The sequence below is a fragment of the Adiantum capillus-veneris genome, chromosome 26 (assembly GCF_014529385.1).
Source record: "Adiantum capillus-veneris isolate H3 chromosome 26, ASM1452938v2, whole genome shotgun sequence".
Classification (NCBI taxonomy): Eukaryota; Viridiplantae; Streptophyta; class Polypodiopsida; order Polypodiales; family Pteridaceae; genus Adiantum; species Adiantum capillus-veneris.
In genome coordinates this window covers 39,546,739-39,690,917 of record NC_140956.1, presented here as the reverse complement: position 1 = coordinate 39,690,917, position 144,179 = coordinate 39,546,739, and the positions used below count along the sequence as shown (strand labels likewise).

Sequence of the window (144,179 nt, the reverse complement as noted above, 5' to 3'; positions counted from 1 at the left end):
CACGGGGCCATGGTTAAAAGAGGTCCAAATGAGAGATGGTATGTTAACGAGCAATGCTACCGAACGGAGCTTAAATACCGTAGGGTTAGCTTTATTAAAGACCTCCAAAAGTTAGTGTTCAAACGTCCTTTGACCTTAGGTAAGCTAGGGCTGACCTTGAGGTGGGAATCCTACCCAAGCATGAGGTGCTTGTTGGCTTGCTAAGTGTTAGTGGGAACCTTACCCAAAAGCTTGAGGTGTTTCTCACATGCTTAAATGACTAATGTTCTTGAAGTATTCAATTCAAAGACAACTCTCAAGAGGCATCAACATTTCCATGTTTGATTGACTAAATCCTTGAAGTATTCAATTCAACCAAATGACTTAATAAGCATAAAAGACACATGTTCAAATGATCCTCCACATGTGACCCTCATAATGTGCTTGAATGCTATTGGATAGGTTTTAAAGGGCTCCAATGAGAATTTAGATACATAAAAATAAATAATTAAGTTCTTTCTTTCAAACAGGAAAAAAAGACACATTTCCAAATGAAATAATAAAATAATGAGAGAGAGAGAGAGAGAGAAAGAGAGAGAGGTGGACCAAGCATGAGATGGGGGTATACTCTCCCACATGCACACAAACATTCTCACATTGTGTGGAGTGCAAAGTGCAAGAGATCCATCTCCTTCTCCAAGCTTGTTGAGAAGTAGAGAGCCTACACCAACACTCTTGGCTATGGAATGCAAATCCAACCAAGAGCCATGCTTCAATGCTTAAGCTTGTCATCTTCTTCATCTTCATTACTATGCTATTATGCTATGCTAAGCAAGAAGAGTGATGATAAGCCAAGAACTATTTCTTTCTCCTATGGATGATTCTTCTTCCTCTTCCCTGCCCTCATTCCCCGCTAGCTCTCTCCACCTTTGAAGGTGTTTGAGGCCTTGGGACTGAGGCTTGGGATAGTTAATGCTTTTTGCAAAGTTTATGTTAAGATCGTGATGCATGAATCTTTCCATCTTCATAGCATCACCAAGGTCACAAGGAACACAAAGATTGTATTGTAACAAGTCTCTCTTGGTGGGAGAATCTATAATACAAACGCCTTTTGGAGGGGGGACCGAATCTGGTCCTCAACTATTGTCATGTTCTCTATTAATCTCTCTCTTGCAAAAGTATTGTTCATGCCAAGTTAATTAAGTACTATGTTCATGTTTCTACCATCAATTAAGTTCACCCTCTATGTTCTCAAAGTAATCTCACAAAAATGCTCACTCTAATTCTTTTAATTCCGCTATTCTCAAAGTTCATAGGCCATTTCCATTACTGTGTGTGTATGTGTGTGTGTGGAGTTTAACTGCAATTAAACAAGGTGAAGATTCACTTTGGCATTCTAATAGAATAGAATTTAAAAAAGGTCAGGGTTAGGAGCATGGCATAGGGTGTTGTTCTGAAAATTTTATATTTACAGGCTATGAGGTAGGGTGCTTGTTTCAAGACTGTAAAGGTGTAGGCGGTTCTATGAAGGTGTAGGGGGTTGGATTTGGGATTCTTGTGTAACCTAGACGCTGCTTGATTAGTCCAACTTCCCAAGTTTGCAGCCTTAAGCTCACCCATTGGGTTGAAGCCTCTGGAGAATACATTGGTTGAGCTGGCAGGTTTTCGTGTTGTCTCTGCTCCTAGAGAGGTTTTGTCTGCCAGCCATTAGCATGCTTTACTACCAGACTTATGTGCAATTTACTGCCATCATAAGCGTTGTGCTGCTAGCGATAAAATTTCCCTTATTTCTCTTCGAAAGGATTGTATAAAAGCGCGTTACAAAAATTGTAACTTTTGTGTCAAGTTTCTTCTAGGGAAGAGGTCTTATGGCATGAATATTAGTCGCGAAGGCAGATCCTTAGGGGTAGATCCTTACCCCCTTAGTAGGGGTTCACTCGATGGCATGGAATTCATGGAGGGTTGAAAAAGAGCTAGTGAGACAATTGAAAACGCCTTCAAGCCAGATAAGATCCTTAAGCTGTCCTCCTTTGGCGTTTGCACCTTAACATTGCAGATTTTTGCACAGAGTGAACATGTTTAGTCAAAGCAAAGCGGAGGATGGTTAAGTGATGCATGCCAACTTCAGTCATGATTTAGCTCTTCAAAGCTTGGAAGCCTGCTATACTCACTTGGTGATGTTGTCCTTTATGGGCCAATAGTTGTCCACCCAAGGTCTTTGGGATTGGGCAGCATCGTCGACAAATAGTAGAAATGCGATTTGCCATTTCATTGTTGCTATTGGCAAAGGTTTCTATGTGGCACACTATCTATCCAAACACACGGTATAGGATTTGGTGATTAGAGGGGGTGTAGACCTAGGGGGATTCCTATTTTTCCCACTGATGCCTGAATTTGCTCAAATGAAGGTTTATGAACTTCTGCCTTGTGTGGGTCACACCCAAAAGCCTTTCTTTGTGGCTTTGAGGACATGTGGAATCTATAAATAAATTGATGGGCCAGATATCGTTTATTCTGAAGCTGAAGTGAGTTAGTTCATGCTTGGATATAAACGTGTGCATTCTATGGAATATGAGCAAGCCCATCCCCACATACCTTGATCTACATATGGGAGACTTTGTTGCTTTTTGGCAAGATTTGGCCTTTGCTTCTTTTCCCAATGCCTGCTATAAATGTCGAAGAGTTACACATTTTGCTAGGAATTTCCCCAAGGCAGAAGCTGCCCATAGTATGGTGGTTAGGACTACTTGGAGGCATGTAAATAGGGATACCAAGCCAAATACGAGTTTTGACAAGCCTGCAAAAGTGACTTGCGATAGAGAGGTGAACCAAGGTGAGGAGAAACTAGAGTCGAGGTGTCCAGCTAATGAGCTGCAAGAAAAACCAAAATCGCATGTCTCTCTCGTCGAGGGGCCTCAGACAACAAACGAAACCATCTAGACCGATAATAACTTAGGTGGAATACAAAACCTGAAGTTAGACCTTGTTAGTCATATTGTAAGCATCTCTAGTGCTACAATCGAAACGGTCAATCTGTTGAAAAGGAAAATGAAAAAAATGATACTCACTACTTCTCTCTTCAGCGTTATGCTATGTTGGGCAAGCTTGGCGGTCAAAGGGTGTGCTATGGCAGAGCTATCTCCTTGGTGGCAACCCCAAGTCTGCTAAAGCTTACTCTTTTTTGTGGACGTACGGTAAAAGGGTGGCACTCTTTGTCAGCTAGTGTATCGGACGTGAAATGTATGGGACTAGATTATGCCATGGTTCGGGGGAGCATGGCTCCTAATGTAACCTTTGATAATTTGTATCTCCACTCATTGTTGTGAGTTTGGGAAAGAAAAAAAAAAAGGAATTCAAGAAAGTTCAAGCCATGTCAGACTATGAAATGAAGGATGAAATAAAAAGATCTATTTGATATATTAAAATTAAAAGAAAATCTAAGATACGTTACAATGATCACTCAAAACATTGAAAGTATGATCAACTCTCTTCTCCGAGGCTTCTTTTAGAAAGCCAAACAAACGTGAACAATGCTCAATGTCCCTCTTTAATCTTTAAAGAGAGAGGCACACAAATGTTCAGCTCTCCTCTAAGGCTTCTTTTAGAAAGCCATTAAAAGAAGCCAAAAAAAGTGAAAGATTGTGTTACCCAATACTCAATGTCCCTCTTTAAAGAGAGAGGTACACAAATGTTTTCTTTTCCATACAACCCTGAATCGATGTATTAAGTTCAACATAAAGAAATGTACAATATCCATCAAGCTGAGGACAAGCATTGAGGGGCCACAAATACATCAAGGAACTACATAGACCCAGATTGAGATGAGTCGCTTTAGAAGATTCCTTACTCAATGTTACCTAGTTGCAACTATGAGGGCAAGGATTGCTTGATTCCACTCGTCTAAGTTATTCCTTTTTCCAATGCATACAATCTCTTCCGTACTTTCTTGGATAATCTCCAAGAAGCTAGTTATTGAGAGGTTATTTTTGAAGACTCGTTGATTTCTAGCCTTTCAGGTTTGCTTGAAGTAGCAAAAAAAACAATTTTCATGTAGATTAATAGAGCTTGGATTTCACAACCTTCCCTCCCAAGAATAGATTTTTCCACAAAAAACTTTCATCGGGTTCAAGAATTCTTTCTAGTTGCATTTAGCAATTTTGAGGAGTGGGCCATTAGGAGACATGAATGGGAGCATGAGAGAGAGAGAGAGAGAGAGAGAGAGAGATATATATTCTCCTAAACCAATCAACCTTGGCAATGAATAATTAATACAATGTACAATGGGGGCAATGGTTCACATATATACCTACCTCAATAAATTTCTTTGCCTAAACTTTGACAAATAAGTAGAATAAATACCTAAAAGCAAAATAAATAATGAGATCACTTGGGGAAGTTCACTTGAGCTGCCAAGACTCTGACATTCTCTCTACAACTCATAGTGGACATAAATAGTGAGACCAAGCTGATGAAGAAGCTACCATGTACACTGCCGTAGAGGTACCTTCCACTGGATACACCTCGGTTTTGCTACCCTCAACTTTGTACTTTAGAAGAATGCCATATTGAGCATTGGTTGCCTTTTAGAAAATTTGAAATGTAGACCACACTACGTCCAAAAATCCCATTCATAAATTTGTGAACACATCATGTCCCAAAATACTCCAAGATAATGAGCAGTGAAACACATTTTGTCAAAATCCGACCAACAACAATGGATTGGTGCACTCATCCATAGTGTTTTAGATACATCTGATTGGCTCCCTGCCAGATGCATGTACATTGAGCTCAAACCCATTGGTTCAAACACCGATAACTTCAACTCTATCACAAGGGTCCAAATTATTTATAGGGAGCATTGTTTGTCCCTCTGCGCCACTCACAAGCCTCTCTCGGGCTAAAGCTAGTGGCAGCACTGGTCTCCATGTGACTAGAAGGCGGGAGTCATTGTCAGTGTAGATTCCACTCCACTAGCAACTTCTTTACTATCCTTCCTTGAGTCACTATCAGTGCTTTCCTCATGATGCTTGATTTTGCCTTTGTCCTTTGTAGAACCCCTATTTGTGCCTTTGGATCCACAATCTTTAGACATTTAAATGATCACGCTTTCCACAATTGTAGCAACGGTTCTTCGTCTTCTTCATGGAATTCAAAGTAATAAGTGTTTCACACCTTTCTCAAAATATAAAATTTTCCTTGAGTTATCAACACGTCTTCCTCCTCAATGAAAAAAGAGTTGAGATCATCAAATTCCACCTGTTTCTTTTTGCTTTACAGCCAAAGTGTCCTAGAAACCGTTTTATACGCCTCAAGCAATTTCTTTAGAACCGAAGCAACTAGCTAAGTACTCATCGCTGCACTTTTCATAGCCAATAGTTGATCATGAATAACTTTAGCCTTCATAAAAAATGATTTCATGGAACTTTCTCGTGGAAAATTGATGGCAAATAACTCTCCAAGAAGGGTGACTACTCGCATCGTAGAATCTCAATCAAACATTCCAACAAGCTTGAACTATATATTGTTGGTAGTCTTCAAAGTCTCAATGATTGGAGAAATTTCCTTTGTTAGAGATTTCATAATGGCCGACATTGCCTTTGCATTACAAGCATCCCAATCGACACACGATTTTTGACACTCATCGTCTTGAAGGTGGGTGTACCTATTGTTGGGATCCCTTGTAGGATGGGACTCGAAGCTGTCGACAATATCCAATAAACCTTTTTTGTGAGAACCAGAGTTGCATAATCAAGTTCCAATGGGCGTACTTATCGTCATTCAATTTGTCGTTGGTGTTTGAGCAAGGAGGAGCCATGTTGAAGTTGCAAGATCAAGAAATAATGTCTTCTTGCACTCCAAAAACTCCACAATCTCCAAGCCTCTCCTCAAAATATGATATCCCTCTCTTGAGCTCCAATCTGCACTTCTTCCACGTCGTTGTAGGTAGTGTTTTAACACGGTGTCACAAAGGTGTTGCCAAGGTGTTGCCGTTGTTAGCATTTCAAGACACCAAAGGGCAGCGATAGAGGGGGGGAGGCCAAGCGACACTAGCAGGGTTTTGTTTACCTAGCGTTTTAAGATGCTAGAGGCAGAGAGACTTCACAAGCACACATGGGAAGATGGGGCAGCGAAGTGATGGGAGATGGTGTTGCCGGTGACAAGGGAGAGAAAATTCTCACGGGCTCTTCTCAATGTGCTGCCTCCACCAAGGCTTTGATACCATGTCAAAGTCGACGATGCAGAAGCGTAGAGAGAGAGAGAGAGAGAGAGAGAGAGAGAGAGAGAGAGAGAGAGAGAGAGAGAGAAAGAGAGAGTCCCCTGAACCTATCAACCTTGGTAAATTGATACAATGTACAATGGGGGCAAGGGGTCACATATATACCCACGACAAATAAGTAAAATAAATACCTAAAGCGGTCCCAAAATTCTATGAAAGGGGACTCAAGTATTAAAAGGGGACTCATTAAACCTGTTCCTAAGAAAATCTGCTACACTCAATTTAAACACGGGCAGCCTATAACCATGATGTCAGTGGCCTATAAGATTATCATCAAAATTGTTGCTCTCAGGTCGTCTCCCATTTTGGATAAATTCATTACTCTTCAACAACATGGTTTCATTAAAGGAAGATCAATACATGATAACATCGTGGCTACCATAGTTTGCATTGAATACGAAGCATTCACCAAATAGAGTGTGTCCTATTGCAGCTTGATCTTGATAAAGCTTATGACCGAATTACTTGGCCGTTCATCACGAAGGTCACAAAATCTCTGGGATTTGGACCTCGTATGTGCCATCTAGTTCTTACTCTTAATGCAGGAAGCCACTTGAATTTTCTCTTTAATGATAGGATTGTGGGAGCTTTTGAAGTCAAAAGATCTATCAAGCAGGGATTCCCACTTGCCCCATTGTTGTTTGCCATCATCTGGCATCCGTTGGTTACCATGGTGGAAGCTAGTGTTGCAAGGGGGGAGATCCAAGGGTTGCCCTTACCAAACAAGGACCATCTCTTGGCCAATCTCTTCGTAGATGATTCCCTGCTCTTCCTTGGAGCCTACGTATAGACCATTCAAAGGGCTTTGGAGATTGTACAAATGTTTGACTTTGCCTCTGGATCAAAATGTAGTATTGAAAAATCTAGATTGATCTCGCTGTCTGAAAATGGCTCTTTTGATCTAGCTTTGTGGACTGGAGAGAGAGTTTCTAAGAGGAAGGTCTTCCGTCACCTCGGTGCACCACTGGGGGTCAATGTGACCCATACGCAAAGCTTCCAAAGGGTCATGGACAAGACTACAAGCAAGATGAGAAGATGGGAATATTGCCAAGTGCCATTGAAAGGAGTTCTCAAAATCGGTGAAAAGATTCCTTTGGAAAATAACACCAAAGACGCGGCGCCGTGGCAATGGGAAAGTTGGGAGACTGTTGCAAGGCAGATGGAGAGAGGAGGCATCAAGATTCTCAACCCTTCTATTCATGTTGAGGCCCTATGTGCCAATTTCTTAACGTCAATCTTGCTGCAAAAACAGACATGGGCCATTATGGAAAAGGACTTGATCGACAAGGCAAAATTGACCTTTGAGGGGGTCGAGTGGAAAAAATAGAGGTACATGACAAGTTACTTGCCCTCCAACGGTCCAAATTAAGACTAGGAGGCACAATAGGCGAGATCGTGCAAAAGTGTAATAGAACTTCAGAGACACCACAATGGGGAGAGGTCACAAGATACTTTTGCAACTCAATCTCTCATTGTTCCCCTTGGTGTCAAAGATGGGAAGGCTTAACCCTTTCTAGAAATGCAAACAAATATATATTTTGAAATAGAGCATTTCTATTGTTGGAAAAATGAGTTCAATCCCTTGTGGTGATGTGATGGATTTGATGTAATTGGCCCGACCATGTAACATGGCTAATATTTGGAAGGGATAAGCACCTCCCCCTGTGGGCCCTATGGTGTGTCGGAAAAAAAAAAATTGCTTCCACCATAACACTCAATTTGCATGATTAAAATAGCACAGTGTAGCTCCCTAGCTAGCTATTTTAGGGTATTTTTTGATGTAGAAACTTTTTCTACACTCAGAATGGCAACATTTTCTTGATAAATCAATTTGAATTGGGCTAACTCAGATTACTTTTATGACAAAAGGGTAGGAACAAGGTAGTATTTCAAAGACATGTTTGCTCTCTCTCTCTCTCTCTCTCTCTCTCTCTCTCTCTCTCTCTCTCTCTCTCTCTCTCTCTCTCTCACACACACACACACACACACACACACACACACATTTTCATCATCTATGCTTGAGAAGATTGTTTGAAGCATTGGGAAATCCATATAGATATTGTGCCACTCAAGATAGAACTTCACGAGCATCGAAGTACTGTGGAAATCCCATTGAGGACCACATCCTGGTTTCAAGTGAAATGGATGAATCTATATGAGAGTCAGAGTACAGTTACTTGTATTAGAACAAGTGATGAATCACGAGGCCTGCCTTGCAAAGATACAAAAACCAAAAAGGAAACAATTCACAAGAGTGCTAAAAATTTCACCACAAACACGTTCTAGACTAGTGTCCAATCTACACTTTGAGAAAAAATTCAACATAGGGTGTGGGTGTGGGTGTGGGTGTGGGTGTGGGTGTGGGTGTGTGTGCATGTGTGTAAGTGCTACCAATCAGCCCTAGCTCAACCACATCCAATGATTTGACCATCCAATGAGCAAAGAGAGATCTACTCACCATTGTGTTGACAAGCATAGATTGGTTCTAATAGCATTCATGCTTAAACGCTATAGGAGACACACTCCTATCATTTAGCACTATACAGAAGACACTAGAAAACAACAATTATTCTTATATCAGGTAATGTTAGGACAATCATTATTAGATGCAAAGAAAAATTTCCATATGCATAAGCAAGATCCACGTATAGCAACAATAACCCCTCAGTCATACTAATAACTATCGTAGGTCCTCCGAGTTGTTTGAAGTGAGAGGCTTGCAAGCTTGAGAAATGCTCCCATCGGCAATTGGTTTCCGCAATGCAATGGTCCTATCCACTACACTTGTGCAAGTGACACCTTTGAGCTATAGCTTTCTAACCTTTCAAAGCCATGGTAATAGAGATACGCCATGCAGCCTTTGAAAGCCATGATAATAGAGATATGATAGGTCATACTCTAGCAGAAGTTTCTTGCTTGAGGCATTCCTTCATGTCACTCCTCATGGATTAGAACTTTTGATGGCATTTAGCTAACACAATATTCAATTTATCCAACAAAATAAAGAGATGCATCTGCCTTGCTATCACTCCATGGCTTGTGTTTAGTAGCAACATAGGAGCGAACTATGGAGTCGTTGACGTTCCACTCTCTTAACAACATCCATGCATGCAAGGATTCATCTTTAAAGACAATCCTAGATAGTACATTGAATGCCAAAGGTCATAGATGGATCTGCAATACGCACCTTGGTACCGTCCTTCATTGTAACAAAGGTAGTCATCTATAAATTTCCAAATCCCTACAATGCTGGTAGTTTCAAGCTAGTGACAACGACAATTGCAAGATGAAGCAGCTCAAAGATGGAGTTGGAGCAAGTCCCATGTGAGGGATGAAATATGGAAAATTGCAAACTGACTTGGCTACCATTGCCAACTAGCTTGGAGTCTCTCCTATTCTATTGCAACTACCACACAAGCACTCACATTTGTGCACAATGAAGACTTATTTCACTTGAAGATGATGCTATGGATGCTAATGTAGTCTTTATGCTACTAGAAAGAAAGAGAGATAGAAAAGAGAATTACTATTTTGTATTATTCTTCAGAGAAGAGATCCTGTGAGATTTGGCAAAGATAGGCTAGAATGTGGCTATGGGAACATCCATCTATATGGGAGCGGAGCGGAGCAGTAGGAAACGAGGGGTAACTCAGCAAGGAGCACCTGACCAATTACGCGATGGTGTGGAAGTGTCTATATGGAGCAGAGCAATAGGAAATGAGGGAAACTCAGCAAGGAGCAGCTAACGATAGTGGGCGAGGGTAAGGGTGGACTGATCATAGAGAGAGAGAGAGAGAGAGAGAGAGAGAGAGAGAGAGAGACTGCAAGAGCCTATTGAGCAGGGGGCATTGTAGTTTGCAGCAACATTATGGGGTAGCACAAGGGCACCAGAGTGGTGCACATGGAAAGGAATAGCACGCACGTGGAAAAATGAACAGATAAAGATGATTGGACTGAAAGAGTAACTAGAAGCACATAGGGGTGTTCAACAAATTAGCGGTGGAGGCTCCTTGAATGTGGTGTCAGGTGCAACATAGGAATGTTCTAGCAACGGGTGTTGAAAAGTTGAGTAGGAGTTGTGAACCAGCTATAGTGTCATAAAATCTAATATCTAGGTAACCCAAATGATTCTCTCATATTAAACTGATCATTTAATGTGGGAGAATAAATGGGAACAAGAGTTAAAATAGAGACATGTGCTTCTAGACCTATCTCAACAATAGGGGACCAAAAGGAGAGATGGTTGCATCTCAATAGGGGTCCAAAAGGAGACTGTAAGGACATGGGTCCTATGGGCAAGGCCACCGGCACGGCCGAACAATGTGTACACTAGGGGGAGGCTATAAGATAGCATGGTTAAACTGATCATTTAATGTGGAAGAATAAACGGGAATAAGAGTTAGAATAGAGACATGTGCTTCTAAACCTATCTCAACAACAGGGGACCAAAAGGAGAGATGGTTGCATCTCAATAGGGGTCCAAAAGGAGACTGTAAGGACATGGGTCCTATGGGCAAGGCCACCGGCACGGCCGGACAGTGTGCACGCTAGGGGGAGGCTATAAGATAGCACGGTTGGGTGGAGACTAGCACACGCATTACCACCGCCCTTCCACTGATATCAGAGCTATTTTTGGGAGGAGGCAAAAAGCGGGTTGCATGTGCGTGCGACGCTCTGCTTCTCTCCCACGTTCTGCAGACAGCGATGTGTCCGTTGTGTAGCAAAAGAAGAAAGGCACGTTTTCTTGTGTGCAACGTGAGGACAGACAGCGATAGCCGGCCGCGATTGCCCCACCTACGCCCTCCACAATGGGCGACTAAGGCGGGCGACCAAGGCCAACTCAACGGCACCGAGGCTCCGAAGGCTTCCGCTGGCACCGTTGGATGCGCGTGTAGGAAGGCCAGCTTAACCCTTGCATGAAGGAGGGTTGAATCCACCCCATGAGGGTAAGAGGCCAACACTTTACCATCAAGCTATTGACCCTTGTTGTGTACTAGTATGTGAACCGCGCGTTGTCGCAGCTACATGTGCGTCAATTGACGCAACATACAACTCCTTATCCTTTATGGCAAATGGTAAACATGTACTTTTGCTTGGTGAGAAAAATATACCATCTGCACCTCTTATATGTACAGCCAAGCTTTCTATTTTGTAGAAAGCAGATTTAATAGATGAAGTCTTTTTGTGTTATTGCTTGTCTCCAAGTCTTGTTAATTCTCAAGAGAAAAGTGCGGTGAATTCTAGTAATGGTATGCAAAGTGCAATGAAATCTACTGATAAACAAAGTGTTAACAAATCTAACTAGCAAAGTGCTCTCAATTTTAATTCTATAAAGCAACGTGCAACTGTTGTAAAACAAACATTACAGGAATTACAAGATTGTCCATTCCAGAATAACTCTAGTTTACTTTCTCCTTTTGCACGGCAAAAGTTGACTCACTTACTCATGGAGTATAGTGATGTGTTCTCAAGTGATTTACCACCGAGTTTACCCCCTACACGTGATGTGCAGCATGGCATAGATGTCTTGCCATGCACTAAACCAGTGAGTAAACTACCTTATCGTATGAGTGCTAAAGAAGCCAAGGAGGTTGAGAGTCAGTTGGCTGACTACCTCGCCCAAATAATTTTCTCATATTAAACTATCATTTAATGTGGGAGAATAAATAGAGACATGTGATTCTAGACCTATCCCTCTCTTGAGCTCCAATATGCACTTCTTCCAAGTTTTCACAAAGCACTTCAATAATGGCCGCAAAAAGCCGCTCCTCAAGGCTTAGCACGACCCCTTTATAGTCTCCAATCTCCTCGCTTTAAATCCTCACTCAAAGCTCGTGAACCCCTGACACTTATCCCAAAGCCAAAAGAACCTTCTCTAATGCCCTTAGCTTGGGATATCTACACCCAAAGCATAGATTGTTAGGATGTTGTAAAACGCAGCATCGAGAGAGAGAGGGGGGGGGGGGGGGGGGGGGGGGGGGGGGTGTTTGTTTCAAGGGGTGCAAGGGAGGGGGTGAATTTTTAACTGCATGGGCAGAGGAGTGGGGGGTTTCTTTAACGTGCAGTTGGTAGCGTTTCAAAATGTTAGACATGGGGGACTTTCATCGGCACCGCCAAGGGAAACTGCAACTTCATTGTTGGTGGTTGCAGGTTGCATTTTAACATGCTGTCACAAAGGTGCGACCAAGGTGCTGTCGTTGTTAGCATTTCAAAACACCAAAGGCCAGTGATAGAGGCGAGGAGGCCAAGCATTACCTGCAAGGTGATGTTTACCTAGCGTTTTAAAATGGTAGAGGCAGAGAAATTCCACAAGCACTCAGGGGAGAGGGGGCAACAAAGTGATGGGAGATGGTGTTGCTAGCAACGGGGGAGAGAAAACTCTGAGGGGCTCTTCTCAATGCGGGCTACCACCACCAAGGCTCTGATACCATGTCAAAGTCGTCGATGCAAAAGCATAGAGACCAAGGGGGGGGGGGTGGAGAGAGAGAGAGAGAGAGAGAGAGTCTTCTGAACCAATCAACATTGGCAATGAATAACTGGTACAATGTACAATGGGGGCAAGGGGTCACATATATACCCACCTCACTAAATTGCCCTATCCAAACTTTGACAAATAAGTAAAACAAATACCTAAAAGCTGTCCAAAAATTCTATGAAAGGGGACTCATTAAACCTATTCATTAGAAAAACTACTACACTTAGTTGAAACATGGGTGGCCTACAACCATGCTATCAGTAAGATTATCATCAAAATTGTTGCTCTCACGTTGTCTCCAATTCTTGGTAAAGCCATTACTCCCCATCAACATGGTTTCATTAAAGGAAGATCAATATATGATAACATCTTGGCTGCCATGGTTGGCGTTGAATACAAAGCATTCACCAAATAGGAGTGTGTAATGTTGCAACTTGATCTTGATAAAGCTTATAACAAAATTACTTGGCCATTCATCACGGAGGTCATGAAATCTCTGGGGTTTGGACCTCAACTATGCCTCCTAGTTCTCACTCTTAATATAGGACGCCGCTCAAAGCTGCTCTTCAGTGCTTTTGAAGTCAAAAGATCTATCAAGCAGGGATGCCTGCTTGCGCTGTTGTTGTTTGCCATCGTCTCACATCCAGTGGTTACCATGCCTGACGCGTAGCGCACCATGGCGATTGTAGCAAGAGAGAAAGCATGCTACCTGTGAACTCTCATAGCATTCCCTTGTCCCTCATTGCCGGCCCAATCTGTAGCAAGAGATGCTCCCACCCACCATCCCGTACATGCCACCTATAGACCTGTTGCGCACACACACACACACACACACACACACACACACACAGAGAGAGATTTTTGAGGCCACTGTTGCAAACCACCCCAAGTGTGTGTGTGCACAAGTCACCTCGCTTGCATCACTCGTCCTCATGGAGTCCATGATGGTAGGTGTTGCAGGTGTGTCCCCCCATGCTCGTCATCTAGTCTACCTGCCGCCCTTCACCTTCTTTTTTGTTTGCTTAGCTCCCTCCCAGTCTTCTTTTCCATTTACTTAGCCTAAGAATCTTAACAGATTCTCATTAAAAAGCAATTGTACCGGCATCCTGTTGGATGCAAGCATTCCATGGGAAGCCAGTCATTTCTTGGCCTTACACCCAAAATGCCTTTCAAATTTTCCAAAAATCCCAAAATACCTTGATTGTGAGATTAGATTCCTCCAAATATTGAAAATATTGTAGCTTTTCATAAGAAGATTGATTGTGTATCGATACAAGATACAGGCTTTGAAGATGAATTGCCTTGTTAGACATATTTGCCTTTTTTTGCGAGGTAATTTGCGATAAATTATATGCTAAGCACTCAAAAACAGATCTCAATTGTCAAAAATGAATTGTTAAAAGATTAGAAACTTTTGAAGAATCCAACCAAAATAGATACAAAGGTATTTTGGGAATTTTTACAATTTTTTGTGGCCTTAAACATTAAAAAATAAAATAAAATGACGTGTCCCAACCCTTCCCCTCCCCTTTCTTTTCCTTTCTTCCCGCTCACCCTTCCCTTTCTACCTTTTAAGTTTAATTTAACTAGTATGTGACCCACGCATTGCCGCGGCTACATGTGCGTCAATTGAAGCAACCATTGTTCTCCTTCCCTTCACAGGGAGGGCAAATGTGGGCAAATACCTATGATTCTCATGTGAGCTTTTATAGCTCTTTAATACACTTGTGCATCAACCACCACTATAATTACTTTCTAGATGACAATGTATGACAATACACAAGGTCTAAGTGCCTTCCACATTCACATCAACCAAGCACAAATCTATCTTTTGGATCAACAATATGTCTAACTTTTTGAGTGTAAGATCAAACAACTAATGAAGTGTAGTTACTCTCCACATTCTTGTGGAATGACCAAGGAAAAATCCCTTCTAGTTGATCATGCCAAGCTCCAACATTCTCCTCCTAGTCATGGCGAGTTTATCCTTCCTTCCCCCCCCCCCCCCCCCCCCCCCCCTTTGTCTCTATCTATCTGTGTGTGTGTGTGTGTGTGTGTGTGTGTGTGTGTGTGTGTGTGTGTGTGTGTGTGTGTGTGTGTGTGTGTGTGTGTGTGTTCAAGAATCATCAAGTCAATTTGAGGTCTCTTGGGAATGAATTAAGTAATGGGCTCCCTTCGTATGATGTCTTGTTTTAACATCCTATGTTTCTCTCTAAGGAGGTAGCAAATTTGCGTTTAGGCTAGAGACGTCCCCCCTCACATAATTGATATGGGACCCTGATGAGTGGTAGTGGCCCTCTAAATAGACTAATAGAGAGCTGGTATCCTTCTATGATTATAGTGTTTGCATTGAACGACGAATTCTTTAGATGCATTAGCATCCCCTCTCACCATCCTTACCAATCAAGGCATTGGTCATAATAGCAACTCTCCCATGCTTCTCTCGTTTAGTTTTAGTCTTGCATTTGGGGCATCACATTCAACTAAATCATCAATTGCTATTTGTTGGCACTTAAGATGCATATACCAGCCATGAACCAACATGCCACCATTACACGACATAGTAGTAGAAGAAACTTTGACATTGGTATGCACAACTGATTTGGTGAGCAGTGTGTCGTTTGCTTCTCAAAGGAAATATTCATGATGGGTGTGTGACCTGGGGGTGATTGCATGGCTATAGCAACTTTGTCTCTATATGTTGATAAATTTCAAAATTTACAAGTTGGATTGCACTCAATCTAGCTAGCATGTAAGGCGCATATTGTTTGTTTGTGTACATTTGGGCACCATTGGCACCTTAAAATGTGAGGGCAATGAAAGCAAAAAAGTTCACTCAATCATTTCTCTTTGCAAGAGTTTTGGGCATCATGCTAAAAGAAAGGGTGTGCTGCAAAACACACACATACACACACACACACACATATACACACATGGAGCAAACATGCACGTTCTTCTTTGAAAGAGAAGACTGTATTCAACCATTTGCATGCTTGCCCTTATCCATCTTTTATACCATAGCAGCCATTAGGCTTAGCTCCCACTCCCTTAAATGTGAGACAGAGCATTGAGGCACTACATGGAGGAGAGTATCTTTTTGCACGTGAATTATATCCGTTAACTATTTGAGAGTGCGCCCATCATACCCTACATGAGTGCTCAGCTTTTGATCACATCAAACTTGCTTTACCCACATTTTAGCCCATACCATGGCCTACACACCTTTCTCTCCTAGCCACCTCATGGATTCAACTTGTTAGTGGCCACCCTTATATCCAAAGTCTTCAAGCAATTTACATGTTGTACTTGGTCCCATAGGTCAATCTGACCTTTAAGGATAATCTCTCTCTCTCTCTCTCTCTCTCTCTCTCTCTCTCTCTCTCTCTCTCTCTCTCTCTCTTCTAACTTGTTGTGCATCATGACGACTTGTTGCCAACAATGTTTGTATTGGATAAGGTTTGCCTAAACTTAATAGTTGAGAGTCGGGATTAGTCGGTCTCAAGATTAAAGGGTCTCAAACCACGTCACTATGAAGAAAAATCTCTCTCTCTCTCTCTCTCTCTCTCTCTCTCTCTCTCTCTCTCTCTCTCTCTCAGGCTGCAATTAATATGAAGCATGTGAGAGGCTAAGAGCTTGGTCTCGTGTACCAGCGAGCCTGCTTTTTTCTCGGGCAGGAGCTGGATCTTCTCTCTCTACCTATCTAAATGTGGAAGTTAAGAGCCTTGAAAGGGGCATAGCCTTTCACATGGTTGACTTGGTTGACTTTTGAGGCCATCTCGGGTAGCATGGACCTGCTCAAGATCTTATCTCATCACTCAGTCAAATCAAGCATTTATCTTTGAAGCCACCGATTTTCTTGACTTGCAAACAAAGCTGGAAGGCTATTTAGCCGTTCCAAAGTGGCCAGGATCTAAATGAAAGCAAAATGACATGGAGACAGTCCTACAATGGAGGCACATGCATGGAGGCAGCCCTACAATAAGAGACTGGAGTCATCATTTCTAGGGGGAGGCAAAGGGCTGACATTAGGTATGCAACACCAAGGAGGATTCAAATGAGTAAAGGATTGCTAGCTCCAAGACCAAGGCCAATACCCTCAACTGGCAATGATTATCCTCCAATGCAATCACATCAGTGTTTTGGAAAAACAATTTTTCAAACATACAAAATTGATTTCCTTTAATTTTCCAAGAGGAAATTTTGAAAATTAGGTTTATTTTGCAGGTTTTAACACTATTTTTCTCTATTTGGGGTAGAATTTCTCCTTTCCCCCTTGCCTTCAACCGGTATTTTTGAAATAAAAAACGGCATGATATTAAACTGAGACACATTTTTCCCAAACACTGAATTGAAGAACCACCTTGCACGACCGTTGCCGTGAGCACTGTAGCAGCAGGCAATGCCACCTGTCCCCTTGCAGAACCCCTTTTTTCTTGCCTATGTCAGGAGTTTGAAATGTAAAAACTTGGGAAAGCTAAAAAGCTTGAATGTTCACGTTGGAGCTCTCAACATTGTAGCATCCATTGACACACCAAAAAAGACAAAGAAAGTGTGGAGACGGATGTGGGACTCTCTCTCTCTCTCTCTCTCTCTCTCTCTCTCTCTCTCTCTCTCTCTCTCTCTCTCGTGGTGTGGAGGGCCGCAACTATGCAAAAATGGAGTCCGTCGAGATCAAGGGTGGCGAGCACGCAGCGGTAGAGGAGTAGGTGGCTCAGCAAGCGCTTGTGGCGAGTGGGACATGTATTGGATCCAAACTCTTGGTGTCCTAGCCAGCAAAGGATTGAGGTTGTATAAGGGTGTGGGGCTTGTGGCAGATCAGCTGTTGATAGCCAGGGGTGTTGATAAAGGAGACTACATGAGGCTTGTTGCAACAACATTTAAGAAGTTGTACATGAAGTAAGTGGTGGGTTGTGTTCATATCGAGTTTGGGGAAGGGGGTTGGGGGGGGGTGGGGGGGAGGGCATTCTCTGTCAAGGGCCAAGGCCAATCAATGGAACCCTCTCTCTCTTTTGAACAAAAATAGACACACACACTCCTCAGCATGACTAAATGGGATTGGCCCTGTGTGTGTGTGTGTGTGTGTGTGTGTGTGTGTGTGTGTGTGTGTGTGTGCGGGCACACACACACACACACAACTGCAGTAAAGATATCTCTCTCTCTCTCTCTCTCTCTCTCTCTCTCTCTCTCTCTCTCTCTCTCTCTAAGACCTGTGACCCACACGAGAAAGCCATAGAAAATAAAACTGGATCTCTCTCTCTCTCTCTCTCTCTCTCTCTCACACACACACACACACACACATGCATGTTTGAGATAGACCAACTTATCGACGCGTGACATAGCTCGTTGGTCGTTATTTTTTCAAGCTTCAAATTAAAGTCACCCTTTACAAAAACAAAAGTAATCACTCTTCAAAATTGAAGGCTGGCTTGCTAAAAAGTGTGCATAATATAAATATATATATATATAGTACTAAGTATTGTGACTTTTTGACACAACAAAGAAGTCAAAACTAAGTCTTTTCATTTTCTACCATCACAGTACTTGATACTTACCCTTCACTTTTACATTTCAAACCAAATGTTTCTTAGGGTTCTTGAAATGAAGGAGAGAGTGACACATGGATGCCCTCTCCCTCCTTGAAAATTTTATGCTCAATTATATATAGTATAGATCCTCCTTGGTATGCAACACCAAGGAGGATTCAAATGAGTAAAGGATTGTTAACTTCAAGACCAAGGCTAATACCCTCAACTGGAAATGATTATCCTCCAATGCAATCACATCAGTGTTTTGGAAAAATAATTTTTCAAACATACAAGATTTCCTTTAATTTTTCAAGAGGAAATTTTGAAAATTAGGTTTATTTTGCAGGTTTTAACACTATTTTTTTATATTTTGGGTCAAAATTTCTCCTTTTTCCCTTGCCCTCAACCGGTATTTTTGAAATTAAAAACGGCATGATATTAAGCTGAGACACATTTTTCCCAAACACTGAATTGAAGACCCGCCTTGCACAACCGTTGCCGTGAGCACTGTAGCAGCAGGTAATGCCACCTGTCCCCTTGCAGAACCCCTTTTTTCTTACCTATGTCAGGAGTTTGAGATATAAAAACTTGGGAAAGCTAAAAAGCTTGAATGTTCACGTTGGAGCTCTCAACATTGTAGCATCCACTGACACGCCAAAAAAGACGAAGAAAGTGTGGAGATGAATGTGGGACTCTCTCTCTCTCTCTCTCTCTCTCTCTCTCTCTCTCTCTCGTGGTGTGGAGGGCTGCAACTATGCAAAAATGGAGTCCATAGGGATCAAGGGTGGCGGACACGTAGCGGTAGAGGAGTAGGTGGCTCAGCAAGTGCTTGTGGCGAGTGGGACATGTATTGGATCCAAACTCTTGGCGTCCTGGCCAGCAAAGGATTGAGGTTGTATAAGGGTGTGGGGCTTGTGGCGGATCAGCTGTTGACAGCTAGGGGTGTTAATAAAGGAGACTACATGAGGCTTGTTGCAGCAACATTTGAGAAGTTGTACATGAAGTAAGTGGTGGATTGTGTTCATGATCAAGTTTGGGGAAGGGGGTGGGGGGGGAGAGGGCATTCTCTGTCAAGCGCCAAGTCCAATCAATGGCACCCTCTCTCTCTTTTGAACAAAAATAGACACACACACTCCTCAGCATGACTAAATGGGATTGTCCCTCTCTCTCTCTCTCTCTCTCTCTCTCTCTCTCTCTCTCTCTCTCTCTCTCTCTCTCTCTCTCTCTCTATGTGTGTGTGACACACACACACACACAACTGCAGCAAATTACAAAGACGTCTCTCTCTCTCTCTCTCTCTCTCTCTCTCTCTCTCTCTCTCTCTCTCTCTCTAAGATCTGCGACCCACACGACAATGCCATAGAAAACTCTCTCTCTCTCTCTCTCTCTCTCTCTCTCTCTCTCTCTCTCACACACACACACACACACACACACGCATGTTTGAGACAAACCAACTTATCGACGTGTCACATAGCTCGGTGCTCGTTATTTTTTCAAGCTTCAAATTAGAGTCACCCTTTACAAAAACAAAAGTAATCACCCTTCAAAATTGAAGGCTGACTTGCTAAAAAGTTTGCATAATATAAATATATATATAGTACTAAGTATTGTGACTTTTTGACAAAACAAAGAAGTCAAACTAAGTCTTTCATTTTCTACTATCAGAGTACTTGATACTTACCCTTCACTTTCACATTTCAAACCTACCCTTCACTTAAGGTTCTTGAAATGAAGGAGAGAGTGACACATGGATGCCCTCTCCTTCCTTGAAAATTTTATGCTCAATTATATATAGTATAGATATAAATATAGATATCAACTAATAACTCTCACTCCAACTCAAACTCCCTAATCTTTTTCCAATGCTAAAGGGATCTCTTTAGATTCCATCTAGCGAAGACTTTGGTCCTACCTATTTAAAATGGGTGACTAGACAAATCTCAAGAGTCACCTTTTCGTTTTGAGAAGTTATTTCACCCACCTTTTCATTTCAAGCATTTCTTACACGGGTTGAAACTTGAGTCATTTTCGTTAGTTCAAACTTTAAAATCCTTACATATTTAATCTCTAGAGATTTTTTGTTTTTTATTTTAGAGATTTTAAAGCTAAGTTTCGTTAGTTCAAACTTTAAAATACTCACAAATTTAATCTCTAAATATTTTTTATAGATTTTAAAGCTAAGTTAAGTTTAGATCTCAAAGATGCATAACTTCTTTAAAACTTTTTCAAGAAGGTAAAACTTTTGGAATTAAAGAAAATGAAAAGGCACCATGGACCCACAGATAAGGGGAGAGTCACACCAAGGCACTAGAGTTTTAAGACTTAAAATTTTAGAGCTTTTAAAGTGAGATTTACAACTTACAGATCTAAATTTTAAATTTGTAAAGAGGGCTCTAAAGTTTAAGGATGTAGAAATTTTAAAGTGGGATCTAGAGCATATGGCTCTAAAGTTTAGGGATGATATTTTAATTCAATTCTCTCTGCTTATGCTTTTTTTTCCAAAAAAAATTAGAGATGTAGAGCTTTTAAAGTGGGATCTAAACTGAGACCAAGGCGTAAAATTGACACCTATTTTTTAAATCGAGGGCTATTCTACCTATCAAAACAAGTGCTTTGAAAAAACCTCATGTCACTTGACACGCTAGAATCTCAAAATTGCCGGCCATTTTTTGTGTTTATACCCTTGAGTTAACGTTATATATGACAAATTATATAAGTTGATCGCATTACACAAAGCATATGAAAAGGGGTTTGAAAAATTGCATGTCAAAAAAGAAAATCTACTCTGCCCATTAGCTCATCCGCCAATCAAAAAAAGTAAACTTTTTTAACAAGTGATAAAATCACCAGGCCTGCCAGGCATGGAGAAGCAAAAATGGCTCTCAATAAGAGCTTTTGATCTTGCTCTCTCTCCCCATGTTTCTCTCTCTCTCTCTCTCTCTCTCTCTCTCTCTCTCTCTCTGTGTGTGTGTGTGTGTGTCTCTGTGTGTGTGTGTGTATGTGTGTGTGTGTGTGTGCACGCGCGCGTACGAATGCCATACATCGAAGAGCTTTCACTCGTCGTCTCCAATATTGTCAATGAACTTGCCTAGACACTTCAGCTTGATCTGCTGCTTGTGCCAAAGCTTGCTTGGTGTCTATCTAATCTAGCGATTTTGCCAAAGCTTATTTGTTTCTCTAATCTGTCTAGCCCTGCATGCCTCGCCTTGTTGCTAGCATTCTTGAGCTTTGCACCCATCCTACCCTACATGTAATGGAAATGGCCTATGAACTCTGAGAGTAGCGGAATTAGGAAATTAGGTGAAGCACTTTTGTGAGATTACCTTGTGAGCATAGTGGGTGAACTAAATTGATGGTAGCAACATAAACATGGTACTTAGTTAACTTGGCATGAACAATACTTTTGCAAGAGAGAGAGTCTAGAGAACATTACAATAGTTGAGGACCGGATTCATATAGAGCCCGTCCCCCCTCCAATAGGCATTTGTATTATAGTTTCTCCCATCAAGAGAGACTTGGTACAATACAATCTTTGTGTTCCTTGTGACCTAGGTGATGCAATGAAGATGGAAAGCTTCATGCATCACAAGCATAACATAAACTTTGTAGAAAGCATTAACTATCCGAAGCCTCATTCACAAGCTTCATGCATCACAAGCATAACATAAACTTTGTAGAAAGCATTAACTATCCCAATCCTCATTCCCAAGACCTCAAACACCTTCGAAGGTGGAGAGAGCTAGCAAGAAATGAGGATAGGGAAGAGGAAGAAGAAACATTCCATAGGAGAAAAAAATAGTTCCTCACTTATCATCACTCTTCTTGCTAGCATACATAATAGCATAGTAATGAAGATGGAGAAGATGGCAAGCTTAAGCATTGAAGCATGGATCTTGGTTGGATTTGCATTCAATAGCCAAGAGTGTTGGTGTAGGCTCTCACTTCTCACAAGCTTGGAGAAGGAGGTGGAGTTCCTCAACTTTCACCAAGTGAGAATGAATCCATAAAATGAGTGTGGGTGTGGTGTATATCCCCCCCAGCACCCCCCTTGCTTGCTTGAGGTGAGTGGAAGCTTTTACACATGTTTCAAGCTCATTGGACCCCTATCCCCCCTAGCCAATCACATGCAGCATGCATTCAAGTACATGGGTAGTCTTTGGACAAGTGTCCTCCTTACCCCTTAGAGAGAGAGAGCTTGAAAATATCTAGATATTTGTTGGATGGAACTAGAAGCTCATTGGACCCCTCTTTAGCCCAACCAATAGCATTCAAGCACACCATGTGGCTAAGCATAGGGAGAGTCTGACATGTGTCCCATGTGCCTCTTGAGAAAAGGGGTCCCCTTTGGGTGAGTGGGAGGTTAAGTCAAAGATTCCCCTAACTTTGGGACTTTCATGCATAGGAAGCTTCTCAAGCACCTTCCTCGTTAAGTTTGTAGAGTCTCTTTTTTACTCAAGCACCTTAGCCCTCCATGCATGGGACGCTTCTCAAGCACCTTACCCCCCATGCGTGGGAAGCTTCTCAAGCACCTTCCTCATTAAGTTTGTAGGGTCTCTTTTTGACTCAAGCACCTTATCTCCCATGCATGGGAAGCTTCTCAAGCACCTTCCTCATTAAGTATGACAAGTACCTCAAGTACCTTAGTCGTCAAGCATGACACGCACCTCAAGCACGACAAGCACCTCGAGCTTAAGTTGGGTTCCCACTTCAAGCTCAGTCCTAGCTTGCCTAAGGTCAAAGGACTTTTAACACTAACTATTGGAGGTCTTTAAGGAAGCTAACCCTAAGGTCTTTTAAGCTCCATTAGATGCGCGTTTCTCTTTGATAGACTACTTCCTTTTGGACCCGTATTGAGATGTAACCATCTCTCCTCTTGGTCCCCTATTGAGATAAGTCTAGAAGCACTTATTGCACATTGCTCTTTGGTAGACCGTCTCCTTTTGGACCCCTATTGAGATGCAACCATCTCTCTTTTTGTTCCCCTGTTGAGATAGGTCTAGAATCACATGTCTCTATTCTAACTCTTGTTCTTGTTTATTCTCCCATATTAAATGATCAGTTTAATATGAGAAAATCATTTGGGTTAGCTAGATATTCGATTTTAGGACATTACCTTTCTCTTGAAATCATAGTTGTTCTTGACTATGAGATAGAGAAGATAAAGCCTAGTCATTAATCCATGTTTCTTAGCGGGTAGAGGATCCCTTTTTACTCTTTGACATCATTCCAAGATGGAGGACTAATCCATTTGGTGCTTGGGAGACGTAGCTGCGGCAAACATGTCTGCTCTTTAGTCCATATCATACTTCCATAGTAGAATGACAAGTTCTACTTGGTATTTGTGAGACGTGGTCACAACAAACATGACTCTAAGCATGCATACTATTTAAATCTGTGCACAATAAAAAGAGAACTAGTCTTATAAGACAAAAACATTGTTCATTTAAAATGCATTTTCATATGTTACTTTAAGGCATCATTGTAAGCATGACAAGGTTCATATTATCCTTAAGCTAGGTTCTTTGCATCCATCTAGCATCTTTAAAAGAATAATTCTTAAACTTAATAAGATATCGTCAGATAATCTTACCTTTTCTTAATACCTTGTCTTCATGTCATAGGATGGACTGAGGTTGAAGTACTTGATCTCCGATTTTTGGGGAGGGTCTGCAACTATTGCTTCTTTTGATGGCGCTTCTTTATAAGGATTACGTAGGCTCTCATGGAAAACATGGTGCATGAGCCAATGGTTGAAGCAAATTTAATTGATAACCCATCTCACTGATTGGCTTAAGAATTTAAAAAGGAACATAGTATCTTTTTGCTAGTTTAGAATAATACTCTTGGTGGCCCATATGATTATTGCACGTAGCACGCCTTAGACAAGCCTTGAGAAACTTTAGCAAGACCCAATCATTTTACTTAAAGGCTAAGGCTCTTCTGTGCTTATTAGTAGTATCCCTTTTTGCCTTTGCTTTGAGATGGATATAACCTCTTTAATCTTTGGAAAAGATTCTTGTGAGCCTCGGCTATATTCATTAGTAGCAAAGATCTTCCCATGTACTCTAAGTAGTAAGGGACTTTTGGATCTTCCCTCTTTAACTTCAAAAGGTGTTTTCCCCATAGAAGTATGTACAATGTCATTGTACGCATACTCTATAAGAGGTAGGTTTTTCTCTCATTGAGAACATTGATCTACTTCCATGACATAGGCTTTAAGTAGATCAAGAATCATTAGATTAGTTACTTCACTTTGGTCATCCGTTTGTGGATGATAGGCCGAAAGAGAATTTTAATCTACTTCCTAGATTCTCAAAGAGACCTCTCTAGAAATTACTGGTCATTCTAGGATCTTTGTCTGACACTATGGATGTTGGAAAGCCATGATGCTTGAAAATTTGAGATATGAAGAGGGTTGCGATTTGATGTGCCTTAATAGTCTTTTTGACAGGCATAGAGTGTGTTTTCTTGTTAAGCCTATCGACGACTGAAACAATCCAAGTTGCTTCCCTCGATCAAATTTCAACTTTTGGTATACCACGCATTTTGAAACATGCTCTTGTATGTTTACTTCTCATGGTAGACCAACAGAAATATATTTCAACTCCTTGAAGAATAGATTATGGATTCCCTCTTTGCCCCACATAAGGAGAAGTATGGGATTCATACATGACTTTCTTATTGTATGGGTGAGTAACACATAGCCTATTGTCGTTTGGAAGATAACCATCCTTCAAGGTGAATGGTTCTTTTTTCTTCACTAATGCAAAGGCTCTAATTACATACTTAAAGTCTTGATCAATAGCATACTCATCTATCATAAGGGTGAAAGCATGAATAGGTGGAAAGCTATATGTGTGATATAATTAAATAGCATAGCATGACATTGGGGGTGTGGTCACTGGTGCCATATTTCAGACGTCCAAATTTATATTCTAAAAAATGTTATACTGAAAAATTCAGCCTTCACACACCAACTTTGTTTCATGAGTAGTTGGCAGTTTCAAACACCGTACCCCCCCCCGACCCCCCGCCTCTCTCTCTCTCTCTCTCTCTCTCTCTCTCTCTCTCTCTCTCTCTCTCTCTCTCTCTCTCTCTCTCTCTCTCTCTCTCTCTCGCGCGCGTGCGTGCGTGCTCAAGGTCTACTGTGCTTAGAGCTTCTACTGTGCAAGCTTGGCTGCTTCAAGGAAGATTGTAGTAACCGCCCTCTTCTCTTCGAGGTATGTCTCTCCCATTGAACATGTACACTCTCTACTGCTTGAGCACACGCGCCCCACCTGGGATTATTTAGCTACATTAAGCTGCATTTGGAGCTGAATGAGTGCCACACCTTGCTCATTTGCAACAAGAGGCGAGCAAAACCTAATGCTGTTGTGCTGGCTGCATGAGAGGACATAGACTCCCAATGTAATTTGCTAGTCCACAAGCTGCATGAAACCTTGGGGAAAATCCCATAGCACATCACCTTGAATGCCCTGCTTACAAGAGCAGACCCATGAAGTTCTTGTTTCTTTTTAGCAGGGATGATAAGCGAGGGCACACCATGTCTCATGAGTTCATTGGATGATGTGCAGGTATATCACTTGAGACTGCATCATGGCACCTTTCTCAAAGGATCCGATTCAAGCAAGCAGCAGTCTAGTTAGGAACATCGAACCACCTCTGCATACGAAGTTTTTTCGTCTTGCCGAGGAATTTCATATGAAGTGTGGATTGCCATTGGAGTGAGTTGATCCGCGTAGCTTGACAGGAAACAATGACATCTCTGAGGAGGCTTGGGAAGTTGTTTTTATATGCTCAAAGCCTGTTCCGGGTAGCCAGAAGAAAGTGAAGGCATACCATGCTCGGTCGGAGTTCTTACAAAAGCTTGTGTGGAGACATTGGGATGTCTACAGGAGAGTCCCTTCATGTATGAAGTAGGGACTCAATTTGCAAAGGCCTTTGCATTGGAAAACTGCAGTGAATATGGCAAACATCAAATTTCTTGGGCTATCTTTGCAGAGAGGGCAATGAGAGCCTCAGAAGAAAGACACAACTCGTAAAACAAGATCAAGAGGTGGGAAGAGCAGATGAGTGGTAGAGGGAGAGGTTCCAAAACCACTGCTGCCTCTACCAGATCATCATTGAAAATAGAAGGTACATCTGTACCATTGTCAAGCGTGCCTACAGGAGGATGCCTGGTACAATTGGCAGAGGAGGATAGCAGGGCACTTGCAGAAATGAAGAATATTGCAGAGGGCAGATTGCAAGACTATAAGTCAAGACTAGAGGGTGCAAAGAAGTAGGTAGAGGATCAAATCAGAGAATTGCATAGGGCTGAGGGTGCTCAAAGCTCAAACACTTTGGCCATAAAGTTGCAAACGGAGATTGATTGTGTGCAAGACCCTGTAGCTCGACAACACCTAATTGATTTGATTGGACAGTTCTCGAGTACTACTAGAGAGAATGTTACTGAATTAGAAGCTAATGTGGCTAAAGCAAAGGTGCATACCCTCCTACGTGTGCTTCACTTTGTTTTGGAGTATGTGGTTCACTTCCACGTGGTTATGTGGTTAGAGTGTTTTAGATTGTATGGTAATTTACTGTATGAGCATATTCTATTTCTGCTATGTGCTATATAGCACAAAATATGTGCTATATGGTCACAACATAGCCATCATCTTCATGGAGTGGGTGGTTATATTCTATGTGCCATGTGTGGTTATGTGCTATGTGCTTTATAGTTCAATCTAGGTGCAACATGTTCACAATAGTATCCTCATCTATTTGGAATGTGTGTGATTCTATGCTATGTGCTCTCTGTGGTTCTGTGCTATGTGATACATAGCACAATGGACATGTGTAATATGTGCTATATAGCATAACCTGTATGCTATATGCTCACAGTGTAGCCCTGAAGTGTGTGTTAAATATTGATATGTGCTACATAGCACAATCTTTTTATGTGTTATGTGCTAAATAGCACATTTTGTGTGTTATATGTTCACAATATAGTCCTGGAGTGTGTGGAACAGTGAATTGTGCTATATAGCACAATCTCTATTTTTGCTATGTGCTACATAGCACCATCTCTAATTGTGCTATGTGCTACATAGCACAATATTTGTGCTATATACTATGTGCTATGTCTCATATAGCCCAATGCATATCATATACCCAACAAGCTTGTGCTATGGGCTATATCTGGTATTTTAAAAAGTTTCTCTGCTATGATCTACAATGCATACTCTATGTAGCACTTATAGCACATTATACTTGGACTGTGCTATGTGCTATATAGCACAGTGCATATCATATACCACATCAAGCTTGTGTTTATAGCATATAGAGTAAGTGCTTGTCTTATATGTGGTATTGCAAATAAGGGATAAGATTCACGCTGCATATTCTTTTCAGCAATCTGCTTTTGTTGGGTTATTGAGACTTAAATTAGATGTGTTGTCTTCTTTGTTTCACAGGCACTACTTGCAGAAGTAGAGACCAACATAGCATAGGAATCAAAGTACTTTAAATTTTGTGTTACCATGGAGAGGACTTCACATAACGTGGGGGCCAGTTTGATGAAGCCTTTTTCTTGTGTGGATTTTGAGCAGAGCATTAGCGAGGTGGCACTTAATGGGTTCTACCATTGTGTAGGATGTGGATTCCCGTTCGATGCCAGAAGCTTGGATGTATTCTCCCTGCCTTGCACCCATGTGTACCATATGCTATGCTTTGCACATGTATGTAGGGACTATGGCTATTGTGTTGCACTAGATTGCAACATGTCTGTTCCCCCTAGAGCTAAGCATATGATTGGTCTGAAGGTGAAGAGTGAGATGAAAGAATCAAGTGCAAGTAGTCACTATGTCAAATATTTACTAGTACTATTGCAGGCCCACTTTCCATTGGTAGTTTAAACTCTTGCATTTAATGAAATCATTTGTAGGTACAGACATCGCAGCAGAGACCTGTATACAAGAATCATTGAGGACAAAAACAGAGAGAGTCTCTACGTAGGCCACTGGTAGGTACCAAAATTAGTATTTATGTGTGTATTTTGGGATACTCCAAGTGAGACTTTGTAGATAGCTTGCTTTGTAGAACAATCATCGCATGCTTGCTCCAACAAGACGATGCATTCCACAAGGAAGAATGGCCTGATTACCCCAAGGATGCAGCCAGCCCTTGAAGCGGAGTCTGACGTAGGGGATGCAATATGTGGAGTAGTTGAAGACATCTTGATGGCAAAGTCTTCTAGAGTCAAATCACCTAGGCAACAACTAACTCCAAGAAGGTTGTTGCGTTCTTAGTTGAGTGCCAAAGCATCACCAAGTGTGGACACTAAAGATGAAGCATCAAATGAGGAAGTTTTGCAGATGCGATGAAATTAACACCCCCTCCAGCGGGGAAGAAGCCAACACCAAAGCACAAGAAATTGACTCCCAAGAACTTAGGTGGAAGTCCCACAATGGATATACCTCTTGATTCATTTAGGAAGAGGAAGAAACCAAATGCAAAGCAATGAGTGTGTTTTTGTTGTAACTTCATGCAATTAGAAGATGTCTTTAGAAGGCATGTGCAATCCATTGCACCCCTATTGTATCCATGCTCATTGATGAATCAAGTGTTGAAATTTGTTAGTGACATGTCTCTTAATTCTTTGCATCGAGTAGTTGCAAACTATTTGATTTATTTTCTGTACATGTTTAGTAATATGTTTCTACTTTCTCTTGTCGTAGATAATCAAGAAGCTGAAAAAAGAGGAACTTGCATGAGATGCACTCGCTCTTCAGGGTTTCTAGATGAGGGGTCTATAGGTTCACTGGCTCAGTCTTATCCTGTGAAGAATCCAAGAAGGGGTGCTACAGCTTCCAGGGGGGTTACAGGCAAAAAAAAAAGTATCTTTTGATACAGTTGAGGGGTCTGTAGGTTCACTGGCTCAGTCTTATCCTGTGAAGAATCCAAGAGGGGGTGCTACAGCTTCCAGGGGGGTTACAGGCAAAAAAAAAGAGTCTTTTGATACAGTTGATCCCTGCACACCTACTAGTACTGCTGAATTTGTTCCAAATGTGCCTAATGCAGTTGATGTGCAGGTTGTGCATGATGATGTGCATACAGATGTTGACCGTGCTAAACTTGAAAAGGGTACATTACCCACCCCCACCACATTTGAATCTGGCATAGATGCCATTGATGATGCTATGGTAGTTGATGCCTACATAGATGTCATTGCTGATGCTACGCTAGTTGATGCCTACACAAATGACATTGTGGATGCTATGGAAGTTGATGCTCGCACAAATTCTGCTGCCGATGGCAATGTTTATGATGGTGGAACAGAAAGTATTGTTCATGCTGTCATAGATGCCCTTCTTGATGCAGTTGTGGCTATGGGTACAGATGCCACTGTTGAATCTGGCACATATGCCATTGATGATGGTACCACAGTGGATGCCTGCACAGATGCCATTGCTGATGCTACGGTAGTTGATGCCTGCACAAATGACATTGGGGATGCTATGGAAGTTGATGCTAGCACAGATGCTACTTCTGATGGCAATGTTAATGATGGTGGAACAGAAAGTATTGTTCATGTTGTCATAGATGCCCTTCTTGATGCAGTTGTGGCTATGGGTACAGATGCCACTGTTGAGGATACCAAAGGCATGGTGAGGAGGTCCTCATTGAGAGAGAAGCTGGAACATGTGAGGCAGTGGGTGAAAGTGATGTCACAACCCAAGCCGAGGTGGTATGTCCAAGTGATGCAGCTGATGACATTGTTGATGACATTGTCCAAGTGATGCAGCTGATGACATTGTTGATGCAGAGGAGGAAAAGGGTACAGATGCCGCTGTTGAAGAGATGGGAGGCTTGGGTGAGGAGGACCTCACTAAGAGAGTACCTGGAATAGGCTCAGCAATGGGTAACGGTGATGTCGCGGCTTCTGTCGACACAACTAAGGCAGGTGACAGAGCAGTTCGATTGGGAGAGGCAATGGGAGAAGTTGTCGTGGCTGCTACGGACATGAAAGAGGCAAATACACATAATACAATTGAGGCATGTATAGAGAAAAACAATGAGGCAGGGAAAGGCACAAAGGTGCCCACTGATAGAGCAGCTCAATCGGGAGAGGCAATGGGAGAACATTTCATGGCTGCTGTGGACACGAAAGAGGCAGTTACACATTATACAAGTGAGTCTTGTACAGATCCCACTATTGGGAATACCAAAGGTAAAAGTCCAGAGGTCCCTATGGGTCGAGCGGCTGCTACAGATACAAATGACGCAGGTACAAAGAATGCTGATAAAGAGGCCAAAAATGGACATGAATATGAGAGGCAAGAGAGGCTAGAGTGTCTTGTGGTAATTCTAGTACAGATTGTTGCACTGCCTCCTGCGTCTTTTGAGGAAAAGAAGAGAAGGGACAATTTATGCATCATATTGGATGTGAATAGGCTTCTCACAAGGAGGTATAAGGTCTCCTTCTACAAAGGAATAGCGAGAAGCAGTACTCCTGATTGGGCAAGATCAAGGTATCAGGTAGTCACTGGGCCAAATGCTACAGGAAAGATGCAATTTGAATATGTGTTCAGGCCCAATGCATCAATCTTTTTGCATGCACTGCTGTAAAAGAGCACAAGTTGCACTATGGAGCTGCATGACCTAGGACAATCTAGCACTTGCTTTGAGTGCATGCTTTCCTAGGCTGAACAAACAATTTTTCCTCGATATTATCGGTCAAGAGGGGTGTAGAGAGGCGAGCTTCAAGCTAAATGAAGTTCTTGGGATCCCTCCATGTAGAGATAACGCAAAGCCCATATTTTTCAAGTGTTTGAAAGACTTTTGGAAGCACTATCCTCAGTTCAACTCTGATAATACACTGGTGGTGAATGAAACACTCTACAAGTGTCTGCTCAACCCTCCCAGGACTTGGGTCTGTCGACTTGGGTCTGTCCTGCTTCATTTGAACCAACAGAGATTTGTCAGTCCCCAATTTACCTGGTTAGCACATTGTTCCCTTGGTTAGTCAAGTGGACAGTCTCACATAACCCTAATGCTTATGCAAAGATGAACCAGTTTGAAAATCCTTTGGACATAGTGTCTACTCATGTCATCAGCCACTATAGAAGTCAACGAGAAGTATGTAGGGAAGGTTGATTGTGATTATGGAATCATGTATACAGCATTTTGCGCACTGAATGTACTTGCGATTACTATACAAAAAACTGACCTGTTCAAAGTTCTCTAAACTTAATGATTGAATGATGTAATTTTATTTTGGTGATATGATGTAATTTTATTTTGGTGATATGACGTTGTCATACTCTGATAGAGTCTGCTACATGGCACACATAATAGCATAGACAGGACCATCGGGCTATTATTACACATAGTTATGCTATATAGCACTCATACTGCAAGAAATACTATGGCATAATAGCATAGATAGGGAGATTGGCCTCTTATTACACACACTTAACGCTATATGGCACACATAGTGCTCTCAATATGTAATATAGCTCTTTCACATACCACACATCATATCATGTATGGTAAAATGTCTCTCTTGATGGGAGAAACCATAATACAAAGCCTTTTGGGGGGGGACCGGCTCCATGCAAATCCGGTCCTCAACTGTTGTCAATTGCTTAATTTCTCTCTCTTTTGAAATATTGTTCATGCTATCTAACTAGATGTTATGCTTTTTGCTGCTTTCTTCACCCAAGCACTCTTGTTAATCTCATTAGGAATCTATTCTAATGAAGTTCTCACTATGTTCATGCTATTTTCCACTACACACAAGTTACTAGGCCATTAAATGTTACAAGAATGATGGGCGTATATACAATGCGGAGGGAAAAAAAATCCTAGTGAGGGAAAAAATGCATCGGTGGTGGTCCTAACTATGTTCACACACATCACTACCACATATGTATGGTAAAATTGCCTCCTGGAAAAAAGGCCATTAGTACAAAGTGGGTTTACAAATGAAGCATAAGCCGGATGGTGAGATTGATTGCTATACGCTAGACTTGTTGCAAAAAGTTATGCACAACAAAAAGGCATTGACTATATGAATGAACTTTTGCTCCCACTTGTCGTATGACTACTATTTGTTGTCTATGTGCATTGGCAGCTCATTTTGGATAGAATGTACATCAATTAGACATTGTTACTGCTTTCTTGAATGGTGATTTATTTGAGGAAGTATATATAATGCAGCCTCTTATTTTTGTCAAGAAAGGACAAGAAACAAAAGTGTGCAAATGCAAGAAATCTTGCATGGGTTGAAGTTGTGGCCTTGTGCTTGGTATGAGAAAACTGACAATACTTGATCAAACACAGATAAATGGTTGGAAAATTTGGCATGCCACTAAATGTGAGCTTGTTGAGCCTGAGAGTCATAATGCTTAACATCATATCCTCCATACCTTAGAGTTCTACTATTGTACCATAAAAAGTGATTATTTATCTCAGATAGGGCCATCTCGACCTTTAGATAGGGCCATCTCTACCATTGTACCCATGGACAACCCAAATCTTTTGGCCTAAATTGTCCAAGCTTTGATTCTAAACAAATTCCACAATGTTTTAACTCTAATGCAAGAACCTCTCTCTCTCTCTCTCTCTCTCTCTCTCTCTCTCTCTCCACCTTCCCATGCAAACCAAGTTGAAGACGCTTTATAGCTAACAAAAAGTACTTTAAAAGCAATGCAAAACGTCCTAAACGGTCCGTAAATAATAATTGGCATTTTGTTGCTTTTCACCTATAATACCACATCATACTTTCACGTACCAGTAAATGAATTCATAGGTTACAAACATCAAACCAGATATAAAAATTTATGCACGTCATACAAGTTGCCATCAAATGATTGATGTGCCGAGTTAAATTGTTTTTGCCAATGCTCTTTACACTTCATCATGTGTATGGTTTGATCATCATTCATGTCACGTACAATTTTGGTTGCGTTAGCTAGCCATTTAGACTTTGTGCACTGTGCACAATTCCATACTACTATTACCTACTACAAACAATGATTTTCAAAAGTTAGGCTTGGCAAGTTTGCCTTGAGGGGTATAGTGATCATTTAAGAGCCCTTTTGTAGTTTATAAATGCGATTCTTTGAAAAACTAAAAGGGCAAAAAACATGCATATGTAGACTCGTAGTGCTAGAAATTGCAACCCTTCCCACCTTCCTTAGGCGTCTAGCCCTGCACATGCATGGAACTTTTGTGATAGGTGTTCCTAGCAAAGAGCGTGCCATTCAGAGCCCCCTTCCGAATGAATGGGTCCTTTGAAAATAAATTTTCAGTACGAAGGGCAAGTTATGAAAATGCCCTTCGAAGAAAAAAATTATAAAATATAAAAATAAATCAAAATAGAAGGTGCTTAGTTAAAACTTGAGCCTAAGTTCTAAGTAACTCGGATGTGTTGCATTCAGGATCAATTTGTTTGTGTTCGAGCTTTGTGGTGGTAGGAAGTTTCTATGGCAGCTATAGGATGCAAGTAAGAGCATGCGCTTGAAGGACCACTATATGCCAAGAAAATCTCAAACCACATCTTGCCCCTCTACCCTTGCACAAAATCCTTGGTCATGTCGTCCCTCCCTTTGTTGTGATAGGCATTCACCAAGACCCTTCCTCTCAGAGGGCCTCACTTTGCTGAATTGCATCTCTCCTATTCCTCTTCTCAACGGGTCTCACCTCCAAAAAGTCCCTCCACCTTGCACACGCTTCTTGTGACACATGTTCTCTAGAGTGAGTGCTCTCAAGGGGGGAGGGGTGTGTGTGTGCATATGTGTGTGTGTGTGTGTGTGTGTGTGTGTGTGTGTGTGTGTGTGTGTGTGTGTGTGTGAGAGAGAGAGAGAGAGGTGAAAATTAATGGTGATGCTTTTGGAGGAATGAGGAGCGGACTGAGCTAAGGTATAATATACCAATATTCTAAGAATTTCCTAACCATCAAATTTTATTAAAGAATACCTAGTATGTTTGCTAACATGCTAGCTAGCTCCTCTTGAGTATGAAACAACAAAAGATGCACCAAAAGCAAGTGAGTATTTCATAGGAGCAAGAAAATTAAGGGGTATCCAGTGACGAGTGACAGGTTGGTGCATTTTTTACTTGCATGATGATGGGCAAAGTATATGATGGCCCTTCCTCTTTGAAAGCCAACTAAGGGAATTCCCCTTCTCTAGGAAGGATAGTGGCACCCTTCAATTTCCAAGCCTGATGTAGAGTAAAGGTGCCAATAAAAAGATGTGTGTGTGTTTGAAGACATAAGGTCCCCCCACCCCAAAAAAAAAAAAAAAAAAAAAAAAAAAAAAAAAACCCACAAAGTTAAGACAAAGGTATGCTAGATTCAACACAACAAGCATGGTTTTTATGGTTATTTTAAGCTGATGCATTGTCTTCTCAAGCTGACGCTTTGTCTTCTTAGTCATCACAAAAGACAATCAACCCTTGTTGGTGCCCATTTCGCTAAACTCCCCCTTGATGGCCCTTGATGGGTTTGCCTTTGGTACCTTGTTTGTTACATAGAAACACACAAATTTGTGTCACATTTGTTGCCTACAACACCACTTGCAACAGATCTTTTCAGCAATTTTTCCTTCACGAAAGCTTTCTACTCTGCTAATCCTTGTGAAAAGTGATCGAGCTTCATTACATCGAGAGGTTTAGTTCTTATCGTCCCTAAAAGAGGACATTATTCTATGGTTGCTCTAAGCTGCCAATTTTTTTCACTTTTTGGGCAATTCGAAGGAAGGACTATGAACTTGGTTGTATGTGTCTGCTAAGTTTCTTACTCGCCCAATTACCCGATCGAGCACTATTGCAATGACACTTGTTGATAATTGGCCACAGAGCAGGATCTTGCCCACATGTAACAATCATTAGTTTGCAATGTGTATATATATGTGTATATGAACTAAATGCTTTCTCTTCTGTACTCTTTATAATGGAGCTTAAAATTTTTGAGCAAGGAGAAGGCATCCAAGAGTCACACTCTGCTGCATTTCAAAGGAAACCTTTAAAAATGCAAAAATGAAAGGTAGAAAATGAGAAGAGTTCTCAGTCCTAGAAACGTAAAGTAGAAAACTTAGTTCTTGGGAAGGCCATGGAATTTCACTTGAGGCATGCAGTGCCTACTTTTGCTTTTTAAAGCCATTTGAAGGGTGGGTTTACTTTGCATTTTGAAGGAACTTTCCTCCATGTGTCATCTAAAACTATGGTCATGCGAAGCTTGGTGGTTCGTTACATCAACCAGAAATTTTCGTTAGGGTGTAGATTTTCATCGGCTTACTATGCCTAAAAGAGCATAATTTTTAAACTACGTCGGTTTCTTGTTGATCAGTTCTCTTTCTCTCTCTCTCTCTATTGTTTGTGTCTCACTCTCCCTCACTACTTGCTGCTACTCGTGACGTATTGGACTGTCGAGCCTACGTTAGTTAATATTGTTGAGGCTTATAGACAATTGTGCTTTGTGTGGCCATGTCCTAATGAACCTCCCTTTGTAGGATTGTACAAACCTTCCATGTCGTAAATGATCTCTATCTAACCTTACTGCTCAAAGCTCAATAGCTGCACACATGTATCTATGTTTTGTTTGTATGTGTGTGTGTGTGTGTGTGTGTGTGTGTGTGTGTGTGTGTGTGTGAGAGAGAGAGAGAGAGAGAGATTGCCTTTGTGTGTGTGTGTGTGTGTGTGTGTGTGTGTGTGTGTGAGAGAGAGAGAGAGAGAGGGACAGAGTTGACGTGCCATTCGTTGAGGTGTTGGAGCGTTGCAAGAAGGCCTTCCACATTTGCATTGCAATACTGAAGTGCAGCGAGCTCAATGATTCAACAGTAGGAGTCCAATGATTTTTTGTGGATGTCCTGCATGTGTATGAGAGAGAGAGAGAGAGAGAGAGAGAGAGAGAGAGAGAGAGAGAGAATGCGACGTTATTGATTGCAAGATTTTGTGCGTGCTTAGAAATAGATAATGGTCCATGTGATTCATCATGTGTGTGTGTGTGTGTGTGTGTGTGTGTGTGTGTGTGTGTGTGTGTGTGTGAGAGAGAGAGAGAGAGAGAGGGCTATCACACCAGCATGAAGAGGGGGGGGGGGGGGGGGGGGGGGAGAATAAGCTTTAGTCTTACAATCAGCAATCAACAAAGCGACGATCAACAGAATCCACAATCAAGAATCATGAATTAACATTGACATCTACAAAATCGAGTTTTAAGGTAATTGAAAAATTTTGATCCGACAAATCCAATGCAGAAGGCGTGTAAGCCCAAGGCAAGAGTGGACCTCAACAGATAGCAAAGGCGGACGGCAAGAGGCAACTCTGAAAAATCTTGGCTATTTTTAATATCTTTATGCTAGATTTCTTGCTCTTGCCTTGGGTTGACTTAGAATTCAAAGGTGAATCTCAAAAGTCATAGGTGGGATTGCACTAAGCTTAGGTTTTTGCAAGCACTTAAAAACAAATTAGATTTTTTGAAGCAAATCTCAAAAATTTGTAAGGGGGGGTGCGCTAAATCAAGGTGAGGCACAATACTTTCTCCCAAAAACTCAAAAAACTTACATATGAGAAATTTTAGGGGCAACTTTATTATATTTGAAGGCTATTACACTCAATTTTATTACTTTGTAGGTTTTCTCACCTTCAAATCTAAAATTTAGAGATAAATTTCAAAATCTGCAGGTGGAAATACACTAAAGCGAGGACTTTTCAATCATTCACCTATACTATGTTTTTTCCAAAAACTTTATAAGCAAATTTACTATATTTTAAGGCTATTGCACTAAACTTCTCTGTAGCTTCTCTAAACTTTAATTTAGGTTCTTTGAACTTTGGAGATATTCTCACCTTGAATGTCAAATTTAAAGTTGTGATCTTAAGTTGTTAGCCTTTTTGCATCCATGGCTTTTTTGGAGCATGGGGATGTTGTATATTTTATGCTTCTAATTCATTACAACTCACTGTGACAAGTGATAAGTGAAAGCTGGTAAATAGAGGCTGTTTAAAAAATTAGAGGTAAATCTCAAAATTTGTAGGTGGGATTATACTAAACCTAGGTTTTTTCCTCCAATTGTTGTGGGTGTCCTAACCTTCAAACTATATCTTACGAGTGTGTGGCCCATCCTATGGATGGACACACACACACACACACACACACAGACCCTTTTCTTTGCACCCAATCCACTCTCTTTCTTGCATTGTCTTGGTCTCCAACTCTCATCCCCTCCATGCCCTTTCTTTATGTCACGTGGCAGGGGCCTCCAAGGTGTATTAGATATAGTCAAGGAATTTGTAGGTGGGATTACACTAAACCTAGGTTTTTCTCGAGTAGTTGCATACACAATAGTTTTTTGCTATTATTCAATAGTCCATTATCTATAATATTTATAATGGAGCTTGAAAAATTAGAGGAAGGTGAGGGTCTCCACATGTCACCTTTTGGTTGATTTTCACGGCATGTTGTATCAACACCAAAATTGAGTTGTTGAGTCCCGACTGGTTGTCCTCCTTGTTGTATACACATTAAATAGCCTTCAAAAATTACATGAACTACTCCAAATTTAATGCAAATCAATTCTTTCCCACATAGTGATGGTGACACACAGTGCACACACGTATGCGTACACACACACACACAAGTTGTCAGGTGTACAATTTTGGGTACTATAATTTGCACGTTGTTGAAAAATGGTGGATTTGCACAATCTCTCTCTCTCTCTCTCTCTCTCTCTCTCTCTCTCTCTCTCTCTCTCTCTCACACACACACACACACACACACTCACACACACACACAGGTTAACACGATGTCAGGTGTATGATTTTGATATTTCAAATTTGTAGGTGGGATTACACTAAACCTAGGTTTTGCTCAAGCCCTTGCGTACACAATAATTTTTTGCTATTATTCAATAGTTCATTGTCTATAGTCTTTATAATGGAGCTTGAAAAATTAGACAAAGGTGAGGGTCTCCACATGTCGCCTTCTGGTTGATTTGCACGGCATGTTGGACCAACACCGAAATTGAGTTGTTAAGTCCCTGCTGGTTGTCCTCCTTTCTATAGACACATTAAAGAGCCTTCAAAAATTACATGAAGTACTCCAAATTCAATGCAAATCAATTCTTTCCCAATGCCTTGAAATAGTCAGAATCGTATACCTGACATCGTGTTAACCTTTGTGTGTGTGTGTGTGTGTGTGTGTGTGTGTGTGTGTGAGAGAGAGAGAGAGAGAGAGAGAGAGAGTGAAAAATCCACCATTTTCAACAACGTGCAAACTATAGTACCCAAAATTGTACGCCTGACAACTTGCGTGTGTGTGTGTGTGTACGCATACGCGTGTGCACTATGTGTGTGTGTGTCTCACCATCACCGTGTGTGTCAAAGAGATGCACACAAACACACACACAGAGCACTCTGCCACTAGCAACTAGACAAACAAAGAGAAAGAATGAGGTGGGTCACCAAAATTAGAACCAAGACCTTGATTAGGGTAGCTGTTGATGATCACATATAGGTACGATAGGCCAAGCAGTGGTGCTGCGATATTTAGCAGCAATAACTTGGTTGTGAAGCAGAGTTGAACAGGGGAGAGGCACTACTTTCTTGTGGGGAATGCTTGGTAGTAGCAAATGGGTGCTCAAGGCAATGGGTGTACATGGTTTTGCTCAAGACACTAAGTGTTTGGGCTGAGGAAAAAGAGTTGATGGCTTAGGTGGGAGCACCTGCAGCCATGACACGACATACTATGTGTGTGTGTGTGTGTGTGTGTGTGTGTGTGTGTGTGTGTGTGTGTGTGTGTGTGTGTGTGTGTGTGTGTGTGTGAGAGAGAGAGAGAGAGAGAGAGAGAGAGAGACTTTCCTTGTTAACCTGGTAGCCCTTCAAAAGTGACCCTAGAGCGTAGCACCAACCAAAACCTATCTTGCTTCAACCAATAGAGGGTCATGAAAAGCATGTTTATTGGCAAGTCATGGTTTTGATAGCTGGCACAACAAAATCAAGCTGGTAGAAATATGATACATTGTTGTTGGTTGATTAGCAAGGAGATATGGGCACTTTGAATTTATTAGAAGTCATGTGAAGAATGAGTCGCTCGCATCCATTTGACTAAAAATACTCCATGTGCTCATTAAGAGAGAGAGAGAGAGAGAGAGAGAGAGAGAGAGAGAGAGAGAGAGAGAGAGCTATCCAGTCCTCAAATCAAAATAATTGAGAAAGGGAAAAAATGTGGAAAAAGAGATAGCAGAGATCTACTCTATGAATCTTGATCTCAAGATCTAATATGAGAGAGAGAGAGAGAGAGAGAGAGAGAGAGAGAGAGAATGAGACAGAAGGCATAGCTATGCATTGCTATCTTGCTAAAGCGATTTCAAGGACTATAGTTCCATTCTCCTGACACATGGGCGAGCACACACACACACACACACCTATATATGTATGTGTGTGTGTGTGTATGTGTGTGTGTATGAGTGAGTGAGAGAGAGAGAGAGAGAGAGAAGACACACACACACCTACCTATATATGTCTTCGTGTGTGTGTGTGTGTGTGTGTGTGAGAGAGAGAGAGAGAGATCTCCAATTTCCATGATTTTCTTGGCCGCAGCAACGCGCAGGTCACATACTAGTATATCTCTAAAAGAAAGAAGGATGAGACTTTTGGCCTGTTAGCCAGGCCTTGGAGTCTTGGAGGAAAGGCTCAAGAAAATTTAAAAGACCCCTCGCAAACACATCAATCCTATGCATAGTCTTGCACTGATCTAATGCATCAGAATGCCCACCATGCATGGAAAAAAAACATCATGATGTGCACTCAGGTCAGGGACATCTGTGGCTCTGGCTCTGGCTCTCAACACGTATTGCACCCTTCCATTGCTGACAAAAGATCACTAGCCTTGTTGAATGCACATTACCTGCTTAGCCCACTATTATCTTTGTCCACTTCACTCACACATCTGTTTGTTAAGTGAGACATGGCAAGCCTGTCATTGATAGCAAGGTTCTTGTAGTTTCTCTCCCCTAGTCGCTTGCACCGTCTCGGGGAGTGTTGTGGAAAAATCATTTTTTTCAACCATACACTCTTCCTTTTTATGGATTTTCCAACACGAAATTGAGTTAAGTTTTACTACATTTGCACTATTTTTCTCATAACGTAGGCAAGGGTTTTTACCCTCAAGCGTCAAATTTTTGTAAGGTGAGACACACTTTTGTCAAAGACTATGCCCTTTTTGCCAAGTTATGCAAAGCTTATGCCATTTTCAATCCAAAGATAGACGTAATGATTTTAATCGTAGTGTTCTTCCTCCTCCTAGCTTTTGAGCAAGTCATAGTTAGTTGTCAATAATATCCTCTCTTTTTTTATTTTTTTAAAACAGGTCGAAGCATCGCTTCGACTAGTTTTACGGGATGATTGTAATCGCAGTGTTCTTCCTCCTCGTGGCTTATGAGCAAGTCATAGCTAGTTGTCAATAACATCGTAAAAAATAGTTTGTTCCAAGCTACATGTTGGAACAGAGAAAGGGGGTGTGGGGAAAATTTGACTTGCCCTTCAAATTTACACCAAAAATTTCAAAAAAAAACATAAAATCCAAGAAATTTGAAGGGCAAGGATGCTCATAAAAATTAACCCTCATTGGGAGTGGAGAAAAAAGGAATTAAAAACCTAGGTTTTGGTATAATCCCATTACCAATTACAATTTTGAAGCGCACCATTAGATTTTATAGTGGAGAGAGAGAGAGAGAGAGAGATAGAGAGAGAGAGAGAGAGAGAGAGAGAGAGAGAGGAGAGGAGAGGAGAGAGAGAGAGAAGAGGAGAGGAGAGAGAGAGAGGTGCCCATGTGTCATGAGAGAGACAAAGAGAGATTTTCCTATTTCTCTTTTCTTGAGGAGCCTTGTCTGTTTGTCCTTTGCCAGGGTGATTAGAAGGTGGTGCCATAGGGCATCTACGTGTGTTACATAGAGGAAGGTGTTGTAACTTGTGCCCACCAAGTGGGGGATGGGCCAGTATGGCCTTGCATTGAGAAAGGCATGGACCTTGGGAGGACCCTTTTTTTGTAATTATTAAGGGTTAAGAATGGACCTGGAAGAGGGTGGTGGTACCACCTAGTGCTTAAGAAGGGGTAGGGGGAACCTATTTTGCCCCCACCTAATGTCTTTGTCTTTAGAGAGAAGGAAAAATATTGTTTGGGCCCTGGGGGCTATTTCTAAAATGTGCCCCTTCTTTCACACCCTCCCCCTACCACCTCATTTCTACTTTCTTTATCCGAAAATAAATGCAACCCTAGCTTTCCATGTTGTCCTATTGTAGCGGTCCTTCCCCCTCCATCTTCTCCTTCATTCTGCCTTCTTCCACTCTTTTCTTATTCCTCAAGCCCTCATAAAGATCTCCAAGCTTGTTGTTTTACAAAAAAAAAAAAATCAGTTTATGGATTCAACAGATCTCAAGCTTTGATTGGCGTATCTAGGATCCTTTTGCAAGCTTCTTTGCCAACTTCTCCCCCATTGCTACAACCATGAAGAGCCTAAAAAGACCTTCTCACTAGCTTGTTGAGTTGAAGGATGTATCTTAGAGAGGTGTGAGAACCCCCTTGTTGATCGCTTGGTCAACAACACAACATAACTCAAGTTTCGTACCAAAGTCTTATCTTTTGCGAGTTATGAAATGCTGCGGATTATGGATATAAACGTCATTTGTAATGAGTAGTTATTCTAGTTTCAGAAGCCGGGGTGCAATGGCACTTCCAGATTGTAAATACAAATCCATTTGACCCTTTCAACCCCATTTTTTGGTTAAACCTAAGGTATCCTTAGTATATAAGGTACCTAGGTCATTTTGTAAAGGAGATTTTTAATCATAATCAAAACTTAGCGCTGCCGTCTACTGTGTGTGAGAGAGAAAGAGAGTGAGTGTGAGCTTCATCCTCTTGCTACGCCCGGCTCGCTCAACACATTGGAGATCCGACTGCACCATTGTTGTAGGCTCGAGGAGAGCTACGCGGCGACGCCAAGCATTCCACGCGAGACGAAGCGCACACGCCGACGCATCTACGAGCTATTTGTGGCCGTAAGTGTATCAAACAATGTCTGTTTTCTGCGTGCTAGTAGTCTATAGAATCATGGCGACATAAGCTACGCATAGGTACTCATAAATTTCAGTTTCGGGCACTTTCAAAATTCTGTTCTGTCATCCTACGCGTTTTCCGCAGATGGGTTTAGAGTGAGGGTTTTGAGTGTAGAAGCTTAGGGACAGGTGTATCCTAGTGAGGGGATGGTGTTCCTTAAGTTTCGTATGAATCTGGCATGATTAGGTGAGTTACCTTCTGTATGTGTGTATGTGGCTAGGTGGTGTAGTTGAGAGCAGTGAGGTTCTTGATTGTGGTTTAGTTGGCCTTCCTGAGTGTTGTATGTGTAGGATGGTCTCAGCCTGACAAGCTTAAGATATTTCCTCCGTGTGCCTATCGTGTCATATGTGTCCTCGATTGACATTATGTTGATCTAGGTAGTGTTTGCATGCACTTCATGGGTGTGTGAGTCGCTCCCCGTCCAACATTGGCGCCGTTGCCGGGGGACACAAGGACCTAAGTAGGTTTCCTACTAACACTCGTGTGATGGTTGCTTGATTTAGTTTCGGCTAAAGAAAGCGTTTTTCTCAAGTGGATCCGGAAGAGGATATTCCGCGATCAAGTGGATAGCCAGGAAGCGTGTGTCTTGCCGAGAGTCTGCAACTAGATAGGTTTAGTTAGGATCTGTGGATTAGAGTAGTTGTTGGTGGTCGAGTGATTTGTGAGGTGATAAAAGCGTTTACTAGTCCGTGTGTGGCAGTGAAGCGTTTTTCTACTCATAGATGCAAAACCCCATATGATTTATAGGAGTAGCTTTAGGTAAGTGATCCGATTCTGATCTAGAGCTATTCATCACTGAATTATTTGCGAAAGTGCTTGATTGCATTTGAAATCACGGAAAAGTGTGCTTTTGAGGGTAAAAATGCATTAAACAAGTTTTTGTGGATATTTTTGTATGACTGACTGATGTTGTGCATATAAAAGAGCATTTGCAAGGGTTTTGTGAAGAAAACCTGCATTTCTGTAAACATAGACATCCTACACGTAGGATGTCTCAAGGGGGTTCTAGAGACCAAATTTGAAAATTCTGACTGCACCAGTGGGTTCAGAGGGTAGGTTTTACCCTATTTTCATATTGACTTGGGTATTTTTCCCTATTTTTGTTGACCAAAAGCCAAAAGGCGGAGTCAGAAAACGTAAAATTTCAGAAAAGGCTTAAATTGAGTGATTTTTGCATGTTTTTGCAATTGTGAAGTATACGTGCACTTGCTGAGAGCATAAGGAAGCATCAGGGACACTTCACTCTCAAAAAATCAGCAGTAGACATCGTACGCGTAGGATGTCTACAGGGTGATCTGGTGGAAATTTTGAAAATCTGAGGTTACCAGTGTGTTTAGAAGGTAGGTTTTACCTTATTTTCACCTAGAAAGTGGAAATTTGACCATATCTTGACAGGATAAGACCAAAAGACAAAAATTGCCAGACATCCTATCCAAATTGTGCCCAAGGCATAAATTTTGAGACCAAACCATAGGGTGACTTCATGTGCATGTTATACATGATGTTTTGAGTGCATGTGAGAGTTTTCAGCTCATTTGGGTGAGAAAATTGGGTTCAAAGCGGACTTTAGCATTTTTGACTGAAAAAGGCAAGGATAGCTAGTTTTGGGGTCTTTTGAAATCCAAATTAAAATCTAATCATAGCATTGGGTTACTGACATCAAGGGGAAGCTGTGGGACAAGTCTGGGATCAAACAGGCCAAAAAGACATACTACGCGTAGGATGTCTTCTATGTGATTTTGGACTCTAAACAAAATTCTGAGCATACCACAGTGATCAGCATCCTAAGGAGAGTCTGTGGTTCAAATTTGGGGCAATTCTGAGCAGTTAGACATCCTACGCGTAGGATGTGTAAGACATGATTTAGAGACCAAATTCAAATTGTGGACATAGCAGGGTGTTGTATAGCCTTAGGCAAGCCTCCAAATTTGGTCCAATTTGGAGTTGATTTGACTTAGGAATTCATCAGAACAGACATCAGGCTTTTGGAACAGATTCTTGATCATTTGACCAACCTATAGATGTCAGAATCAAAAAGTAAAAATAGTTGTGAGTTTAGCACATCAAGGGGAAGCTACAGTGCAAGTTTGAGCTGAAACAGAGCAAAAAGACATCCTACACGTAGGATGTCTCCAGCTTGATTTAGAACTCCAAACCAACCTATGAGCACACCACTGTGATCAGCACATCAAGGAGAAGCTGGGGTGAAAATTTCAAGTCATTCTGAGCAAAAAGACATCCTACGAGTAGGATGTCTCTAGGCCAGTTTTAGGGTCCAACCGGACTTTTGACCATACAGGAGTGTTCACAGTCTCACAGAGATCCCAAATCTTCTTTTAAAATTGAATTTGGACTCATTTTGACGAGTCTAAACTGCATTTCACTATTTTGGCCATAACTTTCACAAACGGTATCGGATCGGAAAAGTTTTTATATCAAAACGTAGCCTGAGAGCGGCTCTACAGATCTTAGTGCAAAACTTGAACTAAATGTATGCCTATGGCAACCGTTTAGGTCAATTTTGAAAAAAACATTGTTTGAGGCCTCAAAATTCATCCGGAAGTCAGGGGTGTCTGAAGCGACAATTTGCGAGAATTGTGATAAAACGGTTGCGGTTTTGGACATAGTTTCGACTTTTCCTTAACCAAAGCACTTGAACACAATGGACTAAGTCTACTTGAACCAAGAAAAAGCTCTTAAGCCCAGAAATCATGTCTACCCTAGATTCAAACGCAGCTTACATAAGCTTGGAGATCCCGACGAATAGAGGAATATCCTCCCACAATGGATCTTCCAAACTTACAATTGATAAAGACCCATCTTGTTGAGAGAGTTTGGATGATTGGTCATGAGAGTGAAGGACTATATAGATACATTGACGACAATGAGGTCAATCTTTATAGGTGCTCAGATCCACACCTAGAAGAGATAACGGATTACAAGCTCTTATATGTCTACACATACGGAGTCGACTGTCAATGGAGATCTATAGTTGTCAACAAGTATGGACGAGAATACAGAGTTGTGGAAAGCACAAATCCACGGACTGTACTAGAAAGAGGTGGATATTTGTTCAATGAAGGACCACAAATGCCTCCACCAAACACGAGAATTCCTATAGGAATTCCAAGAAGGGATCCACCAGGATTCCCTTCAAGAGCGATAACGAGAGAAGGATTGGGAGAGTCTCTGGTTAGACTTGTAGACAATCGACGAGTTAGACCATCCCAAGTCCAGAATTGGGTAAACAGAAAATACTATGGAGATAAAGATCCGAGAGATCACGTAGCGGCTTTTAGAAGAGTGATTAGAGCAGAGGAAGTTTCAGATTTTGTGACACAGTTTGCGGGATTTAGATTGACTCTAGAAGATGATGCAGCTACATGGTTCGACTCGGTGGAAAAATGGGATTTTGAGACCCTAGATGAGCTATTTGAGGAGTTTATTGAAGAATTCTCGCCAAAAGGCATTGCTCACAACACGGTCTCGCAAATCCATAAATTCAAACAGAAAGAGGATGAATCAGTACGCAAAGCATCATTACGGCTCAAGAGATATGTTAAGCTATGTCCGAGAGCGGAATTACCTACGCAAGCACGACTGATGCTGATCTTTATCCAGGGAATGAAACATGCGGGCCTTCGGAAGGATCTGCATATGCTAAGGAGGATGATGCTAAATGAGTTGATCAAAGAAGCTCTTTATCTAGTGGATAACTGTGAGGCATACAAAGAAAAGGACTTAAAGAGTCAAGGAGATGACACATCCTCTCAGCACAGTGTTTCACAGATAAGTGAGTCCATTGCCAAGCCAACGGCACCTATTGATCAAGAAAAGCTTATCGACGACTTGGTCAAGAGGTTGATTCCTCTTGTAAGGTCTAATTCGGGAGAGCCGAAGCGGTGTGAAATTGAGAGAAAATGGACGAACCATACGGGGGAATAATGATATTATAGCATGGAAAATGCTAGGGAAAGGTATGTACAACCTGTTCCAGAAGCACCTACTCCACCTAGATACATTACGGGGAATGCGCCAAGACCAGTAGGAGTTTTAAGGCCACAGCTTGTCTTAGGACAACAACCTCCGCTGCCAGGTGCTAGAATGCAGGTAGACATGAGATACATGCCAATGATGGAAGCATCGAATAAACCAACGCCAGTACCAGCTACAATGTGGTATAGCAACCAAAGTGAGTACTACCCTTCGGAGCAACAAAATGTGAGAGAAACACATGGAGTGGTGAGGCCGGTACAACCCCCACCTCCTGGGTTTCAGTCGAAAGAAAGAAGGTATGAAATGGACGAAAGGACATTGCGATTCATTGCAAATAGCGGCTTATCTAGGTCAAAGCTTGCTTATAGCCAAGAGGAAATGCTAAAAGAATCTCCTCAACCAGAGACAGATTGTCACAAAAGTCGTGACAACCACTTGGTCAAACAATGTCCTCATACGGAGATCACTGAAGTAAATGCCTATTTTCTTGAGTGTGGCATCACTCACTTGATCCCCGATTGCCCGAAAAAACCAAACCAAATCAGGAAAATCACGACAAATGTATCAGGGATTGTTCAGCTCCCTAGTAGCTCAGAAAATGAAAATGTCGTACCAATTCAAGTGGTTACGAGAGCACAAGCCCAAAAGAAAGCTGATGAGAATCCAGAGACAAAGAACACGGAAAGTGACACGAGTCCAAAGACAGATGATGGACCAAAGACAGACGCACCTAGTCAGAAAACCAAGAGCAAACGAAATAGTTGTAAAGCTAGAAAGACTAGGATGAAAGCACACAGGGAACGAGAGCAAAACTCCCTAGCTGAGAATCTTACCGAAGCTGAAAAGAAGATAAAACAACATGAGGAAAAGGAGGCACCTCTCTTACATAGATCGTTAAACCTCTAGAAGAACCATCCACGGATGAGAAACCCAGAATTGCTAGTTCAGGAGGATCTGTGTTGGTAGAGAAGGTTAATGAGACATTAGATGCCCTCTTGAAAGCCTATGATGTGAGACTCAAAAACAACCAAACCCAAGAACACAGGTGGATGACATACACCTATGCGGAACTAGAAAAGCAAAGGTTTGAAATGTGCAAGAAAATGATTCAAACAGCCCAAGATTTACTAGAACCACCAGTTGCAAAACCTGAGGATGTGTTCCGTGTCATGCCTACATACGTAATCCCACCAAACCAGGAACTAAAAGAGCCAGATTCTAGTCATGAGCACAGACCAAACCTCAAAGACCCAGCATTAGAATCAAGGATAGTACTGAATACCACGGATAACTCGTCCGACGGATTTCACCAAGCTATACCTAAGAATTGTAAAGAGATAGATGGTCTTGACGAATTGTGGAAACAAGTCAGAGAGGCCAATGAAGCCGATGACCTAAGAAGACGAGTAGACAAGACTGATGATGAACGAGGAGTGTTTCTACCACCAATGGAGGAATTTGAGACTAGATCTCAAATGAATCTAGACATGCAATCGTGTTGGGGCGACACAGGATCTGTACAATCTATGGATAGTCAACCCCATTCGCTAAGAACACTACCGTCCTACATGGGAGAGTATGAGACCAAGTCAGATGTGGTTGCAGTCTCATCACAGAGACTGTCTCCCAACAAGGCCATCGATTCAAAGGGGCTAGTAGATATTCTATCTACCCAGTCACTTGTACAATAATGTTAGCCGAGTTGCTCAGAATAAGACTAAACATGTGGGCTAATGTGGGTAAATGTCTAGAGAAATTTTGTGTAAAAACCCCAATGACTCAAATCGAGGAGGGCATCAAAGAGCTTGAAATGCCTCAACTAAATACTAGGCCAGTGCCATTAACACTAGAATGGTAACCTAACAGGACATAAAAGTTTCCTTTCAGGGTTTGGGGAAAAATTTCCAAAACCATAGTAGATCCACTCATGTTGAAAAATCCTTTCATGAGCTTATAGTTCAATAACTACTACATATGGAAAAAATGAGAAACTTGTAATTTTTCTCATCCCTTGGTCACTACAAGCCTCCAAAGTTGATGGACCAATGTATTTTGCCCAAAACAGCAATTTCTTACGGTTGATTGCATATAAATAAGAGTGGGGATTTTTGTAGGATGTGAGATAAAATTCCCCGTTAACTTCAATGGGTTGGTGACCAAAACATATGGTTTCTTTTACCTCACTTTTTTTTTTTTGGGAAAAAAAAATAGGTACAAAAAAGTTGCATTTTTGCCATTCTACGGACCTATCATCAAAGTTTCTATAGTCACGCTCAATACAGATACTATATACATGTTTTCTTAGTTTCCTTTGGGCCTTTGGATTCAAAAGGAGCCATGGAGCATGTCAAAAGGATAGTGGATCTCTTACAATTGGAACCTTGGGGGCAATGATAAAGTGCTAAATACAGCAAACATGAAAAAACTGGGTTTAGCATTATGACCTCTAGAAACCCATAGAAACTACTCAATAACTAGCCAAGTTTTTAGTCTATGATTAGATATGGTTACTACCTACAGAATACACACAATTGGCCTAGGAAACTAGCAATATTGAGAAAGTTATACTTGCTACTCTAAAATGTATCGTATTCTTCAGCAATCAAAAAACTCAACCATCATCATATACTATGCTATATAGCATATTAGGTCCCCCAAAACTCAAGGAGGATTAGCTTTATGTTATACATTACACTTACACAATCAAAATTGAATTTGGATATCAAGAAAGCCACCAAAAAAATCATAAAAGTGCTAATTTTGGCCAAAAACAGGATTATGCGATTCTTGTAAATTGGTCATAACTTTCAATTTTAACACTTAGCTCTCCCTACAAGCATCAAACCATGTTGAGAACTATGAAGTCCTAACCTCTAGCCATCTAAACCTCACAAACATGAAGTTTAGGGTGATATAATTGCCAAAAATTGAAAAAAAAAACAAAAACAGGACCTGTTTTTTCACAGAGTTTAGGTTCAAAAATGTTGTGCAAGAGTAAGGTTAATGGTGAGATCCATACTCCAAAAAAAATGCTAAGTTTTTTTCAGCTCATAAGGCAACTTTGTGGATATATAGCACCTAGAAATTCATTTTCATACTCTTCAAATAATTCAAGCAAAATGGTCACTTAACAGGACACAAAAGTGTCCAAGGACATAAAAGTGTCCTATTACCATTCTAGTGTTAAACAAGGTAGGCGAGTATTACGAGGGAGAAGATGGAAACACCACCCTTCCTGTGGAATTCAATAATGTAAAAACCATGGCAATCCTTGACAGTGGAGCTGGTGTGGCCATTGCAACCAAAGAGGTTTGGAAAAAATGGGGAAAACCTGCCTTGATATCCACACGAATGACCCTGCAGCTTGCAGACGAACACAAGGAAAAGCCCCTAGGACTGCTAGAAAAAGTACTTGTTAATTCTTGTGGCATTGAATATGAACACACTTTTGCTGTTGTTGACTTTGGCAAGAAGAACAACTATGACATCATTCTGGGAAGACCATTCATGCGACAATTGAAAATGGTCCAAGATTGGGGTTATGACATCATATACCTGAGACATATGGAAACCATAACAAAGATAAACTTGAGGGACCATAGCTATAGGGATGTGACGAGAACACCGGTTGAGGAGTTTGATTCCGCCACAGTAGCAGGATCAGAACTTCCAGCTTGGTTTGGTAAGCCTATTTCTTTTTTACAGTGACGGTTCTTCCTATTTCTCTTTGTATGCCATCTCTCTCTCTCTCTCTCTCTCTCTCTCTCTCGGCTATATAATATATATATATATATATATATATATATATATATATATATATATATATATATATATATATATATATATATATATATATATATATATATCTTGAAAAATCTGATAGAGAGAGAGAGAGAGGTAAGCCATATAATTATATGTCATGTATGTAATAGTTATTACTGTTTTCCCTCTCTCGCATGCCTAAGATAATAACTACTATATACAAAAAATAAACTTATATAGCTTACCTATCTCTCTTAATCAAGAGAGAAAAAGGAAAAGATAAGATAAGAAAATTTATCACATGTGTAGTAGATTGGTTATCTCTCAGGTCTCTCTTGAGAAGAACGTCTTAAGTTCAAGCCTCGTCAGATAGATCTTGCATGTCTCTTGGGTTTGTTTTATCAGAACAAAATACTTCAAACTTGAATCGAAGGTTCCCTTGAGCTTTCTACAGTATCCATGTGGGTTCAACAACCAACCATACATTTTACAAAAGGGAAATGGAAACCGCATGCCCAAGCTTGCAAGGAAATTATCTTTTAATAAAATAAAAAATTTCCATATCTCCATTATTTTGTGTATCCTCTCTCTCCATTTTTACTTTGTCTCCACCTCTCCCTACACTTGTTCAAGTCCACTCGTTTACCTCACATGTGGAGAGAACAATCATCAACATAAGTAGAGGTATTGTCAACATGCAACTCTACTAGCTTACGATGGACCTGAGTGCCCAAAAAATCAGTCAAATGTACTCGATCTCTCTACAACATTTTATGAACTTGAAGAAATCATTTGTAGCCAAATAACATCTATGAAGGCTAACTATCTTTCATATCGACGTGTCAAAGTCATCTAAGTAGGTGCCTCTGATATGTCTCATTAGGGTGCTCTATCCTAGTCATGGTAGCTCTATCCTTAACTGGTACTTGCATGGTATCTTTGGGTGGTGACCTATGAATGACCATTGTATCTAGAGCATGTGATTGGGTAAGCTCAAGGTGTGATGTGCTTTTTGTAGGCACTATGGTCTTTACAGCCTCTCTATCATGTTCCAGTAGTCGTGGCTTAATCAAAGGCTATAATATGGCTATCTCAATGCATGGAAATCGGTCTGGAACTATAGTGGTATGGCTCTGAGTCTCTCAGTCCCAGTTAGCTCTCATAGTAGCAATAATATCTGCCACATTTAGTCTCGTAGACTATTTAGATGATGTGAATCCTGGAGGTGATCTAAGGCGGTTGGATTGGGCAGCGGACATGATCATCGGGTCCAAAATAAGCTCAACATCACTACTCATAGGAGGGTAATAGAATAATCCACACATCACTCTATATGTACCCTCATCATGCTTACTCCTATAAGTAAGGAACCTGATTGAATAGCTCTACCTGCATCTCAAGATGGGGGTGTTACCATATACATGTGGTAGTGATGTGTGTGAACACACTTAGGACCGCCGGGGCATTTTTCCCCTCACTAGGAGGTTTTTTCCCCCGTTCACCATGACTGTTTGTGGGCTAGAATTGGCATTGGGCATCTACATGTGTGTATAAATGTAATCGGTCTATCTCATCCATAACAATAATAAAATGTTGTATAGACTCTCAGAACCCATGGTCGTAGAATGTGCTGATCTAGATCAAATTTTACATTAACACTAGTCCTATAAAAAAATAGTCACTTTTGTGGCTTTAAAAGGCTTTTGTTAAAAAAATAATTCAATAGCTATTTAGATGTCTAAATAAAACACCCTCTCAGGAAAATATGTCCAACACATAGTATGAGTTGATTAAAAAATGTCGAGAAATTAAATCAAGGGTTGGAGTTGTCTTTGCACGGCCATCTCTAAGGGACTAATTTGGTAAAATGCGTATAATTTCGCTAAACTGACTCAATGGTAGACTCTTTTTTTTTAAAACAGACTTAAACTTCTTTGAAAAATCCCTTGATAGTTATGTAATGAGCTTATCACACTTCTATGTTGCTTACATAAAGACTGACAACATTTACTAGTAGCCCAAGTTTAGTAAATTACAGTTTTGGGCAAAAAGGCTTTTTTTTAAAAAACATAATCTTTTTATTTTTAGCATTTTTAACTCAAATATGACTCTAAGAGTCTTAGCACATTCAAACAAGATGCTCATGAAGTTTTTATGTCATATGCCAAAGTTATGCTTAAAATACTTGAATCTAGACCTGAGCCACTTTAGAGGCTCCAACCACTTTAGTAGGGTCTTATGCACAAGTACATTGGCTCAATCTATTAATCTAACTAGCCAAGTGCAACTCTAAATTTGCTTCGTGTGTATGAGCTCTATCTAGCTCTCTCGATGAAGATTTGGGCCAATTGTGGTCAACATACACTCTTTTTTGGGCAAAATCTCATAAAACTCTAGGCTTAATGGATATCTTGGACAAAATCTTATAAAAAATGTGCCTTACACTTGCAAATGGGAAAGTACAGGTTGAAGAAAAGTGTGTCTTGCTAGGAAAGGGAAACTAGAATGAGTATAAACAAAAGAAATGTAAAATTTTCCTTCTCTCTTAAATTGATGTGTTTGATTTTTTTTTATTCTATTAAATTGAAATTTTTAATTTTTTGAATTCTTTGCAATTTATTTTGGTTTTTACAATTTTTGGTAATTTTTATTATTTTCTTGATTTTTTATGAGTTATTCTCTTTTGTGAAATTTTTCAAATTGTGGTTTTGGGGGGGGCGGGGAGGGGAGAGAGAGGGAGGCTGGCTTTTCATGTAAATGGGGTTGAAAAATGGTCGATATCTAATAAGGGGGAAATGTAACTGTAGTTGAGAAAGGGCGTAGAGACAATTTTTACGGTGAACAAAAACCTTCAAATATAGTCAACGTCCCTCAAATATGTCTCATAAGTACATTTTTTTAATTTTTTAACTGTTTTTGTTTTTTGTTTTTAAAGCATTGATTCAAATAAATATTCGCTTTTCTTTTACATTGAACAAATATTTGTTTTCGAACAAATATTTTTTGTTTTGAAAGCATTGATTCAAACAAATATTGCCAAAAAGTCAAACAATTGTCCAAGAACTCAATAATGACCGAAAAAATCCCAAAAAATAGCACCAAAAATCCAAATTCTCAAGAGTGCACAAATGAGCTTTTTGTGGACACACACAAATGCAATAAAAAATACAAGTTTGGCTCAAAAAATCGCCTTCTTGAGTGCTTCACTTACAATATAAACACATAAAAAATATCACGATTAGAATGGTTCTTTTGCAATCTACCATCATAAGAAACCAACATCGTAATGCCATATTGATCGATGTGTAGAAATTATGCACCATTGGTGATCAATTAGCACCACTAATTTTAGGCAAAAAATCCCCCCCCCCGGCCACACACACACACACATTTCAACAATTAGACAAGCATTCATGTGTAGCACACAATTGATAACTAAATTAGTGCTTAGTTAAGACCTCTAATTTGCAAAAAGTAGTCTTAATTAGGCCAAATTACTACTAACAATTAGCTCAAAATTAGTATGAAAGGATTTGTTGGTGCATCGTTTTATAAAAAAGATTTCCACAAATTGATTATCAACACAATTAAACATCCAACTTCAACCATATACCTCCACAAACCTACATATAATTAGCGAAAGAATTAGTTTGATTTCTCAATCCCTAATCCTATTGACTCTCCTATCTTACGCTACCCTTCACAATAACGACCCCAAAGGTTGAAGTGGTTATAGCATAGCTAAAATCCACACCTTTCAGACCAACAAAATTGTCAATCCAAAGTGCAATAACCCAAGTAGGGCTTGGAGGCATCACACAAAAGAGTGTGAGAGCTTCAGAGGATGCATAAACTAAGAGAATTCAAGAGAATGCTTCACCAATGTCGATAAAGATTAGTCATAACATGACTAACTATAATCACACTCTAATCACTACCCAAGCACCACCTACACACATCAAGTCCACAAAGGCTTTCTTGCCAATTTCTTGAGTCTCAAGAGCACCTTCTTGACAAGCACACACTAATTGCATTCGTTTTGATTTCCCCAGTCAACGCACTAATCAAGGTACTTAATCATAAGTTTCACACACAACGGAGAATAGTGTTTTGTTCCATTAAACACCTACTCACACACAAGCATACAATTAGGCAGATACTCCAGTTAAAAGGTCAAGAGTGCACACGCTTCATTGAAGCGCTCACATAAAGGTAAGTTGAAAATCAAAACAAGACTCTAACTGCTTGTCAAATCTAGAACATTGAGAGTACTCTTTGACTTAATGAAATTAAATGAGACAAAAATAATGAATAAAATGAAGATTAGATTAATCAAACCAAGACCTAATCTATTGACAAGAGTGAAGCACTAGCCTTCAAAGCATGGACATTAAGCTCAAGGCTAGGCTACTCATAGCATGGTCAGAAGAGTGATACTCAAGAATGGGTTGCAAGAAGGTTTCTCAAAAAGGCATGGACTCCGACTCCAAGCCTCTTCACATTGTGAATAAATTTAACTCACCACCATAGGTATCCAAATGTAAGCCCAAGACTAAATGGAAAGATTGTGGCATGTCCTCCTTTGATTGGTGCATGCTTGGCGTATATAACACCCAGGGCTTGGAGGCATCGCACAAAAGAGATGTGAAACAAATTAGTGAGAAACCCATATATACAAGATTCTGATCAACTATGCACAAGTATAAATAATTCCATAAACCAAAAGTCCACATTCACCCCATCAACAACTCAATAAAGTATGCTCTGAGTGGGCTTCAAAGCCACCATGTAGGAAAGAGCTAAAAAACAAGGATCCTATCAAAATAATCGCGAGAGAGAGAGAGAGAGAGAGAGAGAGAGAGAGAGAGAGACTCTTGAACTCAAGACTACTCAAAGGGAGCAAGGATTTTCCATCTACAAACTTGGGTGATAGAAAGGTTATTTCAATTTCCTTTTGCCCCTTTCTGATAATTGTCATTGGTAGTCATTGACATGTATGCCTCAATCAAATTGCACATCTTGGTTACCCCCTTGGTTAGGATGAATCTTAAAGGAGCAAGTCTGTTGGTTTGTGACTTGTCTCGAGCAAAGCCATTTATTTGGAAGCCTTCCATGTGGTCACTACTTGTATTTAACAAACTTGACACTAATAAACAACCATTCCTTAAAGCATCCACAATGTAATTCCGGGAGGAAGTCGCTCCATCGAATTCAAAGATTTGCAACGAGATCTCTTCATTACCTTGTTTTGTCAATGCTTTGACCTGAATGAAGAGCTTCTTTCTTCTCTCGACTTCCGCATTGGGTATACAACTTCAACATATTGAATGTAAAACTGTGACATCTGAAAAAGCTCTACTACTCAGGTAGCAAATACAATTTGGCAAATTATGAAGCCACTAGAGATCACAGAAGCATATTTGCCCGAAGCTTTTTTCAATTGATGGGATCTGTACTATATGATGCCTGAAATCAATAATTAAGAATATCGACCTTTACTGAATCCAGAAACTGGTCTACATTGGATTATATCTTCAATCCGAGTTCTCATACAAGGATTGTTGTTGATGCTTAATTGCAAAACACCTGGGCCAAGAGCGCTAAGTGTCATTTTGCCACTCACCAAATTCTCAGAAGAGACAGGCAATACTACACCCACAGAGACACGACCTTTGTACTTCAAAGGAAGTGTGTGTGTGTGTGTGTGTGTGTGTGTGTGTGTGTGTGTGTGTGTGTGTGTGTGTGTGAGAGAGAGAGAGAGAGAGAGAGAGAGAGAGAGAGAGAGCGCTTATTAACGTTTTCTACGAAGTTGGCCTACGAGTCAGAACAACTTTCGTGTGTATCCACTAGGTAAAAAGGACAGAAAGTGCTGAAAATAGAAGACTTTGTGTGTGTGTGTGTGTGTGTGAGAGAGAGAGAGAGAGAGAGAGAGCTATATCAACATCTTCTACAGGCCTAAATCGGCCTATGAGAGTGCATGTGTGTCTCCTCTGGGTATCCAGAAAACAGGACATAAGTGCTGAAAATAAAACCTGCTACAGATATAGAAGATTGTGGATGCATAAACGTGTGTGCATGCGCGCGAGAGAGAGAGAGAGAGAGAGATTGCTCATGTCTCTTAGAGCTGAGTGATATAAACACATGATTTACAACCCACTTATTCAGAATGTCTCTCCTCTGATGTCACATGTGTAAAAAGGCCACACCAAATTTTGGGTTTTTCTGTACAGTTGCTTTTACTTTTAAATACACTTTCTATGCTTTCAATGAGTACTCTCATTATAGTGAACCCTTGTACAACAGAAATTCCCTTAAACATACGAAATCCTTTCAAAAAGTTGTAATGGAAAAAATACGCTTTCTTCTTGGGATTAAGAACATGTTCGACGCAGACGACTCAGTAGTGTACAAAACTCTGTACTCTGTAGGCAATGTACATGTTCTCTCAAACACTATGATGTCAAGTTATCAGGGAGATTGGTGCTTATACCAAGAATCTTTCCGCCGACGTCAGGAAAGACCTCAAACCTCTCTAGTGGAACAACTTTGCCATTGCTCTTCACTTCCAACGGATATCGCAAAAGATGTCCTTCGGTCTCGACTAGCTCGTCCCCGCTAAATTGCTTCCAATTGCGGTCTGCTAGAGATTGCACCATCTTCACACATTGTTGTGACCATGGTTCCATAAAGCAAGGCTCACTTGCACGTAAATGCTCCAACCATAGTGACATCCGGTAGCCATATACCTGACAGCAACAAATTCCTCTCTCTCTCTCTCTCTCTCTCTCTCTCTCTCTCTCTCTCTCTCAGCAAGCAGTGTTATAATCACTCTCCAAAAAACAGTCTCTGTCCACAACGTGACAAAACATTGCTGGCAGTATAACAGCTGGACAATCATTCATACAATCTGGCAAGAATAGAACGCACATAGAGTATCTGATTTCAATAACTGGTGCAACCATGACTCTATAAGTCAATTACTTCTACTTCTGGCACCAAAAAGATCCCCAAAGTAGGTTTCAGCCTACTGTCCATACATCCCGCCCGTAAAATGCATCGTGATTTGCGATGCAAATCACAGACCGTCGCAAATCACGGACATCCATACAATCAGTTCTTCAGACTGTATGGCTTTGTCTTGTCAGTTTTTCTTGATTCCAGAGATTCATGTCACATCAGCAAAATTGTGACATCTCCCAACCTCTTCTCAATCTCTGGTGGCAAGTCTAGAGACCCATCAATGGCATGTCTCAACCCATATAAGCAATGAATGTCCATAAATCTCAGGAGAATGATGAAGTTAGGGAATGGGGAAACTGGAATTTCTAAATGGGGGAAACGAAAGCGGCAGGTTATCAAGCATTTCCCCCACCTAAAAGGACCGCATGTTGCTAAATTGGCTTTGTCTGACAAAAAAATAATTCTAAATGAATTGTTGGATTTATAAGTGAGAGGGTTTTCTCGCTTGGAACACCAAGGAAAAATAATTCTAAATGAATTATTGGAATTTTAAGTGAGGTTTTTTCTCACTGGAGACATCTGAGTACAGAGTATTTCTAGTGTGTCATTCACAGTAATGACGGGAGCACTATGAAAGGGAATATCTGTAAAGCCACTAGGAATGGGTAGCCGCAAAGAAGACGTAGCCGGGTGATGCCCATGGCTGCCCCAAGTGTACCAGATGTCGCCAAGACCCAGTGTGCGGGTTCCCTCGCAAAGAAGTGCCTACGGAGCATGTTTCCATCGCGACAAGCTGCTGTTTTTCTCTGTTTTCAGACCAAACGTCGTAGACGGGGCTGATTTACAAGAAGGAACCCGAGAACACACCTCTTGTGTGTGTAGGATTGGAAGAGATGATTTTCTATGTAGAGATCTCTTCTAGGGAATTGCTTTTCGAGAACCGAGTTGCGTTTCGAGCGTCGAGACTTTGAAGGTAACGATTTTTATGTTATGATCTCTTGCAGGTGTACTTCCTCTTAGTGAGGGAGTAGGAGCAGAGGAAGGCATGAGCCTCTGCAGGAGAAAGCACTCTGAGAAACTAGAGCTAAATCAGCCCAAGGGTTTCGTACCCAAGTTTGGGAAGTAGATCCACGGATCAGAGAGAGGTAATCTCTCAAGTTGTGATCCGGAGTTGAGATTTCCAAGTACGGACTTCGCGTACGGGAAAGCAGAGTTGTTCTGCGGGAAAAGGACTCTGGAACAGAGTCGGAAAAGAGTTGCAGGGATGCCATGCCCTAAGTCTAGAAGGTGAGATCCAGAGGCGAGAACCTTGGTTCTCGAGGATTTGGAATAAGGAACAGAAGTTCCTTGGAATAGGGTTTTGCCCTAGGAATAGGAAGCCGAGGATTCCGGGAACCATCAAGTCTTATTCTAGAACGAACGTGGTAATACGTTCGGTTCAAGTACTTGTATAGACTTCTCCTCAGTAATGAAGATACTATTACGAGGGGGGGACCAACCCATCTTCTGGTTCCGAGTACTGTGTTGATCTTCTCACTCTCTATCTCTATCTCTCTATCTATTTCTCTCTATATCCTCTGGCTTCAGTATTAAGTGATAAATTCTATTTATCCGAGTATATTCTATATTGCTATGCGCTCCCGTTTGTGGCACCCCCCCCCCCCCCCCCCCCCCCCCCCCCCCCCCCTTCCCTCCTTTCTTCTTTTTTCCTGCAACCATGTAATGAATTCATTCTCACTACTCTGTACCCAGCTCATATGCATGTGTAAGCCATGCCTGCTGACATCAGGCTCTGTAATATTATGCCTAATGAGCTGGCTTGATCTAGGACTAGCTCAAGGAGAGAGCACACATCCAGAGAGTAATGAAATGATGGTAGATGTTCATAAACAGCAAACCATGTTGGCAATTTGTGCATACCAGCAGTTACTGTCTCCTCTCGCTCTCCCAAGTATCTAGAGTGGGGGGCTATTCGCAGATATCTGCACCTCGGAAGTTCCCATTTGCCATGAATAAATGGTATGGACTTGGTGAAAGCCTCCGCTAAGAAACGAGAGAGAGAGAGAGAGAGAGAGAGAGAGAGAGAGAGATAAAATGAAATGAAATGTTATTTTAACGTCTTCGAAAGGCCAAAATGACCTATGAGACCAAAAAGTTACAATTGGTGAATCTGATATCATGTCTAAGTACGGAAATTACAAAGAACTAACACTAAAACACTAAGGAAATGAATCTGAAACTGATTCGGAGTTGAGACGAGATATTAGGGGGGCGGGAAGGGGGGGGGGGGGGGGGGGGGGGGGGGGTTGGTGGGTTCAAATGAAATCCCTCATCGGTCGTTGTCGAATCTCGTCAACCTCCTCCATGGTCACTGCTCTAGTTGGACGTCTTGCATGTCGAGCTAAAGTGATCTGTATCTTCTGCTGTAGCCTTCGTCGATGGTGGGAGACCCACCGTGGTCGCGGGCATCTGGATCTGCCTAACTCAACGGCTCGGTCAAGCAACGTCCCTCTAGTGTGGGTGGGCTCTGAGATCTGCTGTGATGATTGCTCCCCTGGATCTCCCCTGGCTGGTGTAAAGAAATCTGTGATTCGTCTCTGAGACTGTCTCTCCCCTGATGTCCTCAGTCCGTGTGAGGGACAAGGAGGGTGCATCCAAGGAGTGTTGAAACGGAGGCAATCTATCCATGTTGAAACCATGTGACTGAAACCACGTTGTCATCTGTCCATACCAACATGCTGTATCGCCTTGTAGCGCTAGTTGTCGAGATGACTCGAGGGCAAGCCAAGCGTATCTGTCCCTGGGGAGATCCCATAAACCGTGTAAGAAGGATACTGATCTAGTCAATGCCTCCACGAGAGAGAGAGAGAGAGAGAGAGAGAGAGAGAGAGAGAGAGAGAGAGAAATGAAATGAAATGAAATGTAATATTAACGTCTTCAAAAGGCCAAAATGACCTATGAGACCAAAGGTTGCATGTGGTGAATCTAATACCAGGTCTGGGTACAAAAAGTACAAAGAACTCAAAAGAAAATAGTGGGTAGGGGTGGGGTGAAAGCTGATACAAAGGGAATACAAAGGGTGAGCTGATACAATGGAGCTCTTTAACAATAGAGGCATCATATACATATACATCAGTATCCAAAAGGCTATAGAGGTTCAATGTCCTCCAAGAAAGGCACTCTGTCGGGACGGCTCCTATGTTGCACTAGTATGGTACGGATCCTCTGTCGCAATCTGCGTCAATATCGAGAGGGCCCCCCCAACTCTATCGCCCGATCAAGCAGTATGCCTCTCATGCCTCTGGTGCTGCTATGTTGTGGGGGCTGCTCTAACTCCTTTGTCTATGGCTGAAAGAAATCTGTAATCTTCTGCTGTGGCTGGATCTCTCTCATTGTGCCCCTCTTCAAGAGGTCCTCTCTGTGTTTGCGAATCTCCAGTAAGTATAATCCGAGGCATCTCTGATCCCGATATCTCATGACTCTAGAAAGTGGTCCAAAACCCTCTGTGAATAAAGAGTGAAAGCGGCCTCGTATCTCGTAGTATACTGGGCAGTGACATCTGTAATGTAGCTTTGTCTCGGGCTCTATCTGGCACACCTGACAAATCCTGGACTCAGCGGGTACTCCTCTAAATCTGTTTGTCCCGATCTCTAGCTGATGTGAGGATGCGCATATCTGACCAATAGCACATCGTATCTATTCCGAGAGAGAGAGAGAGAGAGAGAGAGAGAGAGAGAGAGAGAGAGAGAGAGAAAGAGAGAGAGAGAGAGAGAGAGAGAGTAGCGTCATAAGACGATTCCACGAGACCAAATTGTTTAATCAAGAGATCAACCCATCGTCTATATTAGGCCAGGTCGTGCGGCACTCGACGTAGCAAGAAATGTTTCCTACAAACTATTGACACACAAGCGAAAGGTAAACAGGCAATTTAGACTGAAACAATTTAAGGAACATAGGATAGGAATGTCGAGTCACGACAAGGGGTGACCTGCACTACCAGACTAAAAGTCATGATCTTAAGCTGGTGCAAGCGTTCTTAAAGAGACTCGTAAAAGGAAGCACATCCACAACGTACTACATGTAGCAGAGCTATGGCAGGTAAGGGATGATGGATGCAATTATTCTTATTTTCTATTCCATTTGTTATTGTATCCCCCCTACAAGCCACTCCATCAGATTGCTGTAGCCTTTTGATCATCTTATCATTTTGAAAACGAACTCTTTCCCTACGCCTTCCAACATCTTGTTGGACAAAAACATAAGAAAGAAAAAGATTCCAACAATTTCAATGCATACTCACCTGGCCTTTTGGGGCAGTATGAACGTTGGCCCAAGTATGATATGGCTGATAAGCGCCCATGGCAATCTCCGTGTCCCTTGAACCGTCCATTGACCGCTGGTTGATGTTGGCAGACCCGATGATGACATATTCATCATCCACAATCATGCCTTTTGAATGGACGTAGATCATGAACCGTCTGCTCTTGAAAGCTTTTGACTGTAAGATACATTGAACATCCAAATACTTATGCTACAAGCAAGTCTACAATAAAAATCCAAATATAGAACATCACGTTATTACACAAACCAGTAAGTCCAAACAAACAAAACAGAGGATGAAAACTTTCTCATGTCACAGCAAGAATTTTTTGAGTGAGTGTTGCCTACAAACTCAAAATAATAGAGCTGTGCATGCTTAAATGTATGATCTAAGTAACGTATACATGCTATCCACTTTCTGTCAACAGTGTCAACACAGTGCACACTCATTGGAGTCTACAGCACAAGCTGCTCTTCTACTTAGCCTTGTATAAAGAGCAATGGTTTTAACTAAATCAACTATAGCTAGAAGAGGTGCCGATGCTAAAGCCGCCTTGAGCTTTTCAAAACTCTCCTAATACTCTTCTCCCCAAAAAAAGTTAATGCCTTTTCCTTTCAGTTGGTCCATCATAGGAACAAGTTTTGCATGATCCTTAACAAACTTGCGATAAAAGCTGTCCAAATCCAAAGAAATTTAGAGCTCTTCCAAATTAGTAGGATGAGGCCATTGAAGAATAGCATCCACTTTGGAGGTATCCATTGATATGCCATGTGCTTAAATGATGTACCCAGGGTAGCAAACTTCTAACTTTAAAGAGTCGCATTTGCTCCCCTTGGCATAAAGCCTGTGTTTGCGTAGTAAATCAAACCCCTACCTCAAATGTTTCAAGTGCATGGTTCCAATATCAATTTACACGTCTGGCGTTGATCTATTGTGGACACTTAAAAGTATTGACTGGTGTAATCAATAATGGACTTTCAAGTGCAGGGCTAGACAAGCGTTGACTCTTACATCAAGGAAGCTGTCAACACGACTAAATATACAGATAGTTACCTGACAGCTACCTTCAACAGGTGCAACGGATGGCGGTGGTTCAGTTCCTTTTTTCAGTTCACGGTTTCCAAGGCAAAAGAAGTTCAAGTAGTCCGTAGGATGATGAGTTTCTTCCATCTGCTCCTCTTTTAAGGCTTCGGCAATCAAGGTATACATCATTTCCATTGTTTGACTCTAACAAAGAAGCACACACCATTAACTCTTGCTAATTTCATACTAAGCATGCAGCCAATCTTTAAAAAAAGTCAACGACAATCCATCCAGCTCTGAAGTTTATCAACTCGATAAGTATAAAGAATTTGCAGATGTACACAAATTACGAGTCGATGTCTCAAGCCAACAACAAAAAGACAAAAAAGACTTTTTGCATGCACTTAAGGTTTTTCTTTCCGTTGTTCCCCATCACCTCTGGATAGGGAAGGTAAAAGAAAAATCCTCAAAATGCCAATTAGCATTTATCATGCTCAATGCATTTTCCTTTGGATTTTCTTTAAAAGTCCTCATAGGTCAAGGTACACCATCTTGTTGATTGCTGTCAGATTCACCTTTCCTCACAAACTTGATTACTACTCAATTGGTGACTTACAGATTTCAATAATATCTCACTGACATCTTTAACAAAAGACATGCACAAAGACAGAATGAAGCTAATGGCCAGAGAAACAGAAGTAAAGAGCTAGAATTACAGACAAATCAAGGAAAAATGAATGGAAAGAATGCAGCCAATACTCAAAAGACCAGATATTAAACCAAAAAGATAGTCAAATTGACTTGATTACTACTCATTTGTTGACTTACAGATTTCGATAATATCTCACTGACATCTTTAACAAAAGACATGCACAAAGACAGAATGAAGCTAATGGCCAGAGAAATAGAAGTAAAGAGCTAAAATTACAGACAAATCAAGGAAAAATGAATGGAAAGAATGCAGCCAATACTCAAAAGACCAGATATTAATCCAAAAGGATAGTCAAATTGTCCATTCAATTTGAGTAATCTTACACTGCACAGTATTGAAGAGTCAATTCAGCAAAGGTACTAATTTGAAGCATATCAAAAATTGAAATTTAATAAACAGTAAGTGGCTAACATATGGTGGCCACCAGCAGCACAGCAGAAAAAAATTGTGATTATACCAGTAAAATTATCAAAACCACATGATGGGCAACGTCTACCTGAAAAAACAGAATTTCTTGAACAGCAAGTGTAGTCGGTTCACCTTCGGGCCACATTGGTATGACAATATAAACAGCAAAATGTTCTCTCGCCTTAATCTTGCTAACAATCTTCAGAGCAATCTCAATAGGAACAAGATGATTTGCTCCTGTAAAAGCAGATTCCCAATCCAGCTTAATACAAAGAGTTGGCAACTTCAATTAATCAATAATTCTCAACATTGTAACAGGCTTACAATACTTCAACATAAATACTATTTATAGCAAGTTAACCCCGATAATCCTATTCATAACCAAAGGGAGGGGCATATTTCGGCTATGGCATATTTGAACAATGTTCACCAGATGAGTTGCACCAAACAGGATAAATAGCTAACGAATTAAGGAGATCAAGTATGCAAGCATGCAAGAACTTCACCTAGAGCAGGCTCTTCACTACAGTAATAGTCAATTAAAAGTTTGCAGACAGTGTGCAACATAGTAGCTTCCGGAGTAAAAGTAAAACCATAACTTCTCAGCGCACGTTAAAAAAAAGACCTACCAGCATCTTTATAGCTTGGCCAGGCAAAAGACGATCCCAGAAAGTACTGATTCTCAATGTAAATGAAATGTTGTGCAGATCGAATCGCATTGATGTATGCCGTATGAATGCTCATATCTATGGCAATATTCTTATGACCAACAAGGTTCTGCAAAAAGCAAGCATAGTATCCACTTTTAACAAGTTCAAAAATAGTAATACGCAAATGTCCAAACACAAATTGTGTAACCCAAAAACACAACCGCCAATACCTGTTTCTCTGCTTCTGTAGCACCTTTTGGAAATCCTTTCACTGAGCCTGAATCAATAGATCTGAAGACCTGCATATCATGCTCTCTCTCTCTCTCTCTCTCTCTCTCTCTCTCTCTCTCTCTCTCTCCCCCCAACAAAAAACGCAGCCGTTTTTTTATCTAGTAGACAGCAATTCACTCTTTTAATCATAACTTCTTCATCCGAACTCCGATTTGGGTGATCTATAGACTCAATCGAAGAGCACAAAGCCTTCTACGCATTGATGTAAAGACAGAAAATTTTAGAGTTATGGAAGGCATTTCTGTAACAGCATTTCCGAAGTGAACAGGTTCAGGATGATTGACTCTCATCTCTTATTTTACATACAATGTCTTCCGGCACTCACAAGGGTTCTTCTTCAACAAGGTCCACAACCATTGTGGAAAATGATCCAAAATCTCTTAAGTGTGGAGATAGCAACACAACCATTCAACCAACAACATCGGAAACCATGATCATGGCATACTTGGTATCATTGCAAGAGACCGTAAACAAACCAGGCGGAGACTTATGAGAACTCGCAATGGAGAATGGCACACCAAGGGTACTTGTGGTTGAGAATGAGAATCTCAAGAGGACACTTGAGATGCAAACAACACTTTTGATGCAACTTGATGAGGAAGTCCAGGAATGTAAACACTCTCTTGTGGACTTGAATGCTTTGAAGGAGCGGATGAGCAAAGTAGAGCATGTTACATTGGAGCTCCGCACGATTTTCTTTGGCAGGTAGAGTTGTAGTGGCCAACCAGGTGTCGTTGGCTACTATGTGGTACATCACTTCTTGTTGGATCTTCTCGAGTTCTTGTATCAGTCAGATAGAGAGGGTGATCAGGAACTTCCTTTGGTCAGGGCGTGACACTCAGATTGCCCGAGCCAAAGTGGCATGGCAAGTCATCACTCTTCCAGGTTCTCAGGGAGGGTTGGGGATCATAGATCCAGCACAGCAGAGCAGAGCCCTTCTTGGGAAGTTCATCGTCAGAGGACTTCTTCCAGATGCGGAGACCTGGAAGGAGTTCTTGCTTCAACGGCTTAGTGCTATGGGTGCCTCAGGCTGGAGGCCCCTGGCGATCCTTGACTCGATAGATTTTCACAAAGATGCACAGAGTTTGCTGAAGCAGGAGACTGGAGGACCGCTTCGTTGTGAGTCTGCTCCGAGCTCAGGAGCAACTGCGGCGAGGCCTGGAGCGGCGTCAGCCTACTTGCACGAGGGAGCACCTAAGACAGCCCTTGTTTGGAACCCCATGGTTAGCACTCAGAGAGGCCACTTGGTTGGTAGTCGGCCTCATGTTTCCTGGGGTCCCATGGCAGAGGGTCCAGCACGCTCTCTAGGTGACTGTTTATAGTTTTCACGCTTGTAAAGGAGCTTCAGGGCATCCAGCTACTACAGGGCATGAGAGGGGTGCAGAGCATGTGTCAGGACATCTCAAAGGCAGTACCAGCTAAGTGGCTCACGCCTCTCGAGTCAGCAGCGCCCAGATGGATGGGAGTATTCATGCGACTGGAGGTTCTTATCTCAGTTCGGGCTTGCTCAGAGACTATACCCTCCCTGTTTTTTGAGCTACAGGGTGGGGGACACCTACACCGAGTTGCAGTAGAGGCCCCGCAGGTGGTAGAGTGCTGTTTTCAGAGGATCCGTGTGGTAGGCATCTGTGGGAGGACTTGTGTAATTAAGGAGAATTTCGTCCTTTTCCCCCTTCTAAACGTCGGAGGGATCTAATTCATCTCCGATTCATCCAATCCGTCCGCTAGGTTAACTGTTAGGTGCAGCGGAATGAATGTTGTATTTTCTCAAGATTAGTGATCTTTATTGCTCAAGGTTCCTTTTAGTTCTTAGGGAAAGAGAGAGCTTTCCGTCTTATGGAGAATGCTATGGTCACGAACAAAGTGAGTGGATATTGTGCGTGCAAGTGAATGAGACTGAGAGAAGGAGAGAGAAGAGATACGACACCCGAGAGGTTGTAAAACCCTCCGAAGGCCCCACTCTCATCGGCGAGAGTGGTCTATTCTTTGATTGCACAAAGGTGTACAATGCGTATGCAATGGACTATGCAACTTGGTCTATGCCGATGACGACGACGGTGACGACGACGACGATGATGACAACGACAACGACGATCACGATCACGACGACGACGACGACGATGGCTGAAATCTGAGATCTTCTAATCGTTGAATTTCGAGACTGTTTCGGTGGCTGAAAATGATTGTTTTGGCTGCGTTTTCTTCGCTGAAAAATGAGGTTTCTTAGGGCTGAAAACTGATGGTCTTTACGGGCTGAATCTGCTACACTTCAGGTGAATGATGCCAGTCTTGATTTGCTGCTGAAATCCAAAAACGCCAGGGGCTGAAATTGGTCCTTCCGTCGCCGAGGTTCTGCAAATGCAAAAACGCTAGGCTGATCTGCTGTGTCGTGATGACGCTGGGGCTGATCTGCTGTGCACAAATCGCCAAGGCTGATCTGATGCAAAAACGCTAGGTCTTCTGTGGAGAAAACGCCAGAGTAGTCGCGGGGGTTGGTCTTGCTGAGAAGTTGCCTGTTGAGCAAGGTGCTCCTACTGCCTCTTCTGCCATTTAGTGCTAACTTGGGTTTGCTTATATAGAAACTTAGCAAAATTGCCCTACCTACTTTTGTTGGAAAGTCACTTAAAAATAATAAGTGAAAATCCCAATAAATAGGAAAATAGGCTAAATGCACTGGAAAATTCCCCTAACTGATGCTAATGGATTCTGATGGGAATTCCGATGATCATGATGTGTGAAACCGGAGGATATGCATCTATGCTAAGTGACTGGGCATGCACGGTCTACGAATAGACTCACAAAAGTGCCAGATCACTGCTAATATAGACTTGACTGAACTGACTGAACCCTGCTGTGGTATAGCTTGTCCACGGACACATAGGGTTGGGATGTGTCACGTGACATCCCCTCCTTTTCAAAGTGAGGTACTGGTACCGAACTGTATGGCGGCGAGGGAGATCGCCAACAACATCCGGAATCCTGGAAGGGACTCTTCGCCGGCCCACTCTGCTGTGTGGGTCGAGCGGTACTTGAACTTCATAAAGGTCTGCAACGCTTGCCTCTTTGGGCCGCGCCGAAAGCGACTCAAAGTCTTCTGAATCTCCTTTCTTACTTCAACTTCGTCGAGAGTCCTGCTTCTTTCGTCTTCAAGAATCTCCATGGTTGAAAATTCCTAAACAATCTCCAACACAAAACCATGAACATACCCATTCCATGTAAAGTGAAGGAAAAAAATCTTGTCTTCTCTAAAGACTGTGTATACAATGTAGATGAACATAGAGACGGAGTGACAAACCGTTCATCAAACACATGCAAACAATGAGGTCGAATCTTTTCTGTTTGATTGAAATCAATCAACTGTGGCCAATCACAATAAAAATGCCCATGCTTGGTGCTCATACTATCATGTGCTCTTTCGGAAACTGTGTCATGCCAAGGAAGAGACATGGAATGTGACTTCCTGACATACAAACTTTTCAGCTTTTCATGAACAATCCGCATACATTCGTGCTCATCCATGATAGAAACGTGCTCAACATACAATATGTCATGCCTAGGAAAAGGGATCACATAACGATGCGGAATAAAATACAGGAAACCTTCACGAATGAAACACTCGAACAATGCGTGCGTATCAATCATGCGAACACATAATACTTCCTGTGATGGCTCTTTGGACCAAGGCTCGAGAGCCAAGATCGCTTCTTCGGGATCTATCGAATCTTCTTGTGGAGGATCTGTGGACCTCGACTCGAAAGCCAAGATCGATTCTTGGTGATTGATCGAATCTACAACGAGGTTAGCTTCGCTAGAAAAAACATCCACTAACACATCATCCTTGTGAACAATCACATCATCTTCATGCAACTCATCATGCTTGTGAGAAATCACATCTTGATCATGCAAATCATCATGCTTGTCATTGTCATCCAAATCATTATGCAAATCATTGTCAATCAAATCATCATCATGCTTCACACAATCATGCAAATCCTGTGTGTCATGCTTTGGAGAAGAAGAAACGGAGAGAGTCTCCTTTTCCCGAATTTCGTGCATCGGTGCCGGCACTTGAGAAAAGAGTTGCAACAAGGCGGCTTTCCTTTCTTTGTACTCATGCTTTATGGCTGCCATTCTTTCTTCGTGTTCACGCTCTCTTTCTACTTTTCTTTCTGCATTTCTTGCTTCTCGTTCTAACTTCTGTTTTCATAAAAAATTGTTGCAAAGCCTCCATAGGAGTGAGTGCAATCTTTGTCGTAGATGGGGAAGGGTCGGAAAAACCTCCTGGTGGGGAAAATTCTTCTTCGCCTCTCTCATGCTCATCACTTCCAAGAGAAGTATCCATTCCGCTTCGAGTGATGACCATTCTGCAATCGTGGGTTCTTGTGGATTCTTGGGGGGTCTTGGTTTCTTGAGTTCACGAGGGACATGGGTTCTTGAGGGTCTTGGGTTCTGAAGTTCACGAGGAACTTGGGTTCTTGGGGGTCTTGAGGTTCTTGAGGTTTTCTTTCGCTTGCAAATCGCGTTGAGAAGGATCTTCTCTTCACCTGAGTTCTACCCTTTTCTGCGGGCGCACCCCTTGGCGGCCTTGCGCTCAAACCAAGGTTGCTTTTTCCCACCTCACGTCGATTGGCCGGCCGCTAAGTGCACAGTCCGCTCTCAATGAGTGAAAAGAGACACAAGGGGAGGCTGGACAAGCCCTTCTTTCTTGGGATTCCTGTCACTCTTCAACAAAACACGATTAGGAATCGCCACGCCCAAGTAAACTTGGGTTCGTGCGATCACAACAAGCAAAAAAATTCTTCTGGTTCTTGTGGTTCTTTCCTTGAGTAATGCAGAACACTTCCAAAGCTCTGATACCAATGTTAGGTGCAGCGGAATGAATGTTGTATTTTCTCAAGATTAGTGATCTTTATTGCTCAAGGTTCCTTTTAGTTCTTAGGGAAAGAGAGAGCTTTCCGTCTTATGGAGAATGCTATGGTCACGAACAAAGTGAGTGGATATTGTGCGTGCAAGTGAATGAGACTGAGAGAAGGAGAGAGAAGAGATACGACACCCGAGAGGTTGTCCTCCGAAGGCCCCACTCTCGTCGGCGAGAGTGGTCTATTCTTTGATTGCACAAAGGTGTACAATGCGTATGCAATGGACTATGCAACTTGGTCTATGCCGATGACGACGACGACGATGGCTGAAATCTGAGATCTTCTAATCGCTGAATTTCGAGACTGTTTCAGTGGCTGAAAATAACTGTTTTGGCTGCGTTTTCTTGGCTGAAAAATGAGGTTTCTTAGGGCTGAAAACTGATGGTCTTTACGGGCTGAATCTACTACACTTTAGGTGAACGATGCCGGTCTTAATTTGCTGCTGAAATCCAAAAACGCCAGGGTCTGAAATTGGTCCTTCTGTCGCCGGGGTTCTGCAAATGCAAAAACGCTAGGCTGATCTGCTGTGTCGTGATGACGTCGGGGCTGATCTGCTGTGCACAAATCGCCAAGGCTGATCTGATGCAAAAATGCTAGGTCTTCTGTGGAGAAAACGCCAGAGTAGTCGCGGGGATTGGTCTTGCTGAGAAGTTGCCTGTTGAGCAAGGTGCTCCTGCTGCCTCTTCTGCCATTTAGTGCTAACTTGGGTTTGCTTATATAGAAACTTAGCAAAATTGCCCTACCTACTTTTGTTGGAAAGTCACTTAAAAATAATAAGTGAAAATCCCAATAAATAGGAAAATAGGCTAAATGCACTGGAAAATTCCCCTAACTGATGCTAATGGATTCTGATGGGAATTCCGATGATCATGCTGTGTGCAACCGGAGGATATGCATCTATGCTAAGTGACTGGGCATGCACGGTCTACGAATAGACTCACAAAAGTGCCAGATCACTACTAATCTAGACTTGACTGAACTGACTGAACCCTGCTGTGGTGTAGCTTGTCCACGGACACATAGGGTTGGGATGTGTCACGTGACATTAACAACCTAGAGTTTAATGCTCTTTGATACGGTGGTATTGCCTCACCAAGGAAAGCTGCTACAAGGTGGTGCCCTGCAACCGCTCCCCTCGAATGCGGATGCGGGTTAACCCAATGGGTCAACCTGACTCCGCGAGGATAATGGTGAATTCATCGTCACTTAAAGCGACACCCGTCGGGTCCTGAAGGTCCCGAATGGTATACAAAAACCCGCCGAGACGGTCAGCTCGAGCTCGAGTCAGGGCCGGGCAATTCAGTAGAATATGATCAATTGATTGCCCGCCCTCCAAGTCATTGCAAAGGGGCCATGCACTCCCCCTCAATAAGACTTTATCCGCCAGTCTTAATCCTCCTACTCGGGCGAGCAGTAGGAGGTGCTCGCCATCACGCTTCATACTCAGAGATTAGTTACACCGGAGAAGGTACTTGAGCGTGACATTCATCCCACGGAGCTTATAGTTGGTCAGAGAGGCACAAGCGGCTCTTGAGTCCCATTTATCCCATATGAGCTCCTTGGCCGTCTCCACGGTCGCCGCTGCACAATGTTGACGAAACGACCTGTCCGTCCTAGTTGTCCACGACCACCCCTTCCGAGACTTCAGGGTGGTCCAAGTCCCTAATAAGCGTGCTAACCGATCCGAACTTATCATAGGCACGCTTCCGTTGGGCACCATAGAAGGCGACGACCGGAGGGACATCAGTTTGTGATCCAGGGTCGACGCTGCGACGGACGTCGACTTTGCGCTTTCCCCACCAACCACCTCATTCCTGTGGCAACGAGGCGCTGGAGCGGCAACAATTGCTTTTGGTCGTGTGCCCCCATAATCTGTGCTCCGTAGGTAATCACGGGGTAAACGCAAGCCTTGAAAATGCTCAGCCTCGTCCATAGAGGGAGAGCACGGGAGATGAGGACGTGCTTGGCTGCAAAGAGGCATCCCCGCCCCTTTGTCGTCCTATCTTGGATAATGGTCTCCAAGCTGAAATCGGAATCCACGATGATCCCTAGGTATCTATAGCTTTCAGTCACCTCCACGCGCTCTCCGTCTAACGTGAACGAACCATTCTTCTTGAGGTCCTCAAGGTCCCCGAAGAAGACTGTGGCCTGGCACTTGCTTATACCGAACTTCATGCCCCACGATTGAGCCCACATCGTAAGTCGATCCAGTGCAGTCTGGAGCTCAGCCGGGGAGTCCGCTAAAAGAACTAGGTCGTCAGCAAAGAGTAAACCTTGGATTTTCTGCGTTAATCCAGGAATGTCCACTCCCAAGTCTGCTGCCTCATTTATAAGAATCATTGATGAAGATGTTAAAGAGGGTGGGTGACCCGGGACACCCTTGACGAACCCCTCTTTCGATTTTAATGGGCTCAAAGAGACGGTCACCAACTCTGATGCAGACTTGAGAGTGGCTGTAGAGGGCTTTAATAAAGCGTAAGGCTTTCCCTCCCACCCCGGCGGCCTGAAGTTTGTAGAATAAGGCTTCGTGCGGAACAGAGTCGTATGCCTTCCGAAAATCGACGAAGATTGCGTAAGTCGGCCTTCCGTTATTCTTTCGTCGTAGGACAATTTCCCTTAGGCACGTGACTTTTCCAATGCACTCCTCACGAAATCGGAAGCCCGCTTGGCCCTTCAAGAAGAAGCCGTGCTCTTCTAGAGTCCTAGCAATGCGCGTCACTAAAATAGTAGTCACTAGCTTAAGTGCTACATTGATGAGAGAGATACCTCGGTAGTTATCCGTAATCGTTGGGTCGCCCTTTTTCGGGATCAAAATGAGCACCGCGGCAGCGTGCTCTGCTAGGACCTCCCCTGTATCAAAGATTGATTGGATAACTCTGAGGTATACTTTTCCCATAAGTGTTCTAGGCACACCCCGATCCCTCCGTGCGCCTTTGTCCTTCACAAGGAGCTTGAACACTTCCGGCGGGATACCATCCACTCCCGCCACCTTGTGACGCTTCATTTCATGGCAAGCCTTACGGACTTCCGACCACGTGAAAGGGTCATTCACCTCCATCATTCTCGGTCACACTTGACAGGCTTGCCCTATCAGGCCTTGGGATCCAGGCTTGTACCGGATTCATCCGAGAAGACTTTGGTGTAATGCCCTCGCCAGATTTCAAGAGTTTCCTCGGAGTCTTTCTTTGCTAGTTGTTCCTAAGACTAGGCGCTGAGAATCCTTTTCCACGGCACGAGCCAGTCCTCGCGCTTGCATGTACGCATTCCATGCATCCCAACCTTGGATCGACTTTGGGTCCAGGTCTCTAACCTAAAGAATGCCTTATGTTTGTTATTAATCGTGCGCCTAGCCTTGGAATCTAGCCTAGTTCACTTGTGCAGAGGTGGTTGTAGCCCTATGGGCAGTTTTTATTAACTAATAGAAGGATCTCTTTCTCGAAAAAGAAAATAAGGATCTAGTAGCAAGGAGAGGAGAGAGATACGATGCAAAGTAGATTAGTGGCAAATCAAAAACTTTAGATTAGCACACTATTACAAAGCGATGGCGTCATCCACCCATGCGCTCTCAAGGTAGAGCTTAGATGGCGATTTAGACAACTAGAGCAAGTAGGAAATACAAGGGACTAACAATCCTTCAACAAGGATGTGCGTGTGTGCGTCGAGTGTGCACACCATTCTCCAAATTACTCATGAGAAGGCCTCCTTCCAAAGATTAAGGGAGCCTCTAAACGCCCATGTGTAGCCGCCCTTACAAAGCCAAGTCCAAGTAGAACTCGGCCATGCGTCCATGTGTGTGGCCGCCCTTCTGTAACCAAGTCCAAGTAGGACTTTCCCATGCGCCCATGTGTAGCCACTTTTGGATAGACAAGTCCGCCTACAACTCGGCCACGGGCCGCCAGCCAAAGACCACAGATAACCGGCCACCAGACAACGACCGCTTTCCAACTGTCTTCTGGCCACTGTCCTGCCAAGATATAATTTCCTCCGTACCATCCACGATCACAAATAGAGATCTCACCAACGTGCAAAGCTTCAATCCACCAAATATATCTGCACCATTGGCTTCTCATCATATGGGGGCCTTACAAGCTGTGCAGCATATATTGTGGTGGCAAAACTAAAGGAGGTGGGCATTGCATGGATACCAACACATAGATCAAGAACCTTAACCACCAAAAGCCACCAGCGATGAAAAGTGGCAATGCAAGATCTCAGTGTGGGCATACGCCCACCAGCTCGTAAGATCCGACAGCAGGGCAATGGAATCTGGATAAACAGAAGAGATAGAGCAGTCGATGACTGTAACCGGCCTGTTAATCCAAAAAGAGCGGTAGACCTTAGACTTAAACCTTATTTGCTTTCACCCATCTAATTTGTCGCCCACTTTACCTGTACTTTCAAGACACAACAAAGGGGAAAGGGATACAGAGATTGCACCTGTATGAGAAGACCGACACCAGACTGGCCCCTAAATTAGGCGCCCCTTTCGGTATTTCTTTATTCTTTAAGAGAGGGAATAAAAGTTGTGGTTCCCTACAAGCAGCCCCGTACAATCTTCGCTGAATTTCAACTGTTCTGGCCTGATTTCGGCAACATAACTGTACTAGGACCCTTCACAGTCAGTATTCCCACGCATTGGATGACTTTCCCGACGCATACGGACACTTTGCAAAACCTGGAGAGAATCTGCAGCACGCTGAATTCTCTGTTTTCTGCCCCGAAATGCGCCAGATCACCTGTACAACGGTCCCCTCGCGTCCCCGAACCTCCTGGGGGTATTAGGGTGCATTTAGGGCCAAAACCCTAAACCTGCAAAAATACACAGCAGGCTGTAATCACTGTTTCGGGCTCCGTTTTGCGTGCCGGTCGCATCCGTAGCAAGTCCTCCAGCTCCCGCACTTGTAGGGCTACTTGCCCATTGAATCGGACAAGATTTCGCACATGAAACCTCTCCGAATCACATGTACCTGCGGGGGATTAGCCGCTAGCTAATCTAGCGCCTGTGCAAGAGGCTCTTGCCTCGGCAATCACGCATGAACCCACATAACTGTACATTGGTCAAATGAAAAGGCCACTAGAGGGGCATAACATACTGCCATAGGGGAGAGAGAGAGAGCAGTGCGTAGCGTGCAGGGCATCACTCCTGGCACCGCACTGTACATAAGAGGGAAAGGAAGCACTCCATAGCTCTCAACCTGTGAGAGATTGAAAATGAGCCTCCCTTCTCCTAAAATCAGCGCCACTTCTTCCTGCATGAGGAAAGTGCACAAAAATGTGCCACTTGGCACGTTTACAGGCTATTTCCCGTTTCGGGGTTGCCGCCTAAAAATCTCCCGATCGGTTGCCCAATTGACTTCACGGCAGAGTAATAAAATGTTCCCCTTGTCATTCCGGAGGTAATGACGCGAACACATTTTCAGGTCCCAAAATAGCAGTTCCCTAAATTTTAGGAGATGCTGCCATTGTATCTTTCTAGGTCATCTGACCCTCTTTGTACACTGCACCACACCAAAAACTGAAATGTAGCCTCTGTAGCAAAGGATTCCACTTTGGCTAGTCAATGACCCCACTTTGGCTAACCTTAGTCCTAGTCCAACCTTAGTGCTCTCTTGCCCTCAGGCCTCGACTCCCTCTGAACAGTTCAACACTAGCTATGCAATGCAGGCAGTTAGATTTCCAGATGGGTGTTTCCAAAAAGTGAAAAGGATAGATAGTAGTCACACGCTGGTGACATACCGCCCTCTTGAAATCTCAAACGTCCTCGTTTGCATCTATGTCGTACATGCTCACAGTCAACCCCGGTGTATTCAACACATGTCCACGCGTGTACGACATATATATGCTCATTGTCAACCCTGGTGTATTCAACACCTCGTCGACACATGTATTGTCTGCGTGTGAACCCTGTCCCAATGACATAGTGGTAGCTTCGCACTCTGCCATTGCTTTGAGTCATTAACTTTCCAATGACAAAATGGTAGCTACGCATTTTGCCACTGTCTTTTAGTACATGTTGGATCCAATAACACTTTCGAGCATACCCAAACCGACAGTTTAAGAATGCAGTTACACATGTACCCTTTAATAGAAGCAATTACTGTATTCTTGACAAACTGGCAAGAAATACTCACTTCTATAGCACTAACCAAACTTTTGGACTTTCCATAAGAGCAATTGCCAAACTGACAATCTGTACAGCTCTAACATTTATGTAACATGTACTTGATTTGAGCTCACTTTAAATACCATGTACATCATTTCTTTCAGAAGCCATTGTCACACTGACAATCCATGTAGCTTTGGAACTCAAGGGGTCAAGGTAGGTTGCAAATCGAAGGCTTCAAGGTAAAGTGATAGCACAATTGGTGACTCTGCAAGTTCACCTTCTTCCATCCACTTAGCATTCATTGGTGGATAGTTTCTGAACTTTACCAAGTAACACCTAGCAACCTTGCCTTTCACTTTTCTTTCTTTATGTGCCAAAATCTGTTCCGGGACCAAGATCTTGTCAAGTTCCTCGACTTCCGGCTGATCTTCAGCTAGCATATCCTCTGGCACATCACCCACATAGGGTCTGAGAAGACTCACATGAAACACATTGTGAATCTTCCAACTCTCAGGCAATTTCAGCCTATATGCAACATCATTGATTATGTAGCATACTTGAAAAGGCCCATAGTAACGCATGCTGAGCTTTGGAAACACTCTTTCCTTGCCCTTCATCTTCTTTAACCTTGCCTTTTCAAAGCGTAGAAGCACCCAATCACCAAGTGAAAATACCACTTCACAACGGTGACGATCAGCTGCTTTCTTTTGCTTTGCCTGACTCTTTTCCAAGGCCACTTTGACCTTCTTGTACATTTCATCCATGTCCTGAACATACTTACTTGTCTGCTTCAAATATCTTGTCCTTTGTATGCAGTATGGGAGGAACTTTCTTGCCACCTTCAACTATCTCAAAAGGTGCCTTGCCAGTTGATGAATGCACTGTATTATTGTATGCATACTGAAACCGGCCTGTTCAATCCAAAAAGGGCGGTAGACTTTACTTTAAACCTTGATTTAGCTTTCACCCATTATTAGTGTCTATTTTACCTGCGCTATAGTGACACAAGAGAGGGGAATGGGATACAGATGCTAGAATGCACCTGTATGAGAAGACCGACACCAGATTGGCCCCTAACTTAGGCGCCCCTTTCGGTATTTCTTTATTCTTTAAAAGAGGGAATAAACGCTGTGGTTCCTACAAGCTGCCCCGTACAAACTCGGCTGAATTTCCACTGTTCCAGCCCGATTTCGGCAACATAACTGTACTAGAACCCTTCACAGTCAATATTCCCACGCATTGGCCGACTTTCCCGACGCATACGGGCACTTTGCAAAACCTGGCGAGAATCTGCAGCACGCTGAATTCTCTGTTTTCAGCCCCGAAAATGCGCCAGATCACCTATACAGCGGTCCCCTTGCGTCCCCGAACCTCCTGGGGGTATTAGGGTCCGTTTAGGGCCAAAAACCTAAACCTGCAAAAATACACAGCAGGCTGTAATTTACTGTTTCGGGCTCCGTTTCGCGTGCCGGTCGCATCCGTAGCAAGTCCTCGAGCTCCCGCACCTGTAGGGCTACTTGCCCTTTGAATCGGACGAGATTTCTGGCGTGAAACCTCTCCGAATTCACCTGTACCTGCGGGGGGATTAGCCGCTAGCTAATCCAGTACATGTGCAAGAGGCTCTTGCCTCGGCAATCGCGCATGAACCCACACAACTGTACATTGGTCAAATGAAGAGCCCACTTGAGGGGCATAACATACTGCCAAAGGGGAGAGAGAGGGCAGTGCGTAGCGTGCAGGGCATCACTCCTGGCACCGCACTGTACATAAGAGGGAAAGCAAGCACTCCATAGCTCTTAACCTGTGACAAAAACTGCAAATGAGCCTCTCCCAGCTTAAAATTCAGCGCCAACTCTCTCTTGCATTAGAAACTGCACCAGAATGTGCCACTTGGCACATTTATAAGCATTTTCCCGTTTCGGGGTTGCCGTCTAAAAATATCCCAACCGGTTGCCCAGTTGACTTCACAGCAGAGTAAGAAAATGTTCCCTTTGTCATTCCGGAGGTAATGACAAAGGGAACATTTTCTTACTCTGCCGGAGGTAATGACAAAGGGAACATTTTCTTCACGGCAGAGTAAGAAAATGTTCCCTTTGTCATTCCGGAGGTAATGACGTCAACACATTTTCAGGTCCCAAAATAGCAGTTCCCTAAATTTTAGGAGATGCTGCCATTGTATCTTTCTAGGTCATCCAACCCTCTTTATACACTGCGGCCACATCCAGAACTGAAATGTAGCCTCTGTAGCAAAGGATTCCACTTTGGCTAGTCAATGACCCCACTTGGCTAACCATAGTCCTTGTCTAACCTTAGTGCTCTCTTGCCCTCAGGCCTGGACTCCCTCTGGACAGTTCCACACTAGCTATGCAATGCAAGGCAGTTAGATTTCCCGAGGGGTGTTTCCAAAAAGTGAGTAAATAGATAATAAGAAAGAAATCAACAAAAAGGATAGATAGTAGTCACACGCTGGTGACACATACTCCACCAATGGCAAATAGTGCTCCCATTGTCCTTTATGCTCTGACACATAGCACTTCAGCAGATCTAGGACAGTAGAATTTTCTTAGCAAATCTAGGACAATAGAATTTGCTTAGCAAATCTAGGACAGTAGAATTTGCTTCTTTTGATTGCCCATCTGTTTGAGGATGAAATGACGAAGAGAATTTGAGCGTTGTGCCCATATTCTCAAACAAGCCTCTCCAGAACGAACTTGTCATGCGTGGATCACCATCGCTATCAATGGACTGTGGCATGCCATGATACTTGAAAATATTGCTCATAAACAAGCGTGCCATCAGATCTGGCTTTATCTTCTTCCTTACAGGAATAAAATGAGCCTGCTTGCTGAATCTGCATATGATGGTCCAAATACCATCATTTCCTGTCTGCGTTCTCGGAAGATCAAAGATAAAATCCATAGCAATACTTTCCCATGGTTTATCTGGAATAGGCAGTGGTTGCAATAACCCTGGTGCCTTTTGCCTGTCAAACTTGACCTTCTAGCATGTTAGGCATTCTCGCACAAAGACATCCATATCTCTTCTCAATGTAGGCCAGTAGAAGAATGTCTCAACCGCTTTAACTGTAGCATCAATACTACGATGCCCTGCATACGGTGACATGACTCTCTTCCATAACTTTGCGTCGCAATGGCTTTGTGACACACAATTTGCCATGCATCATCATGAACCCATCTTTGAGAAGATAGTGTTCGTGACGTTGTCCATCCATTAGCTGCTCGAAGACCCTTGCAAAATCTTCTTCATTTGCACATTGTTCCCTCATATCATCAAGTTCATGATGATAAGGAATTGACACAACTGAAATTTGTGGCTTCCTTGACAAGGCATCAGCCACAACGTTCTTCTTGCCTTCCACATGCACAATCTGAAAATGGAACATGGACAAGATATTTGCCCATCGCATATGCTTCTCAGATAACTTTGCCTATGTCAAGAAGTATCGCAAGGTCTGATGATCCATTTGGACAACGAAATCTGCACCTAGCAGGTAGTGTTTCCAACTTAAGAGCGCATGAATCACGGCCTGCAGTTTTTTTTCATTGTCTTTTCTGGCCCTTGCAAGATTCTACTCTCATTGGCTACTACCCTGCCATCTTGCATTAGCACTGCACCAATGCTACTACCGCAAGTGTCGCACTGGACCAGAAATGACTTCCTAAGATCTGGCAACGCAATGACTGGATCTGAAGTCATCTTTTCCTTTAAGAGATTAAAAGCTGAAATCTCTTTCTGTGTCCATCTAAAGGTGACTGCCTTCTTTTGAAGATCATGTAAAGGTGAAGCAATCTCAGCGAAATTTCGGATAAACCTTATGTAATAGGAGCATAGTCCCAAGAAGCTTCGGACATCGTGCACCGTCTTCAAATCTGGCCATGACTTGATCGCTTCAACTTTAGCAGGATCCATTCTGACACCATCCTTTGAGACAATGTGTCCCAGAAAGTGAATCTCTTCCAGAAAAAATTCACTTTCCTTTGCATTGATGAGCAACCTATGGCTGCGTAGCTCTTTAAACACAATGGCCAAGTGATGCCTATGCTCCTCTTCATTCTTTGAGTAGACTATCATATCGTCAAAGAATGTACCAACAAACTGCTGGTGTGGACGGAAAATTCTGTCCATCATCCTATTGAACGTAGCAGGAGCATTTGTGAGACCAAAGGGCATCACTAAAAATTCGTAAAGGCCAAACGTTGTTCTGAAAGCAGTCTTGTGCACATCCTTTGATCTAATGCGGATCTGATGGTACCCATTCTTTAGATCTATCCTGCTAAACATAGCTGCTCCTTCTAATTTGTCCAGAATATCATCAATTCTAGGTATAGGGAACCTATTCTTGATGGTATTCTTGTTCAGTGCACGGTAGTCGATGCACATTCGCCATGAGCCATCCTTTTTCTGCACCAACAACACTGGAGAACAAAATGGAGATGAACTGGGCTGAATCAGCCCCTTTTCTAACAGCTCCAATACTTGGCTCATTATCTCTATCTGTTGAGCTGCACTAACCCTGTACGGAGGCTTATTTGGTGGGCTACTGCCTGGCACCAAATCTATCGCATGGTCCTCGGGTCTCTTTGGCGGCAATTGAGACGGTAATGAATCGGAAAAACAGTCACTATACTGTTGTAAAAACATTGACCTTTCTTTATCTAACACAGATAAATTTGATTCATCACAATCTGACACTTCACGTGTAAAAACCAAGTACGCAGAAAGATGTTTTTTCATTACAGAAGTAATAGCAGAAGTTGATACAGTGGGAATAGACTCCCCTTTAAGCTTTACATCTAGAATGTGAGTCTTTCCCCTGCTCTGTACAATGATCTTTTTGTTGTAGGCATCCATGATTCCCTGACCAAGGAATACCTAGCAACACATCACATCCGTCCAGTAGCATGATGTAAAATTCTTCAGCATCTACATAGGACTGGATATGTAGGCGCAACTTTCCGATGATAGGTGTCACAACCTGTGTATGGCCAGGACATGCCAAACCTGCCTCTGCTGTATACCCCGTCTCTTCAGGTCTGATTTCCAACTTTGAAGCCAATTCTGGGGAAATGAAGTTGGCTTTAGCACCTGGATCAAAGAAGATAAGCATTGTTTGATCCCTGACCTTTCCCCATGCTCTGCAAAGCTCACTTGCATCTGAATTTGGCTTGTTGCCCACCATATCTGGCACTAGACCAGCCATGGGCCTCTTTCCTTTCCTGTCCTCCTTGTCTTCAGAATCAAGTGGCCTTTTCTTTTGAGGAGCCAGGCTGCTCACAGATAAAGCATTTGTTCTCTGACCTCGGGACCTTCTTTTGCTCTTCTGACTTGCGAGGAAAACGTCTTTTCCATTTCTTTGCTGGTCCCTTTTCTGATTCAGCCGTAGCTTTGCCTTTCCCTGCGTTGGTTGGCTCCTGAGACGCTTTAGGAACGTCATTGGGAACGTACTTCTTCGCTGAATTTTTCTTAGCTGATCCTTCCTTAACGCCAATATTAAATTCACAATCTTCTCCCTTGAGCAAACCATTGTCAGTGTTTGCTACCTCGATGAGTTGCGTCAAGGTAGTGACTTTGGTCTTCATGCAGTACTTTCTCAATCCTTTGGGTAGGACACAACAGTATTTTCAATCTGTTCTGTCAATGGCACAAACCTATAGGAAGTTATTGGAAGTAGAGCTTTCCAAAACTTCCGATTGTAGTCATCCAGATTCTTGCAAGTAGCAGCATTAAGCTGGTGCCATTCTGTCATGACATCTGCTTCAAAGTCATCAGATAACCATGCTGCTACAAAAATCTGCTTGAAGTAAATCCATGTGGACGGAGCTTGCCCTTGAAGCAATAAAGTTGTCCACCATTGTCCCGCATTCCTTGTCAAGAAAGTGGCTGCCTTGCGAACCTTTGAAGCCTCTGTAAAGTTTCCCCCCTGCATAGGCCTTGTCAAACTGTTGGAGGAATGAGAGAGCCTTCTTCCTGTCATCAACCCCTGTAAAGGTCGTGAATGCCACACCTTTGCCACCTTCTTTGTACGGAGTTGGCTTCTCGAGCGGCGTTAAGTTGTCATATGGAAGTGACTGAAACATGGGAACACTGTTAGGATTCATCTGTGTTCCTTGACCGCTATTAAGTTGACCTGGATATGCCATATTTAGCTGTTGATTTGTAATTCCAGCCATACCAAAATTTGTCAGTGGCATCCCAAATTGGCCCTTAGTGCTTTGAAACCCTGGTTGCATATCCATGACACCATACATGGGGTTAGGCATCATCGTTTGAGCACCCCCAAACACTGTTCCTAGCGTGTAAAACTGATTTCCAGGTGCATGACCATCCATGCTTTGGAATACCGATCCACCTCCAAAATAGCCAGGGTGAAATGAAGGTGGTGGGAAGACTTGTTGCATAGCCTGTAGGTTGCTTCCCTGCCCAGCTGCTGAAAAGTGGCTGGCTGAACTGGTACAGCTTGAAAGATTGGCATCTCAGCCACCTGTTCTTGCACCTTAGGCACAGGTTGTGGAGACTGCATGTTCTCCGTCAAGTGTACAGGTGTTTCCATTGACTCTGCAGTATGAATCACCTATGCTTGAGCCTTAACAGGCTTTTGAATATGATCCAGTGACCCAACTTGCTGAGACGGAAGAGGAGGTTGGAGAAAAGCTAAAAACCTCGGGTTCTGCATTACTTGTGTGAACATAGCCACAGCAGTAGCCAACTGGCTCCTGAATATATCATCACCCGTCTATGGTGGTCTTGAAGACTCACCCACTTCATGTGTCTGTTGACCCTGTGAGGAGGAAACCTCTTCAGTCACATCATCAGGTCTGTCAGCCATAATTGCAATTCCCTGTGTCTGGTCTATGATCCCCTGTGTCTTCAAGCCCAAACTGACCTAGGCTCACTTCTATGGGAAAAAGTGATTTAATCCCGACGATGGAGCCATGTAACCGGCATGTTAATCCAAAAAGGGCGGTAGACCTTATTTGCTTTCACCCATCTAATTTGTCACCCACTTTACCTGTACTTTCAAGACACAACAAAGGGGAAAGGGATACAAGTTGCTAGATTGCACCTATATGAGAAGACCGACACCAGACTGGCCCCTAAATTAGGCGCCCCTTTCGGTATTTCTTTATTCTTTAACAGAGGGAATAAAAGTTGTGGTTCCCTACAAGCTGCCCCTTACAATCTTCGCTGAATTTCAACTGTTTTGGCCTAATTTCGGCGGCATAACTGTACTAGGACCCTTCACAGTCAGTATTCCCACGCATTGGATGACTTTCCCGACGCATACGGACACTTTACAAAACCTGACGAGAATCTGCAGCACACTGAATTCTCTGTTTTCTGCCCCGAAAATGCGCCAGATCACCTATACAACGGTCCCCTCGAGTCCCCGAACCTCCTAGGGGTATAAGGGTCTGTTTAGGGCCAAAACCCTAAACCTGCAAAAATACACAGCAGGCTGTAATTCACTGTTTCGGGCTCCGTTTTGCGTGCCGGTCGCATCCGTAGCAAGTCCTCCAGCTCCCGCACCTGTAGGGCTACTTGCCCTTTAAATCGGACGAGATTTCGCACGTGAAACCTCTCCGAATCACCTATACCTACGGGGGATTAGCCGCTAACTAATCCAGTACTTGTGCAAGAGGCTCTTGCCTCGGCAATCGCGCATGAACCCACATAACTGTACATTGGTCAAATGAAAAGGCCACTAGAGGGGCATAACATACTGCCATAGGGGAGAGAGAAAGAGAGAGCAGTGCGTAGCGTGTAGGGCATCACTCCTGGCACCGCACTGTACATAAGAGGGAAAGGAAGCACTCCATAGCTCTCAACCTGTGAGAGATTGAAAATGAGCCTCCCTTCTCCTAAAATCAGCGCCACTTCTTCCTGCATGAGGAAAGTGCACAAAAATGTGCCACTTGGCACATTTACAAGCTATTTCCCGTTTCGGGGTTGCCGCCTAAAAATCTCCCGACCGGTTGCCCAATTGACTTCACGGCAGAGTAATAAAATGTTCCCCTCGTCATTCCGGAGGTCATGACGCGAACACATTTTCAGGTCCCAAAATAGCAGTTCCCTAAATTTTAGGAGATGCTGCCATTGTATCTTTCTAGGTCATCTGACCCTCTTTGTACACTGCACCACACCAAAAACTGAAATGTAGCCTCTGTAGCAAAGGATTCCACTTTGGCTAGTCAATGACCCCACTTTGGCTAACCTTAGTCCTAGTCCAACCTTAGTGCTCTCTTGCCCTCAGGCCTCGACTCCCTCTGAACAGTTCCACACTAGCTATGCAATGCATGGCAGTTAGATTTCCAGATGGGTGTTTCCAAAAAGTGAAAATGAATAAATAATACGAAAGAAATCAACGAAAAGGATAGATAGTAGTCACACGCTGGTGACATACCGCCCTCTTGAAATCTCAAACGTCCTCGTTTGCAATTATGTCGTACATGCTCACAGTCAACCCCGGTGTATTCAACACATGTCCACACGTGTACGACACATATATGCTCATTGTCAACCCTGGTGTATTCAACACCTCGTCGACACATGTATTGTCTGCGTGTGAACCCTGTCCCAATGACATAGTGGTAGCTTCGCACTCTGCCATTGCTTTGAGTCATTAACTTTCCAATGACAAAATGGTAGCTACGCATTTTGCCGCTGTCTTTTAGTACATGTTGGATCCAGTAACACTTTCAAACCGAGAGTTTAAGAATGCAGTTACACATGTACCCTTTAATAGAAGCAATTACTGTATTCTTGACAAACTGACAAGAAATACTCACTTCTATAGCACTAACCAAACTTTTGGACTTTCCATAAGAGCAATTGCCAAACTGACAATCTGTACAGCTCTAACATTTATGTAACATGTACTTGATTTGAGCTCACATTAAATACCATGTACATCATTTCTTTCAGAAGCCATTGTCACACTGACAATCCATGTAGCTTTGGAACTCAAGGGGTCAAGGTAGGTTGCAAATCGAAGGCTTCAAGGTAAAGTGATAGCACAGTTGGTGACTCTGCAAGTTCACCTTCTTCCATCCACTTAGCATCCATTGGTGGATAGTTTCTGAACTTTACCAAGTAACGCCTAGCAACCTTGCCTTTCACTTTTCTTTCTTTATGTGCCAAAATCTGTTCAGGGACCAAGATCTTGTCAAGTTCCTCGACTTCCAGCTGATCTTCAGCTAGCATATCCTTTGGCACATCACCCACATAGGGTCTGAGAAGACTCACATGAAACACATTGTGAATCTTCCAACTCTCAGGCAATTTCAGCCTATATGCAACATCATTGATTATGTAGCATACTTGAAAAGGCCCATAGTAACGCATGCTGAGCTTTGGAAACACTCTTTCCTTGCCCTTCATCTTCTTTAACCTTGCCTTTTCAAAGCGTAGAAGCACCCAATCACCAAGTGAAAATACCACTTCACAACGGTGACGATCAGCTGCTTTCTTTTGCTTTGCCTGACTCTTTTCCAAGGCCACTTTGACCTTCTTGTACATTTCATCCATGTCCTGAACATACTTACTTGTCTGCTTCAAATATCTTGTCCTTTGTATGCAGTATGGGAGGAACTTTCTTGCCACCTTCAACTATCTCAAAAGGTGCCTTGCCACTTGATGAATGCATTGTATTATTGTATGCATACTCCACCAATGGCAAATAGTGCTCCCATTTTCCTTTATGCTCTAACACATAGCACTTCAGCAGATCTAGGACAGTAGAATTTGCTTCTTCTGACTGCCCATCTGTTTGAGGATGAAATGACGAAGAGAATTTGAGCGTTGTGCCCATGCGTGGACCTTGCTCAGATACCAATGTCACGAAAACAGAAGCGAGCACTTACTTTTTCGTACTAATTAAAATTAACCACATAAGAGCAAGGAACATGAGGTGGTAGCTAGGTACTAAGTAGGAGTGCAGAGGTGGTGGTGGTAGCAAGCAGAGATGCATGCTTGGTCAAAGCGGAAGGAGGGGGAGTTGCACATGTGGTTGGTATAGGGGGAAATTGGTGCCCATAGCAAAAGTAGCGGCGGCCGGTGCAAGTGCAAATGAGCGAGGTGCAAAAATGGTTGGTAAAGGAAAATGAGTGTCCCCAGTAAAAGTAGGTATCCCAAACAGTTATGTAAACCGGAAAAACAGTATACAAGCACACTTGACACAAGTGAACTGACGTGTCCTTGGGCATACGTTGTTGGATACCTTGTTTTTTATTATCAGCTTTTTGATCGACTGACGCCATGTGGTTGGCCACAAACCCTTAAACAAATTGTTCCCTCTTCATCACTCTCTGTGCTTTGAGAATAGCAGACCAAGCTTCCTCAGTCCTAAGCAGGGCTCTCTCCACAATCTTTTTGCGGTTGTATGCCACTTGCGGTCCACATCGCCAAACCTCTCTTGGGCCGTTCTTGGTCCCGTATCGATGACTTGGGCATTGTGCCAAGAGCACATCCTCGTGACCTCCCAGTACAGGAGGAACACCTAAGAAGCAGCAAGGGACGTGAAATGTGGGGCCAACTCACACTTGGGAGTGAATAAATGAGGACCAGATTTGGTAGTGCAGGTAGGATGAAAAACTCTCGTGGAACACACCCCACACAAATTTGCACTTTCCAATTCTTGACAACAAGCTACAATACCGACTCTGCACACACACAAGAATAGGCTAGGTTTTAATTATTGATAAAAAGGCTTTTAATATCCTAAAACAAGTGCAAAGCAAAAAAAACTAATCATATGCACAATTATAAGCTAGTACAAATGCCAACTTAAGGAGCTTATCACATATGTCACAAGATATTCATGCTCTCTAGACGAGTAGGTTCTCATTGCAAGGGTCATAGGATACCCAACAAATGGGTGCAGCAGCGGACACATAAGACGCTGCGCAAAAGGGCTGCAAGTAAGATGGAGCTGTCGCGCCCCTTCAGCTGCGAAGGTGGCTCCTCGCAGAAAGATGTGTGGGCTGCACTGCAGACTACTTCATCAAGGCACTGTCAATCGGCTCATAAAGTGGTGCAAATGTTTCTCTATGCCATGTGGGAGGTACTGCTGACAACAATGGTAAGCAGGGAGGGCGCGGAGCTGGATTGACAAGAGTGATAGCTGAAGTGGGGCTCGATCAGAACATGTATGATATATGCTACGTGTTTTAAGAGCAAGTATCAATGTCCCTGAAACAGCACTTTCTAAGTCAGGCGTTCAAGTTTAGGATGCCAAGAAAGTACCTGGATATGCCAGCTCTCAGGGTCACTTTCCAATGTCACAATTGAAGCTGCTTTGTCATTACGATCTATAAGGCAAGATTTTTGCCGCAAATCGATAAGAAAATCTTCATGCAATCCACCTCTCTGTATTTTCAGTCGGAAACCATGCCACTTTGAGACTTTTCTCCAGCGTTGTTCGAAATTAGTCAGGACATCATATACAGCAGGCCCTTCAATCCTACAGTGAAGATCATGCCATGGCTGCCGCGGACCTCCACTGCCAACTTTCTAAAAAAAACCAAAGAACTACGCCTTTAAAATTAAACAGCAGCATGTCTCAAAGCAAAACATAGTAAAACCTGGGTTAAATTTTGTGCTACTTACAGTTTGAAATGTGGGATTGTGATAATCGTCTTTATAATCTGTACCAAGCTTACAAAACAGGGTATGCTCTGGAGTATCATAACGCCCGTCACACAAATCAAGACCACCAAGAAAAGCAATTAATCGCCTCTTATCCGTAGAACCTTTTGCATCCACAATAACCGTCTTCTGATGATGAGTATAGATAGTTCCAACCACCTGATAAGAAAACCATCAAATCCCATTCCTTGAACTACTAAAACACCAGCTTCCCCTATAACACTTAACAAGCAATGTGTAAAATAGACATATCTGCTTACCTGTTGTTTGACCCAGCTGAGTTTGCTGTCAGCATATCTAGGAGCCAGTAGACACTTCACTCCAGATCGCCTAAAATATTTTCGTGTTTCTTCATCGTGTACTCCCATCACACCAACCTACATAAAACCAAGAATGCAGAAATTTCAGAGACAACTGAAGGTTACATTCTTTTGTGAGAGGGGTGCAAATGGCTGAAAAGAGACCCTAGAGAACCTGTCTTACACCAGACCTTTACAAGCTTGGTTTAAACAATTTGCACATACACACACTTGAATCCAGAGCATACCCAAATTTGCTTTGAAGGGAAAACGCGCGTTTGTACAGTATCAACACACAAGAGATGCAGGGCAGACTGAGCCATGATGAAGCCTAGTATCTAATAAGAGCGTAAGACAGAAAAATTTAAGACAGCTAACAGTTTGGTTTAAAGCATCTGCAACATTAAAAGTTTTATTTAAAAAAATGAATACACTAACTTCTTAGCACATGATCCATGATCCATGATATCAATCTTATCTCAAAACTCAATAACAAACAAACATTGTTGCATGTAACTTTTCTCATGCAAGGGTGGAAGAAGACGTGTAAACAATGAAGATGCAATTGTCACAAGGGGTGCCTATGTAGGGGCCAGTACCGCATAGGGGAGGAACTCCGCATCTCCATCCCGATCCCATCTATCTCTCAATTACTTTGTCTTATATCTATGTGCTAATTTCTGATTTTATGAGCTGAAAACTATTGTTTATGCTATCCAACACCACCTTGGCAATAGGCCAGCCGGTTACAGGGGGAGGAACCTGAAATGGTCTCTCCATCATTCACCTCATCATAATACCAACAAAGTCTGATCGCCAATATACTACAAACACATAACATCTAGGATGGGTGACATAGAGCATCGTGAAGGAGATTGTACCATAAGTTCGGAAGGAAAGGACTAGGTGATGGGTATTCGTGATGCGTCACACGGTGGGTGACGGGTGCATCGGAAAGGGAATATCCATAGTCAGGAGGAAATTCCGAATTGTGTTAGAATTGTGCACAAGGAAAAGCAAGCACTTGAATGAAGATGGGTTCATAGGAAACTTTGAAGAAAAACAGATGCTTTCTCAGAAAGCGGGATTTCTTTTCAGGAAAGCAGATGCTTTCCCACGAGGAAGTCTATGTCTACATTGCAACTGTGCATGTGATTGCATCCACGGACGCCTCGGAAGTGTTGTGAAAGCATTGTTTTTAACTTATAAGGCTTTATTGAGTTTTTGGGCAGATTCATACTATTTTTAAAATACGCCGGTTGCCCACTTAAAAAGTGGGCAGCCATCTGATAAATAAGGCAAGAGATACAACCAACGTTTTCTCTCTCTCTTTTTCTGGCAGAACAGCCCATAATATAAAATATACTCGGATAAATAGAATTTATCACTTAATACTGAAGCCAAAGATATAGAGAGAAATAGATAGAGAGAGAGATAGAGAGTGAGAAGATCGACACAGTACTGGGGACCAGAAGATGGCTGGTCCCCCCCCCCATAATAGTGTCTTTACCGAACGTATTACCACGTTCATTCTAGAATAAGACTTGATGGCTCCTGGAAGCCTCGGCTTCCTAGTCCTAGGGCAAAACCCTATTCCAAGGAACTTCTGTTCCTTATTCCAAATCCTCGAGAATCAAGGTTCTCGCCTCTGGATCTCACCTTCCAAACTCAGGGCATGACATCCCTGCAACTCTTTTCTAACTCTATTTCCAGAGTCCTCTTCCTACAGATTAACTCCGCTTTCTTGGACACGAAGTCCTTCCCTTGGGAATTTCAACTTCCGGATCACATCTCAAGAGTCTACCTCTCTTCGATCCGTGGATCTGCTTCCCAAACTTGGGTACGAAACCCTTGGGCTGATCTGGCTCTAGTTCCTCAGAGTGCTTTTCTCCTGCAAAGGCTCATGCCTTCCTCTGCTCCTACTCCCTCACAAAGAGGAAGTACACCTGCAATCCATAGTTACCAGGAACGGGAAACCGGAATGGGAACGCGGAACGACAACTGCCACAAAATGCCATTCCCTATTACGGGTACTCACATTTGAAACACGGAAAGGGGATTCAGAACGGGAACCTATAATGGGAACGGGAAACAGAGACCTGAAAACAGCCATTCCTTGTTACTATGCTGCAATCAAATACTTAGAGATCATAACATGAAAATCGTACCCTCAAAGTCTCGACGCTGGTAACGCAACTCAGTTCTCGAAAAAGCAATTCCCCGAAAGAGAATTCTACATAGAAAATCCTCTCTTCCAATCCTACACACAAAAGAGGTGTGTTCTCAGGTTCCTTCTCGTAAATCAGCCCCGTCTACGACATTTATGGGCTGAAAATAGAGAAAAACAGCAGCTTGTCGCGATGGAAACACGCTCCGTAGGCAGTTCTTTGCGAGGGAACTCGCGCATTGGGTCTTGGCGACATCTGGTACACTTGGGGCAGCCATGGGCACCACCGGCAAACGTCTTCTTCGCGGGTGAACTCTGCAGCACCATCTCCTTCTTGCAAAAACTGATCCTCCCCTTTGAGTGAGGGCATGTGATGATTTTATAGCTCCTAGCCACGGGCAAGAATAGCTGCTCGCGTAGATATCGCGGCCGGTTTTTTTTGTTTTCTTTTTTGCCAGAAAAAGAGAGAGAAAACGCTGGCTAATCTGTTGCCTTATTTATCAGATGGCTGCCCACTTAATAAGTGGGTGGCCGGCGATTTTAAAAATAGTCTGAATCTACCCAAAAACTCAATAAAACCTTATAAGTTAAAAACAATGCTTTCACAGCACTTCCCAGGCGCCCCTTGATGCAATCACATGCACAGTTGCAATGCAGACATAGACTTCCTCGCAGAAAAGCATCTGCTTTCCCGAAAAGCAATCCCGCTTTCTCAAAAAACATATGTTTTTCCTCAAAGTTTCCTGTGAACCATCTTCATTCAAGTGCTTGCTTTTCCTTGTGCACAATTCTAACACAGTTCGGAATTTCCTCTTGACTATGGATATCCCCTTTCCGATGCACCCGTCACCACCTTGTGACGCATCAGGAATACCCATCACCTAGTCCTTTCCTACCGAACTTACGGTACAATCTCCTACGCGATGCTCTATGTCACCCATCTTATGACGCATCAGAGATGTCCGTTCTCGGATGGTCGGATACTTCTTCCCAATGCTCCATGTCACCCATCCGATGTGACGCATCAAAAATACCCATTCCTGGTGGCCTTACAGATATTCCCTTTCACAGTGCTCCAGTCATTACTCTGAATGACGCACTAGGAATATTTTGTACTCGGATGTCTCAAGTGAGAAAAACCCTCTCACTTAAAATTCCAATAATTCATTTAGAATTATTTTTCCTAGTGTTCCAAGCGAGAAAACCCTCCCACTTGTAAATCCAATATTTCATTTAGAATTATTTATATGTCAGATAAAGCCAATTTAGCAACATCCCTCTCATTTATAAACAGTTGTCCTCAACTGTAGAGGTCCAACTGAACTGTCGAGAAGAAATCGAAAAAATTCCAAATCTTGCTCAATGGTGAGTTGAGCTGGTCCTTTCTTAGAAGAGAATTTAAAAAATAAATTAAACAAAAATTCAATGATTCAGTGCTTACCTTACCGGTTCATGTCGTTCCTCTAGTACCTCGAGGATATCCTTCACCATTCATTAAACTTACGAGCCATGTAAGAACTCGTCATTCACGTTTCCGAGAATCTGTTAACTCAATTCCACCTTCTCAATCCCGAGAAGAATAATCCTCCTAGAAATCAATCTAGGTATCTGTCCTTGCGCATAATCCTGCATTGTTAGTCCAGAGGGTATTAAACCTCTTGTGTGCTCCCGCATAGGGAATGTCGAGAGCATTAAGCTCATGTGAATCTTCCTGTGGCATACGAAGTGTCCCACATTACCAAAGTAAGTTCTTATTCCGGGCCTTTGCTTAGGGTAGGCCAATTGTTCTGATCCAAAGTTTCCTTATCCGAGACTCTGTTAACTTGATTCCGTCTTCTCAAATTCGAAAAGAATAATCTTCCTAGAAATCAATCTAGGTATATGTCCTTGCGCATAATCCTGCGCTGTTAGTCCAAAGGGTATTAAACCTCTTGTGTCCTCCCACATAGGGAATGCCCGAGTCATAGAGCATTAAGCTCGATGTCTTTCTTTCACAATTTGCGATCACCTTAAAGAAGTTCTTGTTCCGGGCCGTCGCTCAACGTAAGCGGACGATTCCAATCCGAAGATTCCTTGTGCACAGCAGCACTTCCTTCCAATCTTTTCCTCCTGCGAGTTATTACCACCAGCAGTGTTTTCCGGACGCCCATTAGAGTCTCTTCCTTACACAATCATCAAAAATGATTCACCTTGCGAGCATCAATGACGCCTTGCAAAATCTCAGGCAGATAGGATTCTAGCCATAGCATTTTCTGAATGTACGTTCAAACCCGGTTCACAATAGAGTAAACCCTCTTTGATTCTCAGGGATGTTCTCCCATATGTAATTCTTACCATTTTGAAACGGTTGGCGAACTATATTCTTACGAACATAATAGTTCGAATTTATTCGAGCAGCGTGTAAATGTTACTTGATCTGCTCATGTAGAAACATATACCGCAACCAAAAGTTGCTACTGTAATGGTAAAGGCACATAGCGTACTCAATGATTGACGACCATAAGTGTCACGTGACACATCCAGCCCTATGTGTCCGTGGACAAGCTACAGCATGATCAAGGTTCAGTCAGTCCAATCAAGTCTAGATTTAGAGTGATCTGGCACTTTTGTGAGTCTATTCGTAGACTGTGCATGCCCAGTCACTTAGCATAGATGCATATCCTCTGGTTGCACACAGCATGATCATCGGTATTCCCTTCAGGATCCATCAGATTCAGTCAGGGAAATTTTCCAGTGCATTTAGCCTATTTTCCCTATTTTTGGTATTTTTTCACTTATTATTTTTAAGTGACTTTCCAACAAAAGTAGGTAGGGCAATTTTGCTAAGTTAATATATAAGCAAACCCAAGTTAGCACTTTCTGGCAGAAGAGGCAGCACGAGCACATGCTCAACAGGCACCTTCTCAACACAACCCAGCAAGAACCCTTGGCGTTTTCCATTGCCGTCATCGCCAACACCCTCAAGCACCTAGCGTTTTCTGCACCTAGCAATTTCCCGCACCAGCAGTACCCAATTCCCCTTGGCGTTTCCGGCCCTTGCATCATCGCCATTATCACAGCTTGTGTAGCGTTTTTACAAACCATCGCCAGCATCACAAACAGGTCAGCAATTTACTAACGCTAGGACAGCAGGCCAGCGTTTTTGGTTTTCAGCCTTAGCGACAGCAGATGCTCAGCGTTTTCAGCAAGCCTTAGCAGCAGATAGTTCATCTCTAGTTGGTTGCAGAAGAACCCCCATTTTCAGCTATAAAAACGCAGCCAAAACAGTCATTTTCAGCCTCCCAAAACAGCCCAAAGATTTGCAGATTTTCAGCAGATAGAAGACCACACATTTCAGCCCTAAAGTCGTCGTCCTCATCCCTGTCGTCGTCACTGGCATAGTCCCAAGTTGCATCAGTCCATTGCATCATCATTGTACCACTTTGTGCAATCAATAAGTAGACCACTCTCGCCGACAAGAGTGGGGCCTTTGGAGGAGGGTTTTACGTCTCTGGTATCGTATCTCTCTTCTCTCTCTATCTCTCAGTCTCATACACCTGCACGCACAGTGTCCATTCAATTTGTTTGTGATCATAGCACTCTCTCATTAAGAACGGAAGGCATAAGAACAAAAGGAACCTTGAGCACAGTTCGGAGCACTCATCTTGAGCAAAGCGCAAACAATCATTCCGTTGCACCTAACATTGGTATCAGAGCTTTGGCAGTGTTCTGTATCACTCAAGGAAAGAACCACAAGAACCACAGACTTTATTTTGCTTGTTGAGGTCGCACGAACCCAAGTTCGCTTGGGCGTGTCGATTCCTAATTGTGTTTTGTTGAAGAGTGACAGGAATCCCAAGAAAGAAGGGCTTGTCCAGCCTCCCCTTGTGTCTCTTTTCACTCATTGAGAGCGGACCGTGCACTTAGCGGCCGGCCAATCGACGTGAGGTGGGAAAAAGCAGCCTTGGTGTGAGCGCAAGGCCGCCAAGGGGTGGGCCCGCGGAAAAGAGAAGAACTCGGGTGAAGAGAAGATCCTTCACAAACGCGGTTTGCAAGCGAAAGAAAACCCCAAGAACCTCAAGACCCTCAAGAACCCAAGAACCCAAGTTCCTCGTGAACTTAAGAACCCACAAAAACCCACGATTGCAGAATGGTCATCACTTGAAGCGGAATGGATACTTCGCTTGGAGGTGATGAGCATGAGAGAGGCAAAGAAGAATTTTCCCCACCAGGAGGTTTTTCTGACCCTTCCCCGTCTACGTCAAGGATTGCACTAACTCCTATGGAGGCTTTGGAGCAATTGTTTCTGAAACAGAACTTAGAACGCGAAGCAAGAAATGCAGAAAGAATAGCAGAAATGAATCGCAGACACGCAGAAATAAAAGCAGAAATGGATCGCAGGCACACAAAAGACAAAGCAGAAAGAGAAGCAGAAAGAAAGGCAAGACAAGAACGGCGCGATCGACACATGCAAGAGTTCTTGCGACTCTTGTCTCAAGTGCCAACACAGATGCAAGAGATTCAGGAGACGGAGACTCTCTCAGTCTCTTCTTCTCCAAAGCATGACACACAGGATTTGCATGATGATTTGAATGATGATGATAAGCATGATGATTTGAATGACAATGATTTGCATGATGAGAAGCATGATGATTTGGATGCTAATGACAAGCATGTTGATTTGCATGATCAAGATGTGATTTCTCACAAGCATGATGAGCTGCATGAAGATGATGTGATTGTTCACAAGGATGATGTGTTAGTGGATGCTTTTTATAGTGAAGCTAACCTCGTTGTAGATTCGATCAATCACGAAGAACCGATCTTGGCTTTCGAGTCGAGGTCCAAAGAACCCCCCCCCCCAGGACGATTCGATCATTCAGGAAGAACAGATCTTGGCTCTCGAGCCTAGGTTTAAAGAACCCTCACACGAAGTATTATGTGTTCGCATGATTGATACGCACCCATTGTTCGAGTGTTTCATTCGTGATCGTTTTCTGTATTTTAGTCAGCATCGTTATGTGATCCCTTTTCCTAGGCATCACATATTGTATGTTGAGCACGTTTCTCTCATGGATGAGTACGAATGTATGCGGATTTTTCATGAAAAGCTAAAAAGTATGTATGTAAGGGAGTCACATTCCATGTCTCTTCTTTGGCATGACACAGTACCCGAAAGAGCACATGAAAGTATGAGCACCACACATGGGCATTTCCGTTGTGAATTTTGCCACAGTTGATTGTTCTAGATCATAAGAGAAAGATTCGATCTCATTGTTTGCATGTGTTTCATGAACGGTTTGTAACTCCGTCTAATTGTTCATCTACATTGCATGCACAGTCTTTGAGGTAGACAAGATTTTTTCCAGTCACTTTACATGTAATAGGTATGTTCATGGTTTTGTGTTGGACATGTTTTCAGGAATTTTCAGCCATGGCGATTCTTGAAGAAGAAAGAAGCATGACTCTCGACGAAGTCTGTCTGCGAAGATCGAGTAGAGTTGTTCTGCGAGAAGAGGACTCTGGAAATAGAGTCAGAAAAGAGTTGCAGGGATGCCATGCCCTGAGTCAGGAAGGTGAGACCCAGAGGCGAGAACCTTGATTCTCGAGGATTCGGAATAAGGAACGGAAGTTCCTTGGAATAGGGTTTTCCCCTAGGAATAGGAAGCCGAGGCTTTCGAGAACCATCAAGTCTTATTCTAGAATGAATGTGGTAATACATTCGGTTCAAGTGCTTGTATAGACTTCTCCTCAGTAATAAAGATACTATTAAGGGGGGGGGGGGGGGACCAGACCATCTTCTGGTCCCCAGTACTGTGTCGATCTTCTCACTCTCTATCTATTTTTCTCTATATTCTCTGGTTTCAGTAATAAGTGATAAATCCTATTTATCTGAATGTATTTTATATTGTTATGTGCTCCCGTTTGTGACAGACCAAGTCGATGAAGAAGCTACCATGGACACCACAATAGTTGTACACTCCACTGGATACACCTCGGATTTGATATCCTCAACTTTGTTCCTTAGAAAAATGCCGTCTTGAGGATCAGTTACCTTTTAGAAAATTGAACTGTAGACCACTGTCACGAGGACGTGGCAGTTATTAACCATGTCACAGAGATGTGGCATCTGCTAACCTTGGTTGTTGGTTTCTTTCCAATGGGGTTTATTTTATTTGTTTAAGACCCTCTTCTTGAAGTAGCAAACGGTCGGACATTGTATGGCCAATGTGAACGGTAGATTCACCCGCAGACGGGAAGTGGTCGGCACTGGAATTCGTATGGTAAGAAGATGTCTAGGCTCAGAGCAAGATCATATAGGTCCCCCCGTCGCACTTAGCAAGTTGGTGGATACTAGGAAGTGAACTCAATTAAGGCGTAAAGTCAAGGTGGGACTTCCAACAAAAAGTATCCGACAGTTGGGCCACATTGCATTTTTGGATGCGGTCCCAATGAGGATAGATGGTCAGAAGACCAGTGGGAGCCCAACGGAAGCATCTCCTAAAATTTAGGGAACTGCTATTTTGGGCCACGAAATGTGTTCGCGTCATTACCTTCGGTATGACTAGGGGAACACTTTACAACTCTGCCGCGAAGTCAACTGACGCACCAGTTGAGATATTTTTAGCAGGGAAAGCCCAAACTCGGAAACTGGGCGACGTGTCAGCTTGTGAGCGATTCTGCCACTCTGGGAGGCAAAAACGAGCTGCATATCATCAAAGGGGGCGCCATTTTCAGCCACAGGCGGATTGCAACAGGTACAGAAGCTATGGAATGCTTACCTTGCCCTCTATGTACAGTATGGTGACGGGAGTGATGCCCCGCACGCTACATACGGCTCTCTTTCTCCCCTACGTGCAGTTATGTGATGCCCCACAAGAGGGCTACTCATTTGACTGATGTACAGTTGTGTAGGTTCATGCTTTTGTGCTGAGGCAAGAGCCTCCTTGAGCAGGAACAGGGGTAGCTAACTGCTGCTCCAAAGCAGGCACTGGTGAGGGTCATAACCTCACCGTACAGGTGCAAAATCAGCGCTGTGTATGCGCTGTAATTTGACTGTTTTTCAGCCATACGGACGCTAGGATCATTGGGAATCGTGCCCCACTGGCAAAGGACAGTTAGGGGACTGTTTGGGGCTGAAAACAGGGCAAAAACCAGTAAATACAGCGTGCTGAATTTACTGTTTTTGGACAGGAATCAGAGGGTATACGACAGTGCAAGCGAGTTCCAGCAGGGGAATTGGTTTCGCGCAAGTTTTGGGGCTGTTATGCTGCCGAAATTTGGCCAAATCAAATGGTATCTAGGTGGATACACGTGAAAAATTCCCAGGACCTTACCTTGTAATTTACCCTCCTAAAGAATAAAGAAATACCGAAAGGGGCGCCAATTTTGGGGCCTACAGGTTGTCGGCGTCTGCTCGGAGCATTCTAGCTTCCGAGCCGTGTGTGTGATGAAGTGTTAATTCTCGTTACAGGTCTCCTTTGCAAAGTGCTCTGTGTGTGTGTTTAAGTAAAGATTTTCGGGTGAAAGCCAACGCCTACCGCCCTACGGGCCGGTTTCATGGTTCCGTTGCCGGGACATCAATCACTTTTTCCTCAAAGAGTGAGCCTGGATTGTTCAGGGTAAAGACACACAGTGCAAGAACGCGGGGATTACACTATGGCCGACAAGGGGAAGGGAATTATGGAAGAGGGTTCCTCTCCAAAGGACAGGCAGGAGATTCCTATGGTTTTTGAGATTGGCGAGAGCTCACGGCCACGTCAGTCTGTACCTCCTGTCAACGTGAATGTCCCTCCAATAGTACAGAGCTTTATGACAGGGCAACTTGAGGATGATGCGTTTAAGACTCAGTTAGTTGCCGCGGTGAATGTCTTTTCGCAGCTGGTGCAGAATCCGAGGTTTATGGAATTCTTGCAAGCGCCACCAGTGCAACAGCAAAATAGGCAACCTACGCCGCGTACGGAGCTTGTTGAAGCTCAAGCCCAGGTACTTCATGAGGCGCAGGAGGAAAGGGAACACTCACATGTTGCGGAGTCGGGGGCTCCAAAGTAGGTTCCTCCCGTGCTTGAACAGGTGGCTAGAACGCCTATTCCACAGGTTATGCCAGTTCAGCCCGCCACCTTTCAGAGCCAGCATGCTGTCTTGAATGGACAGGGAGCTGGATACCAGGCTATGCACTCAGTTTTTCCACCACCCACGGTACATCCTGGGTATTTCGGGGGTGGATCAGTGTTCCAAAGTATGGCTGGCTATGCGTCTGGAAGTCAGCCATACATGCCAGGAACAGTGTTCGGGGGTATGCAAGGCATCATGCCAAACCCCATGTATGGTACTATCGGCATGCAGCAAGGTTTCCACGGCAACCAGGGCCAGTTTGGGGTGCCACAAGGTCATTTTGGCATGGCTGGTTTTTCTGGACAGCAGCCAGATATCGCACCTCTGATGCAAAATGTGAATGGCCAACACGTGCCGATCATGCCTAGTACAGTGCCCATGTTGCAGACCATCACGTATGACAACTTGGGGGCACTAGAGAAGCCGAAGGCTTACAAAGAAGGTGGTGCAGCAGTAGTTCAGTACCTTCAGTGGTTTCGAGGACAACACAAAGGCACTCACTTTCCTCCAGCAGTTTGATACAGCTTATGCGGGAGGGAATTTTACAGAGGCCTCGAAGGTCAGGAAAGTTGCCACTTTCTTAAAGGACAATGCGCTTACATGGTGGACGACATTGTTAATGCAAGGACAGGCACCCGCCACTTGGGTTTACTTCAAGCAAATGTTTGCATCTGCTTGGCTATCAAATGAATTTGAAGCCGATGTCCTGACAGATTGGCACCAGCTTACGGCAGCTTCGTGCAAGAGCTTGCTGGAGTACAATAGGAGGTTTTGTAAAGCATTACTCTCAGTGACCTCCTACAGATTTGTGCCATTGACAGAGCAGATAGAGAAGTATTGTTGTGGGCTGCCTAAAGGGCTTCGCGATTACTGTACAAAGAACAGAGTGGCTACCCTTACTCAGCTTCTGGAAGTTGCGAACACTGGTCTTGCCCTGTTGAAAGGAGAGGACAGTGGATTTCCGAGCAGTGATAATGGAGGGCAGCAAAAGAAAAATTCAGCGAAGAAGCCCTTTGTGAAAACGGCTCCTGATGCGTCACAGGGGTCAGAACAGGCCACCAAAGACAAGGATTCAGCTGGGACTTCTCGAGCGCAGGCAAAGAAACAGAAAAGGAAGCCTTTTGTGCGCAAGTCGCTCGAGGAAAAGAAGGTCCTAATGGCTGAGAACAAATGCTTTATATGCGAGCAGCCTGGTCATATTTCTATCAATTGTCCACAAAGAAAAAGGCCAGCTGACTCAGAGGATAAAGAAGACCAGAAAGGCAAGAAGCCTAAACCCACGGCAGGTTTAGTGCCAGACATGGTGGGTGACAGGCCCAGCACAGATGCCAGTGAGTTATGCAGGGCATGGGGTAAAGTTAGGGATCAGACGGCACTCATCTTCTTTGATCCAGGTGCCAAAGCCAACTTTATCTCACCAGAGTTAGCTATGAAGCTCGGCATCAAAGCTGAAGAGATGGGGTACACAGCAGAGGCAGGGTTGGCATGTCCTGGCCACTCAGAGTGTGTTACTCCCATCATTGGAAAACTGCGTCTGCATATTCAATCGTATGTGAACATTGAAGAGTTTTACATCATGCCGCTGGAAGGTTGTGACGCCTTGTTGAGGATCCCGTGGATGTTCCGAGTGCATGGAGTCTTGGATGCCTACAACAAAAAGATCACTGTACACAGCAGAGGCAGGGTTGGCATGTCCTGGCCACTCAGAGTGTGTTACTCCCATCATTGGAAAACTGCGTCTGCATATTCAGTCGTATGTGAACACTGAAGAGTTTTACATCATGCCGCTGGAAGGTTGTGACGCCTTGTTGGGGATCCCGTGGATGTTCCGAGTGCATGGAGTCTTGGATGCCTACAACAAAAAGATCACTGTACAGCATAGGGGCAAAACTCACATCTTGGATGTAAAGCTTAAAGGAGAGTCAGTCCCTATTGTATCTGCTTCTGCTATCACTTCTGTAATAAAGAATCATCTTTCTGTGTACTTGATTTTTGCACGTGATGTCTCAGATAGTGATCAGTCAAATTTATCTGTGTTAGATAAAGAAAGGTCAGCATTTTTGCAAAAGTTTAGTGACTGTTTTTCTGATTCATTACCGTCGCAATTGCCGCCAGAGAGACCTGAGGACCATCGGATAGATTTGGTGCCAGGGTGTAGCCCACCAAATAGACCTCCCTACAGGGTTAGTGCGGCGCAGCAGAAAGAGATTATGGGCCAGGTTGAGGAGTTATTAGAGAAGGGGCTGATTCAGCCTAGTTCTTCACCCTTTTGCTCCCCAGTGCTCCTAGTGCAGAAGAAGGATGGCTCATGGCGCATGTGTATTGATTACCGTGCGTTGAATAAGAATACCATCAAGAATAGGTTTCCTATTCCTCGCATTGATGATATTCTCGATCGTTTAGAGGGTGCTGCAATTTTCAGCAGGATAGATCTGAAGAGTGGGTACCATCAGATTCGTATAAGCCCAGAGGATGTGCACAAGACTGTGTTTAGAACGACATTTGGTCTTTATGAGTTTCTAGTGATGCCGTTTGGGCTAACAAATGCTCCTGCCACGTTCAACAGAATGATGGACCGGATTTTCCGATCGCATCAACAGTTTGTTGGAACATTCTTCGATGACATGATTGTGTATTCAAAGAATGAAGAGGAGCATAGGCGTCACTTGACCATTGTGTTCGAAGAGCTGCGCAGTCACAGGTTACTTGTCAATCCTAAGAAAAGTGAATTCTTCCTTGAAGAGATCCACTTTCTGGGCCACATAGTCTCAAAGGATGGTGTTAGAATGGATCCCGCAAAGGTCGAAGCTATCAAGACATGGCCAGACTTGAAGACCGTGCACGATGTCAGAAGCTTCTTGGGATTGTGTTCCTACTATAGAAAGTTTATCAGAAATTTTGCAGAGATAGCATCGCCTCTTCACGCATTGCAAAAGAAAGAGGTCACTTTCAAATGGACCCAAAAAGAGATTTCAGCTTTTAGTCTCTTAAAGGAAAAGTTGACTTCAGATCCAGTTATTGTTTTGCCAGATCTCAGGAAGTCATTTATGGTCCAGTGTGACGCGTGTGGCAGTAGCATCGGAGCAGTGCTAATGCAAGATGGACGGGTAGTAGCCTATGAAAGCCGAATTTTGCAAGGGCCAGAGAGGACTATGCAAGTCTATGAGAAAGAGCTCTTGGCCGTGATTCATGCGCTTTCTAGCTGGAAGCACTACCTCTTAGGTGCTGATTTTGTTGTCCAAACAGATCATCAGACCTTGCGATACTTCTTGACACAGTCAAAGTTATCCGAAAAGCATATGCGATGGGCAAACATTCTTTCCATGTTCCACTTCCAGATTATGCATGTGGAAGGCAAGAAGAATGTTGTGGCTGATGCGTTATCAAGAAAGCCACAAATTTCAGCTGTGTCAATTCTTTATCATCATGAGTTAGATGACATGAAGGAACAGTATATTGCTGATGAAGATTTTGCAAGGATCTTTGAACAGTTACAAGAGGGGCAACATCACGAGCACTACCTCCTCAGAGATGGTTTTATGATGATGCATGGCAGACTTTGTGTCACTAGGCCACTGCGACATAAGGTCATGGAAGAGAGTCATGTCCCACCGTATGCAGGGCATCGTGGCATTGATGCAACAGTTAAAGCGGTAGAGACGTTCTTCTATTGGCCTACCTTGAGGAGAGATGTGGATGCCTTTGTGCGAGCATGCATAGTTTGCCAAAAGGTCAAGTTTGACAGGCAAAAGGCACCAGGGTTGTTACAACCACTGCCGATTCCGGATAAGCCATGGGAAAGCATTGCTATGGACTTTATCTTTGATCTTCCAAGGACACCAACAGGGAATGATGGTATATGGACCATTATCTGCAGGTTCAGCAAGCAGGCCCATTTTATCCCTGTCAGGAAGAAGATAAAATCTGATCAGATGGCACGCTTGTTCATGTACAATGTGTTTAAGTACCATGGTATGCCACAATCGATTATCAGTGATCGTGATCCTCGCATGACCAGTTTGTTCTGGAGAGGATTGTTTGAGAACATGGGTACTACGCTCAAGTTCTCGTCTTCGTTTCATCCACAAACTGATGGACAGTCAGAAGAGGCCAATTCTACTGTCTTAGATCTGCTGAAATGCTATGTGTGAGATAATAAGGGCAAGTGGGAACAGTATTTGCCTATGCTTGAGTATGCGTACAATAATACGGTGCATTCGTCTACTGGCAAAGCACCTTTTGAAATTGTTGAAGGCGGCAAAAAGGTTCCTCCCATTTTGCACACAAAGGACAAGATCTTTGAGGCAGATCGATATGTTGAGAACTTGGATGAGATGTATAAGAAGATTAAAGTTGCCTTGGAGAAGACTCAGGCAAAACAGAAAAAGGCTGCTGATCGTCACCGTCGTGAATTGCTACTATCACCTGGTGATTGGGTTCTTTTAAGGTTCGAAAAGGCAAGGTTAAAGAAGATGAAGGGTAAGGAACGGCTGTTTCCTAAGCTCAGCATGCGTTACTATGGGCCTTTTCAAGTACTTGACAAGATCAGCGATGTGGCTTACAGGCTGAAATTGCCTGATGCGTGGAAGATTCATAATGCGTTTCACGTGAGTCTTCTAAGACCCTTCGTGGGTGATGTGCCAGAAGATATGCCAGTTGAGGATCAGCCAGAAGTTGAGGAACTTGATGAGATCCTGGTACCTGAGCAAGTTTTGGCACATAAGGATAGAAAAGTTAAAGGACAAGTTGCAAGACGCTATTTGGTGAAGTTCAAGAACTATCCACCTATGGATGCAAAGTGGATGGAAGAGCATGAACTGTCAGAGTCACCAAATGTATTGCAGCTTTACCTTGAAGCCTTTGGGTTACAGCCTACTTATGCCCCAACCCAACGTGTGCAAAGGAGGGGTAATGATAGAGCTAGTACATCAAATGTACATATGAATTCAGTGCCATAGATGGAAATGGCAAAAGTATGAAGGCCTCATTAAGTCATTTGTATCTATGTATGTTACGACCTTTCTTGCGGATACATGCGATGATAAAAGAGTGTTAATAGCACAAGATCATCAGTGGCGTGTATTTATGGTATGCAATCGAGGACGTTTGCGATTTCAAGAGGGGGGTATGTCACGAGGACGTGGCAGTTATTAACCATGTCACAGAGATGTGGCATCTGCTAACCTTGGTTGTTGGTTTCTTTCCAATGGGGTTTATTTTATTTGTTTAAGACCCTCTTCTTGAAGTAGCAAACGGTCGGACATTGTATGGCCAATGTGAACGGTAGATTCACCCGCAGACGGGAAGTGGTCGGCACTGGAATTCGTATGGTAAGAAGATGTCTAGGCTCAGAGCAAGATCATATAGGTCCCCCCGTCGCACTTAGCAAGTTGGTGGATACTAGGAAGTGAACTCAATTAAGGCGTAAAGTCAAGGTGGGACTTCCAACAAAAAGTATCCGACAGTTGGGCCACATTGCATTTTTGGATGCGGTCCCAATGAGGATAGATGGTCAGAAGACCAGTGGGAGCCCAACGGAAGCATCTCCTAAAATTTAGGGAACTGCTATTTTGGGCCACGAAATGTGTTCGCGTCATTACCTTCGGTATGACTAGGGGAACACTTTACAACTCTGCCGCGAAGTCAACTGACGCACCAGTTGAGATATTTTTAGCAGGGAAAGCCCAAACTCGGAAACTGGGCGACGTGTCAGCTTGTGAGCGATTCTGCCACTCTGGGAGGCAAAAACGAGCTGCATATCATCAAAGGGGGCGCCATTTTCAGCCACAGGCGGATTGCAACAGGTACAGAAGCTATGGAATGCTTACCTTGCCCTCTATGTACAGTATGGTGACGGGAGTGATGCCCCGCACGCTACATACTGCTCTCTTTCTCCCCTACGTGCAGTTATGTGATGCCCCACAAGAGGGCTACTCATTTGACTGATGTACAGTTGTGTAGGTTCATGCTTTTGTGCTGAGGCAAGAGCCTCCTTGAGCAGGAACAGGGGTAGCTAACTGCTGCTCCAAAGCAGGCACTGGTGAGGGTCATAACCTCACCGTACAGGTGCAAAATCAGCGCTGTGTATGCGCTGTAATTTGACTGTTTTTCAGCCATACGGACGCTAGGATCATTGGGAATCGTGCCCCACTGGCAAAGGACAGTTAGGGGACTGTTTGGGGCTGAAAACAGGGCAAAAACCAGTAAATACAGCGTGCTGAATTTACTGTTTTTGGACAGGAATCAGAGGGTATACGACAGTGCAAGCGAGTTCCAGCAGGGGAATTGGTTTCGCGCAAGTTTTGGGGCTGTTATGCTGCCGAAATTTGGCCAAATCAAATGGTATCTAGGTGGATACACGTGAAAGATTCCCAGGACCTTACCTTGTAATTTACCCTCCTAAAGAATAAAGAAATACCGAAAGGGGCGCCAATTTTGGGGCCTACAGGTTGTCGGCGTCTGCTCGGAGCATTCTAGCTTCCGAGCCGTGTGTGTGATGAAGTGTTAATTCTCGTTACAGGTCTCCTTTGCAAAGTGCTCTGTGTGTGTGTTTAAGTAAAGATTTTCGGGTGAAAGCCAACGCCTACCGCCCTACGGGCCGGTTTCAACCACACTACATCCAAGAATCCCCATTCGTGAACTGTGAACACATCACGTCCAAAATACTCCAAGACAATAAATTGTGGAACTCATCCTGTCCATAATCCGACCAGCAACAATAGATTGGTGCACTCATCCATAATGTTTTAGATACGTTTGATTGGTTCCCTGCCAAATGCATGTGCCTTGAGCTCCGACCCACGGGTTCAAACATCGGTAACTTGAACTCCAACACAAGGGTCCAAATTAATTATACGTAACACTGCTTGCCCCTCTCTGCCACTCACATGCGCTGAAGCTAGTGGCGGCAATTGCCCTCTGACTAGAAATCAAGTGTCATGGCCATTGTGGTCGCCACCACGTGTGCCATGCCGATCTCCTATGTCAAATCGCCTTTGCCTTTGTCTCTTTGTGAGTTCCTGCTTTTGTCTTTGGCTTCATACTCCCAAGCCAAACAAAGCGTAGTGTCACATTTATAACTATCCAAGGCAGCTAACTGAGTACTGGTATTGCCGTCCTTGTCAAGCTTGCCTTTGCCGTTGTCCTCCAGCGAACTCGTACATTTGCTTTTGGCTTCATAATCCCAAGCCAAACAATTTGTCGATTTCCTTGATAACTTTGCCTGTGTTGTAAGGTGCAGCAGAAGTGAATGTTGAACTCTGCCCAAGATGAGTGCTCCAACTGTGCTCAAGGTTCCTTTTTCTTAGGAAAGGAAGAGCCTTACGTTCTTTAAAGAGAGAGTCCAATGGACACTGTGTGTGAAGGTGTTGAGACTGAGAGATAGAGAGAGAAGAGAATACGACACCAGACGTTGTAAAACCCTCCTCCAAGGGCCCCACTCTCGAGGGCGAGTGGTCTACTATTGATTGAACAATCTAGTACAAGATGCTGATGCAATCTAAATGGGGCTATGTCGAGGTCAACAGTGTGGACGATGATGACGAATCTAATGCTCGAACTGGTTCTTGTCGTACTGTTCTTTCTTGCTTGGAATCACTGGATCTGCTACGGAAATGGACGGTACGTCGAGGCTAATGGGCGGAATACTGAAAACGCTAGCTGATTGCAGATGATGCAAAACGCTAGAGCTTTCTGAGGTTCTTCTTCGCGATTGGAACAATGCGGCAGAGATCTGCAGCAAAAGACCAAATCGCCTTCTTCTTAGGGCTGAATCTGCAAGCTTCAAAACGATGTACTGCTGGTCTCTTAAGCGCTGAATTTCTGCAGCAAAAACGTTGATCATAGGCTGCTGAAAACGCTAAGTGGGCTGGTCCTGGCTGGCTGAAATTCCATGATGAAAAACGTTGGAAGGGCTGAGCCTTTTGCTTGCTGAAAACCCTTGCTGAAATCGCCAAGGTGCAAGGCTGAAAAACGCTATTTGTAGGGGCTGAAAACGCTGGCTGTAGGGCTCCAAAAACACCAGGTTGAAGGTGGTGGTTGTCTTGCTAAGAAGGGTCTCCAGAGGCCTGTTGCACTGAGTGCCTGATGCTCTCCTTCTTCTGCCAGAAAGTGCTAGCTCTGGTTTGCTTATATATTATCTTAGCAAAATTGCCCTACCTAGGTTCCCAACAAAAGTCACTTAATAAATAAGTGAAAAGTGTCAAAAATAGGGAAAATAGGTTTAATGCACTAGAAAATTCCCCTGATGGATTTTGATGGATTCTGATGGGAATGCTTATGATCATGTTGTGTGCAACAGGAGGATATGCATCTACTCTACGTGTCTAGTCATGCACGGTCTGCAAACAGACTCACAAAAGTGCCAGATCACTTCCTATTCTAGACTGACTTGACTAAACTGAACCCTGGTCATGTTGTAGCTTGTCCACGACACGTGTCACGTGACACGTGCATAGGCCGCTAACTGGATGGTGGTCAATCTTCTATCCATAGTTGATGTTTGGTGTTGGTCATCAATGTCGTCAGCGCTCGAGCAAGGGGGGGCCATGTTGCAGGTACGAGATCTAGAGAGAATTCTTTGTCCTTCTCACATTGCGAAGGAGCCGCACAATTCCACCAAGCCGCTCCACAAACTGTGCATAGAGAGCTCCACACGAAATGGGCTCCAAGCTTTAATTCCTGTGAATCTGCTCCTCAAAAAGAACTCACACCCCTCTCTTGAGCTCCAATCTCCGCATTTCCAAGCTGCCACAAAGCACTTCAAAGGTAGCTGCAAGGTTTGCACTAAGCCGCTCTTCATAAGCTCTCCAACAACTTCTACAGCAGGTGCTCCCCAATCCCTCGTTAATAGCAACCAAGAATTTGTCGATCGTTGCCCCCTTTGTTGCCCTGGTGTGCCCACCACTCTATGCTTTCAATGTTTAAACGCAAGCTTAGCATGAGAGAAAGGGGGTGTAGTCAGGTACTGCAAATGGAAGAGGGGGGGGGGGGGGGGGGTTGTTGAGTGATGTGTTGCCGTCAAGGAGTTGTTTCAACCAGCGTTTTAAAACGCAAGTGAGATGAGGGGGGTTGTTGCTGCCATCGCCGACAGGCTGTCGTCGTCGCTGCAACATTTTAAAACGCTAGCGAAAAAGAACACTATGCTTCGTTATTCGTGGCCGTCGACAAAGATGCAGATCTTGGCGTTTCAAAATGCCGGGAGAGTTAGAGAGAGAGAGAGAGAGAGAGAGAGAGAGAGAGAGAGAGTCTCCTGAACCGATAAACCTTGGCAATGAATAACTGATACAATGTACAATGGGGGAAAGGGGTCACATATATAACCACCTCAGTAAATTGCCCTTCCCAGACTTTGACAAATAAGTAGAATAAATACCTAAAAGCCAAAATAAATAATGGAATCATTTGGGCAGTTCACTTGAGATGCCAAAACTCTCAACGTCTTCTTCCCAGTGCCATGGACAAGCTTAAAAGTGAACAGAAAGAAGGCTTGCTCATCGCATTTGCTTTCTAGCAGCTTGGTCTACAAGGGAAAGTACCACAAACTTAGATGATTTGTAGGCATTGTATAGTCAACTCCAAGCACATAATGATTCCAAGAGCTCAAAGCATAGTGAGGTAAATTCTCCACCCTACCCACTAGGCTACTAGTTGGTCTTAAGGACACATGGGGTTCAATGCCTATGCTCACTTCTTATAATCCGGAATGGTCCACACTATAATGAAGATAATTTCAAGCATTGACCAGTGCCGATCATAGAGACCAGATTGAGCCGTTTTGTTGTGGTTTGCCAAAAGAGATTTGAGAGTATTGTCTAAAGCAGAAGTCTGACTCTAGTCAGAGACTTATGGGACATGCTAAGCAAGGATTTGGAATGCATGCCGGCTCATTGATTTAGCCTAGGAACAGGATAGTATCCACCTCAACATGGCAAGAGTCTTCCAATGAAGAGAATGAATCAAGGAAACCAGATGCAAATTCATCAGAGGATTCCGGAGAAGAAAGGGGATCAGATGATAGTGCGTCCAAAGGATCCGGCGATTGAGACTGACGTGCCAATGGACAAGGGAGGCTAGCAAAGTTACCCATAGGTCCAAGGGCACAAGGAAAGAAAGGAAAGGGAATCAGCTGGTAGATCAGGGAATTCTCTAGATCCAAATTGAGGTGCCAACGACAGGGAGGCCACAAGGGCTACCAACAGGTCACACCGCACGAGAAAAGAACAAAGGTAAGATGCAAAGTGGATGGTGGAAGAGAACCTCGCAAATTCTCTCTTCAGAGAGAGCTGTACCTTGAAGCTTTTGGGCTATTAGCAGTGTGTATGCCAAAAGTTACCAATGAATCAGCAAGGTTAAATCAGGTGCGGTGCGGACTACACAAGAGGGGAGCCACTCCACTCCTTTGTCACCCTAGATTGAATAAAGTCACTAATTTCTCTTTGAGATTTTAGGGCACGTCACACCGCACGAGAAAAGAACAGAGGTAAGATGCAAAGTGGATAGTATAAGAGAACCTTGCAAATTTTCTCCTCAGAGAGAGCTGTCCCTTGAAGCTTTTGGGCTATTAGCAGTGCGTAAGGTTGCCAAAAGGCATGCAGATTCTTCATAAAGGCCCACAAGGCTTCTAGATATGTCCCTGGGTGTTCCTGGGACTACCTGAATAGGTCCTGCATGTCCACATGGTACAGCACAAGCATGTGACATTGCGGCATAATATGCTGATGGCAAACTCAATCCTTACGAAGAATGCAGGATTAGCAACCCACAATAACAGGTATGCATAATCAACAAATAAAACTCCATGTAAGATCTTTTATGGCGACCAAGTTTCCAAAGCAACTAGACTTTACGCTCCCACCACAACAACAAAGTCATGAGCACACTACCAAAAAAAAAAAAAAAACCTTAGAAAACAAACTTACATTGTTAATAAGGCCATGAGATGTCTTGTCATCCCATACTAACAGTAGCACCCGAACGCCTCCTTTGTCCGCTTTCCATTTTAAAAGCTCACCAAGGTCTTTATAGCACATGGCATGTCTTTCCTTGTCCTTGTCCCTGATAAGTTTTATCTTAGTATAGATAGACCACCCAGTAATGTAAATGAGGTGTTGAGCATCTATAATTGCTTGACAAATGTCTTCCCAGCAACTCCTGTGTTCAAAATTCATACCACTTCCAAGCCTGATCGGTGGAAGGGAATTGCCCAGGACATGTGCATCTTGATATAGTGTTAAACGTCCACCTGTTCGCAAAGGGAAGTAAGTATTCCTAACCCCTAGGTAAGGAGGGCCACCAACACCATACCTGTGCAAAGGATCTTGGTCAAGAGGGCAATACGCTAGTGAAATTTTTAACTTCGCACCTGGCTTACATGGCTTTCCATCCTTGTTCAGCAAGTCAAAAGACTCTTCCTTGATTGATCTGGAAAGAAGAGTCTCTGCTGGTATCTTAACCTCACCTATGTACTGTGATCCCACCATGTCATTGTCTTTCACAACCACCTCGATGTCGGCAACTTTGTGCGCCACATGTATATTGAAGTGCTCCTCCCATACAGGATCTTGATTATTGCTAATTACAGTTGTCCTTGCTAGGGTTGCACCCCTCAACACAAGGCTGACATAAGGATCACTGGTAATCCTCTTTGAGATGCTTGCTTGCAGTTTTGGGAATGCAGGTTCAACGCTGGACAGTGCCTGCCTCAAACTCTCTGAAAAGGTGTCAAGATTTGGCAGGTTTGTTGCCGAATGAATCCAGAGATCTAAAGAACCATATAGGAGATGGTACTTCAACGATCGACCCTGGCCCTTGTATGGCACAACAGCACTCTGGCCTGCATATGGTCCATCGTTTCCAGCCCCAAATGAATGTTGATGGCTAAATGAATGTTGATGGCTGTGAAAAGACGATCCACCTTCATCCTGCGGGTATGGTGGCATGGGTGCAGATGGCTGCTGTGTGCTAGAGTGATGGTATGATGGACTGGAGAAGGAGAAGGAGGGCTCGAGAGAATGGGGGGGTCGTGAGGGATACACATTAGGGCCAGCCAGGGAAGGATAAGCAGAACTGCTAGGCGGAGGATATGGGGAAGGCGAGGGATTAGGGTTTGGTGGGCTGTAAAATCCACCTGAATGGTAATCGGGGGGAGGATTCAGTGAGTAAGATGCAGAGCCATAAGGTGGTTGCGGATGTGATGGTGGTGGATACGAGGGCTGTGGATACGATGGAGCAGAGGGGGCGTGAGAATAGTAAGGGTTTGGGGGAGGGGCAGCAGGGTAAGAGAATGAGGGTTGCGATGGTTGAGCCCAGTAAGAGGGCGCCCCAGCGGGATGCTGAGGACGATCAGGGAATCCGCCATACTGGTTGTAATTAGAGTCCCAACGCTCCGAGCTGCTGTGCATAACTCGCTACGGAGAAAAGAATAAAGAATACGAGGAGGATCACAGTGAAACGCAGAATTCCTGGAAAAAGCTTGTAGCTGCGACCGATCTTCTGCAGGAGACGAAGAAAGTTTCTTCCTTGCTTGTGCGCGTCTCGCTTGATGGGTCGATCGAAGCTGCTGTTCGCCCGCTTACACAATTTGAACGTAGCCTAGATACCGACTTGGCAACTTGAGGATTCCTCCTGCAGGAGGAAATCCTGAAACGTTCACACATCACCATTTGTGCCAACCTTCTCATTTTCATTCGCTAAGAGCAGAGTCCCACTACAGCACGGAAAAAAATAGTCGTTTTAAGCAGTAGCATTGCAATAATTTATTTGTCGAAACACTAAATTTATGAAAGATTGATCGTGCACCAAGCACTGTTTGGGAAAAATCGTTTTTCCAACCATACAAAATTCCTTTTCTTGATTTTGTCAAGAGGAAATTTCAAAAAATTAGGTTGTTTTACACTATTTTTCACTATTTCGGGGCGGGATTTCGCCTTTCCCCTTTGCTCTCAACTGGCATTTTTGAAATTGAAAACAGCACGATATTAAGCTGAGACACATTTTTCACCGAACATTGGCACCAAGAAATATGCAGTAAGGACATCCTTCATTTCCCTATGGATGTGAAGCTAGAAAGTAAGTAGGAAAAGGGTATCTTCACCTTGATTTTTGATTGGTTAGTCCCTAAGGGAACCTCCAAATCCAATCCTTGAAAAAAAAGAAGCGTTAGAAAAATTTACTATTTTGAAGGAGCTTGTCCCCTTGATACTCTTAGAGCTGAGTCGCACCCGAGCTTAGTGGGGGGAGTGGGGGAGAAATTGGTACAGAGGTCGCACCCAAATAAACTCCTACGGGAGAGAAAGTCATGAAGAGAATGTAGCAGATTACGAGCAATTTCATTGGAGGAAATGCATCTACAAATAAGGAGAGCCCATTCTTTCCGAGAAGATAGCTTAATACCTACCTTTTCAGAGGTGCTAGCAGCACCATAACAGGACTTCTACATTCAAGGAAGACTTCCATTTTTTACCATAAATAAGCGTCTTCTTCTTCCCACTCCCTCCACTACTCTCTGGCGCGACTCGACTCTTAATATTCTTTCTTCAATTTGTGCGACCAAGAGTTTGCATGAGGTTTGTACACATCAGGATTCAGTGTGATTAATGATATTAGCTTTTCCATTTGCCACGTAGAAAACAAGGTGAAGGTTCACTTTGAAGTTTGGCCCTTTTTTCTTTTTGCCATGCTTACGATTGTGAGTAGAGATGTTATATCAACTCACTAAAGAATGTACAAAGAACCTCTAGCACTACAAGCAATGATAGGATTTGAAGGGCTACCCCAAATGTCTAATGACAGGCATGTGCAGCTTATGCCCTTCTACAATGAAGGGCAAATTTTACATTTACCCTTCTAATGAACAAAAGGAAAATTTTGCACCCTTCTTCATCAAAATTCCAAGAAAACTAATATTTCACTTATTGTATACTCCCATACATTAATATTTCACTTATCTCACACTCTTCCATGCATTTTAACCATCCTTTTAGTATAACTTTGACAAAATTCATTATTTAAACAACGTATTCTCAAACCACAATCCACGGACCACAACTTGGTAAATTTTTGAAATTACATAGAAATAGAGAAAATGAAACCAATGACATAATGAATATGAATTCACTGTTATCATTAAAGTACAAAATTGGAGAATCAAAACTGCCTTGAAATAAGATTAGAAGTCCTTCAATACCAATACAATGCAAAAGAGCCCTCGATACAAAATCATATCGCTTGGCTGAATATCTAAGCAAATAAAATTCCATAGTAACAATCAATTTGTTTCCAAGCTTGCTATCCTTCGTTTCCTCATAGATTTCCACATATCAAAGCATTCTTCCCACAATACATCTTGAGGACATGAAGCCTTCGGAGTATTGAGTCCAACAAACATTGCTAAGCCCAATGATGGAAGAGACAATCTATTACGAGACTTGTTTTTTATCTTATTCATTTTTGAGAAGCCTCTTTCACAGGCAACTGATGAAAGTGGAAGTAAAAGCAGAGCTCTCCATAATTTCATGGTCCATGGAAAAGAAACCTCCCATTCTTCATGGTTGCAACAATCTTACCAAGCTGAATGCATACTCTTACCTTTGAAGCAGTTACGAATTCGTGTGATAAAAGATCTGCGTTCTCCTTTGCATTCTTCTTCATTAATGAAAGAGTTGGCTCCTTTTCCAAACTGTTTGCACAATACATCTAGCCACCTTATCGTAAAGAAATCTAGTTTCTGCAAGTCTTGATCATAATCCTTCGGGCTAAAGTACTTTGCCGCTTCAAAGAGATCAAAATCAACCTTAAAACGATTTGACAATGACTCCACCAGGCCTTTGATGTACATAATTGCCATGTAAGCCAGCTTATTCACCACCCCGTGCAAAGTTTCATGTGGATCAAGAACATCCTCGTCACACATAGGGCCAAGATGTAGTTGATGAGAATGTGAATTTCCTGAGGAATCAATGTAATCAATGATGCCATGTTGATTTATCGCCTTTGTCAAAAAAAGTTGAGTGTACATAGCCTCACACCCAAATACATTCCCTAGAAAAGCCATTTGCAAAGACTCTATAGAAGCCTTCAAATGGTTACCAATAGCAGAGATATCAATGTGATCCTCTTGAAGTTTACAACTCAAGACATTGAGCTCTCCAAGGACATCTGCAAAGAAGTGTAAAAGAAACTGTATTTTGTAGTTTGTGAGGTATACATACAAGTCCGCTTCTTCTGCCTTCAAGACAGTCAATAAAGCCGGCATTAAGCGCACTATCCTTATCATTACTTGCCCTTTTGAGAGCCATCGAACATCATGCATTTTTAACAACTTCAATTTTCCATTGCGACCAAGATTGAAGTCCTTTACAACTTCTGCCAATGATAGATGTCGCTTTGCGGATCTGGAAGCCCATTCATATAACTTTCTGGCCACTTTGTCCACAAATTTGAATTCCTTGTATAGTTTGAATGCATCACCTGCAGCTAAAGACTCTCTATGTGCAACACAATGAAAACTCAAAAGATGCGGCACAACCTTCTTCAATCTCGAAACCACACCATTATTAGCACCTATCATAACACTGGCACCATCAGTTGCAATGCCTATCATTTTATGCAATGGCAGCTTCATTTTTTCCAGAAATGCTATCAAGGTAGAATACAAGCTTTCAGCTTCAGCATTTTTGACATGCAATAAATCCACAAATGACGTGCATATACAGCCATTGCCATTTTCCCGCATATAAGTAACATAAAGAATCATGTATTGTTGAGTGCTTACATCTGTACTCTCATCAATCTGCAAAGAATAAAAGGGACTAGCAACAATTTCCTCTTTTAATCTCTCCCAATAGACTTGTTTGATGGCATTTGCAAACTCTTTTCCTGCACTTGTGCTCGTATAAGCTGAATATTCACTTGCAATTGGCATATTTGGTGTCCGCATGAAACGCTGGAAATTGCAAAGCTTTGAAAACTCATCAAAAGGCAAATTTCTACGAACCACAAACCACAAAGTTTGCATGACTGAGATGATTCTTTCTCTCTCCTCATCTGTTAGCACTTCAATGTGTTTCTCTATGGGAATTGTGGTTTTTTTAGTGTGAGCATTCCATATTGCCTTCGCATCTGAATGCGGACCTGACGTCGCATGCTCATCTAATGCAGACCTTTACAAGGTTGAAGATCCTTCTCCACTAAATTGAGTCTTTTTATGTGCAAAGATGCACCACCTACATTTGACTCTCTCTTTTCCATCATGATCAACTGTTGGAAAAGCCCAAGGATGAGGTATCCTCCAGCTTTCTATCCATCGTCGAGCATACTTCTTTTTGCTTGATCTACCTTCAGCTTCAGTGTTACCGAAAGCTGTAGTAGCCGCCTCACCAGCCTCTTTGTCAAGAGAGAGTTGAGGATCATGCAAGCCAAGGACTTCTTGAATGGTCCTCTGCTTTTTATTTTTCTTAGGTCGTCCAAGAGGAGCCATCTACCAATAAATTTCGAAAACATAGCATAAACTATCTTTGCGACTACAAAAGATATATTTAAAATATACAAAATAAAAACACTTGAGATACATTAATTGAAAACAAATGAAATACATCTTTCAGGGCCAGCATTTGGTGTCCAAAAGAAAGTTACATGTTCGATAGCCAATATCCTATTACAAGGAAACTTCACTTTAACTCAATAAAAGGCTGGCATCATTTCTACCAATGGCCGTAGACATTTGGTCCCATCCAATTGCATGTGGCTTAAGTCTACATACAATTCTTCAAATGACTTTCTACTCTTGTCCTGTAGAAGATACCCAGCTCTTATAATCTCCTGAACATGGTATGCTTCACTTGCTGAACGAGATGCTAGCCAATCGGTTCTGTATTCCATAGAAAACTCCCGACAGAAGATGACCATTTGATCAATAAGCCAGGCTAATGCATATACATCAACCTCTCTGGTATACACATGGTCATTATGTGTGTCCTTCAATAGCTCTGGAGCAATCCAAGGTTTAGGCTTATGGGCTTTGCTTTGACAACAATTGAGTGATTGACGTCTCTCTGATTCAGGTCTCATGGCTAATCCCCAATCAATGATGCCAACTCGAGGATCTGAATCCCTTGTAAAATCCAACATAATATTGAAAGGATGCAGATCACAATGAACAACACCTACTTGATGGGTATAGGCCATTGTGTGTATTAAAGCAGCTATAATATTTGGAAGACTGTTTGCAAAAGCCACGACTCGAGTTAGTTCTCCTTGATTCAGCTTAGCTGCCTTGCCTTTACTTGAACCTGCACCATCTTTCTCTTCTTTTTTCACAATTTTGTTGAAGGTACCTTTTTCAAAAGATAGACTATGCATCATTTTTCCAATACTTCCTCCATTGAAGTATGGAAAAATAGCTATCAAAGGCTCATAGCAAGTATGTGCAATACTACGCACAATCCCCCTGTGTCGAAGATCAAAGCTGACCTCGTCCTTGAAGGATTTTAATTTCTGTCCTGGCATTCCTCGATACTGCTTTGCCGCATAAGTATTTTCACTTGGAAAGTACGAAATGCCATCAATTCGTACTTGGAAGCATGTACCAAAGGAGCCGACACCCAAATTCTGTAAATAGTTGATGGCATCATGTGGTATTCCAAGAGTCATGGTACACTCCGAGTTCCTCGCAGATCTCTGCAGAGGGTTCCCAGCTGGATGCCCTTGGTAATCTATCTTTGACTCCATCTTCTCTTCCGCATGGTTGACTTGCTCCCTTCGTAGCTTTTTAGATAGCACAAATTGTGTATCTATATCTTTGGCACGCTTACTCTTCTCTCTTTCAGCACGCCAAGCCAAATCCCAAGCCTTGAGCTTTATCAATTGAACGCCTTCGGGAAGAGCTTCATATAAATCACAAGCGCACTTTTCCATATTACCAATGATGCTATAAGCAGATTGGTGAGCTTTGTCTTTACTTATAACAAAGGTTTCCTTGGAGACCGCACTTACAATTGCTTTTTCAAGCATTTTTGATATAAGCGTCTCGTTCTGCACAATACTCTGCACTTGCTTCTCTGATAAGTCACTTATCGTCTTGCAGAGAGTTGACCTTAGAGATTGAAGAAATGCCTTCTTCTTACCTTCTGCCATAGTGACTATATATAGATGTCCTATAAAGAAAGAGAGAAGAGAAGTCAACCTACATATGAGACTATATTTGGAATTATATACGAAATAAAGACATTGCGTATGTGTAATACACACTCCCAAGGTGTCTGCTACCCTTGTTATTGTAAGAAGAGACATAATCTATGTTTTCGTAAGAAACTAAAGCTCAAGATAACACACCCGATCAAGCCATATGACCATATGGAAAATTGAGACTATAGAATTTGTAACTGCATAGAAGAACTAAAGGCAAAATTCGATAGCTCAAGATGGCACACCCGATCAAGCCATATGACCATGTGACAAATTGAGACTATATTTGTAATTATATACGAAATAAAGACATTGTGTATGTGTAACACACACTCCCAAGGTGTCTGTTACCCTTGTTATTGTAAGAAGAGACATAATCTATCTTTTCGTAAGAAACTAAAGCTCAAGATAACACACCCGATCAAGCCATATGACCATGTGGAAAATTGAGACTATAGAATTTGTCACTACATAGAAGAACTAAAGGCAAAATTTGATAGCTCAAGATGGCACACCCGATCAAGCCATATGACCATGTGACAAATTGAGACTATATTTGTAAATATATACAAAATAAAGACATTGTGTATGTGTAACACACACTCCCAAGGTGTATGTTACCCTTGTTATTGTAAGAAGAGACATAATCTATCTTTTCGTAAGAAACTAAAGCTCAAGATAACACACCCGATCAAGCCATATGACCATGTGGAAAATTGAGACTATAGAATTTGTCACTGCATAGAAGAACTAAAGGCAAAATTTGATAGCTCAAGATGGCACACCCGATCAAGCCATATGACCATGTGACAAATTGAGACTATATTTATAATTATATACAAGATAAAGACATTGTGTTTGTGTAACACACACTCCCAAGGTGTCTGCTACCCTTGTTATTGTAAGAAGAGACATAATCTATGTTTTCGTAAGAAACTAAAGCTCAAGATAACACACCCGATCAAGCCATATGACCATGTGGAAAATTGAGACTATAGAATTTGTAATTGCATAGAAAAGAAATTAACAATAGGAAAAAGAGGCACGAAGTATCATTTGGTAAGAATGGATAGCTCAAGATAACACACCCGGTCAAACCATATGACCATGTGGCAAATTGAGACTATTCTAATTTCTTCTGCATAAGTTTCTTTCATTTTGGTATGCACACAAAATGACCACTTCTGCTGCTTCAAAAAAACTTGAAAAGAAAGAAATCTTAAAGTCTTTGATAGAAACCTACGACGTCACACACCTAGCTTGAGACTTAATATACATGAGTTAAAACCACACTATCACTGAAAATTGCGAGTATGAAAAAAAAAGATTGAAACAGTTTCAGACTTAACGCATAAAAACGCTTCAAACCCGTTGGATGTACATTTCAACTTTTGAGTTGAAACTTGCCTTGAAAAAAGACGACAAAATATAGCAAGATTTAAATTTATCGCCAGCAAATGCTTCAAATTATGATGTAAAAACCCGAATAGTTTTAAATATATTGTTTGTCCCTATTTTCTTCAGTTAAGAATATAAAAACCCGAATAGTTTTAAATATATTGTTTGCCTCTATTTTCTTCATTAGTAATGATGTTGGCAATCCCTGCAAGCTGCAGCAATATGTAATGTGCATTGTGCACCACCCTTAAAACCAATGTTCGGGAAAAGTGTGTCTCAGCTTAGCCTTGAGCCCGTTGCAAAATCAAAGTAGCCGTTGAGCCCCGAGGGGAGGGTTTCAAGGAGAAAATTCCGCTTTAAATACATGTTAAATAGTGTAATTTTGCAAAAATAATTGCTAGTTTTGTAAAATTTCGGGTTTAGATTTGTCTTGGAGGACTTTTTGTATGTTTGTGAAAATGATTTTTCCCTAACACTGCTTCAAACTAACTGTCTAAAGTTTAAACTCTAAAGCCCAGGAGCTACTGTCTAAACTCTAAAGCCAGTAGTTACTACTAACTAGTCTAGACTCTAATGTCTACCCCAATAATCACTTTAAAGGCAAGCCCAAAAAAAAAAATAAAAAAAATCTATCAATTCTAATTTCTTACAGTCTCTGTCGAGCGCGTAGGTCGGGAAGCAAGCGAAGAGACGAAGTCAGCCTGCAGGTGGGCACCAGGTGTGTGAGTTGAGGCCACTGCAGGTCGGAGACGCAGGCGGCAGGCCGCAGCAGCTCTCTATCACCCAGGTCTGCAGGTCGCAGCAGGTCGGAGACTCGGAAACGCAACAGGTTGAGGCAGCAGGTTGACGCAGCGTGAGTGGGGAGTTCGGACGGCGTCAGGCTACAGCAGTTCGGGCCTCGGCTGCTCAAGACTCTAACGAGGGCAGGGAAATGAAACTTGTGTAGCGTGAGCAATGGAGTACTGAGGTCTGAGTGCAGTGAGTAGATAACGAAACTTGAAAGTTGAAAGGCCCGTAACTTGTAAGTTCGTAACATTTCCTTTTTAGGGATGTACGATGTACATGCGTTCACACCTTCAGTTTCACATGGCCAAATTTCAAATTAAGTGCAAATTCACGAGTCACGACTCATTGCTCACTGCCAACTTGCAAGTTGAAGGCACAATATCATGAAACTGCAACCCATGACTAAACTTGGTCTAAAGCACTTGTAAAATTTGAAATAAATTTTTGAAGGGCAATTGGATGGCCGGCCCTTCTAATGTCAGATCATAGCAATTTTCTTCCTTCGTAATTGAAGGGCAACTTCAATTCGATCCCTTCAAATGCAGGGTTCTTCACGACTCAGCCCTTCCTACGCAGGGTTAACAGCCATTTGAAGGGCAGAAGGGCGTCAAAAACTATCGCTGACTACAAGTGCCTTCAGGGGACAACTTTTTAGAAAGGGGATGTACATTAAGGGTGGGTTCAAACTAGGCGACGAAAGAAAAATGCAAAGGGCCGTCGATCCTTCATGGCGAAATTTCATTGATTGAAGTTGAGGCACTCTTCCGTCGAGCCCTCCATTTTTCTTCCCACCCCTCCACCCCTCTCGAAAGAGTTGATGGCCTCTCTCAGTCCCCTTCACTTTTTCACTTTTTCTCCTCCACACTATTCACACTAGGTGCGACACGTTTAGGAAGGCTTGTTTCTTCCTACGAACTTTTCCTTAAAAGGTTTCTTACTCTAAGGTTTCCTCAACGAACTTTTCCTCTCTAGACAAGTGGCTAGTATATACTCCCTATCCCAAAGATATCTTGCACGATGGGAGATTGTAATACGGTGGAGGCTAGAAAGCACAAGATAAGCCCTTCCAGCCTATTGGTGGTTTTGGCGGTTTCAAAAAAAAAAAACATGGAATGTTTCGTGAGAAATGGGAGGCTAACTTTGGCATTTTAAAAGAAAAAGTTGAAAAGAAAGTCACGAGGCTTTGGATTGAAAGACTCATTTAAACATCAAGAAAAACATTTTTTGCTTGGTTTCAAGCCATTCCTTTGAGAATTTTGAGTTAATTTTGATATGGGGGGAAGTGGAATCCTGCATAACGAATCTGTGAAGATTCAGCATAATAAAAGTAAAGAGAGTAGAGCGACATACATGTAGCTACAATGTTGAAACCGTTTGTTTTAATGGGAATTAGTATGTGATCTGCGTGTTGCTGCGACCAAGGAAACAATGCCTCTATTCTCATAGGGTTATCTTCTCTTCCAAGTGGAACACTGTCAATACTCTCTTCCTACACGTATAGTCTATCGCATTTATAAAAGTGATGATGACACGATCTCTTAATAGATGGTGCAAAGCATTCTTTTGATACCAAGATTGGAAGCTTCTCATAGACATTATTTTTCATGAAGTGCTAGCCCTTGTTCAACAAACTTAGGAGTGCTCTAATTCTATTTGTGTGTGTGTGTGTGTGTGTATGTGTGTGTGTGTGTGTGTATATATATATATATATATATATATATATATATATATATATATATATATATAGAGAGAGAGAGAGAGAGAGAGAGAGAGAGAGAGAGATTCCTTCATTTGGTCTACCTTGATCTAGCAATGCTACCAAGCTTGATTATAGAGACTAGTAAAACGGCGCCGCCTTCGGCAGCAGCATGACCCATCTTACTCTCAAACCCCTTGCTTCCACTGCCTATTCAGAGAGGGTTTGGAACCACTGGCCAAAGTTATGAGATACGAAGATCAAAGATGCCTTGGGCTATTTTTACTTGGAGTTGTGCAGTTATAGGGAGAGCCTTAGTTGGACATAATCAATGTACTCCATGAAACAACATTGTTGTCAAGAAGCAGAATACATAGCTGGGGGCCCACACTATTGAAAACTACCAATTTCCACCAGAAACATCTACTTCAAGTTCATAATTATCATTGCCATCGTAAGCCCTTGATGCTCGTGAATAATCACTTCATCGACTAAAGGATCCTATCATGAAGATTTTTCAACTCCCTTTGGTATTGGCAACATTGCCTCCCATCCTAATTTCTCCATGACTTGGCTTTCCCACTATGTGTAATCAAGTAAAATATTGTGTAACTGAAATAGCTTTCTTCTTGGCTAGCTTTAACTTTTCTTAGTGGAACTGGATGATTTGTCCATCTTACACATTAGTTTGTTTCCTTTATCCTACAAAATTTCAACATATTCATATTATGTATATATGGACAAACAATAGATATCAAGATGCACATATTGACCTTTTGATTTTATTTATGTATGATCACTTGTTTTCTATGCCATTCATTGGACCCTTCATCCATCGGTGTAATGTGTGCACTAAGTCTCCGATGAAAATGGTCTCGACATGGTTCCCTCCCTTTTCCATGTCAAACCCACCAATTGCAAGCCTCATGGATCTTCCTGTGACAACTCAATACACCATTAAATCTCTGACTCTAAAGCTGGCATTTATTCCTAGTGCATCAATAAATTTTCTTACTTGCCTCGATATGGACATACATACCATAAACGAATTGTGCAAGGATAGCAAAACTAATGCATTAGAATACACAATAAAAAAGCCTAAACCTTTATTGCATACATTACATAAACATACATTTACATATGTTATTAAATAAACACAACATTCTCAATAGTAATTGCAGTCAAATTCCATAAACTGTGCGTACTCACAAAGAACACTCTCTCTCTCTCTCTCTCTCTCTCTCTCTCTCTCTCTCTCTCTCTCTCTCTCTCTCGCACGCATGCGCACACAGAGAACATCTACCTAAACATCTTTAAGAAAAAACAAAGAAATGTATACTTACAATAACTCAACATTTTGAAAACCTTGCTTTTGGTGTTTGACAGACACAACTGACATAAAGTTCAACTCAAAAACACACTTTTGCTCATTGTTATTCTAACAGAACCACACCAATCACTTAAGGTATAGACTACATGACTTATAGCTTCATGAGAGAAGTTGTTTGTACAGACTTCCCTTGCACATGACCTATGTGCAAATCAAATTAAAAAGGCCAAGAAATGTATGCACTCATCTCCTTGGATGCTATGTTGAAGGAAGCTTCAAGATAGCTGAGAGTTATACCATTTAACCCGTGGTGGCAACTCCATGAGCCTTACAATAAAAACCCCTCAAGCTTATCATCGCCATCACCACTGACATCCCCATTATCTTCTGCTACAAAAGTCCTTGCTCCTATGCTATATGCCTATTATACAAAGTTAAGGCAAAAGGTTGATCGACACGCCTCCGAAAGAGAAATTCTAGGCGAACATCCTAGCAGCTTCTTGTTGTGCATCCCAAGCGCTTGCTACAGCATGCCATTTCTCACGTTGTCAAAGATAATCTCTCTCTCTCTCTCTCTCTCTCTCTCTCTCTCTCTCTCTCTCTCTCTCTCTCTCTCTCTCTCCAAGAGATCTTCAAGGTCTCTTGGGATAGTTTCCTATGACATTAAAAGTATCTTCTTCTTCTTCTTCTTCTTCTTCTCTCTCTTTCTCAGGTGCAAAAAGAGCCAAATGGTGGTCCTTTCAAGCTGGATTGCTTCTGCGCATGCCAATAGGAGATGAATGGTGGAGAGAGAGAGAGAGATAGGGAGAGAGAGCGAAAGAGAGATGGAAACTCCTGCATCTACTTCTTGTAAACTGCTAACATAACTTGAGAGAGAGAGAGAGAGCAGAGTAACGAGTTTCTTTGGAAGTTGTTGCGCTCAGTCATTTTGAAGAGGCTGATTGTGATTATTAATGCTTTTTCTAATCTCGAGGCCCTAGCTGGCGTTGGGCATGTCATGTCAGAATGGAGCAGTTTGTGATAGAGGTGCTCAGGTGTGGTAGGTTTGATCAGAGCAGTGGCCTGACGCATCCCGGATGTGTAGCGCAGGCTGGCTTGTGTGCAGGTTGTTGGATGCGCAAGAGCTACTATTTCTGAGCTGAACAAACTACATCGCACCAGGTCACATAGAGGCGCACATGCGAGTCTGTGCAACATCATGCATGGCAGGTAATGTCATAATAATCAATATCTAAATCTCCTAAATGATTTTCTGATATTAAACTGATCATTTAATGTGGGGAAGTGCCAGGGGAGAAAAAGCTAGAATATTGGTTAAGCTAGCAGACCGGCCACAGTAGGGATCCAAAGGAGGGAAAGTAGTGATCCAAAGGGGGGGCCATCTGCAAAAGAGCCATGTGCAACAATGGGCTAAAAAGACCCTAAGGTTCAGCCCATTAAGACTTCCAAAATGCTAAGGTTCCAAAATTCAAAGGTTGTGTCCAAAGGTCAACCCTAGGGAAAATTGGATGCTTTGTGTGTGCCCTAAAAGTCTTTGCACGTCCCTACATGGGAGGGGACGAGCCCTAAAGGTAGGGGATGAGAGAGAAAGCCACACACACACACACACACACACACACAGGCTCCCTTTACACAAAGGGAATGAGGGACACATGTCAGCTCCCTAGGCCAGATGCCCACAAGGTGTGCCCAATTTCTATTGGATGACCCTTGAAGTGGACCAATGAGAATCAAGCTAGAGTAAATCTAGTTTAATTAATTTAAAAACATTTAATAAAAGAAACCAATGAGAATTAAGTCTCCTAGAAGACTATTGGGCAGTCTCCCAAGGGGTCCAATGAGCATTCAGGAGCCCCATGGCTTGCCTGATTCCTATTGGCCAGGAAGCAAAGGGGTCCAATAAGAGTTTAGTTTAATTATTTAATTACCTAAAGCTCTCACAAAAGGGGAAAGGGGGACACATGTCAGAAGGCTATCACTTATGTTGCTTAATTGTAATTGGCTTGACTTGGGGAGGGCCAATGAGGCTTCAGCAAGAGCATTTAGCAAGAGGGCTCGCCCAAGAGAGAGAGGGGGCTGATTTTTGCAAGACATTATCACACACACACTCACACAAGCTCATGTGTGAAGAAAGAGAAGACTATCTCTTCCTAAGCTTTAATGGAGAACTCATCACCTACTCCAAGCTTGTGAGATAGAAGCCTACATCAACACTCTCTTGGCATGTGGATGCAAATCCAACCAAGATCCAAGCTTCAATGCATGCTCATCTCCTCTACCAAGCTAATTACTAAGCTAAGCTATGCTAATATGAGTGATTATGTGAGGAGATGTACATCTTTCTCGTAAGATACTCCTTCTTCCTCTCAATCTACTCTCATACCCTGCTAGCTCTCACCATCTTCGAAGGTGTGTGAGGTCTTGGGTATGAGAACGGGGATAATTCAAGTTGTGTTTGTTAAGTGTTTTGCTTAGTGCATGAAGTTTCCATTTTCATTGCACTAGCTAGTCTTGAAGGAACACAAAGAATTGTATTGTACAATGTCTCTCTTGATGAGAGAAACCATAATACAAAGCCTTTTGGAGGGGGGACCGGCTCCATGCAAATCGGGTCCTCAACTGTTGTCAATAGATTAATTTCTCTCTCTTTTGAAAGTATTGTTGATGCTATCTAACTAGGTGTTATGCTTTTTGTTGCTCTCTCCACCCAAGCACTCTTGTAATTCTCATTAGGAATCTATTCTAATGAAATGCCCACTATGTTCATGCTCATTTCCGCTACACACAAGTTATTAGGCCATTAAATGTTACATTGGTATCAGAGCTCAAGGTTTCTCTTTTCTTGCTCAAGAAGGGAGGTCCTCAAGCTAGCTACAAATGGTTGGTATTATTAATTGCTTGTGAGTAAGTAGAATAGGGATTTTTCAGCCTTGCAGTGCGCCTGCCTTTGTGCAATTAACGGGGCATCACCGTCGAGAGCTATGGTCTTAATAGCGGAGTCCTACGCGGCTTGCCTACGGCTTAACCATTATTGAGCTATTAGAAGCTTAACAGGAGCCGGTGCTGTTTTGGTGTTGAAAGACCCTCTCTTCTATTCCTTGCAATTAATGGTATTCGAGCCGCGGGTACAGTAGCTTGAGTGCTTTTTCTAAAGGGGTAAAGAGGAGTAGCAACTAGGGCTTGAAGTACCAAAGTACACCTAAAAAGTCTACACCTAAAAGTTGTTAGAATGGCTGACAATAGTAAAGAGAGTGAAATTAATGTTGATAACTTTGATTTTGCTCATGAGCAAGCTACTAATGATGCTTCAATGCTTGTTAACTATCTTGTTTCTAGGCTTCAACAAGCCATGGGAAATCCATCTCTCCAAAGTGAAGTGCAACGGCAGCTCCGTGCTCACAGGATTCTTCAAGCTAACCACCATGACGAGAGAACACCTAGGAAGCCTCCTTGTGAGACTACCAAAAGAGGTCTCTCTCCGATTCCGGAAGAAGAAGAGAATCCTTATGAAGGGCTCAAGAATTTACTTCTTGATGATGTATCTCCTTCCCAAAGGAGAACTCAAGAGCCTCCACCGAAGGAACGAGAAAGAAGCGAGTCTCCCGCCACCTCGGCGGAGATGGCTCCAGGAAGACGGCGGGCTAAACGCTCTCCATCACCACCAAAGCGGAGAAGACCATCGTATTCTTCTCCTCACCACAATTCAAAGAGGGATGGTAAAAAGCAAGAGAAGAAAAAGGCGAGAAAGAGGACACCCTCTTCTCCATCTTCTTCATCCTCTTCCTCTTATGAAAGCTATGGTGAAGACGACAAAGATCAAGATAAGAAAAAGGCGAGAAAGAGGTCACCCTCTTCTCCACCTTCTTCAAATTCTTCACCTTCTGAAGAAAGTGATGGTGCAACTTTTGAACCATCAAAAAGAAGAGGCCAGGGGAAATCCTATGCCGCATGGAAGAGGTCGTCCAAGCTGAAGAAATTCAAAGAGGGAGGGAAGAGCATCTCTTTCCTTACCTATGATGGTACCTTTGGTGCTACGGACAAAGTCTTGGCCTTTATTCAACAATTCGATGCGGCGTTTGGAGATGAGGGCTTCACAGAGTCCTCTAAGCTGCGCCATGTAGCTATGCACTTTCAAAAGTCCGCCAGACAATGGTGGTCTAGCCTACGAGCCAACGGTGAAGCTCCACGAACATGGAAGGCTTTAAGAGCTTCCATTATGAAGCAGTTTTTGGCCACCGATGCCAAAGACAAAGTACTCACCGAATGGCGAAGCTTAACGCTCTCTCCCAATGAATCCATCCACAAATATGTAGACAAGTTTTGGGACTTACAACTCAAAGCCACTGTTTTCAAAAAGTTGGATTTTGGAGAGCAAAAGCAACAATTTTGTGCGGGCTTAACCGAAGAAATGGCGGACTTACCTCCTAGTGTGCCGGATTGAGGTACTACTGACGCGTGGCAGGGGGGGGGGGGGGGGGGGGGGGGGGGGGGGGGGGGGGGGGGCGGAATCCCTCCCCCTTTTATCTATACTATAGATTAGATAAGTTAGCATGGTGTGAAGAGATGAAAGCTAAGAGAATTTAATGTAATAATAAAACTTTTCTTTATAAATGGAGTGAGTTCTAGAATTGTTTCCAATGATAGGAACGCAATTCGATTCAATATCTCTGCTCCACTCTCTTACTTGCTTCTATCCTTGTACGTATGTATGGATGTATATATATATAGTTTCTATGCTCCCCTCGTCCCCCCCCCCCCCCCCCCCCAAAAAAAAAACCCTGTAGTTGAAGTGACTATCCCAGGTAGACATTTAAAAAGGAGAAGCGAACTCCTTTTTCTCTTTTTTTTGAAAAGAAAAATATAGATGGCTATGATTGGTCTGCCTCTCTCTCTCTCTCTCTCTCTCTCTCTCTCTACCAGCAGATAGATCTTTGAGATTTTATTGGATGTTCCTACAACATTTCAAATTCTCCTTTTATCAAGACACATGTGTGTGTGTGTGTGTGAGAGAGAGAGAGAGAGAGAGAGAGAGAGAGAGAGAGAGAGGGAGAGGGAGAGGGAGAGGGAGAGGGAGAGACAGAGACAGAGATAACTTTATTCTTACCCATGTTGTGAGATATATCTTTCTAGGATTGTTCCGATGGCATTAAAAAAGTTCTTCTTGTTTATCTTCTCTCTCTCTTTATCCTCCTCCCCATAGATATTCACTTGTTGAAGACTTATCTTGTAACTTTTAAAGTCACTTTAGATTGTTCCTACACGCGAGCATGTTATGTCTTCCTCTCTCCTCTTGCGTCATTTGTTGGACTTTGCATTTCAACACATTAAATACAACACTTAACAATTGTCCTCTCTCTCTCTCTCTCTCTCTCTCTCTCTCTCTCTCTCTCTCACGCGCGCGCGTTGATTTTAGATTGGCACCCTTGCCTGCTTTAATTCAAGAAATTTATAGATTTTTAAGCATGGCCCACATGTTAACTCTTAAAAATGAAAAGAATAAAATATCCAAGGATTGGTAAAAGGTCCATCAACTGGGAAATGTCTCTACCCATTTGGGGTGTTCTCTCTCGTTGATTTTAGATTGGCACCCTTGCCTGCCAAAATTTAAGGAATTTATAGATTTTTAAGCATGGCCCACATGTTAACTCTTAAAAATGAAAAGAACAAAATATCCAAGAATTGGTAAAAGGTCCATCAACTGGGAAATCTCTCTACCCATTTGGGGTGTTAATGTGAGGGTTGGTCTTTGTCGGGCATTTAATCCATTTTCTACGGGTGAAAACTTTAGCTATCCTTTAAAAAATACACTAATGCCAAAAAATAATATCTTGAAAATTTGAAAAGTGCGTGGCTCAACAGTAAAATCTTTCTCTCTCTCTCTCCCCCTCATAAATGTACATGTGTATGCACACATGCAATGTGATGCTCTCTCTCTCTCTCTCTCTCTCTCTCTCTCTCTCTCTTTCTTATGGTCAATAATGTGGATAACAATCCCTGCATTTGCATGTCATGCATGTCCTCAGAGTGAAACAACCCCTAGTCGACGTAGGCGAGTTTTTTTCTTTTTCTTAAGCTCTTTAAAGAAATGCATACTTCCAAAATTTTCTAAAACATATCAATATTGGTCTTGAAAAAAGCTCCTTGAAAAGATAAAACCAAATATATCTTCAAAAATTACATTTCTATTAAACGAAAAAAATCACTAAAATTTTTCTTTTTTTTTATATCTTCAAAAAGTAAATTTGCATTAAGTAACAAAACCTCCACTAAAGTTATACCTTTTTGTTATGTGCAATTAAACTTCAACATTTATTTTATGTGGAATAGAAAGTCTTTTGATTTTAAATTTGAAAAGGCTTGTCACTTCTTATATTCTAAAAAGGCTCTTCTTACATTCTGAAAAAGCTCACATTTCTTACGATCTCACCCTTTACTTTTGCATTTTAGATTAGATGTTTTGCAAGGTGTTTTTTGAAATGAACCAGGGAGTGACACGTGGACGGCCTCTCCTTCCTTGAAAATTTTAAGCTGCATTCTAAAGAGTATAGATCATAACAGATTTTGTGGAAGCTGAGCCAAGGGAAATGCAATGGATTGGAAAAGGGAAGCCAGAGTCGTGCAAGGTGGGGGCATTGTCCGTTGTGAATACTTGGTAGGAGCAGGGACGACCACGCGTAGTGGAGACCTGGCAAAAGCAAGTTGCAGTGGCATGGCAGGCTAGCGAGTTGAGAAGCGAGTGCGCGATAGAGAGGGGGGAGGGCTGCATGGTTTTTTTAGATGTGGAGCGCATGGTGTAGATGGTGTGGGTGTTAGCCTACATGGCTTAAGTGAACACCCCGATAGTCATGCTCAAAGCACCAGGAGAGAGAGAGAGAGAGAGAGAGAGAGAGAGAGAGAGAGAGAGGGAGGTTGGATTTGGCATGCAGGGAGATAGAGAGAGAACTCATTGTATTTGTCATGTTAACAAAGAGAGAACTAGCACTTTTATAGTGTTTTAAAAAAATTAGGTATCCTACAAGATTTCCTTCTAAAATGCATTTTTGAAATCGGTATCATCTACTTTCCATTAGATAGGATCTAATGGAATTCCATTTCCAAGCTAGCAAATTCAATTTTTGAATGGTTAAATCACCACGCAAAGACCGAGGTCGACCTCGTCACCTCATGACTCAAATGCAATCATCTGCGTTGAGCCACCTCGCCATGATGAGCTAGGTGTAGGATACTCGAGCCCCTACCTTTCAAAAAAAGACATGCATGTCTCGTTCTTGCCTGGCGTAGGGCGTTTTGGCACAGGTCTTAGCTCATTCCTACCTAGCGTAGCGTATTCCCCTCGGTGGAGGGTTGCCCTGCGGTGGTTGCCTTGCCACCTCCCTCTTCAAAATGCCCTTCAACTCAAGCTGCCACCTGCCTCCGTCATCACCTCGCTCCGGCCACCTGCCATACCCTCCTTTTTGTTTTCCTTCTCTCTTTAGTCCCAAAGTGAGCATCACTTGGGATCCGACCTAACAAAATGACCGTTGAATCGCGTCCTAAAGAGCAACAAAGTAATGGACCAATGAAAATCAAAGCCGATAATTTAAAAGAGTTCCTTTCAACAAAGCAAAAGTGGCTCTCCCTTTCATGCAAAACAAGTAATGGACATGTTTTAGTTTAGGATCGAAATCAAAATATGCACTCGCGCCTTTCATGACTTGAGGGGAGTCAGTAGGGAGCCAGCCCGCTAAACTTGGAAATAGGAAGAGATGAGTTACGTATATTTTGTAGAATTTCATGGTGCATGCTTACATGTCACCTCAGCTACATGTGGGGTTGGAGGTAACATGTTTCATTTGCCTAGCAATAAACGTCTTAGGGACCCCCCACACGATGAGGGGTAATTCGTTACATGAATAAAATTACCACCACATGTCGTGGCCACACGTCACACGAAGTCAGTTATTGTTATTTTGACTTAAGTAATGGTGGCTTTAAGCGGGTACCTTCAAATCGTCCTTTGTTCTTTGATGTTGAATTTTGAGATTGAGAGAACCAAGACCGTTCTCTTTGATTTTCAAATTTTCACTTATCTCTCTCTCTCCATCTCCCTCTCTCTCACACACACACACACACACACTTCTGAATACTTAGTCTTTATCTATTAAACAAGACTTTTCTTTCTTTTGAGGCCTTCTTAAATTCTTTAATGTTTTTTTTAGTGATTGATCAAAGTTCGATTACAAATTTTCTTCCTTGAATCTCAGATAGAACAAAGATTCATAATTGTTATGTTATCCCCACTTCAATTGCCTTTTTGGCTTTCTAAAAGAAGCCTTAGAGCAGTGTTGGGTCAAGCATGGTTTCAATGTTTGAGTGATGATTGAGACACACTTAAAATGTTATTTTAGCTTTAAAATAGTACATGGATCTTTTTATTTCACCCTTGTCCTCACAGTCCTCACATGTCTTGACTTTTTGTGCATTCTATTGTTTTAATGTTAAAGTGAAGCTTCACATTGTATAATTCTAGAAAATTCTATAGAGACAGACACACATTGATGGGTTCTTTTTATTTCACATTTAATTTCATAGTCTCACATGGCTTAACTTCTCTTGCATTCTATAAATTAATTCTAATCAATATTTAAAAAAATCTCTTTTATTAAGCGATCGTTGATCGAATTTCCTCCTCATCACAAAGAAGCGAATCGAATATACTAGCATAAATTTGCAAGATATTTTGAGCTATTTTCTCACATGTTTCATCGTTTTTTTTCCCTTTACCATGGTTTGCAATCGGCTAGTCTCGATTTTCAACCAGCTCAAGGTCAAAATGACGCAATCCTTTCTTGAACATCAATTCCAATTAAACTCAACCTTAATGGATTTAACACTTTCTTTTTTTAAAGAAAGCCATCGTGATCCTTTCACTTGTTTTCTATATAATATTTCAATACGCAAGTGTAGAGGTTGTCGTGCACTTTGGGGGTTAGATTTAGGCGGTCTTCTCTTTTCCTCTAGCCTTTGTTGTATGTGCAATTCTGTCACCGCTCACCATATCTCTCTCTCTCTCTCTCAAACACACACAGTCGAGATTGTGACAATTCCATGCTACATACACAAACTTGGTATCGACATAAATTATAAGTAATATGTACAGAAGTGTAAGAGATAGAGATGCTACTACTATACATATATTATGCATCTCAATTACAAGGGAGTTACGAGATCTAAGTATGCTTAAAAATGGATTTTCATTTTTCTTGTGCAAGGTTTTGTGTCAAGGTAATGATGAGAGAGAAGATTATACTTAATGCCCATGTCTCTTTAGCGTTATGATGTTAAGGTATTTGAATTACATTTAGCGTTATGATGTTAAGGTATTTATTGGCAATACTTGAGAAAAATACATATCCTTGAATATGTTTATCAATAGTTGAATGGCCACAAAGGTAGAACATGGTCAAAAGAGCAATTAGAGGCGGTATTTCTCCTTGTTTCAAAACGACACAAGAATATGAACCCATGATCACTAGTATTATGTGATCCGCACGTTGTTGCAGCTAATTAGAAGCAAGGCTTAACTCTATGACACTCTCCTCTCTCACCTTCCCCCCAAGGTGGCAACATGTGCAAACAATCTATATGCATTGATAACATAGTGCCAAAATATATTTTTAGATGCTTCATTATTAAATAATATCATCCCCAAAAGATATGATAAGGCAAATGTAGCGAGACTCTAGCTAACTATCAATAGTGACATCTTGTATATAAAAATGCAGGAGATGACATCTAAAACCTGTCAAAAGACACTTTAACAAAAATCCACTCACATCCATGTATTTATTTTCATAACCTTTTTGAAACATAAAGTAATTTTGGGTTGCTTTAAGTTGCTATATTGTTCTAATAAACTAGCTATTCTTTAATGTTCATTTGTAAGCATGCGATTTAGAGGTGATACATTTTTTTTCCTCATAGCATGGCCCCGGTGCTTTAGGATCTATAGATAGGATGTATAGCCCAGGTATATGTAGTGTATACTTTATGAGGATTTGTAGATTTGCATATCACATAATATTCCAATTATTATTTCTAGGATTTCGTTGTTCGATTAGCCAAGAAAACGTCTTTTCTATTATTGAACATTTGATACATGAGTTCTTCTCTCTCTCTCTCTCTCTCTCTCTCTCTCTCTCTCTCTTCCTCTTCTTGAGAGAAAATGATACCAATCTCCTTTGTTAGAAGTAAAACCGTAGAAAATGCATGCTCTTGAGTTCTAGAAATTTGCAAATGAGATAAAAAATTCTTGCAAAACTAGTTCTAGGTGTGTGTCAAAAGAGAAGTCTATCATCTCAAATTTGGAAATCCTGACAAATCCCCACTTTGAGATCTAGTACTAATCCTTGATTTCTACACTCAAAATGGGTATGAGGCTCGAACTTAAGTTTGAGCCTCCATCTCACTTATATACATAGTGGCCATGAGGATTGAGTTGCCTACGTCACCTCATATTCGTTTTGAGTGCTTTTTGTACTCAAAATGGACATGAGGCTCAAACTCCAGCTCACTTACATACATAGTGGGCATGAGGCTTGAGCTGCCTCATATAAATTTTGAGTGCTTTTTGTACTCGAACTTAAGTTCAAGCATGCTTGCTAATAGGTACAATGCCTAGTGCTAACCAACCACATTCAAACCTAATTTAGAGAGCGAACATGAGAGAGAGAGAGAGAGAGAGAGAGAGAGAGAGAGAGAGAGAGAGAGAGAGAGAGAGAGAGAGAGAGAGAGAGAGAGAGAGAGAGAGAGGACCATGAACTCCATTTAGCATTTCCTTATTGTGTACCCTAGATATCTCACACAATGACTCTCATGGATGGTGGGTTGTGAACGGGCAAGGTGGCTCATGGATGGTAGCCCGCAAAGCTGAAGACAAGCTTTGTGTTTAGAATGTGTTTAAAAGAAGATGCTAAGACAAAGTGTGCAAGCAACCTCTCTTTGAAGTATGGTGGATGCAAAGTATGGAAGACCTTGAAGGATGGTACATCATGTAGGTAACATAGAATGGCAGATGCACAAGACACAACTCAAGGGGAACTGGTGCTTACGATAGCTACAGGACACGCACAAGATGAGTAATTGGTGCTTACGACAGTTGCACGACACGCACAAGAGGATTTGGTGCTTGTGACAGTTGGTGCTTTACAGCAACTACAAGAGACACACAAGAACTAGTAAGCATCACAGGAAACTCTCAGTAGGAGTCATTGCAAGCATTCTCATTGGAGGTTCTTCTTCCTTCTACTACTAATAGCTCTTGTGTGCTTCCTATTTTGTAGAAAAGGAGGTTCCAAGGAGCCGAAGCATGCCAATCCCTGTGCAGCAAGGTTGGTAGATCCCAACATAGTGGTGGAGGGTAGTGCTACTCCTAGCAAAGCTGAGTATGCCGTTGGTCAGAAGAACTTGTAAGACACACACATCATGTTGTGGTGCTTGATGATTAGTGGTAGACATGCTAATCATGGGTAGTAGGACACCGAGGGTGGTGGTGATAGGATGGGGAGAGAGCATTGAGGACAAAGCAAAACAGGTCAGTCCAGACATTGGAGCATGCACATCTCAACGAGTGTATGTGCTGATAAGCAGTGCACAGGAGCCACAAGTAGGGCAGCAATGAGAGATTGGAGTCGACAACACATGATGGCTAGCGGGAGCACGCATATCAGGACACTCAATCTTGAAGCACACCATGGTGGAGATGGTGGTGATGCGCAACACATAAAGGCCGATAGGGGTGACCTCAACGCTAAGCGTCAACATGGATTTCAAATTAAAGTGTTGGACCTTAACTTTTTCCATTTTGTCTTGACTTGTTGAACCTTCATTTGAAAGTGTTGAATGCTCAATGGCAAATGGCACATAATGCCACCTCAGATGGTCATGCCTTAGATTGAAGTTTTGAGTGTGATATTACATGATGTCTCCACCCACTTTCTAATTTCTCACAACATTCTTGTTTATAAGACTTACACGTCCTCTAGACTCCAAAGCCCTTTGGCTCGACCTCAAGTTCGAGGAGGCTTGAACATGTTTTGACTCATGCTTTTTGTTTTGTGCATGAAGAGAAGCACGATCTACAGAACTTTCTTTCACACAAACTACATTGAGCTTCTATTTTTTTATGCATCAGTAAGGAGTCTCAACCCAAAGATGAAGCCTCCATGTTTTTGAGATAGGAACCTATAGCCTAGAGTTCTACGCTAGCTTTTGAAATTCTTTCTTTTATATTTAAGATAATCATACTATCAAATTGAAGAAAAATCATCATCAAAGGTTTTCATGTGCCCTACAATCCTAGCCTCAGATACATAAATTGGATTTTGTGGTTTATGGTGACACAAAGTGTACTAGGTAGGAGCATAAAGTGCAACCAAACCTTGGAGCTTTAATAAAAATCTATGTCGAGCCATAAGTGCACATCTAGTTCCTATAATTATCTGTTTGAAAGAAGATGTGTGAGTGCATCGAGAAAACACTAGAGATCCATCAAAAATTCATGACAAGATTAATGTGCATTGTGGACCACCGTTCAACTCTCCCAAATACTAGTGACAAGAAGAATCGTCCCATTTTCATGTATTTTTTCCAAAATTTCTAAATAGGTCTTCTATCATTGTTTGAAAATAATAAGAGACATTATTTCTCTCTTAATGGCTTTGTATTAACAAAAATAAAAAAGTGTTTTCATAATTGTTTTGTAATTGTAGCTTGAATTTACACACAATGCAACCCCAAGTCATTACTACACTCACAATTTGATTAGTCATATCAACATAGCCTAGAATAATGCTCAAAGCTCGCCCAAATGCTACGCTAGTTCACTCACTCTTTCCAATATCCATTATGAAGTCATCTAAACCTTTTCAAAATTCTATGTTTGAGGATCCAAAAAAAAGAGGTTAACCATGTGTAAACAATTACATGGAGCTTGGTTTACTGACGTAGCTAGGTGAACATGAGATTGAGAGTGAGGGAAAGCAAGCATCAATGAGTTTCAACCATCATTCTCAATGACTCTCCACTCTCTCTTTTCCTCTCTCCAAGTACGTGTGTGTTTATGTGTAGCTATTTTATTCTAATATATAAACACAAATGAACATATAAGCTCAAAAGACAGCTGGCTTTAGACAAGTGACCAAGGGCAGCACAAAAACAACTCAGTTTTAGAATTATTTTTTTACATTTCTGTAAGAATGAGGTCTCATTCTAATATACAAGTACAAAGGAAGTTCTGTGCTATTTGTTACATAGAATGATAATAGTTTGGTATGTCAAAGGCAGACAACAGAGACGCCAAAAAATCCCAAGAAAGGATAGAGTCCTTACCTGCATCCATCCAAAAAAGACAACAGATATGTTAGCCTTGAATGCATATTACAGGTGTCAATGGACTATATCAGTTGTTATCCATGTTTAGCTTACAACTGTTTATACTTAAAACCACTATCCAAAGTGTTCATGTCTTCCAGTACTTTAGTTTTTATTGTTTAGTACTAAAAACGTTTATTATCCCAACAATTGGAAGTAATTATATGTATGGTTTCTATATAACACCAATTTTTTATTAAACCTTAAATAGATATTAACATACATATCATTGTGATCAGAAGGCCACCACCCCATCTGATCCATGTGTCTTAATCCCCATATCACCCCATAGGTCAATCTTTCAATTATTACTTTTCCATATTGTCAGATTCTAACTCCTCTAGATTTTTCAAGTACCATAAAGCCATAAAGTAACCTAATCAACGACTTCAGATATCTCCCATAACAAATTCCATTGCTAGGTTATTAAACTCTGCTATGTTATCAAGAAAAGAACAAATCTCACAGGCCCACTTAGGCATACAATATCCAACATACCTCAGTTTGTATTAGTAAGTGTCACGCTGTGAGCGGGATGAAAACACACACAGCGCCTCTATAACGACCCGACACACACTCTTGGAATGATACACACACACGCTATGGGGCACCACTCGGCTTACACAACACACCTGGCCGAGACAGGGAACACACCTCTGGAGTGAGAGGAGAGAGACTATCCACTTGCCCACTCCACACAGACACACACACACACACACACACCCAAAAAACTCAGCTCAAAAGAGGGGAACTTCTGATAATTAGATACAATTGAGCTTGGGCCAACACCAATGGGGCAAATAGCTCACACAATATGGGTAAAATAAGCCAGATACAATCACAAACTGGAGAAGAAGCTTCTCTCACAGGAGAAACTTACACATCCAAAACAGTAGAAAAAGAGTGAGGAATTTGGCAAAATGGACAGCGCCATCACGTCCGGAACGGCCCAAAACCCCAGTCTACAATGTCAAAGTGCTCAAATCCGACATCGGATGAGCAGTTTACGGCCAAAACAGGCTCCAAAAACCCCAAAAACACACATGCGGCTATTCCTCCTCTCTTCTCCACCTTTTTTCTGGTCTTCTCTCAGATTTTTCAGTTGCCACACTTAGCTTTTTTAGTTGGGCACCCTTGGCCTTTTAGATGACCTCAAACGGACCCCGAACATGCCAAAAACTGACCTCGCAGTGCATAGTTGTCACCTTTTTGCATCATCCGCACACCTGGCACTCAGTTTTTCCCAATAATGCATCCCGAAACCACGTGAAGTGGCCCCAAAAAGTGGTCCTCATGATGACCTTTCTGCATAAGTATCACAAGAAAACACCCACTTTGTGTCTGTATTCATCCACGTGCAAATATTGACCCCGTTCGGCCTCCTGACGCCACTCGATGCCATCTGACGCACCTGCTTACCTCATGTCGTCGGCCCGCGGATAGCTTCCTCGAGAAGTTTTACGCTCTACCAAATCCTCCTTATTGTAGGAAAAACACACTAGTACTGATAATAGTGAAAATCGCTGCACTATGTACACCCTGTCCTACTTGTACACACGTGGGCCCCACGTAACCACCTGGCTATGGAAATTGGGTAATCCTTTATTCGATGCACCATGCATGTGTATGTACATATGCGCAATCCCTTGCTCAAAAAAACTCCTGACATAATTTGCCCATCCCCTAGCCTGCTAGATCATTCATGATCAGCAGCAGCAAAGAGAGATATGAGACTCGCCGCATCACAGGTCTCCTCATCCTTCACCAACATTGCTTGCTCCACAGACAGCTCATCTTGCTCCACCATCATCAATCTAGCATGATACAATTTAAGACGCAATCCATTTACCCTTGACTTATGTAGATCACCATCCAGGTTAGCCAGCTGATATGTGCCATTTGGAAAACACTCCACTACCTTGAAAGGGCCTTCCCACTTAATTTGAAACTTCATTTTGGAAGGTGTTGTCCAGCTTACTGTTGTAGCGCAAAACCACGTCATGTTTCTTGATACCCTTACTTTTGACCTTTTCATTTATCTTTGCCAAAGCCCTATCTTGCATCTGCCCATAATGTTCCAATGCACTCATCCTATCTAGCTGAACCTCTTGTAGCTGTAAGAGCCTCTCTTCGAATGCATCACTAGGCGTCCCAAGCAACTTCTCTAACATCTTGACCGCAAGCAACTCTACTTCCACAGGAAATAGTGCTTCTTTTCCATACACCAAATGAAATGGAGTAAACCATGTACTTGTCTTCACCGAAGTACGGTAAGCCCATAATGCACTAGGCAATTCCAAATCCCAATTCTTTCCTTGGTGCTCTGTCACTTTCGAAAGAATCTGTAACAAATCACCATTGAATCTTTCATTTAAGCCATTACACTGTGGGTAATAAGGAGTGGTATGCTGGTGCCTAATCTTCATCTTTGCACATAAAAAATCTAGCAGTTTAGCTCTAAAGCCTGGCCCCTTATCTGAAAGTAGCTCTAATGGCACCCCAAACTTGCAACATATTTCATCATACACAAATTTTGCCACATCCTTTGCAGTGATCTGTTTTACTGCTATAGCCTCTGTCCATCTAGAGAGATAGTCAACTGCCGTCAAGATATAGCTTTTGCCCCTGCTTGTGATAGGTAACGGGCCTATTGCATCAATCCCCCACTTTTCAAACACATCAAACGCCATAATGGTTTTTCGTAGCTCTGGCTTCAACACTCTCTTCCCAAATGCTTGACACCTATTGCAAGACCTACACCAATGGTGAACATCCTTGTGCAAACTAGGCCATACATACCCCTCTTGCAAAATCTTATGCAAGGTGATCTTTAGAGCAAAATGGCCACCACATGCGCCTTCATGATTCTCTTCCAACACTCTGTAAAGCTCCTCCCGCCAAGGTACACGTCTCAACACGAGATCAGCCCCTTTCATGTATAAGACATCACCAATCAATTTGTACCTGTATGCTCTACGCATAAAGCCATACTTCTTAGACTTCTGAATCTCCTTTGGAATGATTCCTGTTAGCAAAAACTCCTTTTCTTGAGCCAAACTTTCCCGGCCATGATAAAGAGGTAAAGTGGTCCTCAACACAAATAGCTCCCCAATCATGCCTTGAGCTGCTTCATGTGCCTCTCCATTTAGAGCACGTTCAATGTGTCTGATGCTCCATGCTTCGAACTTTTTTAACAAGCCTTTAATTCTGAAGCACATTTCCTTCAATGAGGTGTTCTTGCTCTTCCACACACCCAACACTTGCTTCACCACTAACAAGGCATCGCCTTTTATGCTCAACCTTCGAACCCCATGCTTCAAACAAATGTGTAATCCGGCTTCCAGAGTAGCATATTCAGCCTCATTGTTACTATGAGCATCCAATTTGAACCCTCTCTTGCATACTAGCTTCCCCTCTGGATCATAAAGTGCTATACCCCCTGAAGCTGCATCATGGCTCTTTCTGTATGAACCATCCAAGAACAACACATGTGCATTGCTGATCTGTGGCACTTCTTCAACTACCTTTCTCACCACCTCTTCCTTAACAATAAGGGGATTCTCCTTGTAGGTCAACAAATCAGCTAGGGTAGCCCTTGTACTGTCTTCCACTAGAAAAGAGAACTTAAACTCTTGCAGCTCAATTACCCATTTCTTCACCACATTTGACATGTTAGTACCATTAATTAACTGTGGCAAAAAGGCATAACTCGTCAAGAAAACAAAAGGTCATGGTAGCAAGTAATGACGAAATCGTCGACAAGCAAATATTACACTGGCCATCACTAGCTCTACTTCCGAGAACTTTCTCTCCGCTACCAACTTCACTCGACTTGCACAATACACTGGCCTCATATAATGGCTGCCCTTCCCCTTTTGCAATAGCATGGCTCCAATGGCATCATCCCCTACTGATGGATTTACATAAAAAACTTTCTCCCAATCAGGAGCCTGCATGGCTGACAACCCCCCTTACACCTCTTTCACCTCTTGAAACACTTCTTCACACTTGTCATCCCATTGCAATGGATCATGCTTTGCCACTTGCTGTAATGGATAAAGAAGCTGCGAAGAAAATGGAATAAACCATGCCATGTACTTCACTTTGTGTGTAAAAGTTGCCAATTGCTTCGTACTCGTAGGTGATGGAAGAAGAATAATAGACTTAACCTTATCTGGATCAGCTTCAATGCCATTTTCTGACACCATATGGCCCAATAACTTCACCCTTGGCTGTGCTAGATGACATTTCTTTGGATTTAGTTGTCCTCCACATTCATCATATCGAGCCAATACCATCTGCATCTTCTCATGGTGTTCAACCCTACTGCTATAAACACAGAAGTCATCCATAAAAGCTTTAACACAACTACCAATGAATGGTTCCAACACCCAATTTGCTCTCTCTTGATAGAAGGAAGGTCCATTTGACAACCCAAATGGCAATACTGTGTAGCAATAGCAGCCCCATGGCGTAATAAAAGTGGTCTTTGTGCGGTCTTTAAGAGCAATCTTCAATTGAAAATAGCCTGAAAAACCATCACACACACTGTACCTCTCATAACCCGCCACTGAATCCAAGATCTGATCGATGAATGGGAGAGGATATGGGTTCTTCTTACTGGCTGCATTTAAGGGTTTAAAATCTACACAAATTCTCCACTTCCCATCCTTCTTTGGACTGACTACTACTGGACTCACCCATTCTGTGGTCTCCACAGGGACTATGAACCCTGCCTTCAACAACTTGTCCACCTCTTCTCGCAAGGCTTCCATTTGCTCTTGACCCATCCTTCTTAGCCTTTGCCGCACTAGCTTAGCACCTTCTTTCAGCTCTATATGCATCTCTTCACCCTTGAACCCTCTGATCTCTTCATATGAAGTAATGAACAAATCAGGAAAACTAGCCAGCATATGCAAATATATATCCTTCTCCATAGCTGAGAGGTCTCCACTGATCATTTGTGTCATCAATTCCTGCTTCTTTGACAACTCAACCTTGGTTTGCATCAGCCCTTCAATCACTTCATAAGGCCCTTCACTTTCATCTTCAACCTCATTCGCAAATGCAACTAAACCAAACTCCTGGATTTCTTTGTCCATCAAAAGAAATGCAACATACAATCACAAACTGGAGAAGAAGCTTCGCTCATAGGAGAAACTTACACAGCCAAAACAACAGAAAAAGAGTGAGGAATTTGGAAAAATGGACAGCGCCATCGCGTCCAGAACGGCCTAAAACCCTAGTCTACAATGTCAAAGTGCTCAAATTCGACATCGGATGAGCAGTTTACGGCCAAAACAGGCTCCAAAAACCCCAAAAACACACCTGCGGCTGTTCCTCCTCTCTTCTCCACCTTTTTTCTGGTCTTCTCTCAGATTTTTAAGTTCCCACACTTAGCTTTTTTAGTTGGGCACCCTTGGCCTTTTAGATGACCTCAAACGGACCCCGAACAAGCCAAAAACTGACCTCGCAGTGCATAGTTGTCACCTTTTTGCATCATCCGCACACCTGGCACTTTGTTTTTCCCAATAATGCATCCCGCAACCACGTGAAGTGGCCCCAAAAATTGGTCCTCATGATGACCTTTCTGCATAAGTATCACAAGAAAACACCCACTTTGTGTCCGTATTCATCCACGTGCAAATATTGACCCCGTTCGGCCTCCTGATGCCACTCGATGCCATCTGACGCACTTGCTTACCTCATGTCGTCGGCCCACGGATAGCTTCCTCGAGAAGTTTTACGCGCTACCAACTCCTCCTTATTGTAGGAAAAACACACTAGTACTGATAATAGTGAAAATCGCTGCACTATGTACACCCTGTCCTACTTGTACACACGTGGGCCCCACGTAACCACCTGGCTATGGAAATTGGGTAATCCTTTATTCGATGCACCATGCATGTGTATGTACATATGCGCAATCCCTTGCTCAAAAAAACTCCTGACAACGCTATAAGAAGAAAACCTACTAAATCCAACTTAGCCTTAATCCAATTAAAAATTATTACACCCCAGTGAACAACATTAAAAGTGCCATCTTAAACTACATTGGTAGCCTGGTATGAACCCGTCATTAGATGGAATCAAAGGTTACACCAAAGTATGCAAACAATAGTCAACAACCGAGTTCAAATAACAACTGCCCTTTGGGGCCGGGAGTATATAATAGAACCTACACAATACACCATTATCTTTCTTGTGAGTGTCAAGGGTATATCATACCACCCCACCCCCTTCTCTTAAAAAACAAACTTTAGGCAGCGGAGTATCAAAACAGAGTCCCATCTTGGCCGTCAAAAAAGTGCATTATCTAGAGCGAGGACATTGTTTACGTAGGGGTTTCCAGAAACCAAACCATGGTATATTAAGGTTAAAAACAAATCCACAAGTGTTTTGTTTGAAACATAACACACTATCTGTAATATCAACTACCTAACACAGTAAAAAGCCAGAGAGAACCGGTCAATAAACATTAGTGTGACTTGCACGGGCTGGTTACATGCACAAAAATAACCAAACCTCCCAATACCCATCTCCAACTTTCTCAGTAATAACTGAGTTCTGCAAACCATGGTGTATACAAAACAAGATAGTGTAGCGTAAATGAAAAAAACAAAGCCCAGTCCATTGTGGTAGGGTACCAACCTGTGATGCTTCCTTACATTCAAAACCTCCATAGCCACACAATACGCGGCTACTACGAATAAGCCCTCAGAACTCTCTTTCACATATACACATGACACACAAGGCTAAGTGAGGGGCATAGAGCAATCCTCACCTGGTTTAAATAGTAAACTCCATCCGGTTAGTGCTATGAGCAGTTCAAAGCTAGGTGAATCGCCCTTGATTTGCTTATCACAATGTTATCTCGAGGTGAATGCTATCTAGCAGCACCCGCCATGTTAACTCCAGTGTTGAAGGGAGGGGGTTAGGGGTGGTGGTGTGTTACTCCTACACAGACAGCATGCATGCATGAAAGGAATTAATGCATGTACAGGTTGAGGGATATAGAAAAAAAGGGGTGTGAATGCCAACATAAAAGTTGTATCCCCGCTATGATGTCAAACTCTTAAGTGTTTTACCACCAGAGTAAGAGGGACAAGTCCCTAATAGGGAGGTTCACGTGCAATTTACCCTAGGGGGGATGTGCCATGAAGGTGTGAAACCCACTTAGGTTTACAGATGGTGCTGCCAGAAGCCTTGAAATGGCATAGGAAGTTTTTAGTGAAAGTGATCATTGCAGGCTTGAATGTCCTTTTATTTATTTAAAGAATTAATTTAATGCATCTAAACTAGTACCAAAGTGTGTGTGTGTGTGTGTGTGTGTGTGTGTGTGAGAGAGAGAGAGAGAGAGAGAGAGAGAGAGAGAGAGAGAGAGAGAGAGAGAGAGAGAGTAAACTTGTCAACCTTGCATAATAAGAGGTAGTGTTTTAACTTGGTGGGTGGAACCAAACCTAATCAAATTTCACAAATTTAAAGGCTAAATGTGCTCACCAGAAGGAAATTAGAGCGGTCCCATGATCATCTCATTGTCCCGATATACTAAAATGATGTAGGAGATACATGTCTTTTGAGCATAAATTTCATACCAAGAAACCATTCTTTAAAAGTGATACCCCACCTTTCATCATCATCTCCATATATTTTATAATGCTTTGATGATGAATGATGATCTGCGAGAGTGACATTGAATCATGATAGACTCAATCATACTATGGTGATGGCTAAAGGGTTCAAACATCAAATTAAAAATTGTAGTTATGACAACTTATAACAATCCAAATTACTACCATTTCCCTCAATTGCTAAAGCATGTTAATCTCTGAGAGATGATCTATTGAACTCACCTTTAAATGCTTGAGCCTATCTCCCCATCCGCACTTTCCATCCTAGCAGTGATCCAACTTACCTCTCACTCTCTTTGATATGAGACACGGTACTGGGAAAATTGGGAAGTATTCTCCATTGTTGCACACTATATCCCTTGCAAGTTGAGTACCCTTAGCTTCATATCCTACTTGAGTGCTCGACTTTTATCACATTCAAATTTACTTTCCTCACATTTCCAGCTTCCCAGCTACTTCATGGATACTCATTAGCCCTCAAGGATCGAGTCGTTAATTAGCTTAGCCTAAATCATTTTAAATGCTTGATTTGGTCCCATAGGTCTCTCTCTATGTATGTATGTATGTATGTACACACACACACACACACACACACACACACACACACACACACACACACACACACATATTTGGACACCTATAACAAGGGGATGGGGTCATTGGCACTTGTCTTCCTAGGCGATGCCGGTACTGACGTGCTTGTGTTCTTGGATGGTGGCAAGTAATAGGTTTCTTCCTTGGAGTTACGATAGAAACTTTAATTGTAGCAGGAGATTCATTTCCATAAACTTGTCTAAGTTCTTTTAGTGAAGTACAGTTTTTGCAAATTTTTAGAGTCCATACGGTGATAATGTAGCATCAAAGTCTTTATAGAGGATCTAGTGACAAAATGGTTCTTGTAAACCCTCTTGGTGGGTCTGTTAATTATCGATATTTAATAGCTTATTTAATACATTTGTGCAAAGTGTGGTCAAAATTGAAGGGATTTTTAGTCTAAAAACACATACAATCTCCCTACTAGTCTTTGGTCGGACTTGTGCCATATTTTCTTATTGTACTGAAATAATCTATTAAAAAATAGTATGGTAACTCCTATCTATCTTGACCTTTATCAAATTGATATCTGACAGGATGTGGGTTGTAAAACGCTAATGATTGGCCTTGCAGACACGAACGTATTTCTCTATTGGTTCATATCTCTAACCCCCCTTGTCGTGCCCTGTTGCCTCTTTAAAGATCCTCAGAGGCATGTTTACATGAATTTACCAAGGGCACACATCCTCGGAGGATCCTTGCATACCTTCTCTATTCCTCTCTCAACTCGCACACCTTTACCTTCTTATCTCATGGGGAAACCTTAATGGGTTCAAACGGGACGTTGATACATCAAGAACTTGAACACCTTTATAATTTTTAAATGGGTTGTGATGTGTTGGTGACCCAACTCGATGGTGGATCGTCCCCATGTGGTTATATTTTAACAACTGCTAGATTTGGCAAATGTACCTAAAATTACCTAACCTATTGTAGCTTCTTGTCCCCTCATTGGCGATGTGATCACAATTCCACCCTTTATGTTCAGCTCACAATAAAAAATCCTCTAGCATCACCTTGCTCGAAGCTCAGTAGATGCCTCCATATGGGACAATCTCTTAAGTAGTGCATGTACATTGCCTGCCCGCCTCTTCCTGCTCGCAAAATGAAGTAAACAAACACACACACACACACACACACACACACACACAAAAACACAAACACAAACACATGAGTACTTATTTATCCAGCAGTTAAACCATTTAAATATAACTAAATTTTACATGAGGTTACCTTTGTACCTTGATCAAAACACCTAGGTTTACCTTAAACCATCATATGGATCAGTTTAAAAGGGGGGGGGGGGGGGGGGGGGGGGGGGGGGCAACCATCCTCCTTTTCTTCTCATGGGTACCCACATTCCAAAGAGAAATGTCACCAATACTAGCATTCAATTTGCAGTGTGTCTACACATCCATCC

The 144,179-nt window shown here is 42.5% G+C and overlaps 1 protein-coding gene and 1 pseudogene across 4 annotated transcripts; both read right to left on the bottom strand.

Moving 5' to 3' along the window:
* Positions 1–56,309: 56,309 nt before the first annotated feature.
* Positions 56,310–110,371, bottom strand: LOC147423302 (phospholipase D gamma 1-like). 4 transcript variants are annotated; one of them, XM_086501213.1, is made up of 10 exons: positions 108,651–110,368; positions 87,432–87,548; positions 87,133–87,330; positions 86,770–87,036; positions 64,422–64,490; positions 64,171–64,318; positions 63,630–63,778; positions 62,452–62,625; positions 61,378–61,575; positions 56,310–56,863 (listed from the first exon to the last, which is right to left on the bottom strand). In XM_086501213.1, the coding sequence occupies exons 1-10, from the start codon at positions 110,130–110,132 to the stop codon at positions 56,570–56,572; spliced, it is 3,096 nt and encodes a 1,031-aa protein (XP_086357339.1). In that variant the 5' UTR covers positions 110,133–110,368; the 3' UTR covers positions 56,310–56,569. The 4 variants fall into 4 exon arrangements, 2 of the variants coding, with proteins under 2 accessions (XP_086357339.1, XP_086357340.1); XM_086501214.1 differs by lacking the exon at positions 56,310–56,863 and having other exon boundaries at positions 61,379–61,555; positions 108,651–110,370; XR_015186553.1 differs by lacking the exon at positions 56,310–56,863 and having other exon boundaries at positions 61,420–61,555; positions 63,674–63,778; positions 108,651–110,371.
* Positions 110,372–111,968: 1,597 nt separating this feature from the next.
* LOC147423301 (uncharacterized) lies at positions 111,969–113,746 on the bottom strand (annotated as a pseudogene).
* Between the last annotated feature and the right edge of the window lie 30,433 nt (positions 113,747–144,179).

Coding starts and splice junctions, on each gene's coding strand:
- LOC147423302 (XM_086501213.1), bottom strand. CDS start 110,132: ATGCACAGCAGCTCGGAGCGTTGGGACTCTAATTACAACCAGTATGGC. Junction 64,319..64,421: donor CTACAGAAGCAGAGAAACAG/GTATTGGCGGTT, acceptor TGCTTTTTGCAG/AACCTTGTTGGTCATAAGAA. Junction 61,576..62,451: donor CTGTTGAAGGTAGCTGTCAG/GTAACTATCTGT, acceptor TGTATCTTACAG/TCAAAAGCTTTCAAGAGCAG.